We start from the raw sequence: 140,196 nt of genomic DNA, 5'->3' as shown, positions 1-140,196 counted from the left end.
TTCCTCAAGAAACTAAGAATAGAGCTTCCCTATGACCCTGCAATTGCACTGCTGGGTATTTACCCCAAAGATACAGATGGAGTGAAAAGAAGAGCCATCTGTACCCCAATGTTTATTACAGCAATGGCCACAGTCACCAAACTGTGGAAAGAACCAAGATGCCCTTCAACGGACGAATGGATAAGGAAGATGTGGTCCATATACACGATGGAGTATTATGCCTCCATCAGAAAGGATGAATACCCAACTTTTGTAGCAACATGGACGGGACTGGAAGAGATTATGCTGAGTGAAATAAGTCAAGCAGAGAGAGTCAAGTATCATATGGTCTCACTTATTTGTGGAGCATAACAAAGAACATGGAGGACACGGGGAGATGGAGAGGAGAGGGAGTTGAGGGAAACTGGAAGGGGAGATGAACCATGAGAGACTATGGACTCTGAAAAACAACCTGAGGATTTTGAAGGGGCGGGGGGTGGGAGGTTGGGGAACCAGGTGGTGGGTATTAGTGAGGACACGTACTACACGGAGCACTGGGTGTGGTGCAAAAACAATGAGTACTGTTATGCTGAAAAGAAATTTTTTAAAAAGTGAAAAAAAAAACCTAATGATGTACTGTATGGTGACTAACACAATAAAAATTAAAAAATAAAATAAAATAAACCCGGGCATAGGAGCGGAGCTTAAACTACACATCCCAGCCTGCCTCCCGGGGAGGTACAGTGTGGTCACCCATGAAACAGGAGCAGAAGCATAGGCACGACCTAGCCCATAAAACCTCACACCTGCCATCTTCACGTCTGTTGACACCACGGGCTCAGTGAAGATGGCAAGAGCTACCTTGCATGACACTTACCTGAGATGGCAAAGCAGTAAGACCTAAAGATCCTGGATCGTGGAACCTCCACTTGGAGGAAGGCCCCTGGGAACCAGAACCCTTCATTGTAGACTTTGTATGAGTTAAAAAAAAAAAAAAAGTCTATTGTCCTTGAGCCATTATATATTTAGGGTTTGTTGTCGATGCAAGCATTTGTCACCCAAATTAAGTGAAAATTTAGGATCTAGAAGTGGGTACTTCCCATAAAACAAAACAGAACAAAAATGTGCAGTAGATGACACTGGGTTAGTGGGCGGTGAGTAAAGTGGAGTCAGAACTGAAGAGATGGAAAGCCACGTCACACGCGGCAAATCATGCAGTAAAGCTGGTTCCCACAGTAACATGGAAGGGAAAGGCCATCGTAGCTCTGCGAGTGTTTGGGAAGAACCAGACGGATACACTGCATGTTGGCTCTTATCTTCCCCTTTCAAGAGTTACTGCTGGCGTGTTCAAGAACTGGTCTGTCTGTACACAGAAATGAAAAGGGGAAGGGCACCTGGGTGGCTCAAGTCAATTAAGCATCTGTCTTCAGCTCAGATCATGATCCCAGGGTCCTAGGATTGAGCTCCACATCGGGCTCCTTGTTCAGCAGGGAGTCTGCGCCCTCTCCCTCTGCCTTCTGCTCCTCCTGCTTGTGCGCACGCTCTCTCTCTCTCTTACTCTCTCTGTCAAGTAAATAAAATCCTTTAAAAAAAAAAAAAAAGGCAACGAAAGGGGCTATCGTTCAGAAATTGAAGACTCCAAAGTCTGGGAAAGCTATTTCTAAACCCCAAACAGTAAGAGATGCAAGACTGAAAAAGGCTCTGAGCAACAAGGGCTCCAGACTCAACCCCAAAGCAGAGCTGAAGGATGTGGGCTTCCCACGTGAGCCTGTTGTTCTGCCGGACTCGAGGTAGCTACTGTTACACAGATGGGGTGAAGAAACAAGCATGCAAATCATTCTTGAGAGGTGTGTCTAGTAAAAAAATTTTAGAAGTGGATACTGACACATGAACTGGAAGCACAATTTGGTTAGAAACCCACCAAGTTTTTAAGGGAATCGTATTGCCACGGAAAACAATAGACTGAACAGTCTTCCACTTTTTGAGTTTTAAAATAACCTTCAGGGACACCTGGGTTGAGCCTCTGCCTTCAGCTCGGGTCATGGTCTCAGGGTCCTGGAATCAAGACCCACATTAGGCTTTCTGCTCAGCAGGGAGCCTGCTTTCCCCCACCACGGCCTGCCTCTCTGTCTACTTGTGATCTCTCTCTGTGTGTCAAATAAATAAAATCTTTAAAAAAAAATAAAAAGATTTTTCTAAAAAAAATTTATTTCAAGATTTTTTTTTTTTTTATATTTTATTGGGGCACCTGGGTGGCTCAGTGGGTTAAGCCTCTGCCTTCGGCTCAGGTCATGATCCCAGGGTCCTGGGATAGAGCCCCACATCCGGCTCTCTGCTCAGCAGGGAGCCTGCTTCCCTTCCTTGCTCTGCCTGCCTCTCTGCCTACTTGTGGTCTCTGTCTAATAAATAAATAAAATCTTTAAAAAAAAAAATTTTATTTGAGAGCCTGATGCGGGGCTCAATCCCAGGACCCTGAGATCATGATCTGAGCCGAAGGCAAAGGCTTAACCCACTGAACCACCCAGGGGCCCCTCAAATAAGTAAAATCTTTAAAAAAATAAATGAAGGACATAAGCTGGATGGATGCCCTTTGTGACATAAATATTTTGTAAAATCAGTATTTACTTATCCACCACAATTTTAGTCAATACACAGATAAAGCCTCAAAATGCTGGGAGTTGGCACCTAAGATGCTCTCTCCATATCTATCACTCTACATCAAAGGGATAGGAGTAGCAAACCCAAGGCCTTCAGTCACAGCAGCTGTCATCAAACATCCTTGTGGGTTTTGGTGGGTGAACTTGGTAAGTGAATCCAGCCTTCCAAAAACATGTATTTATACTGAGGACAATATTAAATCACATCATTTAATAAAAACATTTGAATATGGGCCTACGATGGTGTGCTCAGTACCAAAGACACAAATGAACGAGAACCTTCTGTCCTGGGCCTTCCCAGAGCTCATGTTTTAGTGGGGGCCGAGATGAACACAGAATGGTCTCTGTGTTAAGAGAAGCACTGAATGCGATGAGACAGTAAATGCCTAGCAAAGCCGGGACTCGAAGCACTCAGTCTCCTTCCTTTTCACAATGTAAACTTCGTATATTCCAGAAGAATCTTGAGAACAGCACCCATTACAAGCACAGGGAAGAGCAGGCAGCGTGACCTCACCGAACACAGGCGCACTTTACTTCCCTTTCCAGAACTGTGTAAGTCCAGGGATAGCCGCATGCGGTGAGCTCAGACTTCCCAACATGAGTGGATAAAACACCAGCTACCCAGACCTTTATGGAAAAAAATAAACGGCTTTGGTATCACAAGATGTGCTGTATATAGTTAAGGCAATTTTTTTTTAAGATTTTATTCATTTATTTGAAAGAGAGAGCGCGCACAAGCAAGAGACAGCACAAAGGGGGAGGGCCAGAGGGGGAGAGAATCTCAAGCAGGCTCCCCACTGAGCACGGAGCCTGACACACAGTGGGGCTCAACACCATGACCCTGAGATCGTGACCTGAGCCAAAACCAAGAGTCAGAAGCCCAAATGACTGAATAGCCCAGGCACCCCAAGGCAATGTTCTGTCTGGTTACTGTTTGAAGGTGTTCTAACTTTATAATTTAGTATCTAAAATATTACAGTATTCCATTTTCAGCTGTTACTACAGATATGAATAGACTTCACATGCCTTCTGAGTTTTAAGAGTAAAATTGCAACGACCTTTTATTATCCCTGTCCCACAGGAAAGCAGTAAAAATGATAAAGCATTTTAAAATTATTTTGACACACAAGCACAAAGCAAAACCTCTTTTGATAGTTGACAGATTCTTTTATTAACAATCAAAAAACTTCACACAATAGGAAAATAAATGTTTCTCTAATGGATAATTGAATGAAAACTATCCAAGACCTTATAGGATTTTTAATGCATCCCAGGTTTGATGTGTACCTTCAGAGATAGGCCATCAGCTTGCCCAATCGTTAGGTATGACTGAAAATGAGAAACGGTGATTTATAAAACTTCTACCTAACAGCTTTCCCAATGCAATTAAAACAGGAAATAAAATTTGTATTTAGAACTAGTTTTAGGTGACTCACAACACAAATCAATCTTAGTTTTATCATCATGTTATTTTTAAATACATAATCACTGGAAACTCAGATCTCATTTTAAGATCATGAATTTGAGGTGTGCAGTAAAATTTGTAGTTTCTCAACCTCGAAGTCTAATTATCACACAACAGTTCCAGCAGCAGATTCTACGTGAGACAGTATTTGTCTCGTGCCCTGTTTTCTTGCAGCACTAATCACACTATGGTGTTTGAAGCACATTTAAGATTAGAACAAGCACTGCTCAGTCGGTCGCAAAAATCTCTCCTGGATGAACAATGAATGCTTGGTTCATTTCAGAAGAATGCCTTTTACTTTTTCTATTTCTTTTCTATTATGAGTAACAGGGCTAAACAAAATCTTGAAGTCTCGTTTTCTATCAAATGATTAAAATCTTTATCTGTAAATTATCTTAGTCTCTTAAAATCTATCAAATGGGGAGGAAAAAAACAAGACTTTAGGGAAGAACAGCGTGCTTTCCCTTGTTCCCGCAACACAAAATCAGAGCAAAAATAGAGCCTCATAGAAATTTCAACATTGACTATTTTTTGAAATCTTAAAGCTTAATAAAAGTCAAAAAGCTTTATATGAATCAGTAATCTCTGCGTACCTGCTGGTTAATACAAACCAGGATCTGGCAGACTACTTGTGTTCAAACCGCCGTCTTTCAGAAAGGTTCCACTTTTCTAAAGGGTCCATTTAAACAGAGTTCACTGCCTTGCTTATACATGTATGTGTGTACATATCCGTATATATGTGTGTGTCTGCATATGTACGCACAGGCATGCGTGCGTACATGTGTACACATGCGAGCGGCAAGCACGGCTCTCATTCGACTCCACGAAGTCACTTCACTGCGGGAGAAGGAGGATGGCAATCCTAGTCCCCACAGCGTCTTCAATCCACAAGCACACGCGCAGCTACCACTACTCTCATCAACGCTGCCGACAATTCAGAAAACCTAAATACTTTCTAATTGAATTCTAAAAGAGAAGTGCCTTACATCTTTTAAAACTTCAGTCTTCAATATTGAAACTGCTAAGTTACCCCATTTTTCCATGCCAAAAAACAGAATAAACCTGGGGAAAAAATAATATACTAACTCGGGAAAACATTCAGTTACTAAATAGGCATAAGAAAAAAATCTATATAGAAAAAATATTCCCTCGGAAGGTAAAAATCTATGTGAGTTGCTCACCACAGCATTATCTAAATAAATAACAATTAGAAACCAATGAAATATTCAGTAACAGAAATGTAAAATAAATTAGCAAGTGTCCAATTATACAGCCCCCCAAATAAGGGAAATGATGAAACATGGAACGCATGACAATTTAGGCCAAATTACAAGAGGCTCCCCGCTACATTTAAACAGTCCCACCTGCAAGCAGGAAACAAGAACACAATTTGAAAGGCTGTGTCACTGGATTATGGGTATCACTTTCCTTTACTTAAAGGACTATATAATATAAAGCTTCTATAGTGACCGTGAATTTGTTTAAAAGAAAAGAAGATCAAATATGATGGAATAACTCAAAAACAAGTCTTTGAAAAGCAATGTTCCTGTGCAGGGACATACCGCTGGCCACATCCAGAAACCAAACACCTGCCGCGCTGGGAAGGCAGCACCCGACCCAGGCTGCTGCTCTGCAGAGGGGTGCTCATGAACAGGGCAGAGATGGGGGGCAAGTGCTTGGCCAGAACAGTCTGTGGCCTCATTCGCAACATTCCTTTTATCAATAAGGCCCAGATTTGTCCCCTTTGAACAGTCACCTAACACATATTTCTGTTCGATGACAAGCTTCCACATAAAAGTCTTATTTCTCCCAACAGAAAAATTCAAATGCATGACTATTTCCTTTTCATAATAGAGCAATTCTCAATTAGCAATCAAGTGATATTTTTTAAAAGACAAAATGGTGTTAACCTTGTGAAACATGTGACCAAAAATAATTAAAGGCCCACGGGTGATATCTACCACAAGTACTACTAGACAGATTACTTACAAAAAAGAGCAGTTTTCAATAGAAAAACTGAACATTTCCCTTGGGAAACAAATTTAACCTTTTATCATTAAACAACTGGGCAAAGGACCAGGTTTTCTACAAGTGCAACAAAACAGGGGCAAAAAGGCTTCCCCAGAGGTCCTAAGAGGACAGGGATGAGATCTTTTTGACAGTTTTATGATGGCAATTATAACCTGATGGCTGTTTCAGCTCTCGGAAGAAAATGTTCAACCAAAAGACTAAATCAAACAAAGCACTTACTATTTTCAGTTGCCCAATAACAAAATTTGAAAACAAGAAATTCATAGCATTAAATCATGTTCATCAAATGCTTGAACAAGCTACATTAAGAAATGTTACGAAAGAGCAGCTTACTGGCATACACGGTACTCTGACTACAAAAATAGTCGTGAGAAGCTTATTTTGCTCAGTGTAATGATCATGTTTTACTTTTTGCAAGCCATGTATCTCTCCGTTACATTCTCCCAGTTGATTACATTCCAAATAGCTTTTAGATAATCCGGTCTGACATTTTTATACTGAAGGTAATAAGCATGCTCCCACACATCGATCCCCAGTAGTGGAATAAGACCTATTGGAAAGAAGGGGGAAAAAGCAAAAACTATGAATTTCAATCTAAAACGTGACTTAAACTTTTCTCTATGCACACAAAATTGCTCTTTACAACATTCCCATCCATTTTTCAGTTTCTTTTACAAACAGAAAATTTGCCAAGAATAAATATAAAAATTTTTTTTTTAATTTTAGTCTTTGGAAGAAAATGTGATGAAGAGTGAAACATTTAAAATAGAGTTTGGAAAATTAAGTATAATATTTTAAGAGCTGTTTTTAAAATACCAGCAAATCTACCCATGAGCCAATTCTTGGAGGGGGATCAGTAAGGTACTATGTTTGTGAGGGTGTGTGGGGGTCCGAAGCAGTCAGTGGAGTTTTAGGAGAACCTGCTCTGCTCCCAAGGCTAATAATGTTAGTCTCAGAGAATACAGAACATTTGTGAGACACTAACAGAAAGAATAAGTTAACAAGGGAAACTAAACAGGACCAAAGAAAAAGAGACACTGTTTGCAGAAATTAAATAGTGTAAAGAAGGAATTACTTATACAACACTCATTTTCAAAAACTCTCAAACTAAATGACAGCCAAGTACCAACCAGTATGTCACTAATCATGTATTACGAGTAATTAAGGTAACAAAGTTCATAAAGGATTTTTCCTCTCTATGTACTGCCATGACTTCCACTGATTTTTATTCCAATGGGCTTTCCTCAAGTGGAAGAAAAGCGGGTATGGCCAGGGTTTACTTGGAAATCACAGCCTCGTCTGTCAGACACCTTCAAAGATAGACCCGACTCTCCACGGCACTCTCCAACATCTCACTTTGCCGAGAGAGCCATTAGATCCTGGCTAATTCTGAATATATCTAGGGAAGTGAGGGATGTAAGCAAGTCTGTGGACATGCATAGAGGCAGAAAACAGGGCTGAGAACTACCAGTGACAGACACTGAAATGTCACTGCAGGTCAGTTACACTGCAGGTCAAAGTTCCAACTAACTGCTGGATGCCTTGTGACTATTTCCTAAAGACATTCTGATTCAATCCGGCTCAACATGAAAAAGGATTTGATGAGCCCAACCTGGAGCTCCTAAGCCAAATATTTTCCTATACCAAAACCAAAACCCCCTAAATGGCAGAAGTCTGGAAATCTGAGCTCTAGCGCTACTCTGACCACAGGTGCTCAGCAGACGGGCTGACAGTCCAAGGTCTGAGGTCGGACTGGGCTTCCAGGTCTTATCCTCCTGTGTGGTGTTTAATTTCAGTGCATGTAATTACGTAAGCAGGTATGCATGAAGCAGAGTTTATGTTCAAAACATGTTTTGTTAATGTATCTGTAAAATCACATGTGCTAATTTTGCAAAACATCAAGGACTCTTAAAGCATTTTTGTTCATAGGAGACTCCGAGTACTATCAGCTGTTAAGATTTACTCACATTAGGACATACTCAAGATAGGTTTAATCACTGCTCGGGTTCCTTATTTCAAGGTAAATGCTTTACCGTGAACCATCTCAAACTAATGAATATGAAACAATTTTCAAACCTAACCTGTTGTTCCTTGTAGCGGATCCTGGTTAAAACAAGCAGCAATCTGCAAGCGTCCCTGTTCCTTATTGAAACCAAGCCAACCCCAACCTGAGCCTTGCACACCAACGGATACAGTGGTCAACTTCTCCTTAAATTTGTCGAAGGAACCAAAATCACGTTTGATGGCTTCCAGCAATTCTCCTATTAAAAAAAAAATCCAAAAATACCCACAAGTGAACATACTGCAACAATAAACAATTTTATTACATATATTAAAATATGCCTGTCATGAGGCACACGGTACCAACTAGACAACACCTGGAAAACATAACATAACCCAGTGAGCCCCAACGTTACTCCTTTCCTGACACTAGCATCATAAGGTCTCACAACTGCAATTCAGGTGTTACTGAACCACGTTAGAGGGATTTCTTTCCTCAGGGTACTATTTCCATCAGAAAAGAAATAATATTTTCCATTAGTTTCATTTCCCTTCAACAGAAAATTTTACTTCAACTTCTACCCTACCTGTTCTGTCTCAATTTGGGAATAAAATTTTATGGCTGTTATTTGGGTCTTCCCCAAGGCAGTCAAGATCTTTCCTATCACAATCATGTAATTTTAAAAACAGTGATTTTTGTCTTTTATTACCAGAGGGTACACTGTAAGAGCAATAGTCCTTTGATTCTGTACCAATGTAACATACAACTCTAGATTGAGCACATCAAATCAAGTAGGCCAAAAATATCACTTCTCTGATTCCACTGGTTTAAAGTAATTACCTATTGTAAGCACACATAATAAAATGGTCCAGATAACCCAAAGTGTCAGAGAACCAAGACCTGTTGGCTGAATACGGGCATATCTGACATTCTACTAATCCCAAAACCTCAAAAGTATTAGACCTAACCCATCTGCAGACCTAACCCATGAAAAGAAATGCGCAGCTTGCCATATTTACTCTCCTTAATCTTTACTTCCAAATGAAATAGCTTAATACAAGCACCTAAGATGACTTCCAAAAAACAATTAAAAACAAACAAACAAACAAATCCACAGAAACTTACGGTGTACGCCACAAGCCCAGAGACAGGGAAAGCTCTATTTCCACCCCATCCATTCCCCAGGATGAGGAGGATCATTAAGTCATCTGGGCCTCCAGAAGAGACACAGGAAGTCAAGTAAACCCACCAGAGTGAACAGACCATTGGCTCTGCAGCCCCCTCATTTACCCTCTAGGTGTTCTGGAGAACCTCATTTTCTGGGACAACTGACTTTTTATCAGTTAGGAAGAGCAGGAAAGTAACAGCAAAAGGCACTATTCTAAGCGTTTTACATTTGATAACTTAGTTCATTTTCAAAGCAGCTCTACTATCGTCCCTGTGTCATACAGATGAAGAAAGTAGGTACAGAATGATTAAGTATCTGACCCACCCCAGGTTGCTCAACTTCTCTAAAATCCCTTTACCAGTATTGTTCTGATGTAAAGTATAGCACATTTCAACCAGAACGTGACAGTGTGTGCAGACAAAAAAAGCTGATGACATAACCACCTGAATGCAGTCTCCATTCCTACACGTGTCCCATTCAAAGTTACAACTTTGTTATACTCCTTGCTATGAAAAATATGTCACTAAATAACATAAGAATTAACATAAGAAAAGCAACCGGCATTGCTGTTGTGCACAAAACATAGCTAAGACTACACCAGTATCTACCGACCTTTGGGTTCTCCACCACCCTTAGGGCTCAGGTTGGTCCAGAAGATGGAATGATTGATATGGCCTCCGCCATTGAACTTGAGCCCAGGCTGCAGAGCTACCTGAGTTGTAATGTCACCTGTAATGTAAAGAGGCAAACATTTTTTTTCTAATTCTTACTTTTCAAACATTCTATATACCATTTTCTTTGGAAAAACATCTGATAATTGGACTAGCTTATTTTTAACATCCCTATTGGTCCTAAAATTCCACAATTTACACACACACACACACAAGATTTTCTTCAAAAATTATTTGTCCCAGTGGATTTTCAGTTCAATTAATGTCCTGAACAACTCATGAGCGGCCCAGTGGGGGGTGCATGCAGAAAATTCTTTCCTGCACTCCAAAGAACTCAAAGTTTTCTTGGATATTAAAGATTTCAGCAATAATGAAAACAAAGATAAAAAACAGTGAAATGAGGATATGTGTGGTTCCATAAACAGATTAAATGGTAAGTTTTCTGGGGCACCTGGCTGGCTCAGTCAGTAGAGCACACAACTCTTGATCCTGAGGTGATGAGTTCAAGCCCCATAACGGGAGGTAGAGATTACTAAAAACAAATAAAACCATATTTTTAAAAACGGTAGATTTTCAACTCTCATTTTCTAGATAGACAACTCTTCACTGGCAAACAGTTCAATGTTCCATCAACAAAAAATTCAGCATATTCAAAACCCAACTCCGAATTTTCACTCCCAAACTTCCCAATGGCCTTCCCCATGGCCTGCCCCATCCCAGCAAGTGCCAGCTGTTTTCTCAGGACATTTTTGATAACTAGGTCATTTCTCTTTCTTTCTTTTTTTAATTAACATATACTGTATTATCTGTTTCAGGGGTACAGATCTGTGTACTTGGTCATTTCTTACTCCTCTCCCCACACACCATGTTCAACCCACCAACGTACCCACCAGCAAAGCCAGCTCCACCTTTAAAAAAAGATCCAGAACCAATCCCTTCTTCGGACTTCTGGGGCAGACCAGCAGCATCACCTACCTGCGTCTGTGCCACCATAGCCCACAACCATCTCCTGATGCCACACCTGCCCCCTACTCTCTGTTCTCCCCACTGGCCAGAGAGCTCCTCTAGACCCCACGCTACTGAGGCACTCCTCTAGTCAAACCCCCGCAAAGGCTGCTCCTCTCACTCAGAGTGAACCCCAAGTCCCTACAGTCGGCTTGCGAAATGCACGTTATCTGACCCTGTGCATTTCCTCGTTGGCCCAGCTCCAGCCACACTGGCCTGCCTGCACTTACAGAAGCAGCTCAGCCTGCTCCCAGTTTAGGGTTTCCACTGACTGCCATTGCCTGGACTGGAATACTCTTCCTGAAGATAGCCTCGTGGCTCATTCCCACATTTGTCCTTCATGTCTCCACGGATGTGTCAACCTCATCAGTGGAGACTTCACAAACCACAATAGAAAATGGGCAGTTTTCACCAGTTCCCCAACTTGTTTTTCTCGATAGGACTTACGGCCCTGGCATACCACTACATATTTACTTGTCCATCTGTCTCCCCACTAGAACAAAAGCTCCAGTATTAAGGACTTCAGTGCACTGCTGTGTCCCAGGGGCCAATATATCGCCTCTTACATACCAGGCACTCAATAAATGTTTGATTGACTAGATAACGGAATATATTAAATGTAGTATTTATGGGGAAAAAATTAATTCTCTGATATCTATACAAAAAAAGTCACATTGGAAAACTTTTTTCCTACCTTGCTAATAAGAAAACAAAATAAAATATTCTTTTCCATGCCTTTAAGAAGCTAAGATTAACTATTAGGGAAAATGGCAATTCCCTTGTCAGTTAAGTCCCAAGTGCTTATTATTCACAAGATACTAAGAGACCAAGTGGAAGACACAAGACCCACTGAGAGCTGTGTGCTTAGGGAGTTACATAATAGAAAAAGTTCTCTAATCTGCTCTTAGGGCATACCTCAGAGAGGAGAAAACGGCCAAGTGATCTCAGAATACACAGATCATCTTGGAGAGTTCTTTTAAGATGCCAATTTCTTGTTATTATATTCACAGTATAATTTTATTATAGATCAGTGTCCCTCTTAGAAATTATTCCAGGAAAATCACCCTAAAAATAAATGTAGGTTTTATATTGTGTTTTGTTTTGTTTTTTAAAGATTTTATTTACCCATCTGACAGAGAGAGAGATCACAAGCAGGCAGAGAGAGGCAGAGAGAGGAAGGGAAGCAGGCTCCCCGCCCAGCTGAGAGCCCAACGCGGGGCTCGATCCCAGGACTCTGGGATCATGACCTGAGCCGAAGGCAGAGGCTTTAACCCACTGAGCCACCCAGGTGCCCCTATACCGTTTTTTAATAAATCAACAGTAAATAAATTTTTCTAATGGGAAAGAAACATGCTTATTGAAAACTAGCTTAATAATCTCAATCTCTTAAAGCTGACTTCACCATTTTTTTTCAGATTTTATTTATTTATGTCAGAGAGAGAGAAGCATGTGCACAAGCAGGGGGAGCAGCAGGCAGAGGGAGAAGCAGGCTCCCAATGAGCAAAGAGCCCAATGCAGGACTCAATCCCAGGATCCTGGGATCATGACCCCAGCCAAAGGCAGACGCTTAACGACTGAGCCACTGAGCCGTCCCTACTTTGATACTTTTAAATTTTAATACAGAGGTGCCTGGGTGGCTCAGTCAGTTAAGTATCTGCCCTCAACTTGGGTGGAGATCCCGGGGTCCTGGGACCAAGCTCCTTGGCGGGCTCCCTGCTTGGCAGGAGGTCTGCTTCTCCTTCACCCTCTGCCCCTCCTCCCTGCCTGTGTTCTCTATCTCTCTCTCTCAAATAAATTGAATAGATAAATAAATAAATAAATTTTAATACAAATTTGGGGGGTCCCTGGCTGGCTTGGTTGGTAGAGGGTATGACTCAATCTTGAGATTGTGAGTTCGAGCCCCATACTGAATACAGAGTTTATGTTAAAAAATAGGGGGCCCCTGGTTCAGTCGTTAGGCGTCAGGTCATGATCCCAAGGTCCTGGGATCTATCCCAGAGTCAGGCTACCTGCTTGGTGGGAAGCCTGCTTCTCCCTCTCTCTCCCACTCCCCCTGCTTGCAATCCCTCTCTCACTGTCTCTCTCTCTGTCAAAAATGAGTAAAAATCTTTTTTAAAAAACAGTAATAATAATAACAGAAATGTGGGGGTATTACAATTTGCTTTTAAAAATACTATTCTTGGGGTGCCTGGGTGGCTCAGTGGCTTAAAGCCTCTGCCTTCAGCTCAGGTCATGATCTCAGGGTCCTGGGTTGGAGCCCTGCATCCAGCTCTCTGCTCAGCAGGGAGCCTGCTTCCTCCTCTCCCTCTGCATACTTGTGATCTCTGTCAAATAAATAAAAAAAGTCTTTAAAAAATAAATAAATAAAAATAAAAATACTATTCTTAAGTTCAACATTTTCTCCAGGTTCAATTCAATTTTTTTCCTGTTAAATACTTTTGTTTGAAAAGTATTTATCAACCTACCTGTAATGAGACTGATGATGTTATTTCATTTAATATTGTCGCCCCAAATTCTCAAACATGGAAATTTAGTTCCTCAACAGTCTTTAATATATATAATTTTTTAAATAAAAGAAAACTCTACCGGTGCTTATTAATTTATAGTCAATATAACACAACATAATACACAGCTTTTTTTTTTTTTTCACTAACTTTCATGAAAACAAGTACAGGTGTGATTGCACAAGAAAAGGACTGAAATTAAGTTGTTTTTAAAATACTGAAGAGAAAGGTTCAAGTTGTCAGGCGTTGTCATGCAGGAAATAATTTCGCAACTGGGATATTCCCCACTTGTGATCATTAGCACATCTTTCCCAATTTTGTTATTTTCTAAAACCCCTTTCCCGTACAAATCATGAAACTCCCCCCCGCCCCCCGCCCCAAAAGGTTCCCGTCACAAATCGTCCAGAATGTGGCAACTTCCTCTTGTTTTTGTTTAGCCAATTACCTCATGCAATGAGGCTGAAATACTACATTTTCCCACTAGATGCCCCCAGTCAACAAGACGTCCCGACTGAAATTTACTCAGCAAATTTCGGAGGACCTAAAGTCCATAAAAATAGAGACAAACCTCTTCTAACCGGGCAGCTTATTAAGCGATACCTGTCAACTGCTCTTCCCGTGCAAGCCACTGAAGAACGGGCTGGAAAGTGTGACACGATTTTGCACAGACACATTAAAACAGATGCTCGTACGCGCACGCCCCAGACACACACAGTCCACACACTTCTTACTGGTTTTGTCAACTGGGCTCTTCAGGAAAACAGAAAAGTGAAAGTCCCTATTCTATCATAACACCGAATTCTAAATATTGGCAGATACACACGAGCCTGTTTCAGTTTCGCACAAAATGACCGCTTTCCTCGCGAATTCTGACCCCGCGTCCACCCCAGCACACGCGGAGCCGCTCTCCCGCACCGAAGGGCCCTGGCTCCCCCGCGGCCACGCCTCGCTCCGCGCCCGGCAGCCCCGCACCTACCCTTCTCCAGCGCCTCCAGATACTTCTCCTCGACGGCGTTCAGGTTGTTCACGTAGGTCGCGTGGTGCTTGCTGTGGTGCAGCTGCATGATCTGCGCGCTGATGTGAGGCTCCAGGGCGCCATAATCGTACGGCAGGTCGGGGAGGCTGTGCTTCTGCCGGGAACCCAGCGACCCCAGCGCCGGCACCAGCGTCCTGCTCGCGCTGCAGAGAGAGCAGACACGGGGGGACACGGACCGATTCGCTCACGCGTCTACGCAGACCCAGCGCCATCTGGGCCTTTCTACCGCTCGCTCGCTCCCCCTCCACATTCCCCGAAGCGTTACACCAACGCGGCCACCCAGTGCCGCGGCGGCAGCCGGACACGCTCAGCGGACACCTGCCCTCAGGCACGACCGCCCGCCGCTTCTCCGCGACCCCGGGGCCTCGAAGGTGCCCGGGACCCGCCGCGCCGGCGCGGGCACGCAGGCAGGGGGACCTTTCGCCCTCGGGGCCGTGACCCGTCTCCGCTGCGCCACGCGGCCCGGGTGCCTCACCTGCGCGCTGCCCGGGACAACATGGCGAGCTGCGCCCGCGGACTACACCTCAGAGCTCGAGTGGCCGCGCCGACCTCCCGGCGTACACATATGCGCACCCCCGGCCACGCCGCAAGGACACCGCCGACCTCCACGGGCCCCGCCCCTGGCGCCCGCCGCTCCCACTCGCTCCCACGCCGGGGGGCGCACGACGCCGGGGGGCGCACGGCCCCGGGGTCTGCCCTCCAGAGCCAGCCCGCGCGCAGATCCCAGGGGATGCGAGAACGAGGGGTATAAAGGGCCTTCCCCAGGGGACCGGGGGAATGGCGGCCCCCACTTGCCCACTCTGGGCGTGCGGCCAAAGGGAAGGCCGCGCTCTACCTCCCCCATGGTGGAAGATGGTACGGTCCGCAGTCCAGCCCCTCGGGGCGCATGCACGCCCCTGGTGAAGGCTGCAGTTCCGTGAGCCGCCGGGGCGCGCCCTAGCGGGCTGTGGAGGTCCCTCGGGAAGGAAGGTCCTTCCTGGGCGCTGGTAAGGTGTAGAGCCAGTGCCCCTCCAACCGCTGCCCGGAGTGACCTTTCTCTCCGAGAGAATTTGACCTTGGGACCGGAGCCAGGACCCGGGCGGCCTGATGGTAGCGTCTACAATGTGCCAGGGACTATGCTGCGGGCTTTATATGCATTTATCTTTATTTCACTCCTAGAGTAGGCATCGTTAACTCCAGACGACATTAATGAGCTCGCTGAAGTTAAGCGGGTTGCCCTGATCACACAGTTAATAAGTGAAAGCGTGGATTAGAACCGAAAGTTCGTACTTTCTTGATGACTAAGCGTTACCAGGCCAGTCCTGAGTTGTTCAGAGGGACTTCCATGAACCAAAAGCTGAGAATATTTAAAAAAAAAAAAAAGAATATTTAAAAAAAAAAAGTACAACAGAAGATTCTTTCCTACTGTGTCTGATGAGCTGCATCTAATGCTTTCTTAACAGTGAAAAAAAAAAAAAGAATCCTGAATTGTGTGACCACTCCTCATACAGAAGTTAGGAAAGCCTTACACTATTATTGACAAAAGTTGGGTCCTTATTGAATAGAATAACATAAAAGGAAGCTGAGAGTAGGTCCTGAATAGTTTCAGCTACTCTCTTCCACCCCCAACCTCCCCCCCCCCTTCCCAAGGATGACTAGGATTTGGGGTGGGGAATAGCCAACTGGAACCACTGAGCTGGCTTCTCAGCAAGAGCGCTGGGGCTTGCTGACAGTTGGGAAACTAACCAAGAATGTGTGACCGGGTAAAGGAGGAAATCAGGATGCAGGCAAGTAAGACGTGTGCTTTAAACTCAAACATATGGGGGTGCCTGGGTGGCTCAGTAGTTTAAAGCCTCTGCCATGGGCTCATATCATGATCTCAGGGTACTGGGATCAAGTCTCGCACGGGGCTCTCTGCTCAGTGGGGAGCCTGCTTCCTCCTCTCGCTCTCTCTGCCTGCCTCTCTGCCTACCTGTGATCTCTCTCTCCCTCTGTCAAATAAATAAATAAATAATAAATAATCAAAAAAAACTCTCAAACATATGGTTGCTTACAGAAATTAAGAAATTTAGCTGAACTGAGATATAAAGTAGTTTTGCAGTCAAGGTAGTCTGGCATTGATATCAGGAAGGGCAAGCTAGTTAGAAAACTGTTCTGTGAATCCTAGCTGAGGTCCTAAGAGCCTAGCTCTGAGAACTGGAAGAAAAGGACATTTTAAAGGATGAAATAACAGGGCGCCTGGGTGGCTCAGTGGGTTGGGCCGCTGCCTTCGGCTCAGGTCGTGGTCTCGGGGTCCTGGGATCGAGTCCCGCGTCGGGCTCTCTGCTCAGTGGCGAGCCTGCTTCCCTCTCTCTCTGTCTGCCTGCCTCTCTGTCTACTTGTGATCTCTCTCTGTCAAATAAATAAATAAAATCTTTAAAGGATGAAATAACAGAATTCAGTGACAGATCAGTATCTAATAAAAGGGCTTGTTCTAGTGAGAACAAAATATCCCTGTAAGGTGACTGAGACCAGTTAGGCTGGATGGATGTACTCCTAGTTTGTACAGATGATGATACTTTGATACTTAAACTGACTCCCTCAGGAGATGCCTTTTTGAACAAGCAACAATTGGGGGCCGGGGGGGGGGGGGTGGCTAGTAACAGTAAGTCTGGTAGAAGTATCTCTAACATCATAACTGTATCAGCTACATCCTTCCAGAAGACAACACCAATTGTGAGAGTATCTGGATTGAGACCAAGGATTTGGGGGATACTGGAGATTAGAAGTTTTTTAGCTCTTGGTCTGCCACACCCAATAAACAGGACTCTTTTTTCTTTTCTGTTGGCCACTATATGAAGTACTCATTCAGCATTGGTTAGATTACAGTTCACCGGGGTCTGTCCCAAATTCCTCCAGCCAGCGCAGGATGTCATCTGCCACATCCGGCATCATAATTGTGCATTTCCCTTGCATAAACTTCCCAAGGCTACTCATATACTCATATCGACCAACATATTGGCTGGAGGAGGAAAAATATGGGTTGAGATGAAATCATTTTGAGCCAGTTAATCCCATTCATGTTCTAGTGACTGAGTGTCTCAAACACAGAACAGCATATCCATCCCCTCATGTAAAAGCGGTCTGAAGTAGGCAGTCCAGGTCTGGGATGACAGTGCCATGAAATGATCAAGGACCCCAGATTTGCTTCACGATGCATGATAGTTTCTGGAGCGCACCAGCCATCTCATCTCCTTCCCATGAAGAGGGAAGGACAAAAGTTTGGGCCACAGCTATCTCCCTTTTAAGGACACTTTGTAGTAGTTTTGCCCAACAGATTCCACTCAAAATTTAGGCACAAGGCTACACTTAGCTACAGAGAAGGCTGGAAGTTGTAGTCATTTAGCTGTGCACATTTCCAGGCTGAAAAAAAATGTAAAATCTAATCTCCAGACTCATCTCTTGCATATGACCCAGGTCATAATTCCTGGACCTGAGCTTGATACTTCTCCTCTGTTCTCATGTTGGGTTGTGCTTTCAGTCACATTTGCCTCTCAGCCTCAGTGAAAACCCAGCTTCCTAAAGCTGCCTTTGGCATCAGGTCACCTGACTCTTCCCACCCTTGCTGACCATAAGCCTGGGAAACCAGAATGAAGGAGGGTAAAAAGAAAGGGGCCCCATATTTAGAGTCCAGTAGATCCCTCCATAAAGACTATGCAACATCTACCCTTTAGAGGAATGAATAACCCACCATCATAACTACTCCAGGTGTATTGGTCAGAGTTCCCCAGAGAAACAGACTTGATATGATTCGTATATATGGAGAGACAGAGATGTATTAAGAAACAGAAGAGGGGGGCGACTGCCTGGCTCAGTGTAAGAGCCCAACTCTTGATTTCTGCTCAGGTCACGATCTCAGGGTCTTGAAATTGAGCGTGGGCGTTGGACTCCGTATTCAGCAGAGAACCTGCATGGGATTCTCTCTCTCCCTCACCCCTTCCCCCTTGCATGCTCTTTCTCTCTCTCTCTCTCTCTCTCTCTCTCTGAAATAAAGAAATTAATCTTTTTTTAAAAAGGAAACAGAATTGATATGATTTGTATATACAGAGAGAAAGAGATGTATTATAAGGAATGGACTCATGGATTATGGAGGCTGGCCAGTCCAAAATCTACAGTGTGAACCAATAAGCTGGAGACTCAGGACAGCCAGTGGTGTGGACCCTGTGCAAAGACAATCTTTGGCAGAATTCCTCTTGCTTGGGAGGTCAGTTTTTGTTCTACTCAGGTTCTCAGCTGATTGGATGAGGCCCACCCACATTATGGAAGGCAATCTACCCCAAATTCACCCATTTAAATGTTAATTTCATCCAAAAAAACCCTCCAAATTGACGTGTAAAATTAACCGTCACACCAGGTTAAAAAAAAAAAAAACAGTATGGCCAATATATTCTGTGTGAAGAGTGTGTTGATCTATTCATATCCCAGGATTATCATGGAATAAAATTGAATTCATGGGCATAGTTCTAAGAATAATTCCCGAGAGCTACCCAGGATGAATGGACTCGCATCCCTGAGGACAATGACCAAGCATAAGGATCTGGGGGTAGCTACATCTCCTGACCAGCACATGTCAGGTGTTACAACCCACACCAAGGAACCAGAGTAGGTGTGCAGGAAGCTCAATCTCATATACCACAGAGGTTCAGATCTTGGTCCACTGGGAAGAGTATAAACTTTGTGTCCCTCCTCAAGCATGTTCCAGAACACTAGCCATCCTGGCTTACATTTCCCATCCCCCTGCTCTGGTGCGGCCTTACATCTTCACTGGCCCTTTTGTGGGAAAAATAGCATAAAACCATGTGAAATAAGCCTAAAAGTGTCTTCACCTTAAAAGTATTAATTTAGGGGCACCTGAGTGGCTCAGTCAGTTAAGCATCTGCCTTTCTGGTTCAGGTCATGATCCCAGGGTCCTGGGATCATGACCTGTATCAGACTCTCTGCTCAGCAGGGAGTTGGCTTCTCCCTCCCCTCCGCCCCAGCACTCGTGCTCTCTCTTATTATCTCTGTCTCGCCTTCTCAAATAAATAAATAAAATCTTTTTTTAAAAAAGGGTATTAATTTAGTTTAAGGAACTAGTCAGCTATATATTGGCACAAGATAATCTGGCTGATTATGAAAGAAGGCTGGTCAATTACTCATGTGTGGGGTTTGAAGAGTATCCTCTCAGTGAGGTACAAACCAGAAGCTCTATCTTTTTTCTTTTTTTTTTAATTAACATATAATGTATTATTAGCCCCAGGGGTACAAGTCTGTGAGTTGCCACGATTACACTTCACAGCACTCACCATAGCACATACCTTCCCCAATGTCCATAACCCCACCCCCCTCTCCCTACCCCCCTCCCCCCGTCACCCTCAGTTTGTTTTGTGACAGTAAGAGTTTCTTATGGTTTGTCTCCCTCCCGATCCCATCTTCTTTCATTTATTCCTTTCCCACCCCCCAAACACCCCACGTTGCCTCTCAACTTCCTCATATCAGGGAGATCATATGATAATTGCCTTTCTCGGGTTGACTTATTTTGCTAAGCATAATACCCTCTAGTTCCATCCACATCATCGCAAATGGCAAGATTTCATTCTTTAGATAACTGCATAGTATTCCATTGTGTGTGTGTGTGTGTGTGTGTATCACATCTTCTTTATCCATTCATTTGTTGATGGACATCTAGGTTCTTTCCATAGTTTGGCTATTGTGGACATTGCTGCTATAAACATTTGGGTGCACGTGCGCCTTTGGATCACTGCATTTGAATCTTTAGGGTAAATACCCAGTAATGCAATTGCTGGGTCATAGGGTAGCTCTATTTTCAACTTTTTTTTTTAATATTTTATTTATTTGACAGAGAGAAATCACAACTAGGCAGAGAAAGGAGAAGGAAGCAGGCTCCCCGCGGAGCAGAGAGCCCGATGTGGGGCTCGATCCCAGGACCCTGAGATCATGACCTGAGCCGAAGGCAGAGGCTTTAACCCACTGAGCCACCCAGGCGCCCCCCCCCCCTTTTTTTTTTAAGATTTTATTTGTCAGAGAGAGAGAGAGAGAGCTAGCACAGGCAGACAGAGTGGCAGGCAGAGACAGAGAGAAGCAGGCTCCCTGCCGAGCAAGGAGCCTGATGCGGGACTCGATCCCAGGACGCTGGGATCATGAGCTGAGCCGAAGGCAGCCGCTTAACCAACTGAGCCACCCAGGCGTCCCTATTTTCAACATTTTGAGGAACCTCCATGCTGTTTTCCAGAGTGGTTGCACCAGTTTGCATTCCACCACAGTGCAGGAAGGTTCCCTTTCTCCACATCCTCGCCAATATCTGTCATTTCCTGACTTGTTAATTTTAGCCATTTTGACTGGTGTGAGGTGGTATCTCATTGTGGTTTTGATTTGTATTTCCCTGATGCCGAGTGATGTGGACCACTTTTTCATGTGTCTGTTGGCCATCTGGATGTCTTCTTTGCAGAAATGTCTGTTCATGTCATTTATTGATTGGATTATTTGCTCTTTGGGTATTGAGTTTGATAAGCTCTTTATAGATGTTGGGTACTAGCCCTTTATCTGATATGTCGTTTACAAATATCTTCTCCCATTCTGTCAGTTGTCTTTTGGTTTTGTTAACTGTTTCCTTTGCTGTGCAGAATCTTTTGATCTTGATGAAGTCCCAATAGTTCATTTTTGCCCTTGCTTCCCTTCCTTTGGTGATGTTCCTAGCAAGAAGTTGCTGTGGCTGAGGTCAAAGAGGTTGTGCCTGTGTTCTCCTCAAGGATTCTGATGGATTCCTTTCTCACATTGAGGTCCTTCATCCATTTTGAGTCTATTTTCATGTGTGGTGTAAGGAAATGGTCCAGTTTCATTTTTCTGCATGTGGCTGTCCAATTTTCCCAACACCATTTGTTGAAGAGACTGTCTTTTTTCCAATGGACATTCTTTCCTGCTTTGTCAAAGATTAGTTGACCATAGAGTTGAGGGTCTATTTCTGGGCTTTCTATTCTGTTCCATTGATCTATGTGTCCGTTTTTATGTCAGTACCAAACTGTCTTGATGATTACAGCTTTGTAATAGAGCGTGAAGTCTGGAATTGTGATGCCACCAACTTTGGCTTTCTTTTTCAACATTCCTCTGGCCATTCGAGCTCTTTTCTGCTTCCATATAAATTTTAAGATTATTTGTTCCATTTCTTTGAAAAAAAATGGATGGTATTTTGATAGGGATTCAATTAAATGTGTAAATTGCTTTAGGTAGCATAGACATTTTCACAATATTTGTTCTTTCACTCCATGAGCATGGAACATTTTTCCATTTCTTTGTGTCTTCCTCAATTTCGTTCATGAGTACTTTATAGTTTTCTGAGTATAGATTCTTTTCTTCTTTGGTTAGGTTTATTCCTGGTATCTTACGGTTTTAGATACAATTGTAAATGGGATTGACTCCTTAATTTCTTTTTCTTCTCTCTTGTTGTTGGTGTATAGAAATGTGACTGATTTCTGTACATTGATTTTATATTTTTTTAAGATTTTATTTATTTATTTGACAGACAGAGATCACAAGTAGGCAGAAAGGCAGGCAGAGAGAGGAGGAAGCAGGCTCCCTGCCAAGCAGAGAGACTGATGCGGGACTCGATCCCAGGACCCTGTGATCATGACCTGAGCCGAAAGCAAAGGCTTTAACCTACTGAGCCACCCAGGCGCCCTGTGCATTGATTTTATATCCTGACACTTTACTGAATTCCTGTACAAGTTCTAGCAGTTTTGGAGTGGAGTCTTTTGGGTTTTCCACATATAGTATCATATCATCTGCGAAGAATGATAGTTTGACTTCTTCTTTGCCGATTTGGATGCCTTTAATTTCTTTTTGTTGTCTGATTGCTGAGGCTAGGACTTCTAGTACTATGTTGAATAGCAGTGGTGATAATGGACATCCCTGCCTTGTTCTTGACTTTAACAGAAAAGTTCTCAGTTTTTCTCCATTGAGAATGATATTTGCTGTGGGTTTTTCATAGAAGGCTTTGATGATGTGGAGGTATGTACCCTCTATCCCTAACACTTGAAGAGTTTTGATCAAGAAAGGATGCTGTACTTTGTCAAATGCTTTTTCAGCGTCTTTGAGAGGATCATATGGTTCTTGTTCTTTCTTTTATTAATGTATTGTATCACATTGATTGATTTGCAGATGTTGATCCAACCTTGCAGCCCTGGTCGTGGTTAATAATCCCTTTAATGTACTGTTGGATCCTATTGGCTAGTATTTTGCTGAGAATTTTTGCATCTGTGTTCATCAAGGATATTGGTCTGTAACTCTCTCTTTTTTTTAAAAGATTTTATTTATTTATTTCACAGAGAGAAATGACAAGAGAGGCAGGGAGAGAGAGAGGAAGGGAAGCAGGCTCTCCGTTGAGCAGAGAGTCCGATGTGGGACTCGATCCCAGGACCCTGAGATCATGACCTGAGCCGAAGGCAGCAGCTTAACCCACTGAGCCACCCAGGCACCCCTGTAATTCTCTTTTTTGATGGGGTCTTCATCTGGTTTTGGGATCAAGGTAATGCTGGTCTCATAAAGTGAGTTTGGAAGTTTTCCTTCCATTTCTATTTTTTTTTAAACAGTTTCAGGAGAATAGGAATTAGTTCTTCTTTAAATGTTTGGTACAATTCTCCTGGGAAGCTGTCTGGCCCTGGGCTCTTTTTTGTTGGGAGATTTTTGATGACTACTTCAATCTCCTTACTGGTTATGAGTCTGTTCAGGTTTTTTTATTTCTTCCTGGTTCAATTGTGGCAGTGTACATGGTTCTAGGAATGCATCCATTTCTTCCAGATTGTCAAATTTGCTGGTGTATAGTTGCTCATAATATGTTCTTAAAATTGTTTGTATTTTCTTTGGTGTTTGTTGTGATCTCTCCTCTTTCATTCATGATTTTATTTATTTGGGTCCTTTCTCTTTTCTTTTGGATAAGTCTGGCCAATCTTACTTATCAATCTTATTAATTCTTTTAAAGAACCAGCCCCTAGTTTCGTTGATTTGTTCTACTGGGGTTTGTTTTGTTTTGTTTTGTTTTGTTTTTTGGGTTTCTAGTTCATTGATTTCTGCTCTGATCTTTATTATTTCTCTTCTCCTACTGGGTTAGACTTTCTTTATTGTTCTTTTTCCAGCTCCTTTAGGTGTAGGGTTAGGTTGTGTATTTGAGACCTTTCTTGTGTTCTTGAGAAAGGCTTGTAATCCTATATATTTTCCTCTCAGGACAGCCTTTGCTGTTCCCACAAATTTCGGACAGTTGTGTTTTCATTTTCATTTGTTTCCATGAATTTTTTCAATTCTTCTTTAATTTCCTGGTTGACCCATTCATTCTTTAGAAGGATTCTCTTTAGCCTCCATGTATTTGGGTTCCTTCCAAATTTCCTCTTGTGATTAAGTTCTAGCCTCAGAGCATTGTGGTCTGAAAATATGCAGGGAATGATCCCAATCTTTTGGTACCGGTTGAGACCTGATTTGTGACCCAGGATGTGATCTATTCTGGAGAATGTTCCATGTGCACTAGAGAAGAACATGTATTCTGTTGCTTTGGGATGGAATGTTCTGAATATATCTGTGATGTCCATCTAGTCCAATATGTCATTTAAGGCCTTTTTTTTTTTTTTTTTTTTTTTTTTCATTTAAGACCTTCATTTCCTTGTTGATCTTTTGCTTGGATGATCTGTTCATTTCAGTGAGGGGGCTGTTAAAATTCCCTACTAATATTGTATTATTGTTGATGTGTTTATTTGATTTTGTTATTAATTGGTTTATATAGTTGTCTGCTCCCTTGTTGGGGGCATAGATATTTAAAACTGTTAGATCTTCTTGTTGGACAGACCCTTTGAGTATGATATAGAGTCTTTCCTCATCTTTTATTATCATGTTTGGCTTAAAATCTAATTGATCTGATATAAGGATTGCCGCCTCAGCTTTCTTTTGATGTGCATTAGCATGATACATTGTTTTCCACCCCCTCACTTTAAATCTGGAGGTGACTTTGGGTCTAAAATGAGTTTCTTTTAGACAGCGTATTGATCGGTTTTGTTTTTTTATCCCTTTTGATACTCTGTCTTTTGATTGGGGCATTGAGCCCATTTACATTCAGGGTTACTACTGAGAGATATGAATTTAGTGTCATTGTATTGCCTGTAAGGTGACTGTTACAGTATATTGTCTCTGTTCCTTTCCGGTCTAATACTTTTAGGCTCTCTCTTTGCTTAAAGGACACTTTTCAATATTTCCTGTAGAGCTGGTTTAGTGCTTACAAATTCTGTTAGTTTTTGTTTGTCCTAGAAGCTTTTTATCTCTCTTCCTATTTTCAATGATAGCCTCGCTAGATATAGTATTCTTTTTTTTTAAAGATTTTATTTATTTATTTGACAGACAGAGATCATAAGTAGGCAGAGAGAGAGGAGGAAACAGGCTCTCTACAGAGCAGAGAGCCTGATGCGGGGCTCGATCCCAGGACCCTGGGATCATGACCTGAACCGAAGGCAGAGGCTTTAACTCACTGAGCCACCCAGGCACCCCTAGATATAGTATTCTTGGCTGCATGTTTTTCTCAGTTAGTGCTCTGAATATATCATGCCAGTTCTTTCTGGCCTGCCAGGTTTCTGTGGATAAGTTTGATGCCAATCTAATTTTTACCATTGTATGTTACAGACTTCTTGTCCCAGGCTGCTTTCAGGATTTTCTTTTTGTTGCTAAGACTTGTAAGTTTTACTATTAGATGACAGAGTATGACCTATTCTTATTGATTTTGAGGGGGGTTCTCTGTGCCTCCTGGATTTTAATGCTTGCTCCCTTTGCCATATTAGTGAGATTCTCTACAATAATTTGCTCCAATATACCTTCTGCTCCCCTCTCTCTTTCCCCTTCTTCTGGAATCCCAGTTATTCTAATGTTGTTTCATCTTACGGTATCACTTACCTCTCAAATTCTCCCCTCATGGTCCAGTAGTTGTTTGTCTCTCTTTTGCTCAGCTTCTTTATTCTCCATCATTTGGACTTCTGTATCGCTAATTTTCTTTTCTGCTTCACTTATCCTAGCAGTAAGAGCCTCCATTTTTTTATTGCACCTCATTAATAGCTTTTTAAATTTCAGCTTGGTTAGATTTTAGTTCTTTTATTTCTCCAGGAAGGGCTTTTATTTCTCCAGGAAGGGCTTTTATTTCTCCAGACAGGTTTTCTCTAATATCTTCCATGCTTTTTTTGAGCCTAGCTAGCACCTTGAGAACCATTATTCTGAACTCTAGATCTGACATATTACAATGTCCATATTGATTAGGTTCCTAGCCTTCGGTACTGCCTCTTGTTCTTTTTTTTGTGGTGAGTTTTTCCACCTTGTCAATTTTTCTTTTAAAATTTTCTTTATTTATTTTTTCAGTGTAACAGTATTTATTGTTTTTGCACAACACCCAGTGTTCCATGCAATACGTGCCCTCCCTATTACCTACCACCTGGTTCCCCCATCCTCCCACACCCCACCCCTTCAAAACCCTCAGGTTCTTTTTCAGAGTCCATAGTCTTTCATGGTTCACCTCCCCTTCCAATTTCCCTCAACTTCCTTCTCCTCTCCATCTCCCCATGTCCTCAATGTCATTTGTTATGCTCCACAAATAAGTGAAACCATATGATACTTGACTCTCTCTGCTTGACTTATTTCATTCAGCATAATCTCTTCCAGTCCTGTCCATATTGCTACAAAAGTTGGGTATTCATCCTTTCTGATGGAGGCATAATACTCCATCATGTATATGGAGAACGTCTTCCTTATCCATTCATCCGTTGAAGGGTATCTTGGTTCTTTCCACAGTTTGGCGACCGTGGCCATTGCTGCTATAAACATTGGGGTACAGATGGCCCTTCTTTTCACTCCATCTATATCTTTGGGGTAAATACCCAGCAGTGCAATTGCAGGGTCATAGGGAAGCTCTATCCTTAATTTCTTGAGGAATCTCCACACTGTTCTCCAAAGTGGCTGCACCAACTTGCATTCCCACCAACAGTGTAAGAGGGTTCCCCTTTCTCCACATCCCCTCCAACACACGTTGTTTCCTGTCTTGCTAATTTTGGCCATTCTAACTGGTGTCAGGCAGTATCTCAATGTGGTTTTAATTTGAATCTCCCTGATGGCTAGTGGTGATGAACATTTTTTCATGTGTCTGATAGCCATTTGTATGTCTTCATTGGAGAAGTGTCTGTTCATATCTTCTGCCCATTTTTTGATATGATTATCTGTTTTGCGTGTGTTGAGTTTGTCATTTTGTCCAGATAAGAATATATGAAGGAGAGAATAAAATACAAAAAGGGTGGCAAAAGATCCCAGAAAAAATGTGACTTAACCAAATAAGAAGAGAACCCAAATCGTGAGGGGAAGAAAGGGAGTAAAAGGAAGTTCAAAAAAAAAAAAAAGAAAGAAAGAAAATATAAATATTGACTGGTTAATAGAACAGAGCCACCCACTTACTTTTGGGAGTACTTTGGTCTCTTAGAAGAAACTCTACTTCCCAAAATTTTAAAGAAAGAAAAAATTATATATATATATATATATATATATATATATATATATATTTATATATATAATTTACAGTTATATATATAAATATATAATTGTAAATTATATATATAATTTATATATTTATTATATAAATTATATATAAAATATATAATTATAAATTATATATAAATATATATAATTATATATAATTATATATATTTTTTCTTTCTTTATATATGTATATATATACATATATGTATATATATGTACACAAAAATAAGGGTAAACACAATGAAGGGATGGAATATGACTATAAAGATGAAAAATTTTTAAAAAATCTAAAAAAGGGAGTTGATAAGATAAGTTGGTTGGGAAAAGAAAGAAAAAGAAAGTGGAGAGAATTTGCTCAGGCTGGAGACTAGAACAAAGCCCTGTGCTAGATTTAGGGTGTATTTTGATCTATTAGAAGTTGTATCCCAAAAGACCTCAACGTGAGACAGGAATCCATCAGAATCCTAGAGGAGAACATAGGCAGTAACCTCTTCGATATCAGCCACAGCAACTTCTTTCAAGATATGTCTCCAAAGGCAAAGGAAACAAAAGCAAAAATGAACTTTTGGGACTTCATCAAGATCAAAAGCTTCTGCACAGCAAAGGAAACAGTCAACAAAACAAAGAGGCAACCCACGGAATGGGAGAAGATATTTGCAAATAACAGTACAAAAGGTTGATATCCAGGATCTATAAAGAACTCCTCAAATTCAACACACACAAAACAGATAATCATATCAAAAAATGGGCAGAAGATATGAACAGACACTTCTCCAATGAAGACATACAAATGGCTATCAGACACATGAAAAAATGTTCATCATCACTAGCCATCAGGGAGATTCAAATTAAAACCACATTGAGATACCGCCTGACACCAGTTAGAATGGCCAAAATTAGCAAGACAGGAAACAACGTGTGTTGGAGAGGATGTGGAGAAAGGGGAACCCTCTTACACTGTTGGTGGGAATGCAAGTTGGTGCAGCCACTTTGGAGAACAGTGTGGAGATTCCTCAAGAAATCAAGAATAGAGCTTCCCTATGACCCTGTAATTGCACTGCTGGGTATTTACCCCAAAGATACAGATGGAGTGAAAAGAAGGGCCATCTGTACCCCAATGTTTATAGCAGCAATGGCCACGGTCGCCAAACTGTGGAAAGAACCAAGATACCCTTCAACGGATGAATGGATAAGGAAGATGTGGTCCATATACACGATGGAGTATTATGCCTCCATCAGAAAGGATGAATACCCAACTTTTGTAGTAACATGGACGGGACTGGAAGAGATTATGCTGAGCAAAATAAGTCAAGCAGAGAGAGTCAAGTATCATATGGTCTCACTTATTTGGGGAGCATAACAAAGAACATGGAGGACATGGGGAGATGGAGAGGAGAGGGAGTTGAGGGAAACTGGAAGGGGAGATGAACCATGAGAGACTATGGACTCTGAAAAAGAACCTGAGGGTTTTTAAGGGGCGGGGGCGGGGGGGGGGGGTGGGGGGGTGGGCGGTTGAGGAACCAGGTGGTGGGTAATAGGGAGGGCACGTATTGCTTGGAGCACTGGGTGTGGTGCAAAAACAATGAACACTGTTATGCTGAAAATAAACAAATAAAAAAATTGGAAAAAAAAAAAGGAAGTTGTATCCCAAAATTTTTCAGAAGAAAAGACCCTATGTGTATACAGAAAATAACGTTAGATACCATGAGGGATAAATATGACTATAATAATGAAGGTTCAAAAAGATTTTTTTATGAAAGGTATTGTTAAGATAAACTAGTTAAAAAACATTAAAAGGGGAAAGAGTAAAAGTTAAAAAAATTAGAATAAAAAATAAAATTAAAAAAATTTAATTAACTTTGCAAAACTAAAGAATCACGGAGCGAAAGCCATGAATTCCATGCTTTGCTTTCTCCTGTTCTGGAATTCGCTGTTCTCCTTGGTAAGTGAACTTGTTCTGGGCAGGATATTCTTGCTGATCTTCTGGGGGAGGGGCCTGTTGTAGTGATTCTCAAGTGTCTTGCCCGAGGCGGGATTGCACCGCCCTTGCCAGGGGCTGGGCTAAGTAATTTGCTCAGGTTTGCTCTCGGGAGCTTTTGTTCCCTGCGCGCTTTCCGTAGAGCTCTGGAGGATGGGAATGAAAATGGCTGCTGCCCAGTCTATGGGCCAGAGGAGCTGAGAGCTCAGTGCGCCCTTGGAGAAAAGTGCTGTCGCTCCTGTCTGTCTGGCCTCTGGACGTGCTCTGAGCTCACCGGGCCTGTGACCGAGCGTCTCTGTCTCTGGCACACAGCCCCGCCTGGAGTCTCCTAACCCAGCAGGTCCCTGCCATTCTTCCATGGGTGTTTCCCCAGGTCTGCCACTTGTGGGGTCCCTGCTCACAGAGCAGTGGTCTGACTGAGCCACGGATCACAGTTTAAGATAACGCCGAGCTGAGAGCTCACGCCTTGACTCCATCTCTGTAGCCGGCTTCCCCGCTCTGACACCTGCGAGCTCTGCGACAGTCAGACACCCCAATCCTTCTGTGACCACATGGGACCTGAGACCACGCTGTCCCTGCGTGGGCTCCACCCTGGCTTAGCCTCTGGAACGATGTCCCTCAGTGGAGCAGACTTTTAAAAGTTCCGATTTTGTGCTCCGTTGCTCTGCTGCTTGCCAGGAGCCGGCCCCTCCCCCCACAGTCTATCTTCCCCTCCCTTTGGATTCACTTGTCCACCGGTCCTTCCTTTCAGAAAGTGCTCAATTTGCTGTTTCTAGAATTGCTGCTCTTCTTCTCTTTGATCTTCTGTTGGATTTGTAGGTGTTCACAATGGTTTGATAAGCTATCTAGCTGATCTCCTGCTACCTGATGTCATCTCAGCCTGCTATTCTCCGCCATCTGGACTCCTCCAGAAGCTCTCTTAGTCTCAAAACTGACCCTGAACATTCAACTCTCCTTTGGGCAGACATCTTAGTTTTGTCCCACATCAGTTTAGTACTTAATTCATTTGTTATGGACTGCATTGGTTCTCCCCAAAATTTCTATGTTCCCCCAAATGTTATATGTTATAACTCCCAGTACCTCAGAATGTGACTGTATTTGGAGAGAGGGCCTTTTAAAAGGTATTTAAATTAAAATGAGAGTTTTAGGGTGGGCCCTAAGCCAGTGACAGGTGTCATAAGGGGAGAGAAAGTCACACACAGGCTAAGAGATGACCATCTGCAAGCCAAGGAGAGAGACCGAAGGAGAAATCAATCCTGCTGACAGCATGGTCCCAGACTTCCCGGCTCCAGAACTGTGAGAAATAGATTTCTGTTGCTCCAGCCACGGCACCTATGGTATTTTGCTTTACAACCCAAGCAAACTCATAATGGCAGTTCACAGCTTTCTGTAATCCAATCTGGTTATCAAACTGCCAGCCACAGTTGGGCTTATAATCACAGTCACTGGGTCTTCTTTGCCCTGGGGACTTCCCCCCATGGCAGTCCCCTCTGCTTTCCTCCCTGCCCTGCTCCTTCAGAGGGCTGGCTGGCACTCCCCTGCTGGGAGGGAAAGGGACGTCTGTATCCAGCAGGGACGGCCTTTCTCAGCTGGCACCTGCTTTGGTGTCATCTGACCCCAGGTACCAGCTCCAGCTCCAGTCAGGGGCTGAGAGAAGAAGTGCATTTTTCTCTCCATCTGCTTCAACTTCATTCTAGTGGCCCCACATACGGACGAACATTGTTGTACAGGCGACATAAGCGGCTCAGCTTCCCCCCAGTTCACTTTGTGTCAGGCAGACCCCCTGCCCCTGCCCAGGTGTGGCCTGTCCCTTTTCTGGGTAAATGTTCCTTTGGTCAACACGCAGGGCAGGCGGCCTGGTTCGTGCTTTGTCGCCCTGCTCCCTCTGAGACTGGCTGGAACCTCTGCCTTCAGAAATATCCTGACAAATGCTGGTAGCGGTGTCCAAGTCCACCCCCAAGGTTCAGGACACATAGGCATGAGTGGAGAGCAAATTCAGAAAGGATCAAGCCCCACACTCTGTTAAAGCCCAGAACACCTCTTCCTTCCCACCCCCCCTTCTGTATTTCCCAGGGGGGAAAGCCGCCAAACCCGCACAGCCTGTCCACAGCATGAGCTTCTCCACCCTTGATCCAGGCTGGAGGGAATCCAGAATCTTGCTTTTGGTAGCATCTGACTCCATTCATTGAAGTTGGAGGGTGGGCAAGAAAGGTTTTCAACTGGTGCTTTAACCTCCATGTTCTGCTGTTGTTATTTAAACAATGATGTACCTACTGTCCTCTGGAGGCTAAGCTTGTTATAAGCTGTGCAAAGAACCAGCCATCATCCTTATCCCCAGGAGCTCTGTCACAGACCTGGGGAGCCCGTCACTCAGGAAAGATGGTGGCATCTGGGAGTGCTGATGGGAAGGCCCCATAGACCACCCAAACACAGGAGTCTGGAGTCAGAGACCAGAACCCAGAAAGCAGGGTCTCTCCCCCAGCACTGTTGACATTTTGGACCAGACAACTCTGTTACGTGGGTTGCCCTGGATGTTGTAGGATACTTACCCTCCCCCTGACACCCTGCACTAGATGTTATGCACCTCTGGCTTTGACAACCAAAAATGTCTCAAACATTGCCAAATGTCCCTTAAGGGCCAAGTCCTCTCCAGCTGAGGGCCCTTGTCCTAAAGGTAAAACTATTACAAAAATGTGAAACCGAGTGAGTTAGTCAGCAAAGGATGCCAGACCTTGGAAGGCATAGTGGAAAAGCCCATGCTTTTCCACCATACCATGCTGTTCCAGGCAGAATACATATAGTAGAAGCTTTTTATACACAGTCCACCTCAACAGTTTTCTAGATTAACAAACATCTTTCTGTTCCTCTGGAGGGCATAGTGACAGACACCAGTAACCCATGAAGGATCAGAGCCAGACGCCTCACTACTGCCCCAACAGTTGAGAAGGATGCTTACCAAGAGGCAGCTGTATTTGTTCCCCAGATTTATGCCTACTTTCACTTATTTACCACTTATAAAAATTATGTGATTTAATGAAGTCTTGTGTCCACTGATAAGATATGAGAAAGCAAGTTATTTTCATGAAAACCAAAGTGAATACTTTGGAAAGTTTCCATAAAGGTGAACTGCTAAATATAATCACTGTTCAATTAGATGTGGACAAAATGAGTCATATAAGATTGGGAAGACCATTGAACAGTGAAAGGGTTGGAATGCTGTGCTGGTGTCTTCAAGTTCCCACTCCACTCCAGAGAACTGACGATGGAAACCAAAGACAACGCATAGTTAGTGTGGTCACGGGTAGCTCCAGCAGTTCCCTGGCTCTTCATCTGAGAAGTCCTGACTGGATATGCATTTGCATGTTTTAAGTTAAAATGCATTGTTCAAGGTAAGTACACGACTTTTTTTTATGACTCTAACTTTTTTGATCACATGGAATAAAAAGGTGTCTCAGTGCTAATGAAGAACACTTATCTCTGGGTACACACTTTGGGAGTTGTGTTTGAAGGCTGGTCTTTGGACATACATTCATTTTTGTTAAAATTTGACTTTCTGCTGGTCTACTTTTCTTTCTGGTTCAGCATCAAGTGGAGATTTGGTTTTCTTTCCTTAAGCTTCCCTGGAAAACAATGCGGTCTCTCAGCTTTTTTTTTTTTTTCTTTTTTAAGATTTAATTTATTTGTTTGACAGAGACATAGCAAGGCAGGGAATACAAGCAGGGGGATTGGGAGAAAGAGAAGCTGGCTTCCCACCACTGAGCAGGGAGTCCGATGTGGGGCTTGATCCCAGGACTCTGGGATCATGACCTGAAGTGAAGGCGGATACTTAATGACTGAGCCGCCCAGGCACCCCTCTCAGCTTTTTCACTAAGTTCTGGGTGAGGAATCCTCAGTGACAGGTGGTCTACAAAACCACAAGAGTCAGTGTCAAACAACAGCCAGACAAAACAAGAGTAGTCAAGTTAAGATTCCCCCACAGTCCCCTCACTCCACACACCACCAGCGTGAACCATAACCACACACCTCCTCTCCCCTGCATCTCAGTCCCTGGAAACTCAGGAGCGAGGGTCAGCATGTTACGAGAGCAAGAGCAGGAGAACAATGTCCGAGACTGGAAGAGCGCACCAGCTTCCCTCTCCTCCTCCCACTGCAGACTGCCAGCTTGCCAGGGGCCTGCACTGAAGAACAAGTCTCAACTTAAAGTCCATGACAGAGGTTTGCAAGTAGAACTGGGCATTTAAGACTGAACCTGTGTTCCAACTTAAAGTGATTATATGATTGATCACCTACAGTTTAAGAAAAAAGGTTCCTAGCACCAGCATTTTGGTCCAGGGGCAAAGAAGAAACCAAGCTCAGCAGCACAGTGTAATGACAGAGCGGAGTCACTGTATGATCACATCCCACAAGTCATTGCTCCCCCATGTGACAGTGACACATCAAGACCATGTTTACCAGAGGGGCGCCTGGGGCGGGGGCATTCAGTTGGCTAAGCCTCCAACTCTTGGTTTCTGCCCAGATCGTGATCTCAGGGTTGTGGGGTGGAGCCCCGCGCAGGGCTCTCCACTCAGCCGGGAGTGCACTTGAGGAGTCTCTCTCTCTCCTTCAAGCCCCCCCACCAATTAGAAGAAAAAAAACAAAAACAAAAACCTATGTCTACCAGAAATTCTCCCATGATTCTCTCTCTCTCTCTTTCTCTCTCTCCATCAGTCCCTCCCCCGCTTATTTGGGGGGAAAAAAAAAAGACTATGTCTACCAAGAATTCTCCCAGATATCTGGTCGTTGAGTGTACTTCAGATTTCTGGCAGTAATGTGGATGTTTCCCCCCCATGAGTTTGTCCCATGAGTCATTTTGGTGGGATTTTAGAGGGCAAGCCTGCACCCACCACTTTACCGAAGGGTACCCACCTCTAATCAGCCCAAATGTGACTTTACATCTAGCAAGTAGTATGAAAAGTCACAACTTCAGTTCTTCAAGACAAGTTATGGCAGCCTGAGTTGTGTTCAAATGTTTCTTGAAAATTCCTTTAGAAAAGTTGGGGCGCCTGGGTGGTTCAGTCCGTTAAGCACCTGACTCTTGCTTTCAGCTCTGGTCATGATCTGAGGGTCCTGGGATTGAGCTCTGTGTTGATGCAGGGAGGTGGGGGGCTCTGGGCTCAGTGGGAGGTCTGCTTGAGATTCTATCCCTCTGCCCCTCCCTTTGCCCCTCCTGCCTCCCGACCTGAAAAAAAGTCAAAAATAAAAAAATAAAACATTTAGCAGTAGTTTGAATTTAACTTAATTAATTTTTAAGTATTTTATTTATTTATTTGAGAGAGAGCACAAGCAGGAGTCGGGGGGGGTGGGAAGCAGAGGGAGAAGAGGACTCCCCACTGAACATGGAGTCCTACATGGGGCTCCATCTCAGGACCTCTAGATCATGATCAAAGTTCATGAGCCAATGTCAGACACTTAACCCACTGAGCCGCCCAGGCGCCCCTGTACAAAAGTAGTTATTAAGAATACTTAGAAAGCTAGGGGTGCCTGGGTGGCTCAGTGGGTTAAGTGGCTTTGGCTGAGGTCACGATCTCAGGGTCCTGGGATCGAATCCCATATTGGGCTTTCTACTCAGCAGTGAACCTGCTTCCCCTTCTCTCTCTGCCTGCCTCTCTGCTCACTTGTGATCTCTGTCTATCAAATAAATAAATAAAATCTTAAAAAAAAAAAGAACACTTAGAAAGCTAAATACATTTGAAAACAAGTTGATGCCTTCGGCTCAGGTCATGATCTTGGAGTCCTGGGATCGAGTCCCACATCAGGCTCAAAGCTCCATGCGGAGTCTGCTTCTCCCTCTGACCTCTCCCCTCTCATGCTCTCTCTCACTCTATCTCTCAAATAAATAAAGAAAATATTTAAAAAAAACAAAAAAAGAAAAGAAGTTGAAGTTAATGAGAATGTTAAATATTAGGTAGATAACTTTAGGAAGACCATTATATTCTTTTTGAGTCAATAAATGTTTATTTAAAAAAAATTTTTTTTAAAGATTTTATTTATTTGACAGATAGAGATCACAAGTAGGGAGAGAGGCAGGCATAGAGAGAGAGAGAGAGAGAGAGAGAGAGAGGAGGAAGCAGGCTCCCCGCCAAGCAGAGAGCCCGATGCGGGGCTCAATCCCAGGATGCTGGGATCATGACCTGAGTGAAAGGCAGAGGCTTAACCCACTGAGCCACCCAGGCGCCCCTATTTTAAAAATTTTTTTTAAGATTTTATTTATTTGACAGAGAGAGACACAGAGAGAGAGGGAACACAAGCAGGGGGAGTGGGAGAGGGAGAAGCAGGCCTCCCGCTGGGCAGAGAGCCCGATGTGGGACTTGAACCCAGGACCCCGGGATCATGACCTGAGCTAAAGGCAGACGCTTAATGACTGAGCCACCCAAGTGCTCCCGAGTCAATCAATGTTCGTAAGAATTTAAATATTACACAGAAGAGAGATGTATTTAGCTCTTTTAAAGTTTTTTGTATAATGCATATACATTTATACAACTTTTTATAGTTGTAAATGTATAAATATACATTTATATGTATATAAATTTATATGTATATAAATATACATTTTATAGTTATAAATGTATAAATATACATTTATACAACTATTTATAGAACTTCAGTGAACACAGAACCCAAGATGTTCACCCTATACTACATCTATCTATTAAAAATAATCTGGACAGGGCGCCTGGGTGGCTCAGTGGGTTAAAGCCTCTGCCTTCGGCTCAGGTCATGATCCCAGGGTCCTGGGATCGAGCTCCACGTCAGGCTCTCTGCTCTGCGGGGAGCCTGTTCCTCCTCTCTCTGCCTGCCTCTCTGTCTGCTTGTGATCTCTGTCAAATAAGTAAATCTTAAAAAAAAAAAATCTAGACAGCACGTCTTGATCCCATGAGTGACGTTGTTACCCCAGTGGAATATGACACTAACTGAAGCTATTACACAAGCCCTTGTCTAGCACAAGGCCAGGGATGGTCCAACTGACAACAAAGTGAGCACTTGATTCCAGCTTTCCAAAGGCCAAGGCTGAAGCCACATATATAGTGGGTTTTGAAAAATACCTAGGTCAAAGCCACACCATGGTTTATCCTTTAAAAACTTATTTAATGGGAGTGCCTGGGTGGTTCAGTCGGTTAAGAGTCTGCCTTTGGCTCAGGTCATGATCTCAGGGTCCTGAGATCAAGACCCACATCAGGCTCCCTGATCAGTGGGGAGTCGGCTTGTCCCTCTCCCCCTATTCTCTCTCTCCTGAGTAATAAAATTTTGAAAAACTTATTAAATTTTATCTTTGTAATGCCTTCTAGTAAGATTCCTATACAAAACACATTTATCTGCTGTGATTCCTCTTGTATATCTTACTCATTCCCTGTTTTCCATGTCGAGGCCCACGGACACTTCCTGGCCCTTGCCAATTCCTTCTTCTAAAGGCCTGGATCCTGGGCACCTGGGTGGCTCAGTGGGCTAAGCCTCTGCCTTCGGCTCAGGTCATGGTCTCAGGGTCCTGGAATTGAGCCCCACATTGGGCTCTCTGCTCAGCAGGGAGCAGGCTTCCCCCTGCCTCTCTGCCTACTTGTGATCTCCCTGTCAAATAAATAAATAAAATCTTTAAAAAACAAATAAATAAAGGCCTGGATCCCAATCCTCTTCTCTGAATCTGGGTTCCTGCTTGGGCTCCCACTTGGCTTATAATTAGCACCGCCACCACAAACTCGGTCCCGCATCACCTTCCACCCGTGGGACCCCTCACTGCTGATCCCTGCTCAGAGAATGGAGCTTTGGAAATGTTTGTTTGCCTAAACACACCTAAATTTTCTATGCCTTCTGGACATGGCCTTGGACACCTGGGTTTTCCTTATTAAGAAAGACCCTGTGGTCACGGCAGCCACTTTTAGATTGCCTCCTACCCAAATCTGCCCTCGTTATCATTTGTCTATTCCTCTCTCTGGGGCAGAAGCACTGGAGGGGCCTACTGGGGGTATGGCTGTACTTAGCCCTTATTCTCTATGGAACGAGAACAAAATCCCCCTCCACCATGCCTAAACTTTCTCCTACTGAGAGGGGGACTTGTTCTTTGGCACAGTGGTCTACAGGTATAAAATAAGGATGTCCCAAAGAGAGACCCTTATTTTTATCATAATATGAGGCTGAGGAGATTAAACATATTTTATGTTCTCTGCAGTAGTTTTTACCTTTATTTTGCTGAAGGTTTCTTTTTGTGCATATGTTCCTGAGGAAAGCCTGTTGTGTATGTTTAGGACAGGATCCCTGAAATCAGCTTAACTTTGTCCAAGTTGAGGCTTCACCTCTTCTTACCTGTGCTGTTAGTGAACCTCTCTGTGCTTCGGCTGTCCCGCCCTAATACAAGACCTCACTTGCCTAGTAGCTGACTTGTGAAAACTAATGAAACAATGTATGTAAAGCATTTGGCATAGTGTTAAGTATCACTTTCCTTCTTTCTTCCTTATAACTTGCCCCATCTTCTTTTTCCTCTCCAGAAACCCAGGACCTCAGATATCCCTGAGTCCCCCACCACGTGGCACATCTCATACAGAATGCTCCCGCCTTAAGAGGGAAGAGCCCAGCTTTGATCTGGAACACTGGGCTTCTTCAGCCCCTTCTGAAGGCACATTCCCCCCCCCCCCCCCCCGGGGAGTCATTCTCTAAGGGTCCACCTAGACTTGGCTTTGACCAAGGGCTTAGAAGCATGGCATTTAGATTGTTTCCTTTCCTTTCATCACAAGGTGGTGCGCCTTCCCAGAGTGCTATAAAGCACTTCCTGGGCTGCGACTTGTTGAAAAGATGTCACAAATAACTGATGCGGAGTGTGGACGTTGTAAGATAACTCCCGGATAATCTCCAGGATTAACCACATCCTGGGTCACCCATGCTTTTGAAATCACTATCCGTGCTGACATGAGTGGAGATGTTGGCTGGAGAGAGTGGCTACTGTCTAAAGATTTTCTGTCTTGCTGGGATGCCTCTTCCCTGCGCCTTCGGTTATAAGGAGCAGGCTTTTCTTGGGGGGTGAGGAGGGGAGGACATGCTTTGTCTGTGCCTGTTGGTATTTCCAGATTGCCTGCTTCTTTTAGCTTCTGAGGTTTATGAAGCTAAAAGAAAGCCCAGGGAACGTGGGACAAGCTTTGTGTTGCTCTCCAGTCCTGATGTCCATACTCTGTGTGCTTTCTTATGCTCATTTCATAGGTAACATGCAGGATTTTTGTTGTGCTTAGTGAGAGGAACATGGAATAGTGTCTGTTCCATAATCCTAAACATGGAAATCTCCCAGAATTGCTGTGTGGACGATGGTTTTGATGGGTGTCAGGGGACCAACTAGGAGGTTGTTGGAGTTTTCCACGAGAAAAGATAAAGACTGGGATGTGGCCAGTAGCACTGGGCACAGATGAGTGAGATAGAGAAAATTGGTTAAAAAGGCAGGAAAGAGCAATGAAAATAAGTCTTATGTTGCTCCTAATAGATGTCTGTAACAGGTGGTCAGCATGGTGACTGAACAACTACTCTTCTCTGGCACAAGAGCAGATTCCATGGTCAGGAGTGAGTCAGGCACGTGGCTTTTGGATGGACAGTCTCCTGAGCTAGTGGTTCTTTCATTTGTGGGGAATAAATAAAAGGCTGTCCTTTTTAAATAGAAAAATTAGAAGAGGTTTCATTGAGTGTTTGACCCAACAGAACTTAACTGTTGTACCCATAGGCTGGCAAGCAGCAAAGGAAAATAGAATGGTAGTTTTGAAAAGTTCCGAAAATAAGGTTCTCTAAGACCTTTACATGTTTAATGTAGCTAGGTCTGTGTCTTATACAGCTTGGGTTTCTGGAAGTAAATAATGGTATGTAAATGTCTGCATTATCAGTAAAGCAAAGTGGTATGGGAAGACCGATTATATTGAAGCATGGGTTCAGTAAAGCAAACACAATCCCTATATTGAGACTTTTAAATATTCAACTCTCTGCAGGTGAATTGTTTTATCATATTGTTCCCCCAAGAAAAACCTAACTTTACTTGGTATCTTTCCATTTTCTTTAACTTATTATGTAAATACTCTTATTCCCTAACTGCCTAAGCCAGAAAATGTTTGGTGATGTGTTAGCAGGCACCCTAATGGACAGTGGTTTAAAATATAAGTACATTTCTATTTTACTTCATAAAAAGACAGTCCCTGTGTTCATGTGGAAGCTTAACAATGTCATCCTTGATCCAAGAACTTTTCACTCCCTACTCTGTATTCTCAGCTGGCTGGCTTCTGTTTTCCTTTTGGTACTTCCTGAACGTGAGATGGTTCCTACAGGTGCAGGCATCACAGCCTCTCCCAGACTATTAAGAGGAAGGGAGGGGGAAAAACACTTTTTCGTCATGAACACCTCTCTTATCAGAAAGAAAAGCCTTTTTCAGATGCACCATATTTTCTCTGGTCCTGGCCATAATTAGCCAACTGGCTAATTCTGCCTGCAGGAAGATGAGTGTCACGATTTGGTAAAGATTCCAAAACCCCTCATCGACCAAGGTTCTCATCATGGGAATCCTCTCCATATAGAGGCACTGGAAATATAGAGGGGGCACACTCAGTTGTCACACAAGTAGACAGATACTATTGCATTTAGTGGGTTAGTCTTGGGATGCAGAATGCCCTAACTTGCACAGAACACTTTTACACACACACACAAAAATTCAACCTACCCCAAATATCAATAGCACTCCTGTTAAGAAATATTGGCCCATACCCACCATAATTCATCCCCTGGGCTTAAGTTTTTTGTTTTTTGTTTTTTTTTTTTAATATTTTATTTATTTGAAAGACAGAAATCACAAGCAGGCAGAGAGGCAGGCAGAGAGAGAGGAGGAAGCAGGCTCCCTGCGGAGCAGAGAGCCCGATGCGGGGCTCGATCCCAGGACCCTGAGATCATGACCTGAGCCGAAGGCAGAGGCTTTAACCCACTGAGTCACCCAGGCGCCCCTGTTTTGTTTTGTTTTAAGATTCTATTTATTTCACAGAGATCACAAGCAGGCAGAGAGGCGGGCAGAGAGAGAGAGAGGAAGGGAAGCAGGCTCCCCGCTGAGCTGAGAGCCCGACGCGGGGCTCGATCCCAGGACCCTGAGATTATGACCTGAGCCGAAGGCAGAGGCCTTAACACACTGAGCCACCCAGGCGCCCCTGGGCTTAAGTTTTTATGACTCAAACACCATCAGGGAACCATCAGCAAGAAGAGGAACATGGCTCCCAGCAGTGAGTGCCACGGTACCCTGGTGGAAGCTGGAAAGAGTATAGTGATGCTTACTCATGCTGGCATACTGAATCCTTTCAGAAGGCATGTTATTTGCACTGAGTAGGTGACAAGGACAGATATCATGATAGGGAAATTATCTCCAAGGTCTGCCTTTATTTATTTTTTTTTTAATAAAGGATTTCCCAGGAATTAGACAAGCCTGTTTCCTAGAACAAGTGATTCTACATTCCCCACACCTTCATTATCTATGCTCCCTGCCCCCATCAAAGATTCAGAAGGACTGAAACTCCACTCTAGAGCCACTATTTGGGGGATAAAATTTCCTTTGTACTCAGTACAGTGTGGCAAGTATTTAATGAATGTTTCTTGGGTATATAACAAACACACTGATCCAAAACAATACAAGTAAGGGCATCTCGGTGGCTCAGTCAGTTAGGCATCTGCCTTTGGCTCAGGTCGTGATCTCAGGGTCCTAGGATTGAGCCCTGCCTTGGGCTCCATTCCCAACAGGGAGACCTCTACTTCCTCTCCCTCTGCCCCTCCCCCTCCTACTCTATAAAATCTTAAAAACAAAACAAACAAACAAACAAAAAAGCAAGGAAACAAAGCCTGGAAAATTGTTCAGTATTATATTCAAGGAGATAGGTATGGTGAAATAGCATTTTTAAAATAGTACTGGTAAAAATTATTATATGAATATAATTATTTTTAAAAACTTGTTTAAAGAGTACCAGTGGAGTTCTTTGTGGTCTGTAAAGAAAGACTAAACATCACTAGCTCTATGATTATAAATGTTAACTAAACCTGAAAGATTAGATACATTGGGTTAGTATATTGCATTGCTGTGCAAAGAAAAACTCTGTAAGAAACTCACTGTAAAACTCACTAACTTAAAATGAGAAAACGGATCTAGAAAGATTTGTTTAGCTCCCATCTGTGTGAAGCCGCAAATCTCTATGATTGACACATACTAAGCTAAATAATGTCTCTAAAGCTGATTGCTAAAGAGTAATAGGAGATAACCTGGTAAGGAAGAGTAGAAAGAGCAAGGCAGATAAAAAGAATGGACCAAGTGAAAGTACTGACGCATGGAAAAACTTGACATGCTCAGGGTCATGGTCATGCCATCTCTGAGCCCAGAAGAGCATCCATGAAGCACTGCCAACTTCTTTAACTGCCAATTCTGCCCATCTCCAAGCTCCTTGGACTTCTAATGTGCCAATGACAAAGGCCAGACTTACTGTGAATGCCTTTTTCTTTTTTTCTTCTTCCTCTTTTTTCCTATTCATATTTTATTAGATGGTTCCTAAATCAAAGCAGTAGGAATATAGGTTATAGGGTAACTATAAGGCTGATGGGAAAGAAGTGTCCAATTTACTTCACATCAATCTAACTCAATAGCACGTGCTATTTAAAACAGTCAAATGCAAGTAACATTCAGCATACTTTGGTATCTCTTTTGAAATTGTAGGTTAAAGTTGGGTGGATACTGATACTGAGGACTGGGCTAGACCTAACCCAGGTGTTCAATAAGTAGTTACTGCTTACAGTTTCATCAAGGTTTGGGGGACTATTGGCTAGCGCCATTAGATTTATTACTACTACTCTTTCTCCTGTATTTTCTGTGAACGGGAGATTGTCCCACTATTACGGATTTTAAATTTGTTCATTTGGTTCAGATGGTGACCACCAGATGACTCCACTACACAAGGGCATTCTCTTTACAATTAGATAAATAATCTGAGAAATGGTATTTTGGTTCCAAATGTATACTTTCGTTTCCCAGCAATCTATCATCTAAAGGTTTTAAAGTCCATTGATGACTCTTGCCTGAATCAATTATTTCTTTAGATTTGCATACTAGTTACTTACTAATTTCATTATTTATTCTACCTTTATTTGCTAGCACCCTATTGTGAGGAAGAGGTTTTCCTCATTAACCAGGAGTGAACCACAATTCCTGTTTTCTTAAAAAAAAAAAAAAAAAAAAAAAAAAAAAAAAAAGTAGGGCAAATCCTATGTTCCCTTTAATTGTTTTCAGAGAAAATCATCCTCCACCCCCTCTCTCATCAAGTGTTACTCTAGGGTCATAGATTTTTATCTATTCAGTATTTACAATTAATTGTTGCCATTTTCCTTTTGATGTAAAAATTGCCCTGAATACATACATATGAGGGTTAATTTATATGAAGTATATGTATGTAATAAATATATATAACATATATGAGGTAAAACTGACATTAAATGTGTCCATTTTAGTGATCCAGTGTGATGAATGTTGACATATGTATCTATATACCTATATTAGATATCTATAAAGCCTGGGTAAGCATCACCTTAATCATGATGTAGAGTATTTCCACAACCCCCCGAACTTCCCCATTTTCCTTTCTAGTTGATTCATGCTCCTCCCCCTCACCCCCAGCCAAGCATGGATTTGACTTCAATCCCTACAGATCAGTTTTGCCTGCTCTTGAGTTTGGTTGACATATCTTTTTTAGCCTAAGCACTTCCTCTGCATTCAGGCACAAAATGTCTGACTCATCCTGTACTTTCTCTGCCCCAGCCTGGAATCAGCCAATTCTCCAAAAAGAGTTTTGGATCTATTTGGTGATAAATGGAATTTAGAAACCATGATCTGGAGGGCAAGTGTGTTCATGGTTCCTGAAGGTGACCAACTATCTTGGTTTGCCTCCGACAGTTCCAGTTTTAACATTGAAAACGCAGCATCCTGGAAAATCCCTTGGGACAGTTTGTTAACCTAGTGCTTCTTGGCCATTTCAGTGCACAGAACTAGGAAATGTACTTTTAGAATCATGTGCTCAAATTGATACCTATAATTTAAGTGTATTACAGGCTTTTTCTGAAATTCCTTGATTTATATTTGTACATTTTCTCTTCTGCTTAAAAGTTATACGTTACAATAATACTCACATTATCCTATAATATATATAGTTTCAAAACAACAGCAACAGTATAGCCATTAATTGTAAACCACTTAGAGAAGCTTAAGATTCCTTTGTTGTTCTTTTTCATCCTTAGAACATATCCCAACACAGACGTTGCCACAGTACTATGTTCAAAAGCCTTGGAGGAGTATTTCTTTTCTCTGGATAATAACATTAATTATGTTACCAATTTGACTTAAAGTTAAGTTTGTTTTAATTTGCTTTCAATGTTGGGTTTACTTTGTTTCCTTTTTTATTTACTTTTTGGCTATGTAAAACTTCAGAAGTTCAAAATCAGATATCTGGCTTCTACTCCTCCTCTCCCCCCCCACACACACCTTTCCACAATCCCCTGTACGTAACCATTCTTGTTTCTAGGATATCCTTCCAAATAACTTTTTTTTTTTTTAAGATTTTATTTTTGGAATGAGAGAAAGAAGGCAGCAGTGGCATGGGCAAGAGTTGGGGGGTGGGGGGCAATGGAGAGGCAGATTCCCCGCTGAGCAGGGAGTCCAATGCAGTACTCCATCCCAAGACCCTGGGATCATGACCTGACCTGAAGGCAGATGCTTAACCGACTGAGCCACCCAGCCTCCCTATCTTTCCAATTTTTCTTATAACCTGGGACTCATTCCAAAGCGACTCATTCTTTTTTTATGGCTACATTGTATTACACTGTGTGGTTTTATCATGTCCAACCACTTCCTTATTAAAGGACATTCGCCTTATTTCCAAACTTTTGTTGTGACAAATGACACTGCAACAAGTAACCTTGCCTATATTTGTTTCTATCTGTGGAGGCGTGTTTTCAGAAAACGATTAGGGTTAAGAGTAGAATTGCAAGATATAAGAATAGACGCAAGTGTCATTTTGGTGCTCAATAGAGCTTGAATCATTTTCCCGTTTTCACCAAGAAATTTATGAGCACTGTTTGTCCAGAGTTTTGCGATTTCAAAGTGTACTTCCATTCTAAGTGAGGAAAAACAGCTAAGGATCACTGCTCTTCTTTTCTGTGAATTGTCTGTTCACGTTCTTGCCCAAAAATTCTCTCTGGATTTTTGTCTTTTTCCACTTTTCAAGACTTCCTGTGCTGCAAGTTGCAAATATTTTCTCCATACCGATCTGACTTACCGGGAATTTACCACGAACCCTTTGACCATCAGGAGAACACTTTAATCTTATCTTTATAAATCACCTCATTTCAGGGCAGTTTCCTTTAGCGATAAACACTTTCAGAAAAGCCGGGTAAGGAAACACCAGTCAAGAGTTACCCGACCCCCTGTGGTAAGTGTTAGAGATTGTTTCACGTTTAGCAGGTAACACCATAGTTCTTACGCAATGGTCCGGGTGACACCAAGTCTCGCGTAAGGGAGCATATTCAAATTACAAAACGTATTTCATAAGATTCATTAACAACTCACTGGGTTCGCCTTCCCCGCGTTTCTGAGTTTGCACGGTGCCCCTAGAGCTGTTGACATAGGCACGACCCCCATCTGCTACACAACAGCTCCTCCGTTTAGCCTCGGGATGTCAAGTTGGGGATGAACCAACAAGCCGGGAGGCTGCGTTTCAGAAGCTGGAATACTAGTTTCTAAGTTCTCAAGCAGCAAGAGTATGCGAAGCCCGAACTGACCCTACTCCCCGCCCAGCGCCCAGATCCTGAGGTTGCACCTGGCCCGCCAGCGCGCGGAGGTATCACCGATGGACGCTGCACCACAAAACAGCCAATCACGCGCTGCCTGGCCGAGATTCCTCCGCCAGAGGCTGCGCCGCAGCCGCAGGTGGCCGGGCGAGCGCGTTCAATCCGCGCCGCCAATCGCGACCCCCGCCGTCCTTCCCGCGATGCCCCGCGGCTGACCTCTGACCTCATCGCCCTCGTCGCCCACCCCTCCTCTCGGTCCGCTTCTCCCCCCGCCCCCGCCGAATTTGCAGGGCTCGGGATCTGCGGGGCGTGCCACCCAAGCGCAACTCCTCCCTTAGGGCCTGGAGGCTCCGGGCGGGTGCCGTCCCTTCGCTTTTCCTCCCTGCGGCGGGGCGCCGTGACGGGCCGGTGGCTGCGGCCGCGTTCGGGAGGCGACTCAGTGAGTGGGCCGGACGCGAACATGGCGGGGCGGCGACGAGGGCGGGCGACGGCTGCGGCGCGTTGGGGCCGGGCGGTGCCGCGGGCGGCGCGGGGCGGGGCGGGGCGGGGCGGGGCGGCGGGAGGAGCGGGAAGGGGGTGGGGCGTCGGGGCCTCGCGTCCTCCCTCAGCGCCATTTTGTGGCAGCGAGACCCGCAAATAAAGGGGAGCGCCGGGGCTGCGGCGGGAGGAGGAGCGCGGGGGCTGGGGGTAGTGCGGTCTGGAGGTCTGGCTGCGAGCGGGCCGCGCGGCCTTGGCCTATGTGACTGGGCGGCGCCGGCGCGGCCTCCGTCTGGAGAGGTAGGTGCGGGCCGCCGGCGGGAGCGGCCGCGAGGACCTCGGGGTCCCTAGGGCTGAGGCGCGGTCTGCTGGGGAAGGGGCGGGCAGAGCTCCCAGGGCGAGTCGGGGCTCCGGGGCCCGTAGGCCTCCCGTTAGCTGCATCTCCTTCCCGCCTGTGGGGACACTTCCGCCGCCCCGAGGCCATTTTGCCCCATCCTCCGTCCTGGGGGCGAGGTGGGCGCTCCCGCAGGCCGGCCATACCGGGAGGCCGCCCCCTCGGTGCGCGTCGTGTCCCCGCCTCTCTGTGGCCCCCTCCCATCTCTGCTGTGGATCCCGAGGGTTGGCGGCACTAACGAGTTCAGCAAGGGAAGGGGAGCCGTGTTCGCTGACCAGTTTCCCCGTCGCGCAGTAGCTTATTACTGCGGCTGCACCCTCCTCAAGACTTCCATTTTTAAATGATGGCATACATTCTGAGTAAAGAAAGAATTCTTCATCAGTTCAGTAGACGGGGGTTTTCGTGCACTTTTAAAGTCTCGTCTTGTGTATCTTTAAGGCTGTTACTTGATTTTTGAAAACCGTATTTCATTAGTCAGTAGAGGACACCGTGGAGAAGTCCAAGTTCTTGTTTTGATGAAGGCAGTTTGATCTCAGAGGACTGTGAGATTTACAATCCTAAATGTTTCGAAAGTAAAGAGACGGTTCTTTTGCCCTGAGAAGAGTATTTCCATGAGTGTATTTATAGTCGTGAGCTCTCCCGTCTGGTTTTGTATCTCTTAGAATTTAGTTAATTCTGTTACTGAGGAAGGTAGTGGAAGTCACGGGTCTATCACGAGTTCTCGTTTTTTAATTTTTAAGTTTTGACCATTTAAGTTTTTTATGGTAGGGGCATATATCGTCGTCATTCATGCCCCCATTAAGGAAAACACCACGTAGGGAAATCTTTTCAAGATAACCTAAATTTTATTTAATACTGCCGTTCAATAGCCCCTGATGAGGCAAGTCGGGGAAAGAAATTGCAGTCCACCAGGTGGCATGAGATAAGGATGAAGTTAATTTTAAGGTTTTGGGTGGGTGTATTTGGGGAGTTCTTTCAGAACTTACCTTGTGTTAAACAGATAGCTTTAGCCAAGTGGTCAGTATTTTCACTTCTCAGTGGCGGAACTTAAGAATGAATTTCCAAGTCCCAAAGGAGGAAAGTAGTAATAAAAGTGTGTCCCAGGCACTGCTGGTGTTTTACTTATCAGCTCATCAGAACTTAGTAATACCTAGTTTTCCTGATTCAATTTGGGTCATGCCTGCTCCGTATTTTTGTGTGTTAGAAATGAGTTGGTTTGTATGATATAGAAAATCTGTATAGTAGCTCTACCGTGTGGAAACAAGAGGTGTAATAATTACATTTGTACAGGATGTTACAGCTTTCAAAGACCATTGTGTTCTTGTATGGATGTAGTATAGAATCCCCTTGAAAATATCCTGTACTTGGTGGTCTTAGCATTTTCATGTAAGTGTATGTTATCTTGCTCTTGAAAAAAGTAGTTTACTCTTAAAATTAAGTTGATGGGTGTTTTACCAAAACTAGACCGAGGTAGTGTTTGGTTTTATGCTTGTTTTTATTTTTTAAATTATTTCCTACATTTTTGCCTCTAAATGTTTTCTGATATTCAGCTTCTCAGAACAACTTTTCAGTATTCCCATTGGCCATTAAGCTGGTTGATCAGGCTAGAACTGGGCGTTATAAATAAATATTCTTTACTTTTAATTTTTTTAATGCACATTAAAATTATCTTTTGATGTTAATATTTTATTTGCAAAATCCTTTGTATAACATTTTTATGGCTCTTGAGCGTTGAGATTTGCAGCGCTTTGTAAGGCAGGCAAAATTGGTATCCTTCCACCCACCCCCACCCCCCCTCCCCGTCTTGGAGACCGCAGCCCAGAGTTAAGTGACTTGCTCAACATCCATTGACTGATAATAATAGAGTCCGGAAAAGGTGGGCATCTGATTCCTAACCAGAGCCAAGGTTGTATGCTGTCAGATTATTTTCTTGAGTTTACTTAAAATTACTTTCAATGAGGTACATGCTTTCTCAAATTGTGTTGGCTGGTGTTCACCTCTCTAAGAGAGAACTGAGTTGCATAACTTAGGTCATTATGCTAAGAGCCGGGGAAGTACTGGGATCTGGGATGCTAGGCACCTAGCCAGCCAAAACCGAACTCTCCATCATTAAGTATTTCTCAGTGTTAAAAGCATCAAGAGTATATAGTGATTCTGAGATCTGAATTTCAGAGATTATTGTGAATTAATCCATGTGAATAACTGAAACCTTTAAATAATTTTAAGACCATGTTTTAACCAATCTTAAACCTCCTAAAAGGTAGCCAGATTGACCAATTTTAAGTTTTTTTTTCTTTTGCTTTTCTGTTTTTTTAGTTAAGCTTATTCATTATTGAGAATGAGAGAGTAGAAGAATAATCCATCTCTATCGGTTACCAACTTTAGAGAGGTGCTGTGTTTGGGGTCCTAATGGCTGATTTATTAATGGCTGTTTTGACCAGAGTTAATAATTTAGTGACTCATAATCATTTTCATCATCTGGAAAATGGAGGCTAACTTCGACTTTGAAAAGTTGTGATTATTAAGTGTGTGACTCATAGTAATGAGTGTATATTCATTCCCCCCTTCAAGATTCAGGATTCAACTCAATATTTTAGTTATTCAATTTTTCTGTTATTTTCTTTCTTTTTAAGATTTTGTTTATTTGACAGATCACAAGTAGGCGGAGAGGTAGGCAGAGAGAGAGAGGGAAACAGGCTCTCTGCTGCGCAGAGAGCCCAATGGGGGGCGTGATCCCAGGACCCTGAGACCAGGACCTGAGCCAAAGGCAGAGGCTTTAACCCACTGAGCCACCCAGGCACCCCTCTTTTTGTCTTTTTTAAGACTTTTTTTATTTATTTGACAGACACAGGGAGAGAGGGAACACAGCAAAGGGAGTGGGAAGAGGGAGAAGCAGGCTACCCGCAGAGCAGGTAGATGCTTAACGACTGAGCCACCCAGGGGCCCCTAGTTACTTGATTTTTCTGCTATAAAAATAGATCTAAGAACCTGGGATGTTCACTGTCTTCATGAATCTGGAATTGATTTTAGATGATTATTGTGTTTTCAGTTGTAATTTAAAGGTTGCCTTTGAGTGCCTGGGTGGCTCAGTGGGTTAAGCCTCTCCCTTCGGCCCAGATCATGATCTCAGGGTCCTGGGATTGAGCCCCATGTTGGACTCTCTGCTCAGCAGAGAGCCTCCTTCCCCCATCTCAGTGCCTGCTTCTCTGCATACCTGTGATCTCTTTCTCTCTGTCAAATAAATAAGATCTTCAAAAAGAGTAAAAAAAAAAAAAGGTTGCCTTAGGGAATAATTTTCTTAGTATACTCGTGCAATGTGAAAATCAAATTTGAGAACCAAGTTCTAGTTTGACTAAATAGTTGAGTGTTGATACTTCTAAATTTAAACCTGTTCTAATTTACCTTTTGCCAAGCTGCTTATTTAACTCTTACAGCATATATAGGCTCTGAAGGAGAGATTGACTTTGAGTGGCTAAAAATGAGGGAGGAATTTTTCAAAATGCTTAATCTTTGAATTCCCAAGTCACATATTCTATAACATGTGGAATGATGTGACTCTGAGAGTCAACGTGAAATGCAAACCTTTATGCAAAAACTGCATTTATCTTTGACATATGTCACAAATGAATAAATTTATTTTTATAAAGAAAATACATATATTCGCAGAGTGATAAGTAATTGAAATTTGTCCACCATCAAACTTTTTAGAAGAGAATATAAACCAATGTTTAAAAATTTTAAAAACGTGCTGTTAAGAGTTTTCAAAATTTGAGCTCTGGATGCCTGGGTGGGTGGCTCAGTGGGTTAAGCCGCTACCTTCAGCTCGGATCATGATCGTGGGGTCCTGGGGTCAAGTCCCGCATTGGGCTCCTTGCTCAGCGGGGAGCCTGCTTTTCTCTCTGCCTTTGCCTGCCACTCTGCCTGCTTGCGCGTGTTCTCTATCTCTGACAAATAAATAAAATTTTTTAAAAATAAAAAAATAAGGGGCGCCTGGGTGGCTCAGTGGATGATCTCAGGGTCCTGGGATCGAGCCCCGCGTCAGGCTCTCTGCTCCGCAGGGAGCCTGCTTCCCCTCTCTCTCTGTCAAATAAATAAAATAAAATCTTTTAAAAAAATAAAAATAAAAAAATAACAACTCGAGCTCACCAAGAATTCTGCAGCGGGACTTAGAGCAGTGGGGCTTAGAAACAAAGACAAGAGCAGGCAGGTCATAATCCCTGGGGTCCGGGGGTCAAGCCCCACATCAGGCTCCCTGGTCACCAGGGAGTGTGTTTCTCCCTCTCCCACTTTCCCAGTCTCTTGCTTGAGCGCTCGCCCTCTCTCTCTCAAATAAATAAATCATTAAAAAAAAAAGGACAGGAGCAACAGGTCTTCATTGTTATCTCAGCTTTTGAATTCTCCCTTCAGTTTCTTCAAGAAGTAGTAATTGAGAGTCTTTGTTTTTTTGATGGGGAGAAGGAAACTAATAATTGCTTATTTTGTGCTAGTCACCATGCTAAAGATTAATGTTTATCTTTAGAAGTAGCTCATTAATTTTGAGCCTTGGTGGTGATACTCCTTTTGGGGATGGGGAAACCGAGGCTCAGGTTTTGTGGCTTTTTTTGTTTTTAAACTATGCCACCCTCTTATAGAAAAGCAGGATTACTAGAACTTCTTTTCTGTGATTCCTCGTCCTTTCAGTGCCTTTTAAAAACAGTATCTTATTTGTTGCTAATTAAGCTTGCAATTTTATTTTAATGGAATAACGTGAATATGTATTAAGAAAAGAATGAACAAAAAAACCTAGGGAAAATGTCATGCTGTAGAAGCATTTACTAGATTATAACTGGAATTTATATTGCTTAGGTTTTGTAACTAAAATTTTGAGTAGCTATAGTGCCCATTAACTAGTTAACAGGGAGACTATCTTCAGTGGAAAATTTAACCATTTATACAGCATTCTTACCACGGTATTTGTTATATTAGGTTTCACATTTATTCTCGAAATTTTACAGAAGGTCATCTTGGTTATTTTGGGGGGGAAATTAGATTGGCTTATTTAGCTTACTATTACGATTTCAGTAGTAACCGAAGCAAATTTGTTTGTTCATAATTTCCATTCAGCCTATGTTTGAGTGCCTACTGTGTACTGTGGCATCAGCAGTGAATGAAACAGCTCCAGCTCTCGTGGAGCTAATTTTATAATTGGGAGAAACAGATAAGTATGTAAAATATCAGATCATTATAAGAACCTATGAAGAAAAATAAAGCATGATGTGAGGGGATAGCAGAGGATTGGCATGCACTATTTTGAGTGAGATGGGGAGCTTACTTTAAGAAGGATTTAATCAGATTAGTGGCATATATAGGTACACATATACTAGTTAAATTGGCTAAGAGTTTCAATGGCTGGAATCCATGTTTACCTAGTATATTTAGCTCAGACAAGTGGGATATTCCAAGGAAATGCCAACCTTGATAGCTGGGTTCCAGTAGGTTGCAGTAAAGTAGAGTGAATGTACTTTAAACATACTAAAACAGAAGTAGATCTCTGGGGGTATAAACAAGGTGAAGGTTTGTTTCCCAAATGATTGTTTGTTTTTTTTAATTTTTTTTTTTAATATTTTATTTATTCGACAGAGAGAAATCACAACTAGGCAGAGAGACAGGCAGAGAGAGAGAGAGGAAGCAGGCTCTCCACGGAGCAGAGAGCCCGACGTGGGGCTCGACGATCCCAGGACCCTGGGATCATGACCTGAGCCGAAAGCAGAGGCTTTAACCCACTGAGCCACCCAGGTGCCCCTGTTTCCCAAATGATTGTAATCACTGGTGTCATGTTAGGGTAGTCACTAAGTAGCTGTCCATTATTTCCAACAGAAAATATAAACTGGGCAATAATAGGTCTAAAGTAAACAGAGACCCATTTAAAGGAAAAAAATAAGAAAAATATACAGACCTTAAGTTGTGGAAATATGGTTATGTCTTCATAAATATTGGTCAGAGGCTTGATCAGCTTCGTTAGCGCAGAAGAAAATGACATACTCAGGTTTTTGCTTGCTGCATCCAATGATAAGATTATTAAAGATGGAATAAGCCAGTGATACATGATCAATTTGTTTTTTTCCTAATATGTACAAAATATAAAAGTTCCTAAATGTATCTAGTCTGAAAATTAGGTTTTATTGGCAGTATATGATTGGAATTTCTGATTTACAGAGTTGGGATAGTATGTAGCATAAAAAATGGTATCAGAAGATTGTCTCCTTTTGAGGAATCTCAATGCGAAGTCCAGGACTTTTAAAAATTCAGTTTTTCACTCTCAGTTCTTTGGCTAATTTTTAAAAAGTTGAGGTATAATTGACTTGAAAGGTCAATTAATTTCAAGTGTACAACATAATGTTTGGATATTTGTATGTTCTGTGAAATGCTCACCACTTTAAGCCTGGTTACTATTTGTTACCACATTGTTAGAAAAAATCTTTTCCTTCTTTCCTTGTGAAGACCTTTAGGATTTATTAGCAACTTTCAAACATGCAACACAGTATTACTAATTATAGTTACCATGCTGTGCATCTCCTTGACTTATTTCTCTTTGGTTAAATGTTTAATAGTTTGGGATTTGTAATAAGTATGGGTAAGCAAAGTGAATATCAAGGAAGTGTAAAAAATATAAGAGGAAGGAAGATTCATGACAGTGCTGTTGAAAATAAAACCTAGAAATAAATTTAAATTAGCTTGTGTTCTTATTTGAATATTAGGAAGTAGAAGTGTTTTCAGTGAGCATAATGAAGTTAATTAGAGTTTCTCTATTGTATAACCTATCTTTTGCAATAGAGTTAGTAAATTTTGTATAAAATTACAAAACTAATTTGAGATACAAATTCTGTGGCATGAAATTAAACAGTATAGGAACTTTTTTTTTTTTTTTAAAGATTTTATTTATTTGTTTAACAGACAGAGATCACAATTAGGCAGAGAGAGAGGGGGAAGCAGGCTCCCCACCGAGCAGAGAGCCCGATGTGGGGCTTGATCCCAGGACCCTGGGACCATGACCTGAGCTGAAGGCAGAGGCTTTAACCCACTGAGCCACCCAGGTGCCCCTAGGATTATTTTTATAAAGGTTAAATATCATATAAGTGTTGTACAGTAGTGAATTGTCATGATGATAGATTCTATCTACTATAACAACATGATGCTGTAAAAGGAAAAGCTTAGCAACTGGAACTATACTTAATTATCCTTTCAGCAAGATGCCTGGGATACTGCCTGAGGTCATTGTCTGACTTTAGCACAGTGATGTCACTTATGTAAGATTTGTCTTTCTCATGGGGCAGTTATAAGAATACATTGAAAAGTTACATTTTCAATCCTTTATAGGGCCATCAAAAGGAATGATTAACTTTTTTACAAAGGAATTTTTTTTAATAACTTAAGGAAACAATGGTAATGTGTTAACAAAGGAGAAGGTGGGTGTGGAGTATACAGGAACCCTGTAATATTTTTGTAACTTTTCTGTAAATCTAAAACTATTATTAAATAAATAATCTAATGATTTGGTCCAAACTGAGTTCCCTAATAAATTGGTTTGGAAAAGCCAGTATTTCTTGTTCCTGCCTTAACCAAAAGAACATCAGTTGAACCTCTTCTCTCTGCCCCTTTTTCTTAGGATTCAAGATGACCAACGAGGAGCCTCTTCCCAAAAAGGTGTGTTTTTTTTCCTGCAGTTTCTAAGTCCTTGGTGGTGGGAGGAGACAGTTAATAGAGATGAAAGGGCTGTCTTTATTTGCTTATCTTTCACTCTCTTGCCTTATAACACTACTAACATTGTGGGTGTATAATGTGTTAGACATTGTATCTTGTATGCAATGTCTTTTTAGAATATTTTCAGTTTTTGAAAAACTTGTATAATTATATCTCTGTGGTCTACTCTTAATCTTTGCCATGTGAATATTTCCACCTGCATAACTATAAACGTGAAAAAAGATTTCTTCACAACTTATAAGTTACTTATTCTTTTTTTTTTTTTTTGTACTTCTTAAATCTCTTTGGTTATAAGGTAAAACCACCTTTTTATATATCAACAAAGGGTTATATACCTAGTTCTTAGATTCTATCTTTTCCTCTGAAGTTTTTGTTTCTAGTCTCATTTTCTCCCTGTTCTAGTTCCCTAACTTAACTATTTCCCTAACTTAATTTACTGTTGTCACTGTTACACACACATGCACAAAGTTGTAAAATAATATAGTTTCTGAAAGTAATTTATACTTCAAATGGAGGGTATGAGCTTATTAACCCGAAAGGAGGGTATGAGCTTATTAACCAGTGAGTATTTAAATGAATAGTGTAGATGATAAGTATTACGGAAATTTGTCTTAAGTTTTGGAGTCCAGTTATTCATGAAATAGAGTTTTACCGTGTTTAAATAATCAGAATTAACTGTGTGCTGTTAGACTTTTAATACATTCTGGTACAGTGATTTTTCCCTCTTCCGTCATAGTACTATGTTACGGTTAGTGTTGTAATTTGAAACAAGTTTCTTACAAAGGAAACCTATGAAACATTAATTTCATACTAAAGCAGAAGAGGTGCCTCGCCTTTACAATCTTCATTTGGTATAGAGAAAAACTTAATATTTCTCAATTTACAAAACAGTTTCAGCTAGAATATTGTACCTTTTTAAAAACTTTTTATTTATTTATTTTTTATTTGTTTATTTTCAGCGTGACAGTATTCATTGTTTTTGCACAACACCCAGTGCTCCATGCAGTACGTGCCCTCCCTATTACCCACCACCTGGTTCCTCAGCCTCCCACCCCCTGTCCCTTCAAAACCCTCTGGTTGTTTTTCAGAGTCCATAGTCTCTCATGGTTCATCTCCCCTTCCAGTTTCCCTCAACTCCCTTCTCTCCATCTCCCCATGTCCTCCATGTTCTTTGTTATGCTCCACAAATAAGTGAGACCACATGATACTTGACTCTCTCTGCTTGACTTATTTCGCTCAGCATCATCTCTTCCAGTCCCGTCCATGTTGATAACAAAAGTTGGGTATTCATCCTTTCTGATGGAGGCATAATACTCCATTGTGTATATGGACCACATCTTCCTTATCCATTCGTCCGTTGAAGGGCATCTTGGTTCTTTCCCCATTAACTTTTTATTTTGAAATAATTGTTGATACACCAGCAATTGCAAAGAAATGTGCGGGGTGGCGCGGTTTATGGATTTCCTCATCCAGCCTCCTTCAGTGTTAATCTTGCATAACTATCAGACATCTTATATAACAATATCAAAACCAGGAGCTTGACATTGATACAATCCACAGAGCTTATATGTGCAGTGTGTGTGTTTGTGTATGTTAGCTCGGTGTAGTTTTATCATGTGTAACTTAGTGTAACCATCCCCACAACCAAAAGAGGTAACGGAAGCATTACCACGAGCTTCTATTTTGCCATTCCTCTGTAACCCCATCCATCTCAAACCCTTGGCAACCACTAATAGGTTCTTCATTTCATTAATTATGCTATTTCACAAATGTACAAATGAAGTCATACGTTATATGTAACTTTCTGAGATTTTTTTTTTCTACCCAGTACAATTTCCTGGAGGTTTATCCAAGTTGGTCCATAGGCTGTTTCTTCTTAATGGTGAATGTAGTATTCCAAGGGTATGGTTATATTAATAGTTTAACTATTCACCAGTTGAAGGACATTTGGGTTATTTCCAGTTTGGGGGCTACTACAAATAAAGCTGTAAACATTTGTGTACAAATTTCTCTGAGATGGTATCCTTATGAATGCAACTGCTGGGTTGGTTGTATGGCACATCCATTTTTAGTTTCAGAAGGAATTACCAAAACATTCTCTAGAGTAGCTGTACCATTTTACATTCTCACCAGCAGTGTGTGAAAGTTTGGTTTCTCTACATCTTCCCCCAGTATTTGGTGTTCACACTTTTTTTTTAAAGCCATTCTAATAATGTGTAGCAATAGCTCATTGGACTTTTAATTTGCATTTCCCTAAGAATGATGCCTGTATTAAAGATAAGTAATGTACCTTTTAAAAACAATAAGAATTTTTAAAAAACAGTAATATGTACTGAGCCATTTAACCTGGGGCTTTGGAGAGGTTTCGTATGATTCAGCACAATGGTCCTTCGGGAGGGACTTTGTGTGTTTTCAGTAGTTAAGGATATTCCCAATACCAGAAATGAGCAATTAGGGGATGAAAAGGTTAAGATCCTGTCTATAAAAATATGAAGAACATAAGAGCCAGTGGTATTTAATATTTTAAAGTTTTAGGAAGAGCAGTCAGTTCATATTTTAATTCTCTTTATATATAGGTTCGGCTGAGTGAAACAGACTTCAAAGTTATGGCACGAGATGAGTTAATTCTAAGGTAAAATGTTCTTTTTATCAAAAATATAAAATGCTTTCTATAGAACATACTGTGGTTCTATCCTATAATTATTCTCAAGTTATATTTTGTTTTTAACAATACATTCTCAAATCATTTAATGTACTTTTTGACCGTATTTTCTATGGTCTGTCTCTTCATTATGTAAACATTGAAGGAAACATAACACTTTAAAGTACCAGCTTGGGTAACTTCTAGATGGCTAGAAAAACCTGAGTTTTTCTTGCAGAGGGAAGATACTCCGAATTTTAACTTTAAGCATTGGTTCTTCGTGTGGGGAAAGACCCTACTCAGAAAGCTTTCAGTTGATCAAAATGTAGATTCGTTTGGATGTCATTATTTTTTCCTTTTCTATTTAATGTGTGAAAAAGTTGTAGTCCTAAAGGGTGCCATGTTTAGTTATGGAAGAAATACATTATTTACTGACAGCAAAGTTACTCTTTTCTTGTAACTGTGACCTTGGTCAGTTCATATAACTTTGTATCATTTTCTCCTCTGTAAGTTAGGGAGCTGAGTTAAATTACTTTCAAAGGTTACTCCAAGCTCTGAATTTCTGTGGTTATCTTACAAATGTCTTGAAAAGCCGAGAGTCAAGAACAGCATTAAGGTTATTTATTTCTTTAACATAAAATGGGATCAATGCATGTTTTGTATTGTCTAACTTAAATTTGTTCTTTTTACATTTTATTACTTTGGGTGATAAATTTTTTAGATGGTAATTTTTAGATGACAGAGTCTTTTTGATTTATTTATTTTGAGAGAGCGGGCATGAGCTGGAGAGGGGCAGAAGAAGCAGCAGACTCCCTGCTGAGCAGGGAGCCAGAATCTGGACTCAGTCCCAGGACTGTGGGATCATGACCTGAGCTGAAGGCAGTTGCTTAACTGACTGAGCCACCCTGGCCCCCCCAGAAGAGGTGTTTTATAAAATAGGCAGATGCAGATGGCATGTACCAGACTGGAGTCTGGTAATTTCCCACCTTCCTTAGCTGTTCATATTGTGGACAAGCTCTTTATCTTCTTCATGCAAAGGACTGTTTTTTCATTGCATGCATTTATTTTTCCATACATGAAATTTAAATTCTTAGTATTCTAAAACACTTGTCCTCCTGCTGAGGTTTAAACCCATGCTTGTGATATACGGCCACTCACATGTTGATATTCTCTTTGTATCTCTGGTTAGTGTGCCTAGTCCTTTTCTTGACATATTTGTAGGGAAAGAAATCAGTAATATAATAAATAAATTTCATAGGAGTAATTTTTTATATATTGTTACCTTTAAGGTTTTTAAGTTCTGCAGTTTATATTCTTGAGTTCAGTTCAGCTTCTTTCAGGGGATTCTCATGTATGACTTTAAAGTGAGTTTTTTCCCCTCATTAATTCTCTTGGTGATTTTAAATCAAGGGCTGCTTATTTAACTGTTTTGTGTTTTCTGTCATCCTGATAAGGATGTTCTTGGTTGAGGGACGCCTGGATGGCTCAGTTGGTTAAGCATCTGCCTTCGGCTCAGGTCATGATCCTAGGGTTCTGGGATCAAGTCCCACACTAGGCTCCTTGCCCAGTGGGAGCCTGCTTCTCCCTCCACTTGCTGCTCGCCCTCCTGGTGCTTTCTCCCTTGCTCTCTCTCTTTGACAAATAAATAAAATCTTAAAAAAACAAAAAAAAACCTTGTTGAACTTTCATGTTTTTCTGTTCCTCTAAACAGATATGAAAAGTTCTTCCTTTTTTAAGATTTATTTGTTTTAGAGAGAAAGTATGCAAGCGAGAGCAAGCACGAGTGGGGGAAGAGGCAAGGAGGAGAGAGAGAATCTCAAGTAGACTCCCCATTGAGTGGAGCCTTACATGGGGTTTAGTCCCATGGCCCATGCGATCATGACCTGAGCCAAACCAAGAGTCAGAAGCTTAGCTCACTGAGCCATCCAGGCATTCCTAAAATAGATCTTATTTAGCCTGCACAGGAGACCTTTATTCATCCCAAACACTGAGTGAAATTCCTGTGTTGTGTCCTAGGGTCCATAAAAGTAAACATGCCAGTGAGCCTGGGTGGCTCAGTCGATAAGCATCTGCCTTGGGCTCAAGTCATGATCCCAGGGTCCTGGGATCGAGTCCCACATCGGGCTCTCTGCTCAGCGGGGAGCCTGCTTCTCCCTCTACCCTTACCCCTTGTTCATGCTCGTGTGCTCTCTCTCTCTCTTTCTCAGGTAAAAAAATAAAATCTTAAAAAATAAGCATGCTTTTGACTGAACAGTCTTTATGTAAAAGGTGGAATAGTTTGGTATTATGGGAATTTTTTTATTATGGTATAATATTAATACATCTCATAGCAAAGCTATCAGAGTTATTGAAGTTTTATAGAAAGATTTTCTAAAATCAAAGGTACGTTGACCCTTGAACAACACAGGTTTGAACTGTGTGGGTCCATTTAATGTGCAGATTTTGTACAGTATAGTACTTGAAGTGTATTTTCTTTTTTTAATGTTTCCTTTCTCTAGCTTTATTGTAAGAATGTAGTGTATAATATATATACACAAAATATGTGTAATTTAAGTGTTTATATTATCAGGTTTCCTTCTGATCAGTAGTAGGCTATTAGTAGTTAAATTTTGGGGGAGTCAGAAGTTATGCACAGATTTTTCACCTCTACACCCCCACCCTACACTGTTCACGGATCAACTGTAAATTTTGATAGCTGTAACGGAAGAGCAGCTGAAAAGCATAGGTTTTCAGGAAGCAGGATAGCAGACATTCAGGGCATGTTACTTTTTGTAAGTTGCTTAAGTATAAGACTGGAGACCTTGTTTTCAACAGTAATCACCAGGCTAGCATAGCCTGTATTTTGAGGATAGAGGAATATAACAAGGAAGAAAGATTCCTTTATACTCAGTATACGTCATTTATGCAGATTGTTTCTGCCAAGTAGGTGTGGTTTAAAGAATTGTCCTGGAAAATAGTATATTCTCCCTTTTTTACAGACAAAAATAAATACTGCTTTGAACCATTGCTTCAGTTTTATGGTATTTTCACGAAAGAGCTAAGATAAAGAACCTTTTAGTCCTTTATAATTAAGCATGTTTCTTAGGTGCCATTTGTTTGAGGTAGACAGCATATTGGAAAGTAGTAAAGTTTTTTTACTTCACTTTTGTAATCAAGGCATCGTGCTGAGACTCAGTGATACAAAGTCCTTCCTGTAAGGCGTGTGAAGTGACCCAAAGGAGCATACTCGGTATATTCTCACAGAGAACACTTTTTTTCTGTATTTTCTTTCACCTAGTTCCTGTAAATTGAGGAATAAAGAAGTGGCTAATTTTATTATTGGATAAAAATCATACAGTGAAATTCTTGTCATTACTTAAATTTATAAGTTTAGGTGTGTGATTTTTCTGGGAGTATTAATGTGACAACTAATGTATGAATTTATTTTTGTACTAGATGGAAACAATATGAAGCTTATGTCCAAGCTTTGGAGGGCAAGTACACAGATCTTAATTGTAAGTTTGAGTTTTACCTTCCTAAATATTATGTGAATATCTCCTTTTAAATTTTTGTTATAAACACAGGATAATTGGTTTTACTAAGCAGTTGTAATGTCTGCACCCGATGTGGGTCTTAAACTCATGATCCTGAGATCAAGAGTCAAGCCTGGGGAGCCTGGGTGATTTAGTTGTTAAGCTTCTGCCTTCGGCTCAGGTCATGATCCCAGGGTCCTGGGATGGAGCCCCACATTGGGCTCCCTGCTCAGCGGTGGGAAGCCTGCTTCTCCCTCTCCCACTCCCCCTGCTTGTGTTCCCTCTCCAACTGTGTCTCTCTCTGTCAAATAAATAAATAAAATCTTATTTTAAAAAAAGTCACACGCTTATCCAACTAAGCCAACCAGGTTCCCCTAAGCAATTGTAATTTTCATTCAAGCATTTTGTTAAAGAACTCTCCCAAGCACTAACTTTATTGCTGCTATGAAATAGATGAATGAACCATGATCCCTTTTCTTGAGGAATTCCTACCCAGTCATTTGGGGAAGGACCGATACGTAATAATTGTATAATAGCATAATTGTTTTAGTAGAATTACATACAGGTGTCTGAGAGTAGAGATGGGGAAATGTACAACTACTTGAAACTTTCCTTGATGTGTCCATAAGTCTTTCCACAGAAGAATTGGAAGTGAAGCATGAGTTATTAGTTTAAGAAAGAAGATACATAGAAGCAACACATAATAAATTCTTAGAGCTTAATGAGTAACAATAGGGTATAGGCACATATATACAGATTTTTCAAAACCTGCTGAAAAATAATACCAACAAAGTTTAATAATTTCAAACCATTTTATTTTCTGTCACTTTTCACTGAGTTAGCAGTAGTAATACACTATTTGTGAGTATACAAAGCAATATTGTTTTCCAAGTTTAGAGCTTAATACCCTGAAATTTCAATTACTATATGACTATATTATAATCTATAGGTATTAATATTGTGAAAGTGGTTTTCTTTTTTTTTTTTTGAAGGTTTATTTAACAATCAGGGAGGGAGAGAGCAAGCATAAGCAGGGGGAGTGGCAAAGGGAGAAGAAGCAGGCTTCCTTAAGCCTGACCCAGGGCCTGATCATGACCTGAGCTGATGGTAGTCGCTTAACCAACTCATCCACCCAGGTGCCCTGAAAACTTTTTTTTTTTTTTTAATTTTTTTATTTTTTAAATATTTTATTTATTTGACAGAGAGAAATCACAGCTAGGCAGAGAGGCAGGCAGAGAGAGAGGAGGAAGGCTCCCCGCGGAGCAGAGAGCCCGATGTGGGGCTCGATCCCAGGACCCTGGGATCATGACCTGAGCCGAAGGCAGAGGCTTTAACCCACTGAGCCACCCAGGCGCCCCAAAACTTTTTTTTTAAAGATTTTATTTTAGGGGCGCCTGGGTGGCTCAGTGGGTTAAGCCTCTCCCTTCCGCTCAGGTCATGATCTCAGGCTCCTGGGATCGAGCCCCGCTTCGGGCTTTCTGCTCAGCAGGGAGCCTGCTTCCCCCTCTCTCTCTGCCTCCCTCTCTGTCTACTTGTGATCTCTCTCTCTGTGTCAAATAAATAAATAAAATCTTAAAAAAAAAAAAAAGATTTTATTGTAGCTAGAGAGTACCTGTTCACGAGCTTAAGCAAGCAAGGGAGGGAGGGAGGGAGGGAGGGAGAAGGAGAGAATCTCAAGCAGACTCCTCCTAGAGCCCTGAGTCCCTTGTGGGGCTCAGTCTCATGACCCTGAGTTCATGACCTGAGCCAGATGCTGAACTGACTGAGCTACCCAGGTGTCCCAATATTGTGAATGCTTTAAGTGGTAATTGTTTATGCAGTTACTGGCATGTTTTCATCAAATAGGTTACAAACAATATAGTCAGAACTTTGTGGACATGCTGTGGTATAGACAGATGCAGATAATGAAGTTCCCGTGTTCTGTTGGAGGTAGATTGTATAATAACATAATTCTACGTAGTATTAGGTGGCTTTAAGCCTCTTAACACCACTATCTCCTAAAAACACTAATGATCAAGAACAAATTTCTTTGTTATAAAAGTAGGATAGAAACAAAAGACTTGATGAATTTTTTTGCCTGCGTTTTTATTCTTGATAAAGGCAGTCAGAACTTTATTTTGGGTACGTCATTTTAATCCTGAAATTATATTTCATAGTATTCTGGGATTTTTTTTTTTCTTTATTCATCAGCTAATGATGTCACTGGGTTAAGGGAATCTGAAGAAAAATTAAAGCAACAACAACAAGAGTCAGCTCGTAGGGAAAACATCCTTGTAATGCGACTAGCAACCAAGGAGCAAGAGATGCAAGAGTGTACTGTAAGTATTTCTGATGTTTTAAGTCTTTTTGAGGAATTGGATTTTAGTCTGCATAATTACGTGTATTGGTATTTAGCTAATTTTACAAACTTAATGTTATAAGTGAATATCTCTTGAACTATAGTTATGCTAAAATTTTGGTAGATTACCCCATTGTTGGATTTAAAAATACTTTTTTTGGCCAAGAAGTTACAAATTTTAAGTTATTCTCTGAAATTTCCATGATAGGAGAGTTAGTATATCGATTCAGGTATTTTTCTTGATGCCTGAGGGTATAAGAAGCACTTGCTTCTTGCTAAGCAGACTGTCTTCTTTCTCTTCTGTCTTTACCTCTCTGTGCATAAAATTTTTTTGTTAGTATCAGTAACTTCTTCCATATCTGCTTTTAATGTTACAGCTTTCATTTGTAGTATTTGCCATGTCTACATGGATCTGAAGTCCAGTGACATATTTGGTCATTCAGCTGTGGTTGAGTTTAGGTTCAGTTATATGCTGTCTTCAGTAGTCTTACCTATTCTTTTTTATTAGTGTTTGTATATACATTTTGTAAAGTAGAGGTAGTTTTATCTCTTCTAATTTTGAAAATCTGAGGTTTAAAAAAAAATTAATTTCTTTAAAGTTATCTCTATACCCAATGTGGGGCTCAAACTCACAACCCCAAAATGGAATTGCATGCTTGCTTTTTTCTTTTTTTTTTTTTTCTTTAAGATTTTATGTATTTATATGCAAGAGAGATCATAAGCAGGGGGTAGGGTGGAGGGAGAACAGACTCTGCTGAGCAGAGAGCCTGATTTGGGACTCAGTCCCAGGACTCTGGGATCACGACCTGAGACGAAGGCAGACGCTTAACTGACTGAGCCACCCAAGGGACTGAATTGCATGCTCTTTTGACTGAGCCAGCCAGGTGCCCCAAAAATCTGAAATTTGCTTGAATTCTTTTGTGTAATCTCCGTTGGTCTGATACATTGTTTATTAAATCTAATGCAGAAGGCAATATTCTAGTCATTGGAGACTGATAATATATGGGACACAGTCCTATTCCCAGTTCTTTTCTCACCAATATAGTGCTCTTTAGGGCTCAGTCACAGTCCTTTTATTTTTTATTTTTTTAAGATTTTATTTATTTGATAGAAATCACAAGTAGGCAGAGAGGCAGGCAGAGAGAGAGAGGGGGAAGCAGGCTCCCTGCTGAGCAGAGAGCCCAATACGGGGCTCGATCCCAGGACCCTGAGATCATGACCTGAGCCAAAGGCAGAGGCTTAACCCACTGAGCTACCCAGGTGCCCACAGTCCTTTTATTTCTTAAAATTATTTTTCTCAGTAATCACATACCTTCACTTTCTGTAATTTCAACTCTTGACCATCCCAGCCTTTGGTTATTTTTTTAATCTGGACATACGGTTCCAGGAAGTCTTGTCCAGTAGTTTGAATATAGTTTTCTTTATTTGTAACACCCACTCTATCCCTTCAAAAAAAAATTTTTTTCCCTCTTAGATTTTCGTATCTAATGGAGTGGGCACTATGTCTCTAGAGTTTCACATTTCTTTAATTCTTTTCTTTTTCTATTACTAAGGATTCTAGATTCTACCCAGTTTTAGGTGTCTGTTTGCATGGCATTCTGCTAGATGCTTGTCACATGTAAAGGATGCTCTTACCTTCAAAGGGCTGACTGCTGATAGAGTGTGAGTGGATTGTGCCAGCAGTTACATCTCATAGCACCAGAGTCTCTTGAATTCTCTCTTCTTGAGTCCTACTCTTGCTCTCCTAGTTCATACACTTTTTTTAAATGCTGGTTAGATACCACACAGTGGATGGCGGTGCCTTACCCCTATGTCAGGACTGAGGGCCTGTTGCATCCTGATCAAGAGGAGTGCTCTCCTTTCATACAACACATGGTTCTTAGACTTCTTAACATTTACCTAGACAGTGTATGCTGTTGACACACTCCTGTGATTTCCCAGCTATTTTATATATACTCTGGCAGTTTTGATCATACCGTGCCTGATCAGAGCCTTTGGTGATGCTCCATCACCCTTTGTCTTCTCATCCCAGGTTTTTAAGGCTATTTGAACTAGAATCTGACCATTTCTAGTCACATTTTTTACAGCTCTTCCCTGCACAGATAAGCTGAACAGCTCATTTTCAGTTACAGAAAAAGGTGCTGCAGAAGGGCAGCAGGAGCAAAAACACAAGGAAAGGGCAAGATTACATGTGCAGATGAGGGCAGTTCACTTCGTAAGCCTAAATACTAACTATGTCAGTGTTGCAGAGTCGTGTTTTCTTTAGGGATCCCAGCCTGTGGTGTGTATAACTCCATGACATGCTTTATCCCTGTTCGGTTATCTTAGAAACTGGTCTTACGTCGAATAAGCAGTTGCACTTTTTTGTTTAAGATGAGTTACTTAAGAAAATATCATTAAGCTAAATAAAAATTACTTCTGTTTGCTCAGTGAAATAGTAAATATATTCCCAATCCAGATATTTGCATTTTTTACTAAATTTATGGTAGAAATTAGCAGTTTATAAATTAACTTTAATCCTATTTAAGCCTTAGTGTGTAGCAGGATGTTGAACCAAATCTACTTTGGGTGTGAAGAAAGTGATGCATTTAATGCTAATAAACTGTATTTCATATTTTAGAAATGTATTTTTAATGTGCTAGTAAGTAATACAACTGAAGTGGAAATTGAAGGTTTCATATGTAAGTAGTGGGGTTCTGGTGTGGTGGAAAAAGCCCTAGATTGAGAGTCAGGAGGCTTGAGAACTATTTTCTAGTCTAAGTTCTGGCACTGAATAAACTGTATCCTTGGACAGTTAGCTTATGTAATTTCAAAAACAAGCAGTTTGGACTTGATCAGGCACCTTCCACCTATATAATTCTGTGATTCAGCTCCACTCAGAAAGAAAAATTGAATGCATACTTTTATTTTGACTTACAGTGCTATTTATAATGATGTAATGCCAACTTACATAAATATAAGCATTATGTATTTTTAAATTTTGAAATACAGATATGTATTTTAAGTACAATGTGATACAACTAGGTGTATTTTTAGAAGACTTATACATAGAATAATTTCCATAGATACGAACTGGAAAGAGTAAACCACTGTATTTTTTTCTGGTTTTAAGACTGACTTTGAGAGAGTGCGAGTGCACAGTAGGGCAGAGCAGAGGAAGGGGGAGAGAGAAACTTCAGTGGGTCTTGACCTCATCATCCTGAGATCACAACCCTAAGCCAAAACCAAGAGTCGGATGCTTAACCGACTGTACCACCCAGGCGCCCCTCCTTGTACTCTTTTATATAATATTTTATATGTGACTTTTTTCTAGTGGGTATCAACCTTTTTAATAAATATAACAGTGAATTTAAGGGGGGGTATCGTTTTGGTGGCAAAGTGGGATATAGCTTCTTTAAAGATTCCAAATATGGAAATGCAATCGTAGCCTTGATTCCTACATGGATAACCTTAAATAGTTGATTGTAATTTGTACTTTTCCTAGAGGATGTTAAGCTCAAAGGGGGAAGGACTTAACAAGTTGGTAAATTCTGTGAACAAAAGGGATTTTATCCCACCTTCCTATGTATATATTTTTCTTTGATTTGGTAGTAATTGTGGTTTTTTGCTTTGTATAGACTCAGATCCAGTACCTCAAGCAAGTCCAGCAGCCTAGTGTTGCCCAACTGAGATCAACAATGGTAGACCCAGCCATCAACTTGTTTTTCCTAAAAATGAAAGGTGAACTGGAACAGACTAAAGACAAACTGGAACAAGCCCAAAATGAACTGAGTGCCTGGAAGTTTACGCCTGATAGGTAAACAAATCATACTCCCCAGTCAAGACTTCCCTGACAGTCCCACTACGAGAAAGCTGTGGTGGGACAGCCAAGTACTCGTTTCCACACCAAGACTCAGACTTTTTGAGCCAAAAAAGCCACATTCTTATACTATCCAGCTTGTAATGGTTAATGTAAAACTTACCAGATGAACCTTGTGTTTCAGCTTTTTTCTCTTCCCCCTCCCCTTGCTTCAGAGGCCTGATGGCGTCGGACTATTCCGAAGAAGTGGCCGCCTCCGAAACATTCCCCTTCTAGAACATGTAGACACTTGAGAAGTGTTTCTGTTTGAAGAAAATAGAGAGAGAAACAGAAGTCTTAAGTCTGTGGCACACTGTGTCTTCAGACAGTATGGAGGAATGAAAACCTAGAGATTTAAAATCATGAATTGAACATGTAAAATTCCAGTAAAATGTAAAAATGGAATATGCATCGCTCTTAACCTTGAGCATAGTGACTTAGAGACACTGTATATCAGTTTTGCCAATAAGACTGTGGACTTCGTGATTGTTGTTGAACTTCTGGGTCAAAACTCAAATGAGGTGAATTTTGCCTTTAAAGAGTTTATTTGCTAAGAACCAATTTAATAGTCATGAAAGAATCAAATAATAGATTTCAATACAAGTAGTTCATATATTTATTTAACCATTTAGTTTGGGGCTCTATATTACTTGATTGAGCCTTACTTAAATCAATGTGGTTTTAATCAATGGTTTGTTCTTTGAATGGTTGCTATTGCTGTAGATCATCTTACTGAGGACTGTACAAACAAAAAGGTGTGGTATCAAACTGCAGGTTAAAACTGTTTGAAGCATTATAAACATTCATTTCACTACTAGATTGTATAAGGATATTGGCTGTGAAGAGACTCACTGCATTATTTTTTTTCAGTAGTGAAATTAAATCCCCATTTCATTCAACAGGCACATGTTGAAAGAGCATTGTTGTTGGTATTAATGGGGGAATGTGTTTCCTTCATTGTATTTGGGGCTTTTGTATTGCACTCTTGATATTAAATTAAATGTGCCTTGAAATAGTTGGTTTTTTTTTTTTGTTTGTTTTGTTTTTTTAAGTTCAAGGAATACTATGATGATTTTGTTGTACTTTTAACATTTTGATTTGGGGGGCTGTGGAGAGCAGACTGATTTTGGGAAAAATTGTTGCTGTGCTCTTCAAAGTGAAGGAAAAGGCTCAAAAGGCTCCGTGTCTCATTTTTAAAGACCTCCGTTTTTCCAGCTGCTATCATAAAAGACAAGGAGACTTGACCCTTCTTACTTTTTGACACCTTGTCCCAGGATATTGCAGTAGAAATTAATGTGGGACAGCTTCACAGGGTGCCTGCCGGAAGATTGGGGAACTCGTGTATTGGAACTGTGGGCTGGGCTAAGTGAGATATTTTATGAATTGAAAAAAAGGAATAGTGATCATTTCTAGCAAATTCATTTAATCATTTAGATAAATGAGGCATTATTTTCTTCATGCTTCCATCCAATCCTGGAGGTGGATTTTTTTCGTCAGATCATTCTATAAGTCACCAGTGCGAATTTTCACTTGGTGATAATGGAGTCTAAGCTGTGTGGAAGATATATGTTCCAGATTGTCCGAACGTTTAAGTGCAGTTTTAACAAGGTTGACTTAAGTTCTCTCTTAACCATTCAAATCAATTGTAAGTATCTTGTATGTTTGTGCTCTAGGGAACTGATTGTGGGGCAGAGGGTGGGTTGAAGAAGTGGTTTGTGTGACTTTACAGCAAGAAATCCGCTTCTAAAATTCTCACTATTTGTGGGGTTGGAGGGTAAGTAACCAAATCTGTTTGAAATTAGCTTATATTGCCATATTAAGGCATTTGTATATATTTTATGCCATTTAAGATCACAGTAGAAATAGCCTACATATTTTTAGCAGGTCAAGAAATAATTCATAAAATGTATTATTAACATGTACTCAGATTTGTTAGCCAGCATCTTTCTTTGCGGCTTAGGTAAGAGTCACTGTGAGGTCTGTGGGTTTTCCTCTTCTTACTGTTAAAATGTTTTTTTTAATAAGGTAATACATGCTCATGTATAAAATTGGAACAGCATGAAGAAAGATGGAGACAAAAAGTGAGAGTCACTCCTGGATGTGACCTTTCCTTCCCCAGTCTGTTCTCTAAGAGCAGTAACCACTGTTAAATTTCTTGGGTATCATCAAGATAATTTCTATGCATATATAGTCATTTTATATATATTGATTTTAAATGTGAACATACGTAACATAGATGATTGAAGTTTGGCGTCCTCCTCCCCCCTCCCCCATCACCACCACACATTTTATCTGTTGCACAGTTTTTTTAAGTACATTTAGATTACTTCATTTTTAATGGTTATATAATATTTTCTTTGTATTAATAAATCATAATTTATTTTAATCACCTGTAAATGGATTTTTGTTCTGTAAAGAATAGGCTATAAACGGTACTATAAATACATCGTTAACTTGAAACAGAATAGTGCTCAATCAGTACTGTGTTTGGAATAATTCAAATAGAATGGGTTGTGGGCCCTCCCCACACACTTTTCCTATTCTGTTTTAATTTTGAAAGAGAAAGATTATCTTCTCTGCTTTAGTTAAAATATTCCATACATGTAACTATGCATATATTTTAAGAGTATTTAAGAGCGATCTATTTCAGTTGTTTTGACAGTCCTGTTTTGCATTATAATCATTTAGGTAATTGTGTGTACACCTCTCAGATATCCTAGCCCCCTTCCTTGTGATCATAAAGCAATGTATAGCGTCTGTTCTTTTTTATAAATCTTTCTCTCAAAGTGTTTCCTTTCATATTTTCTTTGGAATTATTTGATTTTAGGAATGGGTTGGGAGGGTTGTAATTAAAATTATTCCAAAGACAGTTACTTGTAATTGAACTCTTCTCATTTGGGGGGATATGATGAACACAACATAAATCTTACTACATGACATGGTAAAATGACAAAATGTGTAAAGAATAGTTTTCTTAAGACTTGTTTGAATAATCACCAATTTTAGAAGTGATAGGATTGTCTTAGAGCAGGCATTTGTGAAAAGGTTTAACTAGGAATGAAACTTTCTGCATTCAGTTTATGACATACTTTATATGAGATTAAGTCAGGTCACAAATTAATGTATTGGTTTTACAGTATTTTTTCTAATCTCTATTAAAATCATATAGAAGGATTTTCAGGTTAGGTGGAAAACACTGATGCTAAATAGATTTCGTAAGGAAACAAAATTGTGGGATCATGGACAGTAAGGTGGGAGGAGGTACCGGACAGTGCCTATCTCTGACCTCATGGGATTTCTAAACTCCTGTTCATTGAGGCCAAAGTGTGAGGATGCTAATGGGAAATGGTGGGGAGGGCAGGTGTCTGGAGCTACAGTTGTAATGAACAAGAACACCCACAAATAAAGTTACCATATAGAGAATAAAACCCTTAGCAAGTGCTTTCACCCGAGGCTGCTTTGAGCAGCAATAACCAGATTTTACTGTACAACAAATAAATTTAAATTACAGACTTCTGCTTGAATTACATCAGGGTAGAATATGTACTATGGGTTAAAAGCAAAAACATTTTACGACACTGAGTCAAAGAATGAGAATTAGTTAGAAAATGCTCTCATTTTAATTCTGAAGGCCTGTATAGGCTCAGATGCATTCTGCAGTAATATATCGTCAAGTGACAGCCCTAGTAAGTGAAGGAAAGAACAAAGTGTCAACAAAAATTTTTTTTAACCAGTTAGGTTAGGTCTTTCTGAACTTCATGCCATCATGAGAATATATCAGACTGTTCCTGATGGAGCATGTGACTCTTGATCTCAGGGTCGTGCATTCAAGCACCAAGCTGGGTGTAGAGCCTACTTTAAATTTTTTTTAAGTATCAGGGTGTCCCTACTCAAGTATCAGGTCACATCACAATTATGTACTCAGATCCCTTTAAATGGATCATTTCTCTTGTTAAGGCTAAGAAAAGACCCAAGTTTCATTAAGGACTGTTATTAAGGCTTTTGATTGCATTTTTGCAGTTGCAGTGTATGTGTGTGTAGGTTCTGTAGAAGGTTGCACTAATACTTGGTAACTAATTTGTGGAAAGTTTGGTGCTCCTCGTTTGGCAGATACTTAACATATTTGCATTATTTGTGACAAATAACCCTAGTCTTATTTTTCTGTTCTAAAGATAATCCTTTATAACATGAATAAAATCTTAACCACATATCAATATTAAATTTTTAAAAACTTGTGTTGCAGTTTAAGACAGCTCAAAAACATACTAAAAAAGTGGGATTAGTGGATGGAAATATTCTTAAGGCTCTTTTTAAAAAGGTTCTTTAAGGGTGTCTGGCTGGCTCAGTAGAGCATGTGAGTCTTGATCTCAGGGTCATGAGTTCAAGCCCCATGTGGCTGTAGAGATTTCTTAAAAAAAAAAAAAAAATCTTATTAAAAGCCTCTAAATAAACAGTTATTGAATATGCCTCACTTACTGCAATCAACATTCTTATGACAACTGCCTGTGAAGAGGCACCCTCATCAAATGCTACTTTAGCAACAATAAATATATTCTGCTTTACTGCTTTTACCTTTTTAAGAACTTTTCTGTTCTATGAAGCTAAGGACCTTAGTGTTTTATTAATATCGGTATATCTGAGGTTTGCGTTAGTTAACTAGCTTGTTTCCATTTCAAATGATAATTTGGAATGAAACTGGGTATCAGAATCCATTATTAGTGTAATAGAAGGTGTGGCCATTTGGGTACTTTTTGTTTAGGGTTTATTTTTGCTGCTGTATTGGCAAAATACTGAAATGCAGAAGATGGACGTGTTCCAGAAAAGAAGATGGTAATTATAGGGAGGCATCTGCCGTGACAGTTACATTCTGTACGTGTTACATCTATTGCTGTAATAATTGTATGCAAACAAGGTTGTAGACACTTGTCTTCATTTTGTGATGGATGGCTCTTTCCTTTGCAGCCAAACAGGCAAAAAGTTAATGGCGAAGTGTCGAATGCTTATCCAGGAGAATCAAGAGCTTGGAAGGCAGCTGTCCCAGGGACGTATTGCACAACTTGAAGCAGAGTTGGCTTTACAGAAGAAATATAGTGAGGAGCTTAAAAGCAGTCAGGATGGTAAGGGGTTTTTTGGAAAGTTTGGTTAACTTTGCACTGGCTTTAAAAAAACTTGCCAGGCATGAATATTATAGATGAGGTTCTGTGTGTACTAATCTCTGCCAGTGGGTCTAAAAGATTACAAATGAAACATTTCTAGTTGAGTCAGCAAAGCCATTTAATTTGAGTGGTTTCCCCCCACGCACACGCTTGTTTATTGTACAAATTTTTATATAAGTTTTTGGTTTTGGGGGGATTGGAATTTGGTGAAAGATGGGCTGTTTAGTACTAAGGCATTACATATACAAATTTATATTCAGTATTTAAAAGGAGATTATCTTCATTTAACCAGTTTCTAAGTGTAAATCTTAAAAGTATTAGGCTATACAGTGGTCTAAAAATACAGAATTAATTGTACCTGTTACGGTCCTGTTTAGTAAATAAGATGTAATGTTTAAATTTGCTGAAGATAAACTGAACTGTCAGCCCCTGTTGCCCCCACCTGCCTTCTTTGGGGGGCAAGTATAGCTGCATCCCTTCTGTTTCTCTTCCTTTTGAGGAAGATGAATAGTAACTAAAATATCTGAACTCTGGAAATTAAATTGAAAGTTAAGGGGTGCCTGGGTAGCTCAGTCAGTTAAGCATCTGCCTTTGGCTCAGGTCATGATCCCAGGATCCCGGGATCAAGCCCCGTATTGGGCTCCCTGCTCATTGGTGAGCCTGCTTCTCTCTCTTGATCCTGCTGCTGCTGTTCTCTCTCTAATAAATTTTCAAAATAAATGGAAATTAATATATTTGACAATGGCAAAGATTAGTAATCAATATAATACCTTTTAAAGTACCTTTTCAAAGTGATAGTTATTAGCTCTTAGTATTTGTTAACATAGTGACTAGGAGATTTTGTATAGTAGCGAAGGACTTTACCCTCTGTCAAGCGTTTTTTTTTAAGGACTTAATGGACATGTGTATTTTTTCAATTTTCAAGAGTGATTTTCTCTGATTTTTGTTTTCCTCATAGCATAGACCTCTTCTGAGTGTTAGGTTAGAGGACCCACTGCTCCCTAGGGCTAGACCTGCTGTGGAGCTGAGACAGACACTGGCTAGGGGGGTAAGGAGGAAGGGGACCAGCATGTGGGTCCACAGGTAAACATGTTGAGTAGGTTTGGGGGGCTATAATCAGTTGTATATGGCTAGATGATTTGAATCAGTTTTAACTTAGTTGCTTTAAGATATTTTAAGCATGTCTCCCCCCCCCCCCCCAAATCAGTCATTCTTCAATTACTTTTTTTTAAATTCCAGGCCAAAAAAAATTAAAAATGTTTTGTGATTTTCAGAATTGCATTCATTCACTTAAACATTTATTGACTATCTGGCTTTATGACAGACACTAATATTTTAAAATATAAATCTTTAAAAAGCACAGTATGTTTAAGAGATATTAAAGTAGGTTTGACTCTCCTTTGCACAGAACTGAATGACTTCATCATTCAACTTGACGAAGAAGTAGAGGGTATGCAGAGCACAATTCTAGTTCTTCAGCAACAACTGAAAGAGACTCGCCAACAGTTGGCTCAGTACCAACAGCAGCAGTCTCAAGCTCCAGCCCCAGGTACCAGCAGGACTACATCTTCCGAGCCTGTAGGACAGGCGGAGGCCACAGGTAAAGACTGCAGTCGGCTGGCCAACGGACCAAGTAATGGCAGTTCCTCCCGGCAGAGGACGTCTGGGTCTGGATTTCACAGGGAGGGGGACACAGCCGAAGATGACTTTCCTTCTTCTCCAGGGAATGGTAATAAGGCCTCCAACAGCTCAGAGGAGAGAACTGGCAGAGGAGGTAGTAGTTATGTAAATCAACTCAGTGCGGGGTATGAAAGTGTAGACTCTCCCACGGGCAGTGAAAACTCTCTCACACACCACTCAAATGACACAGACTCCAATCATGACCCTCAAGAGGAGAAAACAGTGAGTGGGAAAGGTAACCGAACTGCGGGTTCCCGCCACGTTCAGAATGGCTTGGACTCAAGTGTAAATGTACAGGGTTCAGTTTTGTAATATTTTTTCCAGCAAATTTTTATACAGTGTCATTTAATTTGGGAGAGGATGCTGTCCAGAAAACGCATACTTTTTGTCACAATTTGCCTTTTTTTGTGGGTGTGGTTCCCCCCCCCGCCCCCTTTTTTTTTTCCCCTTCCCCTTCTTTGCTTCAATACCTCTGCCACTTTGGAAATTGTAACAGTTAATTACCTTGAATGTTGCTAAAAGGACATTTTGTGTAGGGTCAAGTTATTTTTATATGAGTTAATGTGAAGTTGTAAATGGAAATCTTTCCTTAAAGTATAACACAATGATGTCTGTATGAATCTGTGTCTCTCCTAGAACCTGTGCTGTGTAAGGGCATTCTTACTCATGCTGTTATTATACTTATGCACCATTCAGACTTGTTAGAGTAGATGTGGGTTTATGACTGCCAAGTTTGCCCAGTACAGTAGTTTTATCACTAAAAGTTGGACTTGCTGATGGAGTCCTATAGTAGTTTCAGTGTTAGATACAGTTTTTCCACCATACATCTGTGCATTTCCTCTTTAGGTGACTGAATGTTTAAGAAATTTGTGTGCATAGTTACTCAGTTTTTATGAACTGTTGTATCCTGTTAATGCATATTGCTCTGTGACTCCGGTATATCTTATCTGTACTGACCAAACCTAAATAAAGATTTTTATTGTAACCACTTGCATTCGTTTTTTTATTTGCTTGTATGTATATGTTTAGCATTTGTCACTTCTCTTCATTGAATTGCTGAGTTTCTACTCCTCATCCTTCAACATACCACAATGGTGAAGCTTAAGTTCATGCATCAATTTTGATTGTGCACTTAATTTTTAAGGAAGGTTTGCTTTATGGCATGTGGCTGGCTGGCTCCGTGGAGTATACAGCTCTTGATCACAGGGCTGTGTGTTACAGCCCCACGCTGGGTATAGTAATTACTTAAAAAAATAAAATCTTTAAAAAACAAGTATGCTATGTTTTTAAAAAATGAACATGGAATTTAGGACTATAAATGTTTTTTCAGACTTGTAAAAATAATGATAAAATACTCAAATATTTTAAATATAAAGAAAAGTATAAAGAAAAATAGTTATGTATTAGTTTTTAGTTGAAAAGTAGATTTTGTTTTTGCGAAATGATTTAAGGTAACGGGTATCTGTATAGGCAATGATTTTTTTTTTTTTAATATTTTATTTATTTGACAGAGAGAAATCACAACTAGACAGAGAGGCAGGCAGAGAGAGAGAAGGAGGCAGGCTCCCCGCGGAGCAGAGAGCCTGATGCGGGGCTCGATCCCAGGACCCCAAGACCACGACCCGAGCCGAAGGCAGAGGCCTCAACCCACTGAGCCACTCTCTATTTGATAGAGCACAAGCAGGGGGAGCATCAGGCAGAGGGAGGGGGAGAAGTAGTCTCCCTACTGAGCAGAGAGCCTGACAGTACTTCATCCTAGGACCTGAGATCACAACTGGAGCCGAAGGCAGATTCTCAATCACCTGAGCCACCCAGGGGCCCCAGTGATGTTCATTTTAAAACACTGGCCACATTCAGGTCATGATCTTGGGGTCATTAGATCAAGTCTCACATCGGGCTCTCTGAACACCGCAGAGTCTGCTTGGAATTTGTCTCTTCTGCCCCCTCCCTGCTGCTCGCTTGCTCGCTTGCTCTTCCTCTAGAGTAAATCTTTAAAAAAAAAAAAAAAAAATTGGCCACTGCTATTATAATAACATGTCTGCTGATACTACGTGGTAAGGCTGTGGGGTGTTAAAATGAAGGAGAAAATGATTTTGACTCAAGGTTGCTTCATTGTCTGATTTTTTCTTTTTAAGATTTTATTTATTTGACAGAGCAAGACACAGCAAGAGAGGGAACACAAGCAGGGGGAGCGAGGGAGAAGCAGGCTTCCCGCTGAGCGGGGATCCTGATGTGTGGCTCAGTCCCAGGACTCTTGGAATCATGACCTGAGCCAAAGGAGGATGCTTAAGGACTGACTCAACCAGGTGCGCCATTGTCTGATTTTAAACAAAGTCTGTGATATGGAATGGCTTTCGAATCTGTAGCTCTTCATATATGTGGTTGAGATGAAATGTGATTTCTGCCGAAAGCAAAGTATTTTCTTGTTTTAGGTATTGTAACAAAAGGCACCTTGGAAATGGAATTATGACACTTGAAACTGAGGACACTTGAAACTGAGCTTATTTGAAAATAGCTCTTTTTTTTCTTTTTACGATTATTTATTTATTTGGCAGAGAGGTCACAAGTAAGCAGAGAGGCAGGCAGAGAGAGAGGGTGGGGAAGCAGGCCCCCCGCTGAGCAGAGAGCCCGACTCGGGCCTTGATCCCAGGACCCTGAGATCATGACCTGAGCTGAAGGCAGAGGCCCAACCAACTGAGCCACTCAGATGCCCAAGTCTTCTTTTTTAACAAAAGATGTTATTTATTTGACAGACCGAGAGATGGAACACAAACGGGGAGTAGGAGAGGGACAAGGTTCCCACCGAGCAGGGACCCCAATACGGAGCTCCATCCCAGGTCCCTGGGATCATGACCTGAGCCGAAGGTAGATACTTAACAACTGAGCTACCCAGGCGCCCTCCTGTGTTTTTGCTTGTTTAACTGGCATACAGATACATCCTGTCTCCACTGATGTGTGTAAGATGCTGCGCTCCCCGACTTTTGATTAGCCTCTCCTGTAGTCTCAAGTAAATAGATCCTACACAATTTTAAATACATTTATTTAGGATAATTTAACGATTTGGTGCATATTAAAATACTAAATATTCCCTTGATTTATGAAGTGCTTTTTTTTTTTTAAGATTTTATTTATTTATTTGACAGACAGAGGTCACAAGTGGGCAGAGAGGCAGGCAGAGAGACAGGAGGAAGCAGGCTCCCCGCTGAGCAGAGAGCCCGATGCGGGGCTCGATCCCAGGACCCTGGGATCGTGACCTGAGCCGAAGACAGAGGCTTAACCCACTGAGCCACCCAGGCGCCCCAATTTATGAAGTACTTTTGACTTCGGTTTTCTCATGTATGTCCTTTTTTAACTTGCCCAGTTTAAACAAAAATGGAATTTCTTTCCTTTGATGTTCTGTCATCTTTGGTGTACAATAGGAAATTTTCAACAAGCGATAGAAGTTTTATGACTAAATTTAATGTAGACCTGTTGTATGTCATTACCAATTTTCAAGTTTCTGTTGTATCTGTGTTAGTTGATGAGTAACTTGGGCAGAGAACTTCAGATTGTGCAGAGTAAGTATTCTTCATTTTTGGAATTGGATACTTTTTTTGGACTATGATAAGAGAGGTGGTAAATCATAATCCAGGATGAGAGAGTGGCCTCTGGAACTAATGGATTTGAATCCTGGCTTTACCACTTAACCTGCTTTATGGCCTGCGGAAACTCCTTTCTCCGTCTGTGGCTCAGTTTTTTCCTGTAAATTGCATTAAATGAGTTAATACATGTAAAACGCTTATGACAGTGCCAAGCACAGAGTGATTGTTCAGGAGATCTTAGCCATTACTATTATCTCAAAGTTCCAGTCCTGATGACAGGCCATCTCCCTTGATCAAACTACTTCAAATATAAATTTGTATTATTGGATAGAAAAGACAGTAGCTTACTTTAAATGGATTGTGATGTCTTGAATGTAATAGTGAGAAGCTATTAAAAGTGTATTACTTCTCTTTAAGTGGGACGAGTGGGAGTGCTGAGGCATTCTTTAGATGACTCCTGGAACTGAGAACCCCACCATTTGGCAAAAGTTTGAGTGTACTGCCAAAGAAGGTTAATTTTAAGGGCAGTTGACTTGGATAAAACCCCAAAAGTTAGTAAGATAGTTCCAATGTCCCTACTTTAGCATCATTCCAGGGATATTTGTACTATGAAGATAGTAAAAAACCAAAAAACAAAGACAACAACAAAACTTAACATTTTGATTTCTATTGAATACTTAACATGCCAGAAACTGACACATACTTCATATGCAATTCTACTATCACCCCCTTGATACGAGGCACTTGGGTGTTTTACAGAAAAAGAAATGGGCTTCAGAGGGTTAAGTGATCTCCCAAGGGTTGGTAAGTGTTGGGTCAGCCCTTTAGGTGCTGTCATCAAAGCTTCCTGGACAATACCCACCTCCAAGCTGGCAGCAGAAGCGTATCTGACTCCAAGAGCCCAGGCTTGGCGCTGGAGTCGGGAGGAAAAACTGCTGGAGCGGAGCGTGATATCTCGCAAGCCATCTGAATGGTTGCTGCGCCAAATACGTAGGAGCTGCAAACAGCCAAATGCGGCGACAGGGGGAAATGCAAACTATAAAAATCTTGAATATATAGTTGAAGATGCTGGCTAAAGTAAGAGGCTTTAGTTAAGAATAGTCTTGGAGGGGCGCCTGGGTGGCTCAGTGGGTTAAGCCGCTGCCTTCGGCTCAGGTCATGATCTCAGGGTCCTGGGATCGAGTCCCACGTCAGGCTCTCTGCTCGGCAGGGAGCCTGCTTCTCTCTCACTCTCTCTGCCTGCCTCTCTGCCTACTTGTGATCTCTCTCTGTCAAAATTAATAAATAAAATCTTTAAAAAAAAAAAAAAAGAATAGTCTTAGAAGTGGATTGACTTTTGAAGGATGCACCAGTTTGTGGACGAGAGGGATGAGAACATTTCCTGAAGGTCTGGCGTGACGGGAGGGTGGTGTGCCAGTTGCCACTTCTTCACATGAGGTTCAGTTGGTGCTGCTGCCGGGAAGGTTGTAACGAGAACAAACGTAACCATGCTTGGGACAGAGGGCTCTCTAGATGTTTGTTTCCTTGGCCTCTCAGCTATGTTTGATGCAACTGAGCCCTCTAGCTTCTGGGACACTTCTCAGAAGCTAGAGGGCTCAGTTGCATCAAACACAAGGCAAAGCCATTCTTTCTCACAGTTTTCTCTCAGATATTCCTTATTTTCCATTAGTAGCAGTTTGTCCTCCAGACCATTGCCCCCTCCTTTGTTGACTCTTTCTTGGGAGTTCGTCTATCCCCGTGGTTATAATGAATACTTCCTACAACCCTGGGCGATGTTACCTTTGACCTGGAGCCACCATGGGGGACGTGTGCCAGGAAAGAAGGGAGCTCCCACGGCTGTCACGAGTGCACCGCCAACCAGCTGCGGCCGGTCCATAGTATTGGGTCACTGCTCCCTCCAGACTAACCGGAGAGTTTGCTGCATGGGAGGTTGTGCAAATCTACCTCCTGGCTAATATCTGGCCAGTACTCCTGCAACCCTATTTGTGAAACCTGACCCAGAATGGCTGCAAGGCCCCTTCCGGAGAAACTGGCCCAGTAGCACTGCTGTAGCCACGGCCCTCGCTTGCACTTGCAGGTGATGGTGGCTGCCCACCCGCTCCACCCGCCTAGGCAGCACACGACTGTAGATCTGATGCCATTTTCAAAATGATGCTCTACTTTTGCCTATTCGTTGTTCTTCGTTCCTATCTGGCCCATACAGAGCTCTGAATAGAGCTTGATGAGCTACTAAAATGAGGAACCCCCTGCCGCAGGTGTGTGTAGCCCTTCAACAGAAGCAAGCAAGCATCCTTTCAGTTTTGCCCTTAACTTGGTTCTTGATCAGGCCTCTAGGTAGGAAACAGTTGAATACATTCCTTGCATCCAGAACAATAAATTCATATTCATTTGTGTTAGGCACTGGGCATAGAGAATACACTATATTCATTCATACTTAATTCCTGCAATGTATTAGGGGCTATGCATAACGCAGTGTAACAAGATGATCTTGCAAAGCTTATGTAGTCTACTACAGGCGACAGGATGAAACTACGAATTTTAACATCTGGTAATGAGACAAGTTAGGTAGAGGATGCCAATGGGCACCAAATGCAGGAGGTCGGAAGGCGTCCTGGAAGAAGTGGTGCCTTAGTGGAGTGCTTGCTACCCAGTAGATTGGCTGACAGAAGATAAGTTACACCTGAGATTTTGAACAGAGATGAAACAAAGTCTAGAAGAGGTGGATATATAATGAGATTGGTTTAGTTGTGTTAAATTTGATGGGCTTGTGGGAGATTTTAATGCAGAGAGCATCTGCTCAGGAGACAACTAGATGAGAGAGATTTCAGGGTGGTCAGCATGTAGGGGTGACTGAAGCCATGGGAGTGACAGGTATTACCCAGAGTGCTGGTGCGAAGTAACAACCTCGGGGAAAATATTAAGGGGCAGTCAAAGTAAGCCCACAAAGGAGACTGAGTAGCCTCAGATGTAAGGGGACACCGGGGTAGAACAGAGCGTGAAGCCAAGGCACAAGTTCCGGACATTCCTTGAACTCGTATGTTTCAGAACAGGGACCACAGTGCAGACAGAAGGATCTTAGATTTGCTGCTGAATTCTTAGGGAGGACTGCTGACAACCACTCTTCCAGACCAAGGGTTTTTTCCAAAGAAGACACTGTTAACCAAGCTATTCCTACTGCGGGGCCAATGCTCTAGCTGTCTTCTCTGGTTCATTTGGCCCATCCGCATACCTCTGCAAAGTCTTATGTAGATTCCTAGGACCTAATGAGTTTTCAATCTGCTTGAAAGCTCGTCAGGAGGAGGCTTGGCAGCAGCTTCCCTCACACAACCTTGTGACAAATTTCTCTTGTCCTAGTGTTCTCAACAGGTTGCACTGCCTGCTTAGAAACCCCTTTCCTGCCTCCCATATCCAGAAATCTTACCTTCCTCCCAGGAATTCAGTGTGGATAAATCAGGATGCTCTCAGTGGCATGTGATAGCTTGTCTAATTCAAGCTGGCTTAAACAAGGAGGAATATTTGTCTCACGTTGTTGGAAAATCCGAGGTTGAATTCAGACACTGAACTTAGGGTTGACCTCAGAGATGCAGAGATGCCCTCAAAGGCTGTACTCTCTCCATCTCTGTTCTGCTGTCCTCAGTGTGTTGGCCTTGCCAAGGGTCATGCTTGTAACCGTCCCTCAGAATAATACGCTGCTTAAACTATAACTTTAACCAATGAGGAGTTGTACTGGTCAGGCAAGCATGCTTAAAGATGACCTTGAGAAAAGCATGTACTAGCAGCAGGCCTCAAGCGGAGGGGATGATGCACGTCCTGGAAGCCAAGCAGCTGGGAACGCCGGCCTGCTCAGGAGGGAACACCGGCCGCTTCCCTTTTCCGTTGTCTCCCCCATGTTGTCTGAGAAAGCCTCCTGTTACAGCTATCCCTTTAAATGCGTTAGCACAACTACAAATCATGCTGCTGGACCAGACATGCCCTGCTCTTCTTGTTTACTTCATTTACCTCTAAAACTTGTGACCTACAGATGACTCCTCGTTTACCTACTAGACATACGGCTAATGCATAACCTTCTTTTCTTCTCCTTTGTTATCTTGCATCTAATAAATACGGGATTGAGGACTTGTTCGGGCACAGTCCTTCCAGCTGTCGTCCCCTGCTCCCGTTCTCTTACAGCTGACTTGTGTGTACCTCGTTCTTCCCCCGTGCGCCATTAGGAAAGCAGCAATGCCAGCTCCCCTCTTGCTCAAGGCCTTGCATCCAGACACTGTCCAAAGGAAAGAAGGATCCATCCTTCTATTTCTTAGAAGTGAGAATACTGTTCCCAGAGCCAAGCCAGCCAGCTTCCCTTCACCCTTCTGTGGCCAAGATTGGGTCACGTATCTATTCTGAAACCATTGCCCAGGGCTCAGATTGATTAATTAGAGTAAAATGGATGTTGGGAATCCATCACTATAATTGATCTATGGAAAGTCTAAAAGCCATGATATCCCAGCTATCACCGTTGACCCCCCCAGGTGTTTACCGTTTACTCAAACACACCTTGCCAATATTGACAATTATTGTTCAATATTAATTACTCAAAAAAGCTTTAAGAGTTTTAAATATTTTCTAAGATTTATTTGAGAGCCTGTGGGCGCGCATGAGCAGGGGAGGGGAAAGAGAATTTCAAGCAGATGCTGTGCTCTCACGGAGCCCAACTCGAGGCTCAATCTCACAACCCTGAGATAATGACCTGAGCAGAAACCAAAAGTCAGGTGCTTAACCAACTGAGCCATCCAAGCGCCCCTAAGATTTTATTTTCAAGTAATCTCTACCCACAATGTAGGGCTCGAACTGATAACCCGGAGCCTGAGTTGCATGCTCTGCCAAGCAAGCTGCCCCAATTATTATTCAAATATTTGTTTCCGTATCTGTGGCTGACTCTGATCTCTACGTGGGGTCTTGGGCAGCCCTAGGGGATTGTTAAAGCTTTTGGATAATATCATGAAAATTCATTAATATTTATTTATTTATTTAAAAAATTATTTATTTATTTATTTGACAGAGTGAGACACAGAGAGAGAGAGAACACAAGCAAGGGGAGCGGGAGAGAAAGAAGCAGGCTTCCTGCTGAGCAGGGAATCCGATGTGGGCCTTGATCCCAGGACCCTGGGATCATGACCTGAGCTGAAGGCAGCCACTTATAGGCTGAGCCACCCAGGCGCCCCGAAAATTCATTAATATTTATTAATGCATTAAGCTCCTTGTGGGTCCAACACTGCCCTGAGGGCTAGAGAGAAGACAGGGCAAGGTCTGTCTCTGGAAGGGTAGGCTATACTGTGGGGTGTGTTTAGAAGAAAACACCCAAACCGGAGGCTGAAAAGTGAATGGGCTGGGGGAGGGGGTGATATTAAGGTCCTAGATAGATCTGAGAAAGTCTGAGCTTTGCCTGGTAAGAGGAAGTCATAACGGGTTTGAAATAGGACTGGTCCAGCTTGTTACATGCGCCCGCTTCTTGCAGATTTCTCCAAACTGTTAACTGGAGGAAGTCCTTTTGGTCTGTGGGATTGAGACACGCCAACCTCCCCACACACCAGCGCGGGAGCGGATCTGCGAGCATGATGATAAGGCAAGTGGTGCCGACCCCACGGGAAGGCACGAGAAGGGCTTGCCCAGAGGAGAACCAACTTAAGCCCGAATGAATGGATGATCACGGGCGCCCTGTCAAAATGGAGAGGCGCTTTCGAAGCCACCAGGGCAGAAGCACGCAGAGAACCGCCTGCAGGCCGCCGCTGTCCGGATTCGTACCCACATTCGCGCCAGTGGGATTCGAGTCCTGGCTTGAACGCGGGGTATGACACCCCCACTTTTCAATGACTCGAAAAACGCTAGGTTCAAAAAAACCCACCCCGCCCCCCAAAACAAAAACCAAGACAAAGTACAACACGAGCCTGAGGTGGTGGGGGAGCGGGGCCCGCGGGTCCGCCCACGGCTTCGGCCCCCACCCAGCCCGCCTCCTCCCCGGGTGCCCCGCCATCGCGCCTGCGCACTGGCGCCCGCGGAGACGGAGGCGGGGCAGCCTGCGGCTCCGCCCCCTGGAGCGGCCTGTGAGCGGCCGAGCACGGCTTTTCCTCACTCGCCCACAGCTCCAGACGGGCAGCAGCTCGAGAGGTGGTCCTGCGGCAGGATGAGTGCAAGCTCTGATCCCGTGGTCATCGTCTCGGCGGCGCGGACCGCCATAGGTAAGTGGCCGGCGTTGGCTCAGCCGCGAGGACCCCGGAACCTCTGGGACCTCCCGGAACCTCTGGGACCTCCCGGAACCGGCACCCCGAGCCTTCTCGGGCAGACCGGCCGGCCGATGGTCCCACCCCATCCTCGCCCAAGGTGCCACTCCGCCTCGCGTGCTCTGATTGGGTCCGCGGGTAGAACCACCGTGCCGCCCTGCCCTCCCATTGGCTGGTGAAGGGAGGCGCTCTCTTTCGAGTCCTCTGGTTGGCCAGCTCCTGGAGGAACCATGTCAGCCCTGTGGCCGCAGGGGTGGGGTCGCTGGTGGTCCGAGCAGGGCCGCGCTGCTGAATGGACGATTCCTGAGAACAGCCTCCCGGTGCTTAGTGCGGCAGAGATTTCAAAGGCTTGGGCGCGGGACTGTTTGCCCTTTGGTTAGGGAAGCGTGGGCCGACCCTGTCTGCTGGCGCTTAGGAAATGGATGCGAGGGTTTCTCGCGGGTCCGCTCCGTACCCGGACGAGCCGCCTGGGCGCCCTCGTCGCGCCCGCCTTCCCTTCTGCCCTAGGTTCCTTCAATGGTGCCTTAGCCGCTGTCCCTGTCCGTGACCTGGGCTCAGCTGTCATCAAAGAAGTCCTGAAGAGGGCCGCTGTGGCTCCCGAAGAGGTGTCGGAGGTCATATTTGGACACGTTTTGGCAGCAGGTAACTCCTCGGAGGTCAGGTTCATTGGCAGCAGCCCGCCAACACCCCGCTCACACCTTCCCCCTCCCGAAACTCAAGTGTTTAACTCCGGAGATAATCTCTGCTGGAATTCTTCCTGTCGCTGCCCTGCCATGCCCCTGTCGATAGCTTCTGTCCAGCTCGATACCCTGCGACTTTCCTAGGCCTTTCCTGATGAGCCCAGGCTAGACCACCGCCCTCCGCTGCCTTTTCATTTTTCTTCTTCTCCTTTTTTTTTTTTTTTTTTTTAAGAGTTTATTTATTTGACAGATCACAAGTAGGCAGAGAGGCAGATAGGGGGAGAGAGAGAGGGAAGCAGGCTCCCCGCTGAGTGGAGAGCCTGATGCGGGGCTCGATCCCAGGAGGCTGGGATCATGACCTGAGCTGAAGGCAGAGGCTTAACCCACTGAGCCACCGAGGCGCCCCTGCCTTTTCATTCTTTAGAACCAGGCCCATCCGAGAGTATACACAGCCCTCTATGTGCCCCTAAAGAGTCACACATTGAACAAAAGTGGATGAATTCCTCCTTCGTGTCCTGCACTGTGGCAGGTGCTGGGAATAGGACTCCAACAACACAGGTAAGGTCCGGGCCCTCAGGCCTGGTAAGGCTCACTTCCAGCTCCTCACAGGGCTATCAGTCCCTGGATGGGGGCAGGTGAGTCACCAGTCACCAGTCTTACTTCCCACTGAGTTTCTAGACCCTTGACCACTGACAATTCTTAGACAGTTATTAATAACTAGGTTCATGCTCAGGCAGCAGCATAAATTCTGATCCTGGTGGTAATTGGAAATGCTCACTTAAAACCAACTTTTGTCCTTACCCTGTCTGAGACCTGGCCCATTTTTGCATATATTCACTTTATAGTTTTGTAGTTCTAATTCCTGATTCTCCTTTCTCATATTGTCTTGAGGGGCCATAAAGTTGGAGCCTACCACTTTCTCATGACCCTCAAGGGCTTTAAAATATGTAATATCCTCAGACTGGCTGTCTTCAGCCCATATCCTCCTTCCTTCTCAGACCCATGATTTAGACTTACTCAGATGCCATAGAGTCCATCATGCTGGTTTCTCTATTCTCGCTTCCACATCTGTGCTCCCTAGTATCTCCACGTAATTATAAAACAAATAATAGCTATGTTCATTGAGGGCCTGCTGAATGCTGGGCCTTTCAAGCACTGGGCTTGGTGCTTTCACTGCTTTACTGAGTCCTGTCAGTAAGTGCATTGAATCGTATTATCTCTGTTTTGCAAATGAGTAAATGAGCTTTTGAGGGACACAGTTTGAAGTGCAGCTGGTATTTGAATCCTCATCTGTCCTGCTCCCTAAGCCTAGGTACCTTCCACAGTCTTGTTGAAAGATCACTGGAGGAACATTTCCTCCTTCTTATGATATTAATAACTTCCTTGTGGAAAAGAAAGCTTATATCCATAAGCACAGACTTATCCATATTCCGGGGCTAGACTGGCAGGTACAGAGCGGACACGGGCCTTTTTCTGTCTGGTTGGGAGTGTGGCTTGTTTCAGTTTGGCTGAGAAGTGACAGGAGCCCAGATGCTAATCTAATATCTGTGCACTTTCTTCTAAGTATTTTTCCCTTCTGTTTGATTGCTGAGCTGTCTCTGTGTTCCCTCTGCCAGGTTGCGGGCAGAATCCTGTTCGACAAGCCAGTATGAGTGCAGGAATCCCTTACTCTGTTCCAGCATGGAGCTGCCAGATGATCTGTGGGTCAGGTCTAAAAGCTGTGTGCCTTGCAGCACAGTCCATAGGGATAGGAGACTCCAGCATTGTGGTTGCAGGAGGCATGGAAAGTATGAGCAAGGTAAGGCCTCTGGAGAGATGGCTGTCACTGACCTCTTGCCAAGAGACTCACGTCCGTGCCATAGCAGAGTAAATGGACGCATAGCAGAACTGAAACCAAACAGTAAACACACAAAAAACCGGATTCAACCTTGGTCTCTATCTTGATGGTTTTATTTTTATATTTTTAAAGATTTTATTTATTTATTTGAGAGAGCAAGCAAGAGCATAAGCAAGGGGAACAAAAGGAGAGGGAGGAGCAGGCTCCCCACTGAGCAGGGAGCCTGACCCATCCATATTGTCAGATAGTCACATAGTCACAACAGCTCTTAGAGGGTAGGAGGTAGCATTCGGAGTTTACAGATCAGGAAACTGAGGCCCAGAGCCAGAATTCGAATACAGATCTTCTGACTCCCAAGTGTTTCCGTTCTATTGTAGCTGCTATTGAATTGGTAGGAGTTAAAAAGATCCCCACCTAGAAATCCCTTTCTATTAGTTAATTAGGTCACCTGATTATTGTCACTATAGGCATTATGTCTTTTGTCAGAGGAAGTTACACACTGTTAGCATCCTTTATGCCTTTAGATGAGCTCCTCATTTAACAGATAACTAGTTGCCTCTTTGCAAAGAATAAATGAGGTTCTTAAGAAATCAGAATGGAGAGATTTGGTGATAAATGGAAAGAGGGTAGGAAAGTAACAGCTTTTCAGGAGTAGAAATGATACAGTAGTCTGCTGATTCCAGGGGTCTCCAGGCCCCAGACCCTGGGTGGCCAGAACTGGGGAGAAGGGGCACAGGGGGTTTAGGTAAAGACTGAGGAGCCACTGGGTAGTTTTGAGTGGGATCCTAAGGACAGAGCTAGTGACTGACAATCCCAAATCCATTTGTATTTCTTGTTTCCAGGCTCCTCACTTGATTCATTTGAGGGCAGGAGTCAAGATGGGGGAAATGCCACTGACGGACAGCATCCTCTGTGATGGGCTTACCGATGCATTCCACAACTACCACATGGGCATGACAGGTAAGGCACACACGACTGAAAGCACATTGAGTGCGGGCGGGTTTCCAGAAGGTCCTATAACCACTGGCTTTGCAGGTGCTCTCTTCTTGAAGGGCAGGGACCGTTCCTGATCATTCTGTCTTTCTCTCATATAGAACGTAGAACTCAAGCACAGAAGGGACACTTCATTTTAGACATGAAGAAACAAGCCCTGAGACGTTACATGCCCTTGCTTAAATGTATGTGGCAATGGCTCTGGGTCCAGGAGCAGTGGAAATTGGTGGAAGTCCCATGAGAAAGTGGGGGAAAGAGCACGAATCAAAGCAGAGGGACCCCTGTGTGTTAGGCTGAGGCAGGGCGGCACGGAGCCGTGGGGAGCAGTGAGAAGCGTGGGCGTCTTGGCCACCGTGAGCGAGAGTGGCAGCAGGGGCGGTGGGAGAGTGTGACCACAGCCCAGCAGCCTCTGTGGGCGCCGTGCTGGGGTCTTCCTGGTTGTCAAGTCCAGGCCAGCGGTTCTCAAAGTGGGATACGACAGCCGACTGTCTCGATGTCACCTGAGGCTGTCACTGAAAATCCAGCTCCCGAGCCCTTTCCAAGGTGTTATAGGCTGAATTATGACCTTTGGGAAGTCCTGTGTTGAAGCCCAAATCCCAGGACCTCAGAACATGACTGAATTTGGAGTTAGGGCCTTTTAAGGAGTAATTAAGTTAAAGCGAGGTCTTTACCGTGGCCTCTAATGTCATCTAACTGGCAACCTTGTAAGAAGAGGATGGAATACAAGAGATGTGAGCCCGGGAGGAAGACCATGTGTGGATACGGCGACGAGGCAGCCGGGAGGAGTGAGGCCTCAAGAGGAAACAGACCTAAAAAAAAAAAAAATTTAAAAAAAAAAAAAAAATTAAAAAAAAAAAAAAGAGGAAACAGACCTGCTCACCGGGGACTTCTATTCTCCACAATATGAGAAAATAAGTTTCTGTTGCTTAAAAAAAAAAAAAAACAAAAACCTCAGGCTGCCATGATGTAGTAATTAATAGACTAGACTCCCTAATACAGACGAATATACAACTGGCCAAAATCTTTCAAGCTACTGTTTCAAATGTCGGCCACCAACAATCATGTAAGATTGAGATTCCTTTTTTTTTTTAAACCCTGCTGGGGCCCTTATTCAGGACCTTCAAGAACCCTCCATATTCCCACTCAAGGCTCAGCCTACAGCACCCCGCAGCTCGGATTCCTGCAGGCTCCTGGGGGGGGGGGGGTGTCTGGAACAATCCAAATTAACAACCACCTCCCACCCCCATTCTCTCTGGCTTTAGACAAAGGCTGTCAGTCCTGGGAAGATCCAGCATGTTCTCCACAGTGGTGTAGGCATCTCCAGTGGCTTGGCCTCAGGAGCAGGTTTCGGGGGGATGGGAACTGCCTTTTCACTGGCTCCTCCCCCTCTCTTGCTGGTACCTCCTCTGCACCTGGGGGGCTTGTTCTAACAAGGGTAGATGCATTCCTCCCACACAAACCGGTACCCAGCCCTTCCCCATGGAGCCCCCGTCTGATGCCTGTCCGCTTTTTCCTCCTGTCAGCCTTGGGAAACCCCCCCTTCTAGATTTATATGGAGGAGCGTGTTATGTTGTTCCTCCACTTCTGGTGTTCTGGCTCCCCAAGGACAAGGTACAGGGAATCCATCTGGAACGGTTCTGCCAACTGGGGCAGACCAGGATCTTGTGCTTCGGGCCAGTGCTGAGCCCTGAGGATCACTTGGGATGGAGTCATGTCAGAGCCACAGTCTGCCAAATGTTCTCAGTGTGCCCATGTCTGGATCTTGGCCCAGGGGAAGTAATAGACCCCAAGTCTGGACAGGATCTGAAATAGTTGAGAGGGATGTTGGGAAATTCCTGCTGGGGCATTGTGACCTCAGATTCCCTCTTTCTGCCCCACAAGATCCTGTGATGAGGAAGGGACGGGTTAACAGAGCACCTCGCTTTCCCCTACCCAGGGCAATTTCTTGCTGTTCTTCTGGGGTCCTCTCCCCAGGGGACCACTCTAGAGCTCCCCTGGGTAAGAAGGGGGGTTTTACCCATGCCAGCCCCGCCTCTACCTCAAATGCAGTCAGTTGCAAGACAGATTCTTCTTCTTCTTCTTTTTTTTTAGTAGGCTCCACACCCAGCATGGAGCCCAAGGTGGGGCTTAAACTCTTGACCCTGAGATTAAGACCTGAGCTGAGATCAAGAGTCGGATGCTTAACCAACCAGGTGCTGCAAGATTCTTGAAAGAAGGGAAAACCCCACTGTCACTGAGTTTCTATCTGGCGGGGAGGGTGGCCACTGAACCGGGGAGGCAGAGGTCAGAGTTTGGAGCTGCTGAGATGCCTAGAGTTTGTGGGGCAGAGACTGGACAGAAGGGAGCTAGGAAAGGAGCTCCGGAAATCTCCGTAAGGGTCCCCTCAACTCTTGGGTCAAATACTCAGCTGTGTAGGACAGCACCCTACAAGGTCTAGTAGAAACAGCTGCTAGACAGTTGTTAATTGATTATTTGGAGACCTAGGAGTTCTGACCATGCAGAGTAGAAACTTTACTGAACCCACTGGACACTCTACTGACATCTCAAAAAACCCACAGTTAAGGGGCAGGGGCACTCTAGCCCCAGAGTAAGGATGACGCTAGACCCAAACTAATAAGCTTAAAAAATAAACTTCAAAAGGATCCAGAGGATCTGCTAGTATGTTACTGGGAACAAAATTCAGTATACTTGCTAAGGATAACAAAATCCAGATGTTCAACAGTATCTACATATCTAATACACTACAGTATAGCAACTGTAATGTCCAGCATGCTATAAGAAATTTCTAGACATTTACACAAGTCGGAAAATGTAGCCTATAACCAGGAGAAAAAAATGGTCAGTGGAAACTGATCCCTGCAATGACAGACACTGGAATCAGCAGACAAGGTGCTGTTTACCTGTGCTTAAGCATGTAAAGGAAGACATAGGGGAAATCTCAGCAGTAAAAGGGGAGCCAGGTGAAAATAGAACTGCAAAGCCCACAATCTGAGATGAGAGTCTCACTGGTTGGCCCTCAGGGGAGACTGGAAGTAGAAGACAGACTCAGTCAATTTACAGATAGAGTAGGTCTTACAACCTGAAGAACACAGGGAACAAAGATGGAAAAAAAAATAGAGCCTCAGTGACCTCCGAAGCAAAATACGGACTAGGAGTCTCGGAAGAAAGAGATAGGAAGCAGAGAGAATATGAAAGAAGTAAGAGCTGAAAATGTCCAAATTTTGTGAAAAACACAATTCAAAGACCAAGTCTTGGAAGAAAATCAGCAGCCCCAGGGCGGTCTCATACATCGAGGCATAAAGTGGTCCAACTACTTTGTAAAAGATTGGACAGTTTCTTTACCAAAGACCCATGAAAACACGATCACTGAAAACTTTGCACGAGCAAGCTCATAGCAGCTTTATTCATTAGAGCCAAGACCTAGAAATGGCTCAGAGATCCATCAACAGGAGAATGTGTAACAAACAGTTCTGTATTCTTACCACAGAATAGCACTCAGCAAGAGAAAGGAACAGACTTTAAGTGATCAGCGTAACGGTATGAGGTATGAATAAATACGATAAACAGAATGTTGAGCAAAAGACACTAAGTTGCATTTATAATTTATGCTGAAAGAAATCAAAACATTTGTTTTAAGGAGGGTGAGATAGGTAAGGGGCATGTGAGAACTTCCTGGGTGATGGAAATATTACATATGTGGGATATGTGCTTGCATGGATTTGTCAGAACTCATTGAATTACACACTTCAGGTTTTTGTTTTTCACTCTGTATAGGTTTTACCTTAAAAAAGGAAAAAAACTAAACAAGTACTGAGCTCTAGTTACAATGTTTGCTTTTCCCAGTTTTGTGGGACAGCTCATTCTGAAACTCTCTTGTGTGTATTATAGTTTCAAGCAGATGAGTGAATATATTGAGGCTAACGGGAGCCAGATTTCTCACTACTGTAGAAGGGAGTTCAAGTATGGCAAGGGGAAGCGTGCCCTTGTGGCGTGAGAATTGTATGCCGAGACATCAGTGTGAATGTGTAGTCCTGAATTACGTGTATAGAACTCCCTGCTAAACAGGCACGGAAACGGTGACATGCCAGGCACAGTGAGCAGTCCTAACACCCAGATCTTTGTTTCTAAATACTTTCTCCACTAAAGGGAACTAAGGTTCCTTTGAGAAGTGGTTCATTCCAGGCTGGGACAAGTAAGTCTCTTCCCTAGCACGGCCTGTGGTGGTGGCAGCCATCTCCCGCTTGGCATCATGGCTGCCCTCGGACCTTGGATCGTTAAAAAAGAGGCCCAAGAGGGGGGCTTGGGTGGCTCAGTCTGTGAAGCATTTGCCCTTGGCTCCGATCACTATTCCAGAGTCCTGGGATCGAGCCCCATGTCCGGCTTCCTTCTAAGAGGGGAGTCTGCTTCTCCCTCTGTCCCTCACCCTGCTCATGTTCTGACTCTTTCTCAAGTAAATAAATAAAATCTTTAAAATTAAAAAAAAAAAAAAAAGAAATGACCAAGAAGTTCACTGGGCACCCGTCAGACCAATATGTCAAAGTTAAGTGCAGCAGGTGGAAACCCAGAGGCACTGACAGTAGGACACACAGAATGTTCAGGGACCAGATCTTGACGCCCAGCTCTGGTTCCGGGAGCAGCCGGAAGACAAAGCCTGCGCTGCCCAGTGGCTCCCGGAAGTTCCTCGTCCAATAATGACAGTAATGGGTTATATGATTTGTTAAATGAAGTGAAAATATTTGAATCCATACTGATGTCAAGACGATAAATGGAGAGAGGGAAAAGCTCTTTATAGTAGATGCCAGAACAAGGAAGGCTGGAGTTGGAAAATCGTGAATGCGAAGAGAAGCGGGTGAAGTTGGGTGAGGAAGACATTTCTTCGCAGTGTCAAAATAACTTCCCCCGACTTCCTGATTAATTATAAATGGAGGGGCGTCTGGGTGGCTCAGTCGGTTATGCGTCTGCCTTCGGCTCAGGTCATGATCTCAGGGTCCTGGGATGGAGCCCTGCATCTGGCTCCCTGCTCGGCTCAGCAGGGACCCTGCTCCTGCCTTTCCCACTGCCCCTCCCTTGTTTGTGCTCCCTCTCTTGCTTGCTTTCTCTCAAATAAAATCTTCAAAAAAATTATAAATGGAAAAGTAGTAACTTTACAGTGCAGAGAGACTTTAACCAAGTGATCAAAGCTCGCATCACCTGAGATAAACCAATGAGATTCACTGAGATGGTCAGGTCAGTGGGATACATGCTTTTCAGCAAAACCTTAATCTGATCTTGAGGAGACCTCAAACGTAAATTGGAGACGTTTGATAAAAGAGCTGTTCCCTTCAAGAGTATCAAGGTAAAGAAACACAAAGATAGTGTGAGGAACTGTTCTCAGTAAAAGGACACTGACGAGATGGACAGTGAAGTGATCCTGGAGTGAACATACAAATGAGCCACGAAGGACATCACTGCCACACCAGGTGAAGCTGACAATGGACCAAGAATTAAACAGTAGGATTGTGTAAGTGTTAAATTTCCTGATTTTGAGAGCTGTGCTCATGTAAGAAAATGGCCACTTGGGGGAAAGATACAGTGAAATTAAAAATTGGGGGATAAAGAGCCATGATTATAACTTTTTCTCAGATGGTTCAGAGAGAGAATGATGACGTGAAAGGGGCAAAAATACAAACAGTTGGTGGATCTGCGTAAAGGAAATTTCTGAAAGTTTACAGTTCCGTAGGAAAAGAGAAGGCAGGAAGGAAGCAAAGAAAGCAAATGACTTCTTAAGAGTCCCTGCAGCTTTCCCAAATTCATCGCCAGTGGGAGGCCAGAACCATCTCAGACTGTCATTGGGCCTGCTTGGGGCGCGGGAGCGCGGGGGGGTGGGCAGTGCTGGGTTACAGGTGAAAAACTTGAGCTGCTTCTTTTTTTTTTTAAGATTTATTTATTTATTTATTAATATTTTATTTACTTGACACAGAGAGAGATCACAAGTAGGCAGAGAGGCAGGCAGAGAGAGAGGAGGAAGCAGGCTCCCTGCTGAGCAGAGAGCCCGGCCCGATGCGGGGCTCGATCCTAGGACCCTGAGATCATGACCTGAGCCAAAGGCAGAGGCTTTAACCCACTGAGCCACCCAGGCACCCCAAAACTTGAGCTTCTAAAAGCCAGTTCCTGAAAATGCTTATCTTTTGCTTTATTATTACTATTTTCTTTCACAGCTGAAAATGTAGCCAAAAAATGGCAAGTGAGCAGAGAAGATCAGGACAAGTATGCAGTTCTGTCCCAGAACAGGACCGAGAATGCACAGAAAGCTGGCTATTTCGACAAAGAGATTATACCAGTTTTTGTATCTTCTAGAAAAGGTGAGTATATAGACTACAATGGTTTGAACATTGACGTACCTATTTATAGATAAGAGTGATCCAAAAAATAATATACAGGAATGTTTATACATCGTGTCTTAGGTCTTTCAGGTTGCAAAGAAAAGGTTGATCCTGGGTACGTCTGAAAATGGCGGGCTGGGAGCCATGTTTATCGGGTGCTGGAGGGTGAGAACATGGGGCACTGTGTCGGCTCTGAGCACTCCTGGTCCCAGAGTGTCCACCCTGGTCTGTAGACAGAGCAGGTTTTGTGTGAGAAACTGGAGCATTGGCTCATGGTTGTTAGGTGGCAACAGCTGACCTTTTGCCCCTACAGGCTAAATCTCCTCAGAATCGAACACCTACTACTTCCTCTATATGTCTGCATACAGTTCGTATTTCTTGAGTGAGGGTGCATGTTTTTGGGTCCTTTGCTGTTATCTCATATGGAATGTTCCGGTCAAAGATCTCTTACTGATCAACTGTTGTGTTACCAGTAACTGTCATTGCTTATGTCCATCCTTTTGAGACGGGGTTTGACGTTCCCCGATTCCGTCCATTGTAACCAGCTAAGTCTTAGGCCCCACACCTTTGCCACCTTTTGCACAGAGAACTGCCTTCCTCAGAAAGGGCTGTGGATGTGGAAAACACTCGAAGTATCTCATGAGGACCATGCTTATAAAATCTGGGAACATGCAACTCGTATTATGTGTACTTTCCTGTTGGAATGAAAGTATTTTTCAGTAAACCTTCTTTCCAGGTTTGAAGCCTCATGCATCATGTCTGAGGACTGCACCAGTCCTGCACACTCACTGCCGTCTTGGGACTAATCTTGGTTCATTCATTTTCCTTTGCTCAGGTCTCACTGAAGTGAAAACAGATGAGTTTCCTCGCCATGGGAGCAACATAGAAGGCGTATCTAAGTTAAAGCCGTACTTTCTTACAGATGGGACAGGAACAGTCACCGCAGCTAATGCTTCAGGTTTGAGTTCCCAAAGGGCAGTTGAGGGGATCCATCTTCTGCTAGGCCTACCACACTGATGCCTTTTTCATTTCATTTATTATTTATATGCCAATTGTGCTAAGACCTTTAGTTGCTTGAAGGGAAGATGTAGTTTCTCTATATTTGATCATTACTAGCATTGCCCTATTTTTTTTTAAAGATTTTATTTATTTATTTGACACAGAGAGAGACAGAGATCACAAGTAGGCCGAGATGCAGGCAGAGAGAGGGAAGCAGGCTCGCCGCTGAGCAGAGAGCCCGATTCGGGGCTCGATCCCAGGACCCTGAGATCAGAACCAGAGCTGAAGGCGGAGACTTAAACCACTGAGCCACCCAGGTGCCCCTCGCATCGTCCTATTTTTGACTTAACTTATAAAGAATGGACTTGACTTCCCAACATCCGAACTAGACATATAGATGAAAAGCAAATTAGGGAACCACAGAGTTTGATCTTATCTCTCGATGCTTTTCCAGAACTGGAAACTCCCGAAGCCTTATATGAGAGCGAGGCTATTTCTTTTTTGTTTTGTTTTGTTTTTTGGGAAGATTTTATTTATTTGACAGAGAGAGATAGAGACAGCGAGAGGGAACAGGAGCAGGGGGAGTGGGCGAGGGGAGAAGCAGGCTTCCTGCAGAGCAGGGAGCCTGATGCAGGGCTCAATCCCAGGACCCCAGGATGATGACCTTAGCTGAAGGCAGATGCTTACCCGACTGAGCCACCCAGGTCCCCTGAGCAAGGCTATTTCTTCTTTTTTTCATTACTCTTCCCTCCCCCAGTCTTTCGATCTTTCCACTTTCCTCGGTTAAAATGTTCTGTAGTCGGTTATGTCGTATTACCAAACTTAGCATTTCTAATTACACTAGAAAATAGGAATTATGGGGGCACCTGGGTGGCTCAGTCAGTTATGCACCTGCCTTCAGCTCGGGTCACGATCTGAGTCCCCGGATCGAGCCTCATGTCAGGCTCCTTGCCCCATGGGGAGCCAGCTTCTCCCGCTCCCCCTGCTTGTGCACGGTCGCTGTCAAATAAAATCTTAAAAAAAAAGAAAAAAAAAAGTCATGATGGCAGATGATGTGTGCAGAGTAATTGAACACGCGTCTTCGGGTGCTTGAGAAAGTGGGCACAGGTCTAGAACTCGGCGAGCATTTCAAGAGTGAGGACGTTCGTATTTCCAGGAATAAGTGACGGCGCCGCCGCCGTGGTGCTAATGAGGAAGTCGGAGGCCGCTAGCCGAGGGCTCGCACCCTTAGCCCAGATCGTTTCCTGGTCACAAGTAGGCGTGGAGCCTTCCATTATGGGCACAGGACCAGTTCCAGCGATAAAGCAAGCCGTGAGTTTGACTCTCAATGTTGGCACCCGTTCTTTGTTGGAAGAACGAACGTCTTTGGGACCGGAACCCCACGCTGTAATTCACTCTTCAGTCCGCCTTCCCAAACCTTGGCTCAGATCCTCCACCCCAAAATGCCAAGGTTGAGCTTTTGTTTATTCCTCTCAGATTTCATTTTCTTTCCCCCCTTTACGAAAAAGTTTCCCCATCAGTCACCAGTGAGCTTTTATCACTGTATCTCTGGTCTGCTTCCCCGCCACAAAGAACAGCCAAGAACATTTGAATCATGCTCTTTAGCAGAACCCATACATCACCTATAGATCATCTCACCCGCACGTATTATTGCTTCAAAACTTTGATTCCCAGAGGGATTTTTCTCCACGTCTTAGAATGGCATCCTGGGCTCATGGAGGAACCCTTCATGGAGGAGAACCCTTCATAGGTCCTGCAGTGTCACCTAGCACACGTTCTAGTGTCTTATGAGGAGGCGGCCACGTGGGTGTTGAGACCTCTATTCCATTAATCTTTCCCTTAGGTTGCAAAAGCAGGCTGGTCCCTGGAGGACGTGGATGTATTTGAGATCAACGAAGCCTTTGCAGCCGTCTCTGTGGCAATAACTAAAGAACTTGGATTAAACCCAGAGAAGGTAAACCTGAGCGAGCCCTCCAGAGGACGGCTAGCAGATGTGTTTGCAGTGCAAATCTGATCATAAACAGCAAACCCCAGGCACACAGCTCTGTAGCGTGGCAGGCAGTGGCCATACTGTTACTGGGCAGACACTGGGAAGCTCCACTGGGACTCAGGAGTTATTTTATTGCTTCCCAGGGTGAAACCCCTGGACTCTCTTCATTTACTTCTGTCCCAGGGCAGCCTTGACTTTTCTGAGCTAGTAAGGTAGTCAGGGTGGACGTCACAGGGTATCAAGTTCCTAAGCAGTTAAAATGAAAGTGGAACTTGAAAGGATAGTTTACTGGTGTAATGTTAAAAGGGAAAAGATAATTTAGATAAAAGATAATTTTAAAAGATAAAAGATAATTTTTACTCTATGTCACAGAATAAACGGTATATATCTATCTCTTTCCCCTTAGGTCAACATTCAAGGAGGGGCTATAGCCTTGGGCCATCCTCTTGGAGCATCTGGCTGTCGGATTCTTGTTACCCTGTTACACACGATGGAACGGATGGGTGGACACCGTGGTGTTGCTGCCTTGTGCATTGGGGGTGGGATGGGCATAGCAATGTGTGTTCAGAGAGGATGAAATTAACAATTAATCTAAACACAACTGGAACTTAACCTCCTTTTAAACTAGTATGGTACTAAATTACAGCATGTGAGATCATAGGACCAACCAAAGTGAGGATGGAAACCATCCTTCATAAGAACCCAAGGCTTGACAGTTTACTTTTTTAATGTGTAATACTCAACAAGAGAATTGCATCCAACATTGTTATAAATAAAGGGTAAAGCAGATCAATCATCAAGGGCTCCCGAGTGAACGGCATCTTCGTAACCTCCATGCTTGTCATCTTTGCTCTCAGGGTGTAATTTGATGAGATCATCAATTCGAAGAATGGTAATTGCAGCTTCTGTTGCAAACTTCAAACTCTTCACTTTCACTATGGTTGGCTCGAACACCCCTGCTTGCTTGTTGTCTCGGGGTTTACCATTAACCAAATCAAGACCAATCCTGCAATTTAGAAAAAACTATTCAATGGCTTCTTATATAATGTACACCTATCCCATTCCAGTCTGGCCACTCCTCTCACATGTTCACCTTGGGAAATGTTGGGACCTTACGGTAGACCCCTTAAGACTACGGTAGCTGATTACCAATAATGAGAAGTACTGAAAGAGTTGCAGAAAGGTTAGAGGATAGTGAAGACACTGTTTCAAACATCATTTAACATCTTAAACAGGGACTGCTTAAGAAGATTCAGATCACCCCAAAACAATCCCCCCTGCATCTGTGGGACCCTTGTACAGGTATTACCCAGAGAAGCAGGAAGAGATCTGGGAGTCAGAGGTGCTAACTAAAATACACCCATGCAAATATAATCACTAGCTATCATCTTTCTGGAGTTTAAAACAAAGTTAACTACCACACAGGATACACAGATGACCATGAAAGAGACAAGGAAATTGTATGCTTACCATTTTAGATTTTTGCGTTCTGGATTAACCTGAGCCTCATTGTGGAAAGCTCTTAACTTTGCAACCAGATCTGTGGAGTCCTGGGCAGCGTTAACTGCCAGTGTGTTCGGAATAACAAGAAGTGATCTGGCAAACTCCGCAATAGCAAGCTGTTCCCTGGACCCCTGGGAAGAAAGACAATGCACTGTCCACAAAACCCATAGCAGCAGCGCAGGTCTCAAGGGCATAGTAACCAAATGCCAAAGATGGGGTCCCAGGCCCTTCCTGAAAAAGCATGTTATTAGATGTTCTTACCATGCTGGTTGCGTAGTTCTCAAGGTATATGGAAAGGGCTGCTTCTACAGCGCCCCCACCTGGAACCACGGATTTTGACTCCAAAACTCTCTTCACCACACAAAGAGCATCATGTAAAGAGCGCTCCATCTCGTCACACATGAAGTCATTTGCCCCACGTAAGATAATTGATGCAGATGTGCGAGCCTTAGTGCTATTAAAAAAAACAAGTTTTGTATCAGTTCTTATATAAAATAAATCTACATACAAATTCACCGGAAGCACCTTAACTGAATCCTGCTCACAGTTCATTCAGACACAGAAGCAGTGTCTGGGCCGGGCAGAAGAGATGAAATGGCCACTCCATCTCCATTGACCGCGGCCTAACATTGTTCTCTCCCATGCGTATAACCGCTCCTATCACTGCAAGACTAGAGCAGCAAATCAATGGGAAGGCCATCTACTTCTACTCATCAATGAAATCCGTACAGCTTTGTAATTTAGAAAGCAGCTTACTTTTTGACCAAGATCAGCTCATCATCACAAATTCTCTCCTGTACCACCTCTTCTGCTTGCCCCAACATCGAAGCTTCAAAAGTTTCTTCTCCTTCCAAATTGGCCAGGGTTGACAGAACCGTTGCTATTAAAATAATGACAAAGATCTGTAAGTACCGTTTTCCCATGAACGTTTTCATACCTGGTCTTAAATTCAGAAACATTTTTGACAGAAGTAATACACAGACGCATGTTTAAGGTTTACAGTCGGGCATCAGACAAACCACTGTCCTTTCATCCTGACACGGAACTATGTCATTTTGAGGTAAAGAAATTCAGCAGAACTTTTCCAGTAACATGAAAAGTGACTTCATAAGATCTCTCTCGTCGCGCGAAGTGTTAAGGGAGTAAAAAGAAAGAACTGGGTGTTTCTGAAGCTGCTTAGTGAGGACATTCCAGCGTGAAGACACACACTGGTACCTATGGTGAGGTGACACACCACAGCTGGAGCCAGCAGAGGCCCTACCTCCAGAAGCTTTAGCGATGCGCTTAAGGTCCCTTTTTAAAACTCTTCTGACTGCCATAGCGCCTGTCTCCACAAAATACTTCAGGCACATGTCATCGATTCCACCGGTGGTTAGAATAACATTGGCACCGGTAGCCAGGATCTTCTGGATCCGCTCCTTGGTGATATCGGATTCTCTACAGAGAAATGATAACCCAAAGTCATCTTCTATGTTGTTTATTGAGTTCTAACTTCCACTAAGTACTTCCCACAAAATAAATGCACATTACATCATTCTTCCCCTTCTGTGGCCAAAATTTACATCAATTTACAGAAAAGTTCAAAAATTTAAAATTACCACTTGTGCCCTCCACCCCAATGGAAGTTCCTAAAAACTGTGGTTAGAAAGGAAACAGTGACCCTGTCTCTAGGGATCTGGCAGGTAAACACTCAACCATGCTCTGGACAAGAGTTACTACAATGGAATGCAGAGATGGTGAGAGGTCAGATTCCAGCCTGCAAGGTGGCACGAGGAAAGCCTGAAGGCCCGGAGTTAAGAAGGCTGCAGCACTGAAAGGGCCAGTAGGACCAGAAAATGGAAAACCTTTTGTAGGGATGCTAGTATATGGACTGCTAACAAGTTTAGTGTTTTTAAATAAGAGTATTATCAAATCGGTGTCTTCAAAAGGATCCCCTGACATCAGGGTGGAGACTGCACTGGAAAGCTGGAGGAATGAAGCAAAGAGGAAGTAACTTGGAGATCGAAGACCCTGTCTGATGAGAACAGATGGTCTGAACAGAAGACTCAGTTTATGGCCAAGGTGATAGAGTCAGCCAATAACTCCTGTAGTAAAATGGTTCAGGATGACAAAGAATTCAGTTTTTGAAAGCATCCTTCACGTGAGCTGCCAGGAGGCAGGCAGACACAGGGACGGAAACCATAAGCAAGCTATGGGGAAGGGAAACAGATCTGAAAAAGGCAAAATACACATCACTGAAACCATCTCACTTACCATTCAAAGAATTTTTAAAGTAGAATGAATTCAAGAGGACCCTCAAATTAACCTTCCCGTGCATACTGAGCTAGATGCCACACTGCGGGCAGGAGCTGTGAAGCCAAGCACATCCTTGGGGCTCCGCCTTTGAAGCTTAGAAAGTCTGGGTCCTACAAACACACACAAAAACTGTGCTAAGGCCCAGGAAGATCAAGCGGAGGAACTCATGGCAGAACAGAAATTAGACAGATGGAGAAAGAAAAGCTTTTCTGAGAGCCTGACCTGCTAAAGAGTAAGTAAAAAATTAACCAGTCAAAACCAGTAGGCAGAGGGTACATCACAGTGCAGGGAAGAACATTACTAAGGACCAGTGGGAATCTAGCTCCAGGTGTGGCCAGACCACAGAGAAAAAAAACATCGAAGAAATTAAAAAATGTGTTCCAGAGCAATGGGAAACCTACAAAAAGCTCTGCCCTTGGAAGTGATGAGGTCGTTATAGCTGCTGCATGGAAAATAGTCTGGGAGAGGGGGCAAGAGTGAAAACCAGGTGGCCGGCTTGGCTGCCCCAACAACAGTGGGCAGGAGAATGGAAAGTAGATGAATTTAAGATTTAATTTGATGATAAAAATCAAGTGGTTTTAAATGAGAGATTAGAAGAGAAAAAGGCACGAGGTAAAAAGAGGAGTTAAGAATATTTCCTAGTTTTCTCCAAGGGTCCTCATCACTAAAGTGGCACAAGTAGATTTATGTTCAGTTTTAAACACCGACTCTGCGATGCATAAAGTGTTCATAGGTGTTCGAAGCTCTGAGAAACAGATTTGAAGTTTCCAGAAACTTCTACAGAAATATAGTTCCAGAAACTATACAGAAATAGTATCTGCAGTCCTAGAAGTGATAAGGAGTTATCCCAGGGACAGCAGGGCAGAGCCCGGGGCTGCCCAGGCATACAAATACCAAGGGGGCAGTACCACAATGCCAAGGCCATCTCTTCAAGTGTTTCAAGAAGAGAGTAGTCACTAGCTTGATGATGGTCAAATGAAGACTCAAAGTGTCTAGTTTTCTAGAATTTTACCCCAGGGACCACTAGTGGCCTTAGCAAATGGTCCTCTAGTGGAGAACGGACTAGAACTGAGGAGGAGATGAGAAATAAAATACCAGCAAACCGTTTTTGTGTAAAAAACTTGGGACATCCAGCTGTGAAGAGATGGGGAAGGCTGGAGAGTAAGTGGAGCAGGATGTGAGCAGGAGCCTTTTATCTGTGGTTAAGAGAGCTACAAAGTGGCTGCAAGTAGAATGTAGAAAAAGAATGAGAAGTGGAATTAGTAACTGGAGATGCAGCCTGAGTACACTTACACTAGAGGGACTGGCCTTTGGTGACGGAAAGGATACTTTGTTTCCTGGGAAGAAAAAAGTACATATGCAGATCTAAAGGAGAGAACCACATCTTGACAAAGATTTCTTGTAGGTTTGGGTGAGTTACTGTGTTTTATTTTTTAACAAAACCACCTATCCATTAGAATATGTGAACACATGGGTCCAGTGGAAGCGAGCAGTCAAACTGAACTCTAGCTCTCTAGCATGCTCACCGTCAGCAACTAGGTAGCATCCCCGAGCAGCTGGCACACGGCAAGCATTCAATCAACACTACGCTGTTCATCTGAGAAATTACGTTTGTGGATATATCTTCAATGTTAATCACGCATCAAATCAAAATTTTCAGCGAAGCTATATCACCAAATCTATCTTAAAATACCAAGTCACCACCGCTTTCTAACTTTCCAGAGAAGGTTTGACTTTGGTAAAAATTAAGTTTTCGGGACACTTAGGTGGCTCAGTCGGTTAAGCGTGTGCCTACTTTGCCTCAGGTCATGATCCTAGGGTCCTGGGACTGAGTTCCACTTTGGGCTGCTTGCTCAGCAGTAAGCCTGCTTCTCCCTCTGCCTCTCCCCTATACTCATTCCCCCTCCCCAAATAAATAAAAATTAATTTTTCAAGTCCTCCAAGACACCCACACTTAAATAATCCCACTGCGGGAAACCTGGGTGGCTCAGTGGGTTAAAGCCTCTGCCTTCCGCTCAGACGATGATCCCAGGGTCCTGGGATCGAGCCCCGCACTGGGCTCTCTGCTCAGCGGGGAGCCTGCTTCCCTTCCTCTCTCTCTCTGCCTACCTCTCTGCCTACTTGTGATCTCTGTCAAACAAATAAATAAAATCTTAAAAAAAAAAATAATAATCCCACCGTGTCATCACCATCCTCTGCTACCTGGCAGCTGGTTGATTACTTGCTGTTATCTAGAAGTGTAACATTCCTTGTTTTTATTTTTTAAAGACTGCACAAGCAGGGGGAGGGGCAGAGGGACTGGCAGACTCCCTGCTGAGCGCAGAGCCCATCATGGGACTCCATCTCAGGACTGAGATCTCCACCCAAGTCCACGTCAGATGTTTAACTCACTGAGCCACCCAGGGGCCCCACTCCTTGTTTTTAGTATACTTTTTTTAAATTGTCACCTGCTCTAACGGAAGTATAATTTACAAACACCTCTTTCAAAGGTCAACATACCTCTGTCTAATCTGGTCCAGTTTCTCAGGGTCCGTAATAACCACCTGTACACCAAGCTTCATTTTTGTTTTCTGCAGGCTGAAGTCAAGGCAAGCAATTTTTGCATTGACTATTCTCTTGGTCATGCCTATAATTGAACACATTAAATTCCTTTATAAGAACTGTAACAATGTTACATTTGATAAAATACAACTATTCTTATAGCATAATGAAAGTAGTAAGATGTTAAATTATACCATCTCTAAAGAGAGATAAATTTACATTTTTATTACATTTAACCTTACAAATTTTTATGGCCTCTACCTTTCCTTAACTTGCATTTTGCCCAAGTTTTATGTGCTTACGTTACACAAGCGAAACTGAAAACCTGGATGTATACTTTCCTTTTCCCCTGGGCTTTCCTAAAGAACAGTAAGTGCTGGTCTTGCATAGATCACCTAAAGGACGTATATAGTACACAGTCTATAAAAAACCAATTTTAACCTTTAGTATCAAATTCTAGGCCTTACCCTGGGATCCCACCACACAGTTGAGTGCATAGCCACTGATGAGCATACTCTCCGTCTGACTTCTCCCATGGGCTTTGAGAATGTTAACGGAATTGACTGGGTAGCGAGGCTGGCCTCTTACATCTGTGTATTTCACCGCAAGGACAGCATCTACTACCATATTGGCGAAGAAATCACCATTTCTAAACCAAGAGTTAAGGAGAACAAGAACATGGAGTGGATAACGGGTGCACACAAAAATCAAGGGAATTCAAAGGCACTTCCTTTCAGCAATCTCATCAAAGAAACAAGCATTAATTATACTTTCAAAATGCTGGAATACTATTTATCATTGCTTGCAATTCGTATTACTGTGACACTTTATTATTATCTCTCCCCCTAAAAAAGCAAAGGAAGCAAACAATTTCAATACAGTATCACTCAGGACAAAAACTAACCAAGATCTTACTTTCAAAAAAGGCTAAACTTGATTGAACCATCACAAGGATACATTCCAATGATTTTGGAAGACATCGACGTCTTAGCAGCATTGATCAGGCAATCTCTTCCAAGTTCATCTGTGTTAATAATTAGATTTTCACTGATGTATCGCACTGCCTCCCTGTTTGAAGTGTGTAGGAGAAAACACTTTTAAGTTCACTACTCAAACTTTTTTGTTTTATCACTGTGTCAAAATGTCTTACACACAATTTTCTGTTTGGCCATTTCATATAGGAGGAGGACACAATAAATCCTCCCTCTTCAGATCATGGCAATTTTATCTATCCCACAAGCATAGCCAACAAAATCTATTATTGGGAGAAAATGTGGTAGTCAAATGGGAAAAAACAAAAAACAAACCACCAGCCCTACTTCTTACTTCAAATATTATTATTAAAACAGCACTTTTTCAAAATAAAATTTAGTCATTAACAAGATTTAAAGAACACTGTTTACAACTATAACATCACATAATGTAAAATTTCCTCTGAATGCAAACAATCTTACTTGCAAGCAAGCCGATAGCCACTAATAACTGATGTGGGATGAATTTTCTGTTTGACCAGTTCATCTGCATTTTTAAGAAGTTCGGCTGCAATAATAACCTGTAGAGAAAATATTCATTGCTCTTGGTCTGACAGCACGTGCAATGCGTATGTAAAAACAACACAAAAATGATCAGCTATTATCAACCAGAATGCTGCTGATGGTGGATAACTGGTTACTGGGAATCTGGAAAAAAAAACTGTATATTTGTTTTCGTTTATGAGAGGGAGAGAGAATCTTAAGTAGGCTCCACACACAGCATGGAGCTGACATGGGCCTTGATCTCGTAACCCTGAGATCATGACCTGGGTCAATTAACCGACTGTGCCACCCAGATGCCCTGTACACGTACACAGTACTTTACATGCAAATGGTCAAAGGCTGATAGCCAGAAAAGTGTTCTGGCTTACAAACCAGTTCTGTGGAACAACAGTAGAGAACTACACATCCACTACCTTTAAATATTAAGTGCGCAACAGAAACCAACGGAAGACTCTACTCCTCCTATAACCTATACTATTTTAGATTATTATTTGGCTTATTTTAAAAACCATCCTTCTATGTAGTGTGTGTACACAAACACACGAATATTACTAAGCCATCAAAAAGGAAAATCTTGGGGGCACCTGGGTGGCTCAGTGTGTTAAAGCCCCTGCCTTCAGCTCAGGTCATGATCCTGGGGTCCTGGGACTGAGCCCTGCATCAGGCTCTCTGCTCAGCGGGGAGCCTGCTTCTCCCTCTCTGCCTACTTGTGATCTGTCAAATAAATAAATAAAATCTTAAAAAAAAAAAAAAAAAGAAAAAGGAAATCTTACGGACAAGGACATGGATGGAATCAAAGGGTATTATGCTAAGCCAAATAGCTCAGTCAGAGAAAGGCAATTATATGATTTCACTCATATGGAATTTAAGAAACAAAAACAGGATCACAGGGGAAGGGAGGTTAAAACAAAGTAAGATGACAAAGAGAGGGCGACAAACTATAAAGACTCAATCTTAGGAAACAGGGTTGCTGGAGAGGAGGTGGTGGGTGGAAGGGGTAACTGGGGGATGGGCATTAGGAGGGCACGTGATGTGATGAGCACTGGGGGTTACATGCAACTGATGAATCACTGAACTCTACCTCTGAAACAAGTAATATACTATGTGTTAACAGAATTCAAAAAATCATTCTTCTAAAGACATTAACAAATCAAAAACTCTGATCTGGGGAAATTATAATCACTTTATTTTTAATATTGTGAACAAGTTACTTAGAAACTGTATTTGTCATTTCAGAAGAAGTAGATTCCGTTTTTTTTATGGTTTGGAGTTTAATCTAGAAATATAAACATTTCCTCCACAAACTACTGCCTGTGCCTTTAGAGCAAACTATTATTTGTTCCTTACCAAATAATAGTGTTTCTATACTACAAAACACACTACATTAGTTTGCTGGATGCTCTCTGAGAAGTTTGTATGTTATTGTTCACATTTACTTTTTTGCACTCCTGTTTTGAACTCACGAGACTGCCTATCAGCATTTGGCATAAAAACATCTTTGAAAATTAAAAAAAAAAAAAAAAAAAAGCCAGTAATATTCTTCCCCTAGCTAGTTATAAAGAAAAGAATTTTTAGGACATCTGGGTTTCACGTAATGGCAGGAGAAAACAAAACTTTTTTTTTTTTTTACCGAGGAGCCTGAACACAGGACCCTGAGATCAAGAGACAGATACTTAACTTACTGAGCCACCCAGGTGACACAGAAAAAAAAACTTAAAAAACAAAAAACCACAACCCCTCTGTATGTGATATATGAATATTTTTGTAGCTGAAAAACTCAGGAAACTTTTCTCCCTCTTAAGCATGTAGCTTATTTCTGACTCAGAAACAAATGACTTACTTAGGGCTTCACTTTATCGAAGTTTAATTTTAGGAAAACCACCTACAGCCGCCCACCAGATGGCAAACTACCTACCACTGAGGTGGTCCCATCGCCCACTTCTTTGTCTTGCAGATCAGCTAGTTCACAAAGAACTTTAGCTGCAGGATGTTCTACCTCCAACAACTTCAAGATGGTTGCACCGTCATTAGTAATAGTGACATCCTAGGAAATTTGCAGGGAAGAAAAAAAGACAACACAATCACTGGCAACCACAGGGCATCTCTTAAGTTAACAGAAACCCATCATCACCTTCACTACACCTTCCAGTACTAGCACTGGGATAAAAACAGAGAATTCACTAAATGTTTAAGCACTGCTTTTTCCTTTAAAGTAACAAACAGGTGTACTCACACCAATATCATCCACCAACATTTTATCCAAGCCAACTGGACCAAGAGAGCTTTTTACAATATTGGCAATGGAAGCTGCAGCCATAACTGTAGAAATGAGAAAAAAAAAAAAAAAAGTTAAATCCACTGCTCCAAATGACAGCCATTCCAGCTTAAAGTAAGTAAATGACATCCAACAGCCTCCGGATTTTCCAAATCTACGAATCTATCCCAGTTACTTAAAAATAAGATGGACAGACATCCATAACGTCAAGGTATACGCGCTCTCAAGAGGTTCAACAACAACAAATGTCTTAATTCGTAACGTTTGTTAGGATAAACTCATCTTAAGTACCACTCAGGCTAACGTCCAACCGAAATTTCCTCATCCAACTTCACTGTAAAAACCTGTCAGCGATGGGTGGGGTCAGAATGGGAACTGGACACGGAGCACCGGTATCTACTGCAGGATCTAACCAGTGGGGTACAACGGGCAAGTCATCTGGATCGCGGCCATTCGCTCATCGGTAAAATGAGCACTTAGGACCAGTCTTTTCTGGGTAATGGTCCTAAAACGCGGCGCAAAGGTGGAGATACACGCTCCTGCTAGTTAGAATCGAACCTAAAGAGGCGCAGGGCACCCGGACCAAAGGGGACGCGAGGCGTGACCGGCACGTGTCGCTGCGGGGAGCTGGCTCTCCAGGCCCGGGAGCGCTTTTCCAGTTCCAGCGCCTGGGCATCCCCGGCCAACCACGCGCAGCGGGACAGATCCCCAAACCTACAAAAACTCTCCGGAATTCCTCGCCAGCGGGGAGAGGGCGCCGTCGCCCCGCCCCGAAGCGGCGAGACCCGCGCGGTCGGACCCCGGGCCCTCTCCTGAGAGAGAAAGGGAAGGCGCTGCGCCGCAGCCGCGGCCCGAGCCGGGCGGGGACCCGCAGCACCCTGGGCTCGGCCCCGCACCGCCGTGGGCTCGACCCACGCCTCGTTCGTCCTTACCGTTCTGGGAGCGGATCGCCTCCCCAGTGCTGCGGTCTCCGAACACCGACAAAGGCCCCTCCATCTTCGCGGCGGGGTACACGTCGAGTTTCACTCTCACCGCGGAAAACCAGTGTTTTGGTCCGGAGGCCGGGTGGCGGCTACAACGGCGGCGGCGGCTACGGCGTGGAACGGGCCCGACCAAGGCCGCGAAGACTGCTGGGAACACCGCTCCCCCGGCCCGGCCGCGAGGCAGGGCGGGAAGGAAAGGAGAGGTGGTGGGGGAAGCGAGCGGCGCGGAAGAGCAGGAAGTGAGGCTCCCAGAGAGGGCGGAGTCAGCATTTTCGCCCAATTAGAGAACGAATAAGAAGGGCGCGAAGGCAGGAGAACGGAAGTCAGGGTCTTGCACTGGAGAAGGAAGGAGGTGCTCGGTGAAGCTTCTCCTCCCCTCGTCCAGGCGCGGGGTGCGCGTGCGCCTTTGCATATTCTAGTGCCTTCTAGAAAAGGGGGACGGTAGGGCGGAGTTTGGAGTTGGGATGTGACGAGAGAGGGCGGGCCCTTCACGGGAAAGCTGGGCCTCTGAGCGAGTTCCATGTGTTTGCTTTTTTTTTTTTGAAGATTTTATTCATTTATTTATTTGACAGAGAAAGATCACAAGCAGGCAGAGAGGCAGGCAGAGAGAGAGGAGGAAGCAGGCTCCCTGCCGAGCAGAGAGCCCGATGCGGGACTCGATCCCAGGACCCTGAGATCATGACCTGAGCCGAAGGCAGCGGCTTAACCCACTGAGCCACCCAGGCGCCCCATGTGTTTGCTTTTAACGGTCTTCGGCGACACGTGGCGAGCTTGGTTCCTGCGCTCACGGGCCTAGGCTTGTGGCCCGGAACCTGGGTTGGACGGGAAGAGCTTTGCACGGGCTATATGGGAAAAATGACAACTACGGTTTCTGAAAAGAAACCGCATCTTGCGCTGCCCCGGACTTCCCCCATTGTCCACCGGGGCTGCATGTGGATCCCACAGCCACCGGCGGTCGCTTTGCAACCAAACAAAGCAATTCGACCCCGGCGGGACCCGGAACCTAAACTAGCGGGTTGCGCCCCGCCCCCAGGCGCGTTGCTGCGACGTGGTTGGCGGGCTGCAGCGTCACGTGCAAGCCAGCGCAAGCAGTGATTGGAGGAGCCCGGGTAACAGATTGGCCGGTCAGCCGCTGGGCGGTGGGACTTGTTAGTTCCGGGTCGAGGTGCAGGTGACTTCCGGCGTCCAAAGGCTTTTCCCGGAGTTAACATGGCTGCTGCCGGCGACCGGCTGGGACGCCGCTGAGGGAAGGGCGCGAGGCTTTTCTGAGGCTTTGCCAGCGATCCCTCCGCGATGGCGCTCCGGCCGCGGCTCTGGGAGTGGCTGTCGGTTTGCAGGAACCCTGGTAATTCTCGCTTCTCTCAGATGACCCCCCAGGGCCGGCACATGAAGTGTGCGTTTGCAAGCCGTGTTTTCTGTTACCCCGCCCCCGAGCAGGGAACTGGCTAACAGCATTGCGGAGACAATAGGAAATTAAGAACCAGGGTCTGTGATGACTGTACTCTGTGACCAGACTTACCTCTTCTCTCCCTTCCGGGGAGTGGGTGGGGACGGAGGTGGGGTCATAGTCCTGTTTTGTCCGTGTTTGTCATTTTTCAAGATACATGTGGTGGTTCCCATTCTTAGGGTGTGGGGGCGCAGCGTTCTCAACCAGTTCCAAGCCAGCGCCGAAGCCTGACGTGGACCCTCTGGAAAATGCAGCTGTTGCCCCAGAGTTCACCAATCGGAACCCCCGCAATCTGGAACTCTTAGGACTGGCCAGGAAAGAGCGGGGTTGGGGGACAGCGTGGCCCTCCCGTGAGTTCTGGCACAGGTAATTAAGGCGGCCGTTTAATCGATCCTACAGAGCAGTGCGCCGTACCCTACAAATTGTTTTCATCAATTCAGTCAACCGGCCAGGTGTTTCTGGAGATTGTCCTCTCAGGAAGCAGCCATTTGGTGGCGGAGGGGTTAGTGGGCGGGGATGGGGGTCGGGGGACATTGCGGGGAGGCGGGGATGGGCCCGGAGAGACAAACGATAAATAGGTGTCAGGGTCAGGGAGAAAATTTAAAGAGGGTGATGTTAGGAGGGGGAGACGGGGCGCCTGCTAAGGCCGCTTCTGAAGGGTAGGACAGTTTGCCAAGAAGAGCATTCCCGGCGGAGGAGATGGCTGGGCTGGGAGTGGGCGCGTGCGTGTGAACCACAGGCCGGGGTACCTGGGGCTCCGTGTGCACAGGAGTGAACGGTGTAAGATGGAAATGGTGTAGGTGGGAGACAGATCGTTCACTTTGTAAACTGAAGTAAGCATGTCACAGTTTTTCACAGTAGTGGGAAGCTGAGAGAGTTTAATACATTTTGAACTTCAAGACTATTCCCGTTGCTCTGGGAAGTTTGTAAGGGGGGAGAATAGAAGCAGGGAGACAAGTGAGGAGTCCGTTCTTTGTTATAAAAATGGTTATTTATTGAACACTTTGTATTTGCCAGGAACTCTTAGTTGCTTTTTGTGCACTTTTCTCATTTAACCCTTAGAATTATCTTATGAAACAGGTACAGTAATTTCCTCCATTTTATGGGAGCAAGAGAATCGAGGCTTAGGGGAGACAAGGTTAATAAGCTATAGAGCTAAGTTACAAACATGTTTTTGTCTGACCTGCCTGAGAGCCAAGACACTCTTGTTACCACTGTGCTGCTTTATGTTATTTACTTGGTAAGTATGTCTTACGGATTATATAAAATTGTAATTTGTAATTGGAAGTTACATAGGGGTCATAACTCTGTTTCACATTCATTCAACAAACCTTAGGCCTGTGACACTTCAAAGGCATTGCATGTCATCCTCGTTGGCAAAAATTTTAAGTTTTGTTGTAGAAGATGGAATAGGGTTAATAAAATTTTACAGCTGCTATGATGCATTTTTACTTAGTGTACATAGGAAGGAGTCAAAAGGAGTAGTAGGCCGATCACTTGAATTAATCTAAAATTCTTTTGACACATTCAACCTATTTACTTAATATTGGAACATTTAAGGGCCTGGGTGGCTCAGTGGGTTAAAGCCTCCACCTTCAGCTCGGGTCATGATCCCAGGGTCCTGGGCTCGAGCCCCACCTTGGGCTCTCTGCTCAGCAGGGAACCTGCTTCCCCCTCTCTGCCTGCTTCTCTGCCTACTTGTGATCTCCGTCTGTCAAATAAATAAATAAAATCTTTAAAAAAATATTGGATCATTTAAGTAATTAGAGATCTATTTTCCAACTTTTTTTGCCCTGTCTAGTATATTCACAGTATTACCAGTATAGAACTTTGGCATATTATAATAGTAAGTGACCTGAGAGAGGTTGAGTCCTATGCCTTTGTTGAACAAATGGTTTAAAACAAGCATCAGCAAACTGTGGCCCATGAGCTAAAATTTCCTTTCTTTAAAATGTGAAAAAGAATTCCAAAGAATAGTATTTTGTGATATGAAAATTAGATAAAGTTCAAATTTCATTATCCCCCCAAAACTTTTTATTTTAATATACCACCACTCATTCTCACCTGGCTGTCCTGTTATGGCTGAGTTGAGCAGTTGCAGGAGACCCTATGGCTTACATACCTGAAACATTTATTGTCTGAGTCCTTATGGAAAAAGTTTGTTGACCTTTGATTAAGAAACTGTAATTTTGGGGTGCCTGGGTGGCTCAGTGGGTTAAATCCTCTGCCTTCAGCTCAGGTCATGATCCCAGGGTCTTGGATCAAGCCCGACATCAGCTCCCTTTTCAGCTCAGCCTGCTTCTCCCTCTGCCAACCTCTCCCCCTGCTTGTGCTTTCTCTCTCCATGTCTCTCTTTCTCTCTCTTTCAAATAAAATAAATAAAATCTTTTTTAAAAAAGTTACAAGTATTAGCATACCACGCACACTCTTTTTCATCTGAATCCTCTCTGCCCGCTTCAGAATACATCTTTGTGTCGTTGAGGAACAGTGGCTCTGGAGCCAGACCCCTTGACTGAAGTCCTAGCTTTGTTAATTACCATTAGTTGTGATCTTGCTGAAATTGCTAAACCTTTCTGTGTCCGTTTCTGTGACCTTAAAAAAAAAGAGAAAGAAAAAAAAGAAAGGGAAAATGCGAGATCATTTTGAAACAGGAGCTCTGCCTATGAGCAAGCCAGTGCCTGGCACAGCAGGGGCTCAACGACCGGCAGCAGCACACTTCCTTTCTGGTGGCTGTGCGGAATCCCGCCGCATGGCTTCTCAGGGAGCGAGCTTCTTACTGATGATTACCTTAAGGATCCCAAACAGGGTAGCAATGAATTGCCTGGTCTGTGCATCTCATCAGTGAGATGGGCCTATTTTCATGGGCCCAAGACTCTTTAATATTTTTTTGCTGCGAACGGTCTGTTAGATCCTTTGCCTGTGAAGGTATTGGTCTTTTTTTTTTTTAAACGAATTATAGGAGGCTCTCTTACGTATGGAAATCAGCCCCATGACTAATATGTGTTTAAAGTACTTTTAGTTTCTTGCTGCCTTTTGGCTTTAGTTTACTGTTTTTTTAACTGTAGAAAACTTGGTCAGTTTTTTTCTTTATAAAGGTTGGATGACATGGTTTGATGTCCTATTTAAATAGGCTTACTTGAGACTTAATCATAGGAAACAAACTGCGCATTGCTGGAGGGGAAAGAGGTCGGGGGATGGGGTAACGGTAGTGGACACTAAGGTGGGCACATGAGGTAATGAGCACTGGATGTTACATATAAGACTGACGAATCACTTTGAAACTAATGTTACATGTTAACTGAATTTAAACTAAATAAATAAGACTTAGTTTGAGGTTGTAAAAAAATCTGCTTGCTAGTATTACAATTTCAGTTTTTAATTTAAATCTTTGATCGATCTTCCATTTATTTTGGTGTTAGCTGGAAAGTAGAAACATGACATAAGTAAATATCCTTACTCACTGGAGGGTCACAGAGCTTAGCTCTGCTTCCTGAAATCCTTTTTTGAAGTGATGCTGTGTAATCTCACATCTCAAATACCAAATTTCTCCTGGCTATTTGAGGTTAAGCGGAGATGTTTAGTTTATTATTATTGAGGATGTCCTCATAACGACAGGAAAAAGAGCTTTTCCAAGTCAAATCCAGGTTAACTATGTTGAAGTAAGTGAAACAGACATTGTATTCTTGAGAAATACGTAGGCATTTATTCACCTGAGGCCGTTTACCTGTAGGACCCTTTTGTGATTTTCTTCTCTTCTCATCTCACTTAGGTTGCGAGTTATCAGGACTCAGCATCACGTAGAAGCGCGGGTTGAGCATCGCAGCGGCCAGGTTGTGGTTTCAGCATCCACTCGGGAGTGGGCTATTAAAAAGCACCTTTACAGCACCAGAAATGTAGTGGCCTGTGAGAGTGTAGGACGAGTGCTGGCAGAGCGATGCTTAGAGGCAGGAATCAACTTCATGGTCTACCAGCCCACTCCTTGGGAGGCAACCTCAGACTCGGTATTTTGGTTTTCATGTACTTATTTTTTAAAAAAGTAGGAACTCCTGACAGTGGGTCCTTACACAGTAACAACAGTCGCATTTATTAAGTTCTTCCCGTGTGGCAGATACTGAGGTGGGTGTCCTGACATGTGTGACCTTATTCCATCCTCATTGCAGCCCAGAGGTCAGGAGTCGTATGCCCAGGTCACGTGAGGCTGGCTTGTCCAGAGCGAGTCCGGGGTGACTGTCTGTATAGCCGCAACGTCCCCTACTCTGTTTCCCTGTCCAGTGTGAACATCTTGTCTGTATGATGAAACGCTGCTAATCTTTGACATCTCTAGAGTCTCTTATCTGTGTCATTGTTACCACTTTCTGGAAAAATCCGTGCAGGCTGAAGAGTCAGCAAGGAGCAAATCAGCTGTTTTAGTTCTCTGGGGAAGTGAACTGTTTATTGTCAGCTTCCTTGTTGTGCTGATTTAGCGTTTTCCTTTTTTCGGATCTTCAAAACCAGATGAAACGACTGCAGAGTGCCATGACGGAAGGTGGTGTGGTGCTGCAGGAGCCTCGGAGAATCTATGAATGAAAGAGGAGCATTGTTCCGAACCTATGAATACAAAAGCTGTGAGCTGTTCGGTCCTCCAGAAGAGAGCATCTGGAAGAACATCCAGCTTGGAAGTTTTGTCTAATCGTGGAACTGTGAAATGTTGTCACTAGTTAAGGTCATCCCCTCCTCCCCTTGTGTGTGCGTTGAGGGGGCGGTGGTTTAATCCAGGGCTAAATTCTTCCCCTCTCTTGGACAGAAGTATCTGAGAAAAGCTGTTGCCAGTTATGATTAACTTTGCAAGGACAAATTAAATGTTGTTTATAAGTTAAAGAATAAACGCAGATTATGAGCCATTTCTGGTTACGTGAAATCTTTGCCTTTGAGCCCTCTGTGGCTAGAGTACACATACGAGGTTTGTCCAGACTGCTTGTTACCATGTCCAGCTCATAGTGGTTGACCTCAATAAATGAGAGCTGTTGCTGCAGAGTGTGGACCTTTTTTTAAAATAGGAAATGTCCTTTTCAGTTAATTATTATAAACAGTGCTGTGAAGGGACAAATCATGACCTTATTTGGGCTCTTGATCCCTGACTTGCAGAACTAGATGTGAAAGAAGAAGGAATGCGGGGGCACCTGGGTGGCTCAGCGGGTTAAAGCCTCTGCCTTCAGCTCAGGTCATGATCCCAGGGTCCTGGGATCGAGCCCCGCATCGGGCTCTCTGCTTAGCTGGGAGCCTGCTTCCTCCTCTCTCTCTCCCTGCCTGCCACTCTGCCTATTTGTAATCTCTATCTGTCAAATAAATAAATCTTTGGGAAAAAAAAAAAAAAGGAATGCGGTGAGGAACGGCAAGTGGAGGCGGGTGGGAGCAGGGTTGGCTCATGCTGTTTGGCTTGCAGTGAGAATTTGCTGGGTAGGCGAAGCAGCTTGAAGTGCAATCACCGGAATCTGAAATGAAGCTGGGTTGGGTGGGAATCACTGCAGCTCTTTGACAGGAGTCAATTAAATCAAAATAACTGTTTCTGGCTATTTAAGCCCAGTGCGATGAGAAAGAACCTGTAAGCAGTTAAGGTGGCTTCTAGAGCATTTCCCAATTTTTAAATGGGTGGCCTAATCTCATACAGAAATGAAATAACATTATTTCTAATCTGAGTGTTTGATATTTTATTTTTTTAAAGATTTTATTTATGAGTGTTTGATATTTTAAAAAGATGGGTATGCACCAACATTTTTTTAAAAGTATGATTGGTCCTGAGGCCTTCAGAATGCAGTGACTTAGTGGTCCCCTTGTGACCAATAAATACCCCACTGGAGACATTTATAAGTGTTTCTTATAGGCCTGATACTTCGTTGCCTCATCTTAAAGATTGGAGCATCTCACTGTGAAGACTGTAGTTGTAGAAGTCTTTTCAAACAAGTCTGGCGTCCAAGGGAAGATGTAAAGACCAAAGACCGGACTAGTGGCTTTGGAAATTGGCAATGACAAAAATAGGATTCACCTGGACATAGGGGTTTTCTCTGCAAGGAGTAGGATGGCCCTAGATCATCTCTTCACCAGATTCCTTCAGTTTGACAGGCAGTTCCTGAGGGTCTTTGTGGCAAGTTTGAGAGAGGGTATTACAGGCCACGTTGCAGACCAAAGTGAAGAAAAAGGTGGGGTGTGGGGGAGGGGACCGGGCCAGCTCACTAGGGGCGAGGTGCTGAGGTGCCAAGCTGCGCTGATTTCAATGTGGATGAGATGCGGCCCCTCCCCTCGCCACAGCTGCTGTGATGACCTCCCTCCCTACTGCTGTTCCTTTGGGCGCTGCTGGCCGGTCTGCGCGCCCCCTTCTCCGGCCCTGTTTTCTACCACCCCTCTTAATACGCTAGGTCTACGTAAGTGGCCCCTTCCAGCAACTGCAGAGAAATCGCTGCGCTCACGTAACTGGGCTCTGGCTGTGAAGGCGGGCTCTCCTGCAGCCCCAGCTGGCGGAGGTGTGCAAGCAGACACCTGTGGGCGGGCAGGTGGTGGCGCGCAGCCAATCGCCGCGTGAGCTCCTTAAGGCCGGCGGCGCGGCGGAAGCGCGTGGCAGCACGTGGCCGCACGAACCCGGCGCCCTGGGCGTAGCTGCGTGGCCATGGATGTGGGCGCCGATGAGTTCGAGCAGAGTCTCCCTCTGCTGCAGGAGCTCGTCTTGGGCGCTGACTTCGTGGGTAAGGCGCGCGGAGTCCTGGCAGTGTCGCCGCTCAGCACTGGGGGCCGTGAGCCTGCGGGGAAGGGCAGGCGAGGGGCGGGGCGGGACGGGACGGGACGGGACGGGACGGGACGGGACGGGACGGGGCAGGGCAGGGCAGGGCAGGGCAGAGAAGAGAGGTGAGGCCCAGCAAGGACGGGCGCCAGGCCTCGGGAGGCTCCAAGAGGGCCTCTCAGAAGGGCGGGAGAGTCCTCCTCCCGGCTAGGCGGTGGGACGTTAAGCAGCACCTACGGTCTTGGCCCCGCTCTGGCCCAGGTGGAGCCCAGCCCATGGGATGACTGGCCTGGCGTGTCCTTGCTTTGGCTTTCTCCTTTTCGTCCCCTTGACCCCACCTGGCCCTTTGAGCACCGACGGTGAGCTGAACACGTGTGCCACCTGCAGCGTTGACAGCAAGAACAGTGGGGCACTGGTCTGTGTCTGGGGACTCTCTTGTCTTTTTTTTTGGCTCATAGGTCTGGACATAGAGTTCACGGGCCTTCGCTCTAACCTGTCCCGCCCCCAGCAGATCAGGTAAAGCCAAAGCTGCCTTACAGCTGGGCTACCGGGCGTGCCCCGCTCACCTGTGCCCTTGAGACCGGCATTCCAGCCATGTCCCCTTCTTTCTCAGGCCCATTGTTGGCTTTGAGGGGGCAGGATTGCACTTTGGGACTGGGAGGGGTGTCTGGGGACCTGACCTTTGTCCTCCAAATGCTGGTAGTCTTCCCTAGTGGTCACAAGGTAAAATGCTCCCTCTGGCTGAGAGGTGCCCATCCTGCAGTGAGGCCGTGGCGCCTTCATGCCCTCTCCTTGCATGTGGAATGAGATGCCTGTTTTCTTCCCCACAGTCTCTTTGACTTGCCCTCGGAGTGGTATCTAAAAACCCGCCACAGTGTCCAGCAGTTCACGATCTGTCAGATTGGTGAGTGTCCTCTTCAGCCGTTTGCTAGGAGTCCCTGAAGGAGGTACCTGTGTTGTCTTTGTGTTTCCTGCTGGTAAAACAGCCTGGACCCCTTTTGGAGGGACCGGCTGTGGTTTGGGAGGCTTGTTTGGTTTTTGCCTGTGTTTTGCCTGTGGGCCTCCCACTGTGCAACAAAGCAGAAACCTAGTGTAGCAGCTCCGTCCTCCTGCCTCAGTTTGTCAACATGAAGGAGTCTGTACCATCTTTCAAGAAAAAATGTGTATGATCTTTGTTTACAGAAAACTTACACAAACAAGATAATGTTAGAAGCATTTTGCCCCGCAGCCTTTTTCACTAATGGGGCTTAGAGATCTTTCTCTATGGGCATAGACAGCTCTTCCTTTTTAACAGTCACTTACTATTCCAAACTGAATGTATTGATTGACTCAGTTTCCTGATGATGCACATTTGGGTGACCTTTTGTGTGTAATATAACAAGTTTTATTAATTGTCCTGGTGTGTACGTATTTGGTATACTTCCAGCAGATTTTACCGACTCTAGCTTTTCCTATGAATGGTGAACATCTGTGTGTGTGTTGCTCTCTCTCCTTTTCTTTGCTATTTTATTGTGGTTTTTTACTTAATGGTAAAATTTCTATGGAAAGTATATGAAACAGCATGTGGATATGTTTCTGTTGTCCTCCCCTATTTTGAAGGCTTCTTTACATTGTGTAGGGTCTCTTTAGCAATATAGACATTTTAAAGCCACTAATTGTATAGATTTTCATGGTTTTTAGCATTTACTCTGGTTAGTTTTTTAAATGTTTATTTATTTATTTTTTACTCTGGTTAGTTTTAAAACTAGAAAAAAAGTCAGTATTCTGTGTTTGAAGAACCATTCACCATTCTGTTTTAATAATTTCGGTGTGAATTATAACTTGACAGTTCTCCTGTTCCAAATCTCTGTTTTCTTTAAGATTTTATTAGAGCATAGGGGGAAGGGCAGAGGGCAAAGGAGAAGCAGACGCCCCATGAGCGGGGAGCCCCATGAAGGGCTCACTCCCTGAGCCCTGGGATCATGACCTAAGTGGAAGGCAGATGCCTAAGCAACTGAGCCACTCAGGCTCTGTTTTCTTTCTTTAGGAGATAGTCTTGTTCTAAAGGGTACACAGTATCTTTAAGTGTAAAGTATTGCTCAAAATGTTTCCTTTCTGAAGCTCACTTCTAGGACGTTTTCTTTGGTATTCATTTCCTCCTCTTTCTTTTAGGATTGTCTGTGTTTTCCAGTATTGAAGGAGAGTCAAACAAGTACGTGCAAAACACCTGGCTCTTGCCCACTGATCTTCTCTGCCTGCTCCCCTGCAACTTCGGCCTCCGGGTCTGAACCAGTTGGCCCTGGACTCTCCATAGTCTCCTCTGCTGTGCCCTTCCACCCCGCTGTCTGCTGCAGCTTCTGGCTCATCCGAGTCTCTCCCGGAACAACATCTTTCCTGGGGGCCTTTCCCAGCACTTAAGTGCTCCTCTCCCCATTTCTGTGTCTGTTAACATGGTGTCAGAATGAGGGCGTTCTTGCTCCCAGACCCCAGCAGCCAGAAAGCGTGCTGAGCGGTGGCATCAGGATGGGGGCTGGACTCTTCCCTGTGGGCAGGATCTGCCTTTTTCTTTGGCCCCAGGGCTAGTTAGTGCTGGAAACAGCCAACATTCAAATATTCTTAGAATGAAAGGAGCAGCCTGCTCCGAAGTCAGCTCTGTGAGCTAAAATTTTAAAAATGGTTTCAGCTTTTCATTCTTACATTAAAAAAAATTTTTTTTTTAAAGATCTTATTTATATGACAGAGAGAGACACAGTGAGAGAGGGAACACAAGCAGAGGTAGTGGGAGAGGGAGAAGCAGGCTTCCCACCCTGGGATCATGACCTGAACCGAAGGCAGTTGTTTAATGACTGAGCCACCCAGGTGCCCCTCTTACATTTATTTATTTTCTTATAGGTATGTAGCCCATTCATGTAACTTCTTTCTCTTCCCGACAACATTTGGGACCTTGGATTCAGAATTCTCTTTCCAGGCTTCTAGTGTTCAGTTTTTGAATCAGTATGGCTTCGACTACAACAAGGTATGACCGCAGAGGAGGGGAGTGGGAAGGTTTTAAAGGTTCTCTGGTCCAGCTGGGCTGAGTCCATTTCCTGTCCACATGAACTGTACAAGGAAGGCTTCTTTTCCCTCTGCTCCCCTGCCCAGAGGATGCCTCTACTAGTCTCCTTGTTCCTTGTCTAGTTTCTCAAAAACGGGATCCCGTATCTGAATGAAGAGCAGGAGAAGAAAATTAAACACAACATCCTGACTGGAAACTGGAGAGTTCGCAGGTAAAGCCTGTTTCTCTGGGGCTTCGATACTCTCTGGGCCGCTGTTCTTCTGAGTTTTCTGTGGGCTGGCATGCGGGCCAGGGTACGGGTACGGTGACTTCACTCCATCCTCTTTAGCTGGCATGGCTTTGGCAGCGTGCGATCCGCCAAACACAACAGCTTGGAGTGCTGGTGGTTCTGTTCCTCACCTGAGATGAGAGCCGTCCTTCTGCACTGAGTATGATTTTCATGTTGAAAAGTGAAGGGGAGAAAAGGAAAGGCACCGGCTCTTCACTCAGTTCTCAAATGAAAAAGGAGCTTCATTCCAGTGCTGCAGGGGAAAAAGCAGGTTCTGGAGGACTCCCTGTGAGAGGCTGGGCTGGCCTTCAGCGCCATCTCAGGGATGTCTCGGGGGTAAATTAGAGGTAACCTTGATGATGTAACCGGTAACCGGTCATGTGCCTTGGCCAGGACATAATTGCCCCATGTTCTTGAATCTGTATGCTCCTGAGGGCAGGTCTCTGCCTATTTTTTTTAAAAACCTTTATTTATTTTTAAGGATTTTTATTTATTTGACAGTGAGAGAGCACAAGCAGGGGGATCAGCAGAGGGAGAGGGAGAAGTAGACTCCTTCCTGAGCAGGGAGCCTGATGCAGGGCTCGATCCCAGGATTCTGGGACCATGATCCAAGCCAAAAGCAGATGCTTGACCAATTGAGCCAGCCAGGCACCCCTCTGCCTTTTTTCTTGAGCTCCCAGTGCCAGTTATCCTACTCAAAACCACTACTACAACCGAGCTAGGATCGGGAGTGATGGAGTGAAAGCATTGTGTGGTCCCCTGGGCCCCAGGCAGGTCGTGCTCACAGAGTCTGGAGCTGAACTAGTCATTTCAGCTCTTTGCACTTTAGATTTTTTTGCCTTTATCAGGAGGGGAGTTTAAGTTAGACCGATTTTAAACTCTGGAATGTTATGATCGAATACGGGGTCCAGATAACTATGTAGTATTGGAGGGTTTCTTTTTTTTAAGTAGGCTGTATGACCAATGTAGGGCTTGAACTCAATCCCAAGATTAAGAGTCATGTGTTCCACTGACTGAGCCAGTCAGGTGCTCCTAGAGGTGACTTTTAAAATTTTTTCCTCCCCTGAAGTCTTTATTCTTGGGTTTTCACATAAAAATACAGCTTTTTGTAAGAGAAGATCTATTTGAATTTTTCATCTTCTGTTATTTTCAAATGTTGGAGACAAGTCTTTCCTCATCTCAAAATAACACTGTTTTCTTCTATTTCTAATGTAGAAGACGCGCTTACCAAAGTTCTGTCTTTTCCTTATTTCACCAGATGGTGCTTTTTCACCCCCAAAGCTGAATTAAGCAGACAGGCCTGACAGTAGTGTTTCGTGTCGGCTAGCTCCCATGCAGCCCAGCGAAGCAGGAAGGGATGAAACTTGCTCCTGCGTTTGGATAGGAGAGAATCGGCCGAGTGTTGGCTCAGTCTTGCAGAATAAGACTCAGAAAATAGTCTTTTTTGGGTCCATTTTGTTGCTGAGATCCCAGTGTTAAACCCAGAGTCCTCCAAAACTCTTGTCGTGTTGACATTGCCTGAAGGTTCTGGTGGTTTTCTCTAGCACCCCACTTTCATGTGCCTGTTTCCAGTTCTCTGGATAAAGACCAGATCAAGGTGGTGATCGATGAGGTGACGCGGTGGCTGGACTTGGCAGAGGAGGGCGACTGGATGACTCTCCCTGGTATTACTGGTACGGAGGAGGCTGCTCGCCCAGCCTGGGGGTGTTGGGGCTGGTCACTGTCACACGCAGGGGTTGTTGGGTGCGTACGCTCTCCTTCCTGGGCATCCGGGGCATTGGCTCAGCACGCGTGTTGTCACTGGGGTTAGATAAAGCCCTGACCCCAACTCAGGAGGCTTTTGACCTATTTCGACTTTTAAGGTTGAAGACGTCCAGTCCCGTTCAGTGTCCTTCTTTTATCCCAATCCTGAGAGCCCGAGTTACTCTTATTTACTTGTGTTCATCTCTGGACTTTTTTTTACCCCCCATGGCACAGTGTGGAATCACAATGAACCTGCCCTCGATTAGTGGTCCTTGGGCCTGGTCTCTGGACCCCTGGGGTCTCAGACCCTTTCCGAGGGGTCCACCAGCTCAAAAGTATTATCAGACTCTCACTCTGTGGTCACTTGCCATTGTCACCAGGCATTTGCATGGACAGTGCTGGCGGTGGGGGTGGGGGGCTGGTGGCGGTGGGTAAAAGCGCACGTTGGAGCAGACCTTCCCAGGGGTCCTTTTCTTCGTCGCCATTTCTGGTTTAGAAACGCGAAATCGAGTTTTTATGAACTACCTGCCCGGTGGTGCAGAAGTCGCCTTTATTATAAAGAAGAAGTCTTTATTTTATTACATCTCAGCCTTTGCTCATCATTTGATTTCAATGGGTCCAAATACATGTGCGTAAAACCTTGCTGTTGCTAACCGCAGGGCAGCGCTCCTCTGGAGGAAAGCACTCAGGCACATCCGAGCTGGGAGCTCAGTCCGTCCCTTTTCTTTGATTGGAATGTCTTTTTTATAGGAAAGAAGGGACTGTGGCTATTCTGATCTGGGTATTTTCAGTCCTTTTCTCAAGTGAGAAGACTAAGCCTGTCACTTGCAGGAAAATAACTCACAGAATTTGCTAGTGATAAAATTGGAGCTTTCTATCAAAACCCCAAATTTTGGAAAACTCCGGTCTGCCACCGTGAGCTTGACAAGCTTCCCAATACTGAGACCGTTCTGATGGTCCATGGCTGTAGGTACAAGTGTCTTTTGTTGATCGTGTATAAAGTGTGAACATCAGAAGATTCCAGTAACTCTGCAAATCAATATTTTTCATGTAACCAATGCACAATGTTACAAAATCATGGGCAGCAGCATAATGGGTTTATTATTTTAAAATAACTTTACACTGTTCAACGTACATTGTTCTAAGGTGATGAATGTCAAAAGCTCTAACCCCCACACCAAGGGTCACCAGGGTCGTCCATCTCCGAGTGGCCCTGGGATAGACTTCCAGAATGGACATGAATGCTGTGCCGTCCCTGTCGTGGGGGCTTCTGGGCTTGGGTACACCTAAGAGCTGTCTCTCCTTTGTCTCCATGCATCTCTCAACTTCTACTTCTCCTGAGAGGAAGGTGAACCGCCATGTGGGTAGTTCTGTGCCAGCCTTGTGTTTCCTTGCCACAGGCTTCCAGGCTTTTGAGGTCCAGCTGGTGCTGAGGCAGGCCCTCCCCAACATCTGGACGGTCTCCAGAGACCAGGGGGTGAGTTCCCACCTGTGAGCGGGTGGTCCGGTGGCTCCTTTCTCGCTCATTCTGCCAAATCTGGCCCCCGTGAAAGGCTTTCTCCCATCTTCTCCCCTCTCCTTTCGAGATGAACCGCTTCTTTGGCTTCGTTCCCAGGAACCCAGGATTCAGAGAACTTGTCTCTACTCTTGTCTCAGATCATAGTGAAAAAAGTGAGCAAACAGCATCGGTGGTATCTTGAGAACACCTCCTGTGATCGAGCGAGCTGTTGGAAGGAGAAGATTCTTCTCTCTGCCAGGGGTTTTTCAGTGTTTTTCCAGATGCTGGTGAAAGCCCAAAAGGTAGGGGAAAAAAAAATCTTTTTCTTGCTCTCTAGCAAGTATTTCTGACCATAAAAATAGGCTGGGTCTTCCAACAAAAATAAGATTCCTTGAGATAAGTAGTTCTTTCCTGTCAGTAACTGGGTTCCTAGATCTAGCCTTGCTTTCCCCAAACAGTGACGGGTTAAACTGGGACAGGAACACTGCGTTCCTTCCCCCGTTAGGCGCACGGCCACTGCACTACTAGCCGACCTCAGACTGCTGGGGGACGGTCTTCAGTTTAGACCCTCGGCGGGGACACCCTGCCCCACATCCCTCCTGCGCCCCACTAGACATCCTGGCACTGGGCCACCTCTCATGAGGGTGCGTGAAGCGGGGGTGGGCTGCCGTGTGCTAGGATCGCTGTGGGTTCTAAAGCTGTCCCCTCCGCGAGAGTGTTCACCTTGGATGTCTGTCTTCACCCCTCGTCTCCGCACCTGTCGCTTCCTCCGAGTAGCCCTTAGTGGGCCACAACATGATGATGGACCTGCTGCATCTCCACGAGAAGTTCTTCAGGCCGCTCCCAGGTATGGGCGCACCTGCCCCCCCCCCCCCGCCTTCACGTGCCACCTTGCGAGGGGGTGTGGGCTGGTGCCGTCCTCTGCTGTCTCCCCACGATCCGTCGACTTCTGCAGACTCCCAGCACCTTGGTGCCTGTTCCCATCTTCCCCGAGTGGAAGTCAGGTGCCTTTCGGGCAGAAAAACATACGTTTGAATGGATACTCTGACCCCTGTTAGGGAAGGTGTCCCAGATCCTTGTTTAAAACCTTATAAAATCAGAAATGTGAGCAGGAGAGAAGCTGCCTTCAGTCTCTGCTATAATCCTAACACTTTGCTTTTTTCTCTGTGAGTTCTCACAGATTAGATCACACTACATCGTTGATTTTGTTTGGGTGTATTTCCACTTACCCAAAGCATTTGTGTCATTGACCTAATAAATGCTGTGTCAGGGGCTGTGTGGCCTTGTCTCGTGGCTGGGCTGTACTTTTCTATGACCGATGGTTCCCTGGCTGGATGTATAACAGTGTCGTGTAGCCATTAAAAACATGGACTCGGGAGCCATACTTGGGTCCTCGTTCCACCCCTGGTTATGTTGTGGCTCCAGCAAGACGCTTTCTCTGCTTCCTTGCCTATAAAATGGGTAATAACAGTACCAACATCCTAGTATCAGGGGATTAAAGGAAGTAATGTACACTATCTAGACGAAGAAGGTGAGATGGTTCTAAAATTTCCCCAAGAAAGGAATTGACAAAACATCTTGGTTGGACCATATTGAGAAAATCAGGAGAGAAGTAGGAATAAAATTCATAAGCTCTGACCCGAAAAACTAAGATGCCAAAACAAAATTGCAGGGAAAACAAGAGCTGGGTAAGAAAGGGAAAAAGGTGGGGAATGTGGCCTGGTCCTACGAGAGCGAGGAGGTGTGGGCCCGGGACTGAGTCAGGAGTTGGGTTGTTCCCCTTATGCACATGGAGGTGCCAAAACCTGGGGGAGTTGTCCACAGCACAGCCCTGCCCGCTGAGCAATCTGGGAACACACACCCAGAGAAAAGCACTGGGAAGTTGCTTGTTTGGGGAGTGGAATGAGGAGAGCAAGGCTTGTGTTGGTTGCTTTCGCAACAAACTTCTTTAAACTGTATCCAGGTAGGCTTTTGATAAGTCAATCAATAGCTTAATTCCTTATTGGGGCACTTCCCTCATAGTTTCTAGCTGAATTTTCTTGGATCTTCTCTCAATAGTCCCTTACAAGTGACGATTTCATGTCTGTCTTTTCAACAGCACTTCTTTCTCCCTTTTTCTGTTGGCTAGAACCTTGCAAGCTACATTAACGTTGACCGTAGACAATATCCCGAATCGAATGGGAAGCCCCTTGGCCTTGACCACCATGAATGGTGATGGCAGTTTGGCTTGATCTATCTGTTCTCAATAATCAGGGGAAAGGAAGTTTTTCACTCCCATTTTGTTCTATTCATTGCTTTATTTGTTAGTGTTGGGGACAAGCTAGATTGGAGACTCTCCCTCCCCATGTTTACCAGCCAACTCCTTTCTCTCTGGTCTGTCAATCAGAAAGCTATGATCAGTTTAAGCTGAACATCCACAGCCTGTTTCCTGTTCTCATTGACACCAAGAACGTGACCAAGGATATCTGGAAGGTAATGAACGGGGCTGCTTTGGGTGAAGGAGTGCTCTGTTCCAGTCACACTTTACTTTGTCTCTTTTTCAAAATCGTTCCTGGAAGCCTTCTCTCCTATCTTACAGCCAGTATTGGCTTCCTTTGTGTGTTAGCATTGGCTCATCCCATTAGCTTCTGCTTTCCTTCCCTCATTCAGGCTCCCATGTTTTGAATGAGTTCTGTGGAGCACGTCTGATCTAAATCAGCACTCCACACGACACCTTGTGCGGGAGCTCCATGTAAGCATGAGGACTGTTCGCAGCCCACTCCAAGAGCATCAGGCTGGAGGAGGCCCCGAAAGATCTTGACCGAGGTGTAAGGTCATGGGTTTTCCACCCTGAGCGCATTACAGTCCCCCAGGGAAGCCAATCCTGACACTGGGTCCCACCACCAGCTCCCCGTGGTTTAGAGGGATGGGGGAGGGGTGGTATTTCAAAAGCCACCAGGTGACTTGTGTTGTGCAGTTAGGGAGTGACCCACACATGGAGAAGAGGGGCACCCAACTGGCTTCAATGCCTCTTCGAAGTTAAACTGAGGACCAGAGAAAGGGGAATCAGATCAGCATTTGAAAGCATCCTTGCCCAGAGTACGTTCGTTACCGTACTGCCCGGGTGTCTAGCTCTTGCACGCTTCTCTGATGCTGCTCCTGCAGCAGAGTCCTAGCGTGAGGCAGGAAGGACATGGACTGATCTGAGGGGACCCATGTAGACTCCTTGCCACACAGGAGGAGATGAGCTCTAGGGTGACCTGGCATTGCCCAAGACTCTCTGGTTCTCGGAGCACCTGGTGTCCTACATGTGTGTCCTTGGTCGTGGCCTGGCACCTCGGAGGCAAACGTATATGGGACCCCTTAAACACTCTTTGAAGCAAGGCGGTAGGGGTTGTTGCAGTTTTTCTAGCTTTGGTTTTTGGGGACCTTCTAGGAAACCCAAGATTTCTAGGTGCCTGGACATCCTGATCAAGGAATGAGGACACTTCTGTTTGAGTAGAAAGCGGGGTTTGTAGGAATTATTTTGCAGGTTCTTTGAATGACCATTTGGTAATACCCAGAGCACATAAGAAAAGCACAAGTTTTATTCTCCCTGATTTGTTTTCCATAATTTTAGGAACTGAATTTCCCAAGGGTTTCAAATCTTTCAGAAGTTTATGAAGTCCTAAACAGGTAAGGAAGGGTTTTGTTGTTTTGTTTCGGAGCTGCCTGTAGAGCAGGGTTCTCATGGCGGAGGAGGATTCATTCCCCAGGGCAGTGTGGGGGCATTTTGGGTTGTGACGAGTGGGGCCGTGCTGGTATCCGGAGGAAAGGCCAGGATGCACAGAACAGCCTCCCACGGCCTAGAATCCCCCACGCGCGGGTTGCCAGTGTTGGGGCGGGCAAGCCCTGTGTGGACGGCCAGGAGCCCGTGAGATGCCACAGCTGTTGACTTATGTGGTGGCTTCATTTCTCCTGATCTGTGTCTGCTTGCTGGCAGGGTGGGCTCCCGCAGATTGGACCGTTTCCTTCAGCACCCTGGTGCGTGTCATGGGCCTGCCGGCGGGCTGGTAGCTGCGCCCCAGACACTTGAGTGACTGAATGACCCCAGTACTAGGGGCGACCCTGCCCTTTTTGTAGAAGAAACAGTTCCCACCTGCCCTCACAGCCCTGACTGACTGAGGCCTGGGTTGTCCTGATAGTGGGGGTGGGAGATGGGGAGAGGCGGGGAGAGGCGCTGTGCCTGGGGAGCACCAGGGTCAGGGAGCTCAGCAGCTCCCTCCCCGGCTGGGAGGACCCGCGAACCCAGCAGCAGAGAGAGCGGGCGCCACATCGCGGCAGCTGAAGGGGGCACATCTGTGCAAGGAGAACAGATCTGATCCTCTGGTGATGGTGGTCCTCTGACCTCCCGCGCGACGCTCCCCCTCCCCACAGTAGTCTCCTCTGGGGCCTCATGCTTCATGTTCTGCTTCCTACAAGGGTCCCCCGGATCCCCATTTCCAGGAAGCAAATGTGAGGCCAAGTGCCGGTGATCTCCATTCCCTGCTCTCCCCCTGGAGACATTGGTGGCATTGTCTGTGTGCGGGGCCCAGGCGGAAAGGGCTGCCCTCCGCCTGCCTGTCCAGCATCCTGCCCCGTGGTCCTCCCTCCGCTGGCTCAGCAGTGTCCCTGGCGGGGCCTCCAGGCTGGCCCTCTCCCCTCCCTCACCGTCATCCTTGTTCTCCTGGCCCAGAAACCGCAGAGCCCCGCTCCCGACTCTGCTCCCTCTCTCCCTCCTCAGTCTTCGTTCTTGTCTTTGTGACAAGCCTCTTCGGGGGCCTCTACACGGCCATGGCCCTTGGAGGTCGGGTTCTCTTCCCTCATGGAACTCGCTCTCGTGATCTCACCCGGTGCAGGCTGCTCCATCGTCTCAGTCAAGGCCAAGGCACGAGGCACGTGGAACAGGCCTGCTGACTGCGGTCTGGTGCCTGGCACCCTAGGCTCTCCCCACCCCTGCTTCGGTGGTTCCCTTCCCTGGACTTCTGGTGGGTTTTGTAGTTTTCAGCCCGTTCCTTGTGGGCGCTTGTTCTTCCAGACATTTAAGTCCCTTCGGGGTTGCTCCTTGGTCCTCTTCTTGCTCGTTACTGTGTCCCTTGGTGACCTAAGGCACTCCCTTAGCGTCAGCTACCACTGCCCGTGACCGTTCAGATCTCCAGGTCACACCCCGCTCGCTGCCTGGCTGCCAGGCCTTCCTGCCCACACGGCCGTGAGCATCTTTAACTTGGCATTGTTCTCGGTCCCTCGAACCCACCTCTGTGCCTGGAGCAACTCCCACAAAGGCGTATGGCCCAGGGGCTGTGCTGAGCGCTGTGTGCGAATGTGAAGGTTTCGTTGGAAATGCACAGGCTCTGAATCCAGACGTCTTGGGGTGAAAGCCCAGCTTTGCCCCGCACCAGCTCACGAGCACCCTTGAGAGAATGACCGCATCTCTCTGAGCCTCCGTTCTACCACCTGTGACCTGAGGACGTGGCTGCGGGGAACTGGGAGGTGCCGTGGAGATGAGCGTGCTCGGCCGCGGGAGCGGACTCAGACCACGGCCTGCGCTCAGCTGGTGTCTGTGCGGCGTCCGCTGCACACACCCTGGTTCTAAGAAGTTTAGTTGGGAAACGAAGGGAAGCTTTCCTCACTGAGCGCCCCCTCCCGTGCCAGAGCCGGGAGCGGACCAGAGAGCCCGGAGCGGGCCAGCCACGCCTTCTAGTCGGTGGACTCCTGTCTGTCTGGACGCTCCGAGCGTCTCTGGTGGCTCTCCGGTGTGCCCTTCCCCTGCACCCGGCATCCTGGCCTCCGCCCAGCCTCTTTCATTCCAGGGGTGGGAGAGGCCCCACGGGTATTCCGTGGCCTGTCCTGGCTCATCACCCCTGCCGCTGGAGTGAGGTGTTAAAACGTGAACCCGATTGGGCCAGATTTCTGGTCTGTCTTCCCGATGTTCCTGAAGGTCCTTTTTCCAGCCTGGCCCAGCCCACGAGGACGTCACCGCACCTTGTGCCTCGGCCTCGCCACTGGGCCTGGCTCCCTTTCCCTCGCTGCCTTTGCGTGTTCCTGATGCTCAAGATGCCAGCTGCCTCCCCGTGGCTTAGGGGCCCGAGTTCCTCTGGTTGGGGACTCCACCGGGAAGCCTGCCCGCCCTCCTGCCGGCGGCCTCTGTATCCTGAGTGCTCCATGTGGGCCTTGGGCGCTGTAGCAGCGGGCCTGGGCTTGCGGACACCCCTTGGACCATGGGGTCACTCTGTGGTCCCAGCTGGTGTCGCGTGTGTCCCGGTGCCTTGGCTCAGCTCGGCATGGGGCAAGTGCCCCGAGCAACCCGGCCGCAGCCTCCAGCCCTGTTGGGCTCCTCCACCCGCCCTGGTGCCCGCCTACCAAGACCGTACCTGCCTGGTCCCGTTTGTCTTTTGTTTAAAAGGCACCCCAGTCCTGAGGACCCTTTTTGCTTATATGAATGCGGTGAGGAGAGACCAAGAAGGGCTTATTTGCAATGAATCTTCTTTATCCTGTTTTTCTTCTCTACCAGCGACTTGAATCCTACCAGAAATTCCGGGCCCGTGGTCATTCACGCGAGCAAGTGTGAAAGATACGGTACGTGGTAAGCCGCTCCACGGTCAGCCAAGTACTGTGGCAGAACAAGGCCTGTCCTCCCTGTGGGCAGGTGTGTGGGAGGGCCATGGGGGAGACTCCGTGTACCCCTCCTCACAAAGGAGCCACCCCAGAAGGCACCGCAGCTCCTGGGGGTCGCCCAATGCTCGTGGGCATGTGGCTGGCCTGCCGGGAGGCTCTCTGCCTCAGCTTCCTGCTGCTGCAGGGGCACCGGGCTGAAGACGGGTGTGTGTGCCCTTCTCCCCACCCGCATCTCTGGAGCAATGACGGCGGTTGGTGTGCAGCTGGGAGGAGAGGAGACCCCTTGTCCAGGCCGTGTTCTGATGGCTGCTCCGCTCTCTCTCTTCTGGGGCGCTGCTGCAGTGGAGACCAAGTACCCCCACGAGGCCGCGTACGATGCCTTCCTCTGTGGATCAGGTGAGGGTTGCTGTCCTCTGAAAGGGGGCCTCCTGCTTTGTTTGTGGTACTCCCCCACAGCCCGAGGCTCTCCATTTACTTCCAGGTGGGTTGTGCGCCGTGGAAAGAAAGCAGAAGTTGGCATCTTGTGATGAGGTGATCTGGTTGCGCCTGGACGGGTATTACATCTCTAGCTTTTCCCCCCAGTTCTTCTGAAAGTGGCCCACTTGCTCGTGTGGAGAGCACACGGGTGAGTGTCCCCTCCCTCCATCCTGCTCACGGAACGTCCGTCCGAATCCCTGAGCCCTTGCTGTCAGCTAAGCCCTCGGGGCTCCTGTGGTTCCCCAAGATGGGAATGTTGTGGTGCAGAGACCGTCGCTGACTGGGCAGCTGCCCTCCTCCTCGGGATGGCGTTTCCCACTGTCTTGGCCTGCTCTGTGCTGGCGCGGGAGTCGTGCGGCGGGAGGCCAAGGCAGTAAGGTCAGGTGCAGGGCCTCCCCCTGCCTCGGGCCTTCCCAGTGTGGTAGGCTGGCTTTGTCTGTTGCCCCCCCGTTTCTCATAACCATGGAAATCACTATGAGGTGGGAGGAAACCTCCTTGGGGTCCCCAGAGTCGGGCTGGGGAGAGGGGTAGTGAGGCGGACTAAGGTGGATAAGGGAGAGATTCTTAAAATCCCAAATTGAAACCTCAAATGCATTTCCCCCATGGCAGTATCGCCCTTGATGCCCACAGCACCGGCCCCCGAGGCACCAGGGCCACCCTTGGAATACGCATTCTAGAGCATAATCCTTGGTGTACGTGTTTGTTAAATAGGATTTAGGCCTGGTGGAAGAGCGGATCAAAATTGTAACAGGGTCTTCGCGGCTGACTTGGAAACCTTTTCAGACTAATAAAACTAGTCATGATTGTGGGCTCATTTATTAGCTTTGGTGCTGCCTGTGGTTTTTCATTCTAGTAATGGGTATTATGCATAGAAATACCCTATGACCTGCTGATGTGAGCTTTATAGCTTACATAAGGAATCAAGCTTAAATAAGAAACCTGCCCCCTATTCTTTCCTGTGCTTTGACAGCATCCGAGTGCTCGTGGGGAGGTACGTGTGTGCCCGAGGGGGAGGGCCGCTAGCTGCAGGGAAGCCCCGGTGCCCTGCACCTGGCACCTTCCATCCTTGCGCTCTAATCCTCCTGACCTAAAAACCCTCCTAGGTGTAGTGAAGTTCCGTAGCCGCCCGGACCTGCCTGGCTGTGAGGCCAGTGGTTCCCCCCAGACCTGGGCTCTGGTGTGTGGTCGAGTCTGCACCAAGGCAGGGCAGGCGAGGATGAGGGCTGAAGGACAGCCATGCGGGACGGAGGGCGATGTCCTGTCAAGTGGGCCTTTGGACCGTGGTCTCTCACTAATTCTCTGAGCCACTGCTGATGTTGGTCAAGGAGTCTTTACCCAAGTGTCACCGACGGGTGGTGATCACCTGAAGCTCTACCATGTCTGGGGCCCCGGAGAGCACTCTGTGGGGTCGATGGGTTGGGGGAGGCCCGCAGATTTGGAAGGGGGGAGGGGGAGAGTGGCCTGAGGTGGCACCCGCCCCTGTTGCGTCCCCAGACCCTTTGCTGTGGTGGAGGATGTGTGCTTGACCGCTGGTGTGCCTGAATGCTTTGGGGTTTTCTCTGTCCCTGTAGTGCCGGCCCCATGCCCGAGCCCTCCTTCCCTCTGTACCTCGACATGCTGGCTCCCTATGTGAACCAGGTGAATCTAATCCGAGCCGGGGTCCCTAAGATTGTGAGTAGCATTTCTTTCGCTCCTTTCCCCCACTCAGAGGCGTGTGCTGGGAATCAGCCTGGTTTCCTTGGGGACCTCTCCAAGGTGGTCTGGGAACAACTAAAACCAGAGCGAGAGGGTGCTCCCGTCCTGCTAGGCTTGCTCTTTCCGTGTGTTTTCCTGCCTAAACTGACGTGGGTGCGCGCGTTCCTTCCGTTCCCCCCAGCCCACACACAGCCTCTCTTAGCCTCTTAGGGTTTCCAAACCAGGAAGGTTGTCCGCAGGGATTGCAGAAAATCTCCTCTGCTCTTCTCCCCGCCTTCTAGAATTTCTCAGGTCCAGATTGCCCCAGTATCCGACCTCCCATCCTCCTCCTCCATGTCCGGAAGTGGCCGGGGGTCAGCGAGCAGCAGGTCTACCGTGAGTTTCAGAATCTCTGCAAGTTCGATGTGCGGCGACTCTCGCGGAGCCAGTTCCTGCTTTTGACCAATAAGTTTAAGGAGTAGGTGCCTTGGCTCTCCGCATGTCCCCGTTTGTCCCCGTGCCCTGGGGCCACCACTGCCCTTTGCAGCCGCTTGGAGCCTGCTTGGAGCAACAGGTCTGATACTCGCATGCCTGACCTAAGAACGTCTCTCGGCAGTGCTCGGAGCATCCTGAAGGAGTATAGGGGCCACCCCACCCTGCAGGTGTCCCTTTACCGGTACTGGAGGCACTCCCCGAACATCAGCTGCCTGTTGCAGTGAGTGACCTGGAGCACTGTGCGGGTCCTGCTGGGGCGGAGCGGGGGCGGGGTTCACTGGCTGGGACATGTGTGTGTGTGTGTGTGTGTGTGTTTAAAGATGGGTTTACTTGAGAGTGCACACGAGTGGAGGGAGGGGCAGAGGTGGAGAGAATCCGAAGCAGACTTCCAGCTGAGCGCAGAGCATGCACAGCGCAGGGCTCGATCTCACCACCCTGAGATCACAGCCTGAGCCGACACCAAGAGTCGGATGTTTCAGCAACTGAGCCAGCCAGGCGCCCCACCAGCGTGTGTTGTGAAGGAGTCCTCGTCAAATGTGGTGACCTGAATGTCTGTCAGTAACAGCAGACAAGCACTGACTGAACGCCTGCTGTCTCGGGTACTATCGTAGGTTCTAGTAAAGCAAAATCCCTGCTCTCCTAGAACTCACGCTCCAGTGGGTGGTCACAGCGATCAAGTGAATTGCAGGACAGATCAGGAGACAAGTGTTTATTAAAAACAAGAGCAGATCAGGAGGTGGGAGGGGGGCCAGAAGGAGGGTAAAGGAGAAGTGGGGACCCCCTTAAGTCTGTAAGGAGGTAAGGGAATGAGCCAGACCACGAGGAGAGGCTGGGGAGGAGCGTGCGCCCGATGGAGTTGGGGGCCATGGATGAGGGCTGCGGGGGAAGCCGCAGGCGGCTGGAGATTTTCCACAGAGGTGGCTCTGCATGAGGCAGACTGCAGAGGACGCAGAGGGCCACGGAGGCAGGCGGGTGGACGGTCCGGTTGGGGCTTGGGCTATGTGGTCTGAGAGACCCTGTGGTCAGAGTCGGGTGCTTTAGGGGTCACGGCCCGCCTAGAGCAGGGTCGAGTTTGAATCAGGGTTTTTGGCCTGCATAACTGAAAGATGGGATTGCTCTGAGGGTTTTGGCCTCCTGGTTAGGAGCCATATCTATAGAGAACTGCACCCTTGAAGAAAAATGTTTGGCTCCGAGGCAGTCTTTTCTCCATCTGTCCACCTCTGATGTCAGTCACTAGGAAAATGACTTGTCTGCGTGTGTCTGAGAGCCAGTCTGCCCTCGAGGCAGAAGTTCATGCTGGGAGAGTGATGGGAAGACAGGAACATTCGGGGGAGCTGCTTGGGGGGCTGTGCACGTGTCCGTGCTTCTGGGCCTGCCCGTTCCCCAGCGGCCCGCCGCCGTCCAGGACCACGACCTCTCTCTCCTGCAGGGTCTGTGGCGTGGTCACCACCTGGGCCCTCCTGGCGCTTCTCCTCGGAAGACCTGGTCACTGAGGGCAGCTGGTAGCCCTTTCCCATCTCTGCGCCTCCCTGGGACAGCCATCCGCTTGGGCTTTTGCGGGTTTTGTTTGTGTAAATCATATTTTACTTGCAGACCAATCTCTGCAGTCCTTATGAGGAACTTTGTTTTGAGGGTGAAATTCTGTAACGATTATCAACGATAAAGAAATCCTTAGATGTGGTACTTTTGTGGCCAGAACTTTTCTTTCTATAAATGGGGAGACGTCCGCATCTCTGGGAATTTCGGCGAGACCCCCGGAGGGTCTCACGTGCACACAGACTAGCACGGGACCTGGACAGCAGGTAAACCAAAGGCTCCGTTATTTCTGGGAGAGAAATTCTTGGCCACTAGGCCATTTGCCAGACCTAAACCCCTACCAGCCTGAGTTTAGTAAAGGGGAAAAAATGAAGCTAAGTGTCCGTGTGCATTTGTGATGTGTTCGGTCATGTTTTATGGTGTATAACATTTAACATGCACCTTAGAAACAAAGATTACCCGTGCCACAGCTGTGTACCTTGCCAAGGCCCACTGTGGTCTGGTTACTGTGTTCCCTTGCAGTGGGCCATGCTGGGGGGCCGTGCCGGGGACATGCCGCTCCACACCTCACCTTACGTTACTTTTTTTACTTTTTTTTTCTTAAAGATTTTATTTATTTTGACAGAGAGAGATCACAAGTAGGCAGAGAGGCAGGCGGGGGGGGGGGGGGAAGCAGGCTCCCCGCTGAGCAGAGAGCCCGATGCGGGGCTCAATCCCAGGACCCTGAGATCGTGACCTGAGCCGAAGGCAGAGGCTTTAACCCACTGAGCCACCCAGGCGCCTTCAGCTTGCATTATTGTAGCTTTTCTCTATCGGGAGCTGAAGTTGGCTGGGCTGTTTGCTCAACTGTGAATCTCACTTACTGACTTAGCAAAGCCCTAAATTTGGGGTGAGGGGTGGGGTGTGGAGTTCTTCTCTAAAAGGCAGAAGCATTAGTGGCGGCAGCCGTCCCAGTGGAGGGTGTGGGAACGACCAGTCCGGAAGTCCCAGGCCCGTCCTGAGGGACAAGTGACCAGCGGGCTGCTGTGCCTGGAGGTTCGGGGCAGCTTGTGGTCAGACCATTGAAAGCACACTCTCGGGGGGCGGGACTGGGGGAGGAAGTTTTATCCTTTTGTCCAGAAGGCATCCTAGTGGGGACCCCCTGCCCCCATTGAATGTAACTTTGTATGCACTGAGGAGCACCCCCTTCGCTCTTGTGGGCTTTTGGGGGCTCAGTCTCATTGGATGAGCTCCGCGTGCGATAAGCAAACGTGAGGCATGAACACATGCTTGGCGGAGTGTACTGAGTGACCCTTTTAACTCTCTGGGGTTGGAGCAGGAGCCGAACCCTAGGAGCTGGTTTGGGTAGTTCTGGAGTGAAGGCGGCCCCGAGGGACTTGATGGGACTTGACTCCTGTAACCGTCTTACCCGTTTGCACGTCTTCACCGGCCGCTGAAGCGCACACCTGCGGTGGGGAGGGTGCTGGCCGAGGCGGCCTGGGTCTGCGGTCGCCCTGTGGGGACGATGGTCACGATGGCCACGCTGCCGCTTGTCCCTGCTGCAGGAGGGGGTGGGGAGGGCGGGTGGGGGTGGCTGAGCTGCTGAAAACCTGTGGTTGTGATCAGCTTCGCGTGCTGTTCAGAAGTGCCGAGAGCCCAGACTGCCTTTTGCTGCCCACCCCCGACCCCCACTTTCTCCTCATCTTGCCTGGGTCTTCATTCCATACTTTTCGTGCAGTTTTTTCTTCCACCGTTAAATGAAAAATCCAAAGCAAATCGTAAGCCGGATGCTCTACTCTCCTGCCTTCCCTCTGTCTGCTTCCCCCTGGGGCTCTGGCCCGTCCTCCCCTCCCAGCCACGTTTCCCTTCACCATAACCTGCCTCCAGCCGCCCGCCCTCCCTGCGCCTCTCCTGCTCAGGGTCCTTCTGGGAACTCTGCACACGGATTCCTGAGCCCCTCACCTGCCTGCTGGCTCCTGTCCCGGAGGCCGTGTTGAGCACCCTTCCTCGTCCCTCAGCCTGGCGCCTTCCACTCGTCCCTGCGACTCCATTCAGCTGGCGTCTCCTCTGGGTTCTGGATCTGTGCTGTCCTGGTGGCCCCCCCAGGAGTCGGGCTTCTCCTGCGTCTGTTGGAACGCCTGTGCTGTGTGGTTGGGCGCCTGGTCTATCCCCTTGCAGGTGGCCTCTCTGCTCTCTAGTCCGCAGAACCTGTGGGGCTCTCTGTGTCCTCGTGAGCCAGCATTCCCTGTGCTATGGGAATGGACTTTGAATTCTTTGGTGCTGCTCATGGAGGCACCTGAAAAATGGGGAGTCTCCTCATTCTGCATGATTGACATGATTCTGCCTCTGCAGCTGAGGAAAAGGACACATGGCTGCCCCCGCCCCGTCCCCGACCTAGGATGTCCTCATGACTCCCTGATCCTATAGAAGTAACATGACTCCAAGCCTTGCTCTTAAAATGTTGGAATCCTTTTTGTAAACGATGAGATTTTTGGTATTAGAAAGATCATGAGGGGCGCCTGGGTGGCTCAGTTGGTTAAGCGACTGCCTTCAGCTCAGGTCATGATCCCAGAGTCCTGAGATCGAGTCCCGCATCGGGCTCCCTGCTCCTTGGAGAGTCTGCTTCTCCCTCTGACTTTCTCTCCTCTCATGCTCTTTCTCACTGTCTCTCTCTCAAATTAAAAAAAAAAAATCTAGAAAGATCATGAGTGGAAATAGTAACAGTCCTAAAATGGTCATCTTAATGTTAGCCTCTTTGTATCTTCCAGGTACCTTTCTCAGAGATAAATGTTCATGTCATTCGGGCACCGGGGGTGACTCCGTCGGTTAAGTGTCTGACACTTGATCCTAGCTCAGGTCTCGATCTCAGGGTTGTGAGTCAAGCTCCTTGCTGGGCTTGGAGCCTACCTTAAAAAAAAAAAAATTCATGTCATTTGTAATCACTTACGGAATCCTTCCTAAGGAGCAAACAAAGCCTGTTACTTTCTAACCATTAAGCATCTCTGGTCCAGTTTTCCATCCATTTGTCTGAAAATCCTGTGCGATCTAATTAAAGTGCTAAGTCCCTTTTGCCGCACACATGCCATGATCCCATGTTCTGGGATTAGGATGTGGGTGCATCTGGGGGCCAGTATTCTGCCCACCCCCTTCTCCAGCAACACTGGCCTCGTTTGCGCACCGCAGTCCTGCCGGTAAGTGTGCGGATCCCCACCTTACGGTGACAGAGAGGCTGAAGCAGGCTTTGCCGGAGGCCACACTTGCAGGCAGTGACTCTCAGTCTCTATTGGGGACCCCACATTGTCACCACGGTCTCTGGAACCCTGTAGTGTTTCAACCCGCGGCAGCTCACGCACGCAGCTTTCCATCACCCAAGCCCTCCTGGGTGAACTATCATCTGCCTTCTTGCCCCCTTTTCCTACAGAGAAGTGCCGGATCCTAACATCTGGGAAAGAGGGACTGCAGGGGGAGACGTGGGCTCAGGCTGCTTTGTTGTTTATACTGGACCCTGCTCCGGCCTGCTCAGGACGCAGGGTCTCGGGGTAACACCCGCACGGCTGCCACCCTGACCCCCTAGCCCACTCTGTCCTTCCACGGGAGGGTGGCCCTAGCGTCTGCTGTAGACTTGGGCCCCCGTCCTCCCAGGAGATCCCCCCAGGGTGTGCACCCCACCCCAGATTGGAGGAACAGAAATGAAGTGCCCTCAGGACAGCAGGAACCCAGCAGAGGGGGTTCCAAGGTGACTCCGACCCTTCTGCCAAGTGCACGGACACTGCTGCTCATGAACTTGTAAGGATGATTCCGTTAGCCTCCCGTGTCCCAGCTCGGCCTCCTGCCCTATCCTCAGCCATGTGGAGAAGCGCGGGCTGTCCCTGCCCGTGGGATCCTGGAGAGAGCCACGCTCGTGTGGTGTGTGCTGCTCTGAACTCTGCAGAAGCCAGAATTTATACATTTTTACAAATAAAGCAGGTGGCGGAGAACAGAAAAGGCAGGCACTCATTCTTTCTCTACCTTAATACCATTTTGGACTTGCTCTTTGAAACCCATCTCTTTGAGGCCGGTACGCATCTGCGAGACCCTGTTCTCTCATCACAACCCTTGCTCCCGGGCCGTCCTGTGGCGGGCGCCCTCCAGGAGGGCACAGGCGGACACGGTCAAGAGGAAGGGCACGTTCGGGAATTCAGAGCCGGCAGGGGAGAAACTGAAAGATGGGGGTAGGCTGCAACCTTAGAGTGATTGGGAGGCTCGTGGAGGTGCTGTGTGAGCAGGGGCGTTGCTGCAAAGGCCCTGGGGTGGGGAGCGCCTGCCCACGGTGGGGGTGGGGAGGGGATGGTGAGGTAGGAGCTGAGGGCGAATCAGGTGAGCCCCCATGATGCTTTTTTTCAGAGGACCGAAGGCAGGGAAAGTTCTGAGTGGGGGGGGGGGGGTAGGGTACGGCCGGCTTAGGTTTTATTTTTTTTTATTTTTTATTTTGATTCCAGTTTCAGTTGTAAAGGGATGGCTCGGGCTGTGTGGGGCAGAGGGCGAGGGGTTAGGAGGCTGTTGCCGTGGCCCAGGGATGGAGCAGGGGAAGCAGCAGTGGTGGGAGGCCGTGGGCTCTGCATGCAGGTGCCTTTCGCCGGCAGAGCCCCTGTGCTTCCCGACAGAATGAACGTGCGACTGAGGAGCGAGAGGAGCGCGGATGCGTGGTCTAGGGCCTGAGCAGCTGAAGTGTGGGTCGCCGTGCGAGCATGTTGAAACTGTGCTCTTTCGGTGCCTGCGACGAGGGGACGCTTGTGCTGTCATTGTCAAGATCGTGTTTTTCATTTATCGGTAGCCCCTCAGGTGAGGCAGCAGAAGGTGAGTCTGGCCCCAGGGTCAGGCCGAGGGCCGGCGCGGCTGGACCGCACACCAGAGCTCTTCCCGCCGGGCTGCCGGGCCCCGTGCTGCTGCCACTTTGCCTGCTCTCCTGGCCCGTGCTTCCGTTTTTACAGGATGCCGTGCGGTTCCTGTACTGCCCCGGGAATGCTTCGGTTTTAAGAAAGGTTTCCAGGAGGGGAAAACCAAGGGCCACTGCCGTGCGGGAAAGGAAAGTTCCTCCCGGAGATGCTGCTGGTTGCTGAGTGGGTTGCTGAGGAACTGCTCAGCTGCCTGTACCCCGAGGGGGCCTAACGTGCTCCGGGACCAGAATGAGCAGCAACCCCTCCCCGCCCCTGGCTCAGGGCGCATCTTAGCTTCTCCGCTGGTTCCCAGAGGCACAGCTGGGGTCCCTTCACGGCTGCCCACGTGGACCTGGCCGCCGGCAGGAAGGGGTGGGGGGGCCGAAGTCCCGGCAGCACTCTCGTCCCCCAGCTGTGCACTCTGACGGCCGAGGCGCTGGAGGAAGGGGACCGTGTCAGAATGCCCACAGAGCACCCGGGTGAGTCCGGAGTGCCCCTGAGGAGGCCTTCCCCGTTGCAGGGCTCAGCCCTGGGCCCTGGGGCCAATGCTCAGCTCACTGAGAGCTCCTTCGCCGCCGGCCCTGCAAGGATCCCCTGGCAAACCCAGCAAATGTCACCGGGCAAGGAAGTGTTCCATGGTCCCTGCATTCCTTCACCAAATGCCTTCATAGTATCACCCTGCAGTCACACCCGAAGTTATTTCTAGCAGAATTCTAGATGCTTGGCCATTAAATTGCAGGCCAAATGGGGTCCTTTCTGTGTGCCTTAGAAACTGCCCACACTGGGGACTATTTACTAACCTGGGGGTCAAGCTTGTGCTAAAACCCAAGACCTGCATTGGCGTTTGGAAAAGAAATAGGAGAATCTTAATTGTGTTTATTTTCCTGATAAGTCTCGTTTTCTCGTGTGCATGTCAGTACGTGGAGCTCAGCGCACAACTTCTCAATAAATACGCACATCTGGGTTAATGCTCAGCCTTGCTAGTGATCAGAGCGGACGACTGACATCATTTGGACACTGACCATTTCCCTTTCAATGTCAGTGTTGACTTTGACAGGGATAAAACCACCCTTGGGAGGCCGGCTGTCCAGGCAGGACGCTCGAGGATGCAGACCACTGATGCTCCCAGCGTTCTGGGTGGAGCACAAGCCGCATCACCGTGTGGCAGGTGGATGCGCCCACACTCCGGGGCGGAGTCGTCTGTCCTCCACTCTCTGGCCGTAGGGGGTTTGAGACCATCTGCAGCGCGATGCTCGGTGGGCACAATTATCGGGTCTGATCCGGGCAGTTGTGTGGGAGAGAGCCGGAACCCACCAGTGGGCAGATTCCGAAGAGCATGAGCTGTCATTCCAAGTGCTGGATGTTGTTTGCTGTCTGAGGGGCTGCTGTGAGAGGCCCGGGGACCTGCAAGCTCCCAGCTGTCGTGGACCCCGTGCCTCCGCCGTGTGGCCCACCAAATCCATACATCACCGGCACCTTCCCCCGAAATCCACCGAACTGTGGTCTGGCAGCCAGCGAGAGAGCCTCCACGGAGCCTTCCCAGGGTGTCTCAAGAGTGGTTACCACGGGCACGTGCAGACAGGGCGCGCACCTCCGTTATGTCTGGAACGCCACTCACGTCCCTGCCCCAAGTTCCCATTTAGCCCCGTGCAGAAGGAGAATCCACGACAGGAGCAGGGAAAGTCTGACACATTCGGGGCTGTTTCCCCTTTGTCTCCCCTTCCTTGCCCCTCAATCCCTAGACAGGCTCTGGGGGGTGGAGGTTGATAGCACGCTGACCCATGGCCCTGGCGTCATCAGGAGCCCCAGCCAGCTTCTTCAGGGCCAGGCCCCCTCCGTGGGCGCCCCTCTGTAGGATGGCTGGGCACCCCGGCTTCTTGGAGTTTCCTGCACGCTCTGAGCAGTGCCCCCGCGCTGGTGCCCCAGGGACTTCCCTGATGCTCTGACCTCCCACCTCCAGTCCTGGTTCCTCCCTTATTCCCATTATGCTTTCAGTAGCTCGGTTTTTCAGGCTGAACCCTGCCCGAGCAGACACGCTCCATTCCGCCACTCCATCACCGTCACCGCTCACGCCTGTGCCTCCCCATCGCAGACCAGCCAGAGCCCCTTCCAGTCCCTGGGGCTCTAATGCGGTTGCAGGCAACAATTCCCAAGTGACTTGCTTCCCTCCTTCCAGATCCAAGGCCACGGGGCTCTCTTCCTCGCCTCACTTGTCTCCGTTCAAGGTCACGTCTGTGGGGAGGCCGCCACCGCCACCACATCTAATACATAACCCCTCCCCCTCTTGTCCCTCTGCTCTGCTTTGTACTGAGTAGCACTTTGCACACCCCTCATTGTTTGTTGCTTGTCTCCCCACTAGCATGTGGGCTCCATGGAGGCGAGGTCGCTGTCTTGCTTACCATTGTGTCCCCGGTGCTGACACACAGGGGCTCAGTGAGTATTTTTTTTTTTTTTAAAGATTTTATTTATTAATTTTGACAGAGAGAGATCACAAGTAGGCAGAGAGGCAGGCAGAGAGAGTGAGAGGGAAGCAGTCTCCCTTCAGTGCAGAGAGCCCGAAGTGGGACTCGATCCCAGGACCCTGAGATCATGACCTGAGCCGAAGGCAGCGGCTTAAACCACTGAGCCACCCAGGCGCCCCTCAGTGAGTATTTGTTTAATGAAGAACCAGACTCCAGGCCTGGAGCATCTGATGGGCCAGAGGGCCTTTGGCTGCTGGGACAAAGGGTCACAGACTGAAATGAGAAATACCCTCTCGTATTATTTTATCACAAGCCAGGAGTGCAAGTACTAGGTAATTGGCCCTCTAACCTGAGCACTGTGAGGAAGAAGGACTTTAAAGTCACTTAAACCAGGGGCACCTGGGTGGGTCAGTCCATTAAGTGTCTGCCTTCAGCTCAGGTCATGATCCCGGGGTCCTGGAATCGAGCCCCGCATCGGGCTCCCTGCTCGGTGGGGAGTCTCCTTCTCCCTCTGCTCCCCCCCAACTAATGCATGCACTCTCTCTCTCTCAAATAAATAAAACCTTTAAAAATCATTTAAAACCAGAATGATTTTTTTTAAAGCCAAACTGATTTTTATTTTGCCAAATAATTTCTCCAAATTTAATTGGTCTGTATTCAGCAAGTATAGTCAGCAAGGGAAGCAAGTCTTTACTCAGAGGTTCATTTTGCAACCTATTCGTAGTAGTGGTTGGTTCCCGTGGATGAGCTACGACTAATCTGGTGCAGTGGTGGGTACTTGCTTACTTTGC

At 45.1% G+C, this 140,196-nt stretch overlaps 6 protein-coding genes, 2 non-coding genes and 1 pseudogene across 12 annotated transcripts; 4 read left to right on the top strand and 5 right to left on the bottom strand.

Annotated features, from left to right (window-relative positions):
* Positions 1–3,782: 3,782 nt before the first annotated feature.
* On the bottom strand, positions 3,783–15,184 carry SOD2 (superoxide dismutase 2). The gene is made up of 5 exons (XM_046005907.1): positions 14,994–15,184; positions 14,459–14,661; positions 9,915–10,031; positions 8,214–8,393; positions 3,783–6,682 (listed from the first exon to the last, which is right to left on the bottom strand). Exons 1-5 carry the CDS (start codon positions 15,014–15,016, stop codon positions 6,537–6,539), a joined length of 669 nt encoding a protein of 222 aa, XP_045861863.1. The 5' UTR covers positions 15,017–15,184; the 3' UTR covers positions 3,783–6,536.
* Positions 15,185–45,091: 29,907 nt separating this feature from the next.
* LOC123941606 (WT1 associated protein) lies at positions 45,092–73,664 on the top strand. 3 transcript variants are annotated; one of them, XM_046004955.1, is made up of 8 exons: positions 45,092–45,342; positions 53,420–53,457; positions 56,091–56,146; positions 59,591–59,649; positions 61,858–61,985; positions 65,623–65,801; positions 70,806–70,960; positions 72,408–73,664. In XM_046004955.1, exons 2-8 carry the CDS (start codon positions 53,428–53,430, stop codon positions 72,989–72,991), a joined length of 1,191 nt encoding a protein of 396 aa, XP_045860911.1. In that variant the 5' UTR covers positions 45,092–45,342; positions 53,420–53,427; the 3' UTR covers positions 72,992–73,664. The 3 variants fall into 3 exon arrangements, with proteins under 3 accessions (XP_045860911.1, XP_045860912.1, XP_045860910.1); XM_046004954.1 differs by lacking the exon at positions 45,092–45,342 and adding an exon at positions 45,498–45,680; XM_046004956.1 differs by lacking the exons at positions 45,092–45,342; positions 70,806–70,960; positions 72,408–73,664 and adding exons at positions 45,496–45,680; positions 66,020–67,275.
* On the bottom strand, positions 63,767–63,877 carry LOC123942942 (annotated as a pseudogene).
* An 8,660-nt stretch (positions 73,665–82,324) lies between the features above and the next one.
* Positions 82,325–96,185, top strand: ACAT2 (acetyl-CoA acetyltransferase 2). Of its 2 annotated transcripts, none has more exons than XM_046005249.1 (9): positions 82,325–82,478; positions 83,028–83,162; positions 84,880–84,998; positions 85,880–85,997; positions 92,228–92,371; positions 93,228–93,350; positions 94,548–94,702; positions 95,235–95,345; positions 95,788–96,185. In XM_046005249.1, exons 1-9 carry the CDS (start codon positions 82,424–82,426, stop codon positions 95,956–95,958), a joined length of 1,131 nt encoding a protein of 376 aa, XP_045861205.1. In that variant the 5' UTR covers positions 82,325–82,423; the 3' UTR covers positions 95,959–96,185. The 2 variants fall into 2 exon arrangements, with proteins under 2 accessions (XP_045861205.1, XP_045861204.1); XM_046005248.1 differs by having other exon boundaries at positions 82,326–82,478; positions 84,817–84,998.
* On the bottom strand, positions 96,091–106,710 carry TCP1 (t-complex 1). The gene is made up of 12 exons (XM_046005246.1): positions 106,463–106,710; positions 105,489–105,574; positions 105,171–105,299; positions 103,175–103,272; positions 102,678–102,788; positions 102,188–102,369; positions 101,679–101,805; positions 98,146–98,321; positions 97,641–97,764; positions 97,146–97,338; positions 96,852–97,015; positions 96,091–96,387 (listed from the first exon to the last, which is right to left on the bottom strand). Exons 1-12 carry the CDS (start codon positions 106,524–106,526, stop codon positions 96,171–96,173), a joined length of 1,671 nt encoding a protein of 556 aa, XP_045861202.1. The 5' UTR covers positions 106,527–106,710; the 3' UTR covers positions 96,091–96,170.
* Positions 97,450–97,579, bottom strand: LOC123942931. Its single transcript, XR_006818553.1, has one exon. It is a non-coding gene; the product is annotated as a small nucleolar RNA SNORA20 (small nucleolar RNA).
* LOC123942936 lies at positions 102,875–103,012 on the bottom strand. Its single transcript, XR_006818558.1, has one exon. It is a non-coding gene; the product is annotated as a small nucleolar RNA SNORA29 (small nucleolar RNA).
* Positions 106,711–107,681: 971 nt separating the features above from the next.
* On the top strand, positions 107,682–112,840 carry MRPL18 (mitochondrial ribosomal protein L18). 2 transcript variants are annotated; one of them, XM_046006892.1, is made up of 4 exons: positions 107,682–107,858; positions 108,140–108,326; positions 111,730–111,812; positions 112,455–112,522. In XM_046006892.1, exons 1-4 carry the CDS (start codon positions 107,807–107,809, stop codon positions 112,520–112,522), a joined length of 390 nt encoding a protein of 129 aa, XP_045862848.1. In that variant the 5' UTR covers positions 107,682–107,806. The 2 variants fall into 2 exon arrangements, with proteins under 2 accessions (XP_045862848.1, XP_045862847.1); XM_046006891.1 differs by having other exon boundaries at positions 107,700–107,858; positions 111,730–111,961; positions 112,455–112,840.
* A 1,760-nt stretch (positions 112,841–114,600) lies between these two features.
* On the top strand, positions 114,601–132,056 carry PNLDC1 (PARN like ribonuclease domain containing exonuclease 1). Its single transcript, XM_046005954.1, has 19 exons — positions 114,601–114,676; positions 115,170–115,227; positions 115,542–115,615; positions 116,863–116,902; positions 117,583–117,706; positions 117,868–117,956; positions 119,586–119,686; positions 121,157–121,233; positions 121,413–121,556; positions 122,032–122,101; positions 123,641–123,726; positions 124,853–124,908; positions 127,763–127,827; positions 128,209–128,262; positions 128,449–128,491; positions 129,915–130,014; positions 130,320–130,495; positions 130,634–130,732; positions 131,942–132,056. Exons 1-19 carry the CDS (start codon positions 114,601–114,603, stop codon positions 132,003–132,005), a joined length of 1,596 nt encoding a protein of 531 aa, XP_045861910.1. The 3' UTR covers positions 132,006–132,056.
* Positions 132,057–140,196: the final 8,140 nt, after the last annotated feature.

Source organism: Meles meles, chromosome 5, assembly GCF_922984935.1.
Source record: "Meles meles chromosome 5, mMelMel3.1 paternal haplotype, whole genome shotgun sequence".
Taxonomy (NCBI): domain Eukaryota; kingdom Metazoa; phylum Chordata; class Mammalia; order Carnivora; family Mustelidae; genus Meles; species Meles meles.
This window is presented reverse-complemented; position numbering and strand designations above follow the sequence as displayed.

Coding starts and splice junctions, on each gene's coding strand:
- SOD2 (XM_046005907.1), bottom strand. CDS start 15,016: ATGTTGTCCCGGGCAGCGCGCAG. Junction 14,662..14,993: donor TTGTCCCGGGCAGCGCGCAG/GTGAGGCACCCG, acceptor CTCTCTCTGCAG/CGCGAGCAGGACGCTGGTGC. Junction 10,032..14,458: donor TCTGGAGGCGCTGGAGAAGG/GTAGGTGCGGGG, acceptor TTTACATTACAG/GTGACATTACAACTCAGGTA.
- LOC123941606 (XM_046004955.1), top strand. CDS start 53,428: ATGACCAACGAGGAGCCTCTTCCCAAAAAG. Junction 53,458..56,090: donor AGGAGCCTCTTCCCAAAAAG/GTGTGTTTTTTT, acceptor CTTTATATATAG/GTTCGGCTGAGTGAAACAGA. Junction 70,961..72,407: donor GCTTAAAAGCAGTCAGGATG/GTAAGGGGTTTT, acceptor TCCTTTGCACAG/AACTGAATGACTTCATCATT.
- ACAT2 (XM_046005248.1), top strand. CDS start 82,424: ATGAGTGCAAGCTCTGATCCCGTGGTCATCGTCTCGGCGGCGCGGACC. Junction 82,479..83,027: donor GGCGGCGCGGACCGCCATAG/GTAAGTGGCCGG, acceptor CTTCTGCCCTAG/GTTCCTTCAATGGTGCCTTA. Junction 95,346..95,787: donor TTGGATTAAACCCAGAGAAG/GTAAACCTGAGC, acceptor CTTTCCCCTTAG/GTCAACATTCAAGGAGGGGC.
- TCP1 (XM_046005246.1), bottom strand. CDS start 106,526: ATGGAGGGGCCTTTGTCGGTGTTCGGAGACCGCAGCACTGGGGAGGCG. Junction 97,765..98,145: donor CATCGCTAAAGCTTCTGGAG/GTAGGGCCTCTG, acceptor TTATTTTAATAG/CAACGGTTCTGTCAACCCTG. Junction 96,388..96,851: donor GAACGCAAAAATCTAAAATG/GTAAGCATACAA, acceptor TCTAAATTGCAG/GATTGGTCTTGATTTGGTTA.
- MRPL18 (XM_046006891.1), top strand. CDS start 107,807: ATGGCGCTCCGGCCGCGGCTCTGGGAGTGGCTGTCGGTTTGCAGGAAC. Junction 107,859..108,139: donor GTCGGTTTGCAGGAACCCTG/GTAATTCTCGCT, acceptor TCCCATTCTTAG/GGTGTGGGGGCGCAGCGTTC. Junction 111,962..112,454: donor GGGAGGCAACCTCAGACTCG/GTATTTTGGTTT, acceptor CTTCAAAACCAG/ATGAAACGACTGCAGAGTGC.
- PNLDC1 (XM_046005954.1), top strand. CDS start 114,601: ATGGATGTGGGCGCCGATGAGTTCGAGCAGAGTCTCCCTCTGCTGCAG. Junction 117,957..119,585: donor GGAAACTGGAGAGTTCGCAG/GTAAAGCCTGTT, acceptor GCCTGTTTCCAG/TTCTCTGGATAAAGACCAGA. Junction 123,727..124,852: donor TGACCAAGGATATCTGGAAG/GTAATGAACGGG, acceptor CCATAATTTTAG/GAACTGAATTTCCCAAGGGT.